General features: G+C 41.0%; 1 protein-coding gene across 2 annotated transcripts; it reads right to left on the bottom strand.

Annotated features, from left to right (window-relative positions):
• Positions 1-45789: 45789 nt before the first annotated feature.
• PLA2G4A (phospholipase A2 group IVA) lies at positions 45790-132169 on the bottom strand. Of its 2 annotated transcripts, none has more exons than XM_074877141.1 (19): positions 132003-132169; positions 114805-114903; positions 114514-114650; positions 107445-107526; positions 91420-91568; positions 87736-87849; positions 84480-84517; positions 82069-82210; positions 73385-73521; positions 69215-69437; positions 67658-67772; positions 63331-63468; positions 62916-63008; positions 59918-59989; positions 57970-58212; positions 52589-52773; positions 49984-50179; positions 49615-49772; positions 45790-48136 (listed from the first exon to the last, which is right to left on the bottom strand). In XM_074877141.1, exons 3-19 carry the CDS (start codon positions 114544-114546, stop codon positions 48005-48007), a joined length of 2250 nt encoding a protein of 749 aa, XP_074733242.1. In that variant the 5' UTR covers positions 114547-114650; positions 114805-114903; positions 132003-132169; the 3' UTR covers positions 45790-48004. The 2 variants fall into 2 exon arrangements, with proteins under 2 accessions (XP_074733242.1, XP_074733243.1); XM_074877142.1 differs by lacking the exon at positions 132003-132169 and adding an exon at positions 126497-126615.
• Positions 132170-144179: the final 12010 nt, after the last annotated feature.

Raw genomic sequence — 144179 nt, 5'->3', positions numbered from 1 at the left:
GTTAGCAACACCAAAGCTCACCTTGACCTGGGGCTACCGGCTCACCCGTTCTGTTCCTCGGATGGGATGATGGACAGTGCCTGGCAAGGCAGCCACGTTCTTCCTCTCAGCTCCCTGGGGAGGTGCTGCACCCTGAGAGGCACCTGGGGGGAAGACAAGAGGCAACAGGCCTCAGCTGAAACAAGGGAGGTTCAGGTTGGAGGTAAAGAACAGTTTTTCCTCCATGAGGACAGCCCAGCCATGGCACAGGCTGCCCAGAGAGGTTGCACCATCACCATTCTTGGAGGTTTCCCAGTCCCATCTGTATCAAGCCCTGAATAGCCTGGTGACCTCCTTTGAGCAGGAGGTTGGACAGGGACCTCCTGAGGTCCCCTCCAGCCTGAGTTATCCTGTGATCTACTAATAGGTTTATCATATCATAGAATATATTCCAGAATACAAACCTAAATAGAACATATCCTATAAAGTAGAAACCCTACAGATGTTTTTGAAGTTGATCATAAGGTTTGCTCCAGGCTTTCACATGCCAGTAGAAAGTAAACTACATAACACATGAGAAAGGTCAGTATCGTCATCATAAAACACACACAGGGTGGCAGAAGTGTCATATCTTCCCTCTTGTTTTCCCAGGAAAATCACCTCTTGCATATAAAACCCAAGATATGGAAATTAACTTTGCAGATTAAAAAGCTTTTTTTCAAACTTTATGCTGGATTAACACATTTTACCTTCCCAGATATGAAGTCTCCCACTAGATCTGTGATAATGCCCTGTGTACATACCTATTAAATCTCCTGGCATGACATGCACATGACTTTGCTATACACTTGTTTTCATGAACCTTTGGGTTTTGTCACTATGTTCTTATGCCAGGTCTGATACAGCACTTTAAATTCAGTGGCTCCACTCAAAGGTTGGTCACAATAGTCCACATCACTCCTTCTGCAGATAATGGCACATCAGTTTGAGATATACGTGCTTAATATTAAATTTTAAATTTCTTCAGCCTTGTAAATAAATATATCATCAGCGAATATCTTCCTTCATGTATCTTCTTTCCAGTGAGCTCTACTTGTAGGGTGGGGAGGACAAACTTATCCAGTTTGCTAAGCAGAACAAACATTTGAATTCCAATAATTCCTTTAAAATCTCTGCACTGCATATAATTAACTGAAGAATGTGGAGATTCACTACAGGAAAAGAGCTGGAGAGGCCAAGCAACCACCATCAAAAGCAATTTGAAAACTACACAGCATTCACCTAGATGGCAATGCTATTTTCACATCTTTTTAGCTGTTGCTACTATTAAACTTAGCACAAAAGACAGAATCTGAAATGATTTCCAATAAAAGCAACACTTTTGTATCTGCTCTAGAGTTCCATTAAACTGGGGCCACTTTCAGTGATGGACTGCAAATTATTTATTTTTTTTCTATTTTCCTTAATTCCTTAATTGATTGCAGCTAGAAGACAAGCCCCTTTTGGCACACCTTCTGCGTCGTGCTCCAGTGGCAGGCAATGTGTTCACATCACTGCTCCAAAAACACTATCTCGCTCCCACACACGGTTCTTCCCCAGACTTTTCTGGGATTCACACTCCTGTAGCATACTTTGTGCTCCCTTATTCTCTAGTTCTTGTACTATATCAGGAGAAACGCATCTCCTTTTACTTTTAAGGATTAACTCAAACATAAAACAATCAGAAATGTAAACACTGCTCTTTTGCAGCTGCAACCAGCTGGAAGTTGTTGACTGTTCGTAAAGACCACGTGTCTGTGGTTGCCTGGTACCGATAGCAGATGATTTTCTCTATTAGAAGACCTCAGAAAGCAGAACAGCAATGATCTGTGAATAATATGGTATTATACACAATGCACTAATTCTTAAAAGAAATGGTCATATTTGGATCTAATAAACATGTCAGAATGTCACTTTAACATCTTTTGGTTACTATTTCATCCCCTTCTCTCCCAGTACAGACACCTGCACCTGACCTTAAAAGATCATAAAAATGTCAAGGACACAAAACTGCTCTCTCTGTGTATTCACAAGGATGGGTCTAAATCAACTCTACAGTTACAATTACTTCTGAATCAACAACAACAAAAGTCTCTTGACATGAACTGTCACCATTTTTATTTTCTAAATCAGATTAAATACAATCTAATATATAGGACACTATACCACCTATAAGCCTGTGCAAATGTCTCTCTGTCCATATATATTGCTCATTTCCCACACGGATTTTCTGGTACTCCATTTCATTTGTGCAAAGCAGACGAAGCATGTGTTTCTGTTCCAGATCAGTCTGCAGAGGAGCAGGGTGCAGCAAGGAGAGCTTCAGCACGCAGGAAAAAAGAGCAATTCTTTCCTCCCTCATAAATCATAATGAAATTAGATAGGTATAGTCCAACATAAACTCAGGCAAATTCCAAAATTTCTGATTAAAAAACCCTAAGGGTATCAAGCAGAAACTTGCCAGAGACCCACAGTAATTAAAAAGAAATAAATCAACTTATGCAGACAATTATACTTTTCCAAAAAGTAAGAATATTTAAATGAAGTGGATAAATGTCCTAAGGTGGAATTGCAGGAGTATTATTCAGCCATAATTTCATTTGAAAAGTCTAATAACACCTCTTGATTTAAATTCTATACATCATTCTGCTTTCATTTTGCAGTTGCTGGAAATGCCATCGTAAGAAAACACTATGCACTATTTCTAGTAGTGCGTGTTTATGGTTTATGGATTCTTTATCTCAAAGAATTGCCATATATGTAAAGAAAATCAATCTTTTCAATTTCCAAACTGTTTAAGAATTTATGTTCATTTTCTATTATAAGCATTTGACTTGGTCTATGAAAAGTCAGATGGAAAAGTTTCTTCCCTTTACAGTCAGGAAAAATATGCTCTTGAGTAATTTTAGACGCTGCAATATACAAGTTTTAAAGCCCGAGATATCCCTTCACATTTTCTTTTCTGATGCTTAATATCTTTTCTGTTGCCCATTTGTGATAAGAATTCCTGCGGGGGGTAATGAGGAAAAGCAAACATTTCTTCTGCACAAATTTTTTCTTCCATTAATAACACAGACAGGGATATAGGTGTTGAAGGCAGTTTCTGTGCATTCTACAAAAACCTAATATGAAACTGCAGAAGCATTTTTAGTTATACTTATCACCAGATGTTACATTGAAAAACTGATATGTTTGTAAAGTAAACAAAACAGAAATAACAGTAATTGCCACACCTGCTGAAAGAAAGTAAAAAATGTAAAACTATCACCTCCTGAACCTTGTCAGCCTGGCTTAACACACAGACCTGCAGGAAGATATAGGCACATGACTTATATTTTAATTTAGGTCAAATTTAGCAAGTAGCTGTTTTGCTAAATACATAGAACTTCTGCTCTTAGTGTAGGCCAGGAATCTGGAAAAGTTGTGAGCCCCTACCACAAAAGAGTTCAGTCTATAATATTTGACCACTTGCATCATTAAAAGTTAAGATAATTCAAGATTGTTTGTCTGCCCTTTCACCTCCCCTTTCAAAAATGCAACAATTAATTAAAACCTTCAGCCAAAGTAATAACTAAGCAAAAACCAGAATCATGCTGCAAAATTGTCTTGTAATTTTTTATTCCGTTTAGTTTACGACCAGCTCTGGGGGTTACGTATCTGCTGAGAGTAAGGGATCAGGAGATCCTGAAACTGTTATTATGTTTTCCCTCTTTTCAAAAGAAGAAGGACAGCAGCAATGTCCAAGAAGGTGCTTACACCATTTAACAATCAAAGTGAAGTTATGAAAACATACATGAAAAATCCAGCTGGATTTTTTCATTTGCCTGTTAGAATAACTAGGCACACTATCAAAATTACAGATGGGCCTCGCAAACAGAAGATGCTTAAAACGCAACTGCAAGGACAACTCTTATGTCACAACTCAACATGGCAGAAAAAGACTGAAATAACATGAGCCTGACTCTGTGCATCCTTAAACACACCGCCTCTGTCAGGCCTCACTGCACCGGCTTGCCTGCTGAGGTTACCACCCTTTGCTCTTCCCACCTCAGCCCCTCGCTGGTCCCAAACAAACATCTTTTACCCACGGAGTTCCCACTACAAAGGATTGCAACGGACATGATCCCATCTTGAGAACAAGGTTGGAAAGTCACCTCCTGTGGTTTAAACCATTAACTTGAAAATCAACAGCAAAATCAAACGATGCGTGGCACAATTTCTAAATAGTCTACTGGTTGGGAGGGTACTTCCCATGCAGTCAGGAAGGAGGACTGCCTCCAAAGTGCAAGTGGGTAAAAGAATATGAAAAAACTGCTTTTCTGTGAAAGATTTCTCTGTTTTTTCTATCAACACTGTGACTCTACACCAGTTCCTAGTCATCATAAATAAGAACTGGATAGACAAATGCACTTCAGTGCGGTGCGTGAGAGGGGAGGAGTATTTCTCCAAGATTATGTTTTAAACTGCTTTAAATCTAGTGCATTCTGGTAAAATTAAAAAGTAAAATGTACACTTGGAGAAGTATTTTATGAGCCTGAAGGATCTGCTGTTTGACAGGAATAATTTAACGATGTAGAGAGGGAAGATGAAGTAAATGACAGAGTGAATAAGTTACACTAACACTTTCTTCTCTAGTGTTTGACAGCAGAATTCTTAGAGGACACAGGAAAAACTCAGATCCCCAGTAATTTTGAGAGTCTGCAAGTCTCTGCCAACAAGAGACAGCTATATTCTCCAGTGCTATGGGGAAACTTTTGTCTTTTGGAAATCCGTAACTTAGTAGGATTTCAAAAACTGTGTTGCATCTGAACTCATGGATGAGGTGAGATACTCAGGAGTTAAAACATTCTCACTGATAAATCCTCCTTTGCTGAAAAATAATATGATTTATAGTGCTTCTTCCCCTTTCCCTCGGGCACTCTACTCAACGCATACATACCCACCTCACGATTTTTGCACATTCACAGATTATAGCATAAATATGTTGAGGAAAGAGACAAGGAAATAACTCCACCACTGAGTTTTTGCTTACACGCAGGCTGGAAGAATTCTTGTGGGTTTCTTTATTAGCAAAATTGGGAAATCTTGCCTTCTGTCTCTATCACCACTGCCCAACCATACTTTCAGCACTATCACCAGCAAAATACATCTCCCAACATTCAACCACTGTCATTTGATGATGACTCTAGAAAATGTCAAGATTTTAGAGGCTAGATCTAACCTAATATAAATTGAAGTAAACATGTAAATCTGGTTAGGCAAAAAGTACAGTTTGTCTCTCTATCCTACTTAAATGTTTCTGGTATTTTCTTTTGCTGTTTCAATTATTTTTATTTTTTTAAATAGGAAGAGATGCCAGCCACAGGAATTGTAATATAATTGCAAAATTTAAAGGTTATTATGAAAGTATATTTTCATTTATCCTATTTACCTCTGAAATATACCACTAAGCTGCTAATCTCTAATAATCCATTTACAGAAGCTGATTGTTATCTGTAAAAATTAAATTGTTTACATTCACAGTGTCATACGGTAAATATAAGTGCTCATTCATTATTTAAAATGCATGTCTCTTTGCAGCACATTTACATCATCATAAATTTTATGTTTTCCCTGCTCAGTTTTGGCTAACCAACTCCACAGATACGTTAGCACCATCTTTTGGCTAAGCTGTATCCTGACCTATATTTATATCTTTTTCTTACTGAATCCCTTACAAATAGGGTTGTTGTAAGAGGGCAGTGGGAAGGGTGAAAGATGCATTCAAATTCATATTGGTGCAACAAAAACTCAGTGATAGTTGTGGAAAGCTTTGGGAGCAAAGGGTCATGCCATTGGTTACCTGCTCTCCCTCCAAATGGAAGATTTAAATTGGGACTGAGGTGGGGGACAGCCTTCCACCACACCTACAAAAAACAACTCTGATATTTCCCTGGGGAACATCTTCTGAACGTGAAGAAGAGTCAAAATGAGTATTGAAGCTCGGGCTCTGGTTGATAATCCAACTAAGATAACCCTATTGGTCCCAATTTATATTTACATGGAGGTGCCTTTACATTGTTGTAGACCTAAAATTAAATTTTTCTAATTGCTTTGTTGCCCTCAAATTGTGTAAAGGTGATTTTGTGTATAAATGCAAATCAGGTCCACTAATTATTCATCAGCTATGGATGCTTGTTTGTGTCATATTGTTTTCATAAAACATGTAATGTGGGCCTACTCCAGGGATTTAGTGCCACTTTGCCATTCACTCGTGCTTTATACTTTATGCTACTTTGTGTAAAAAGATGATTTATAAAAAGTATTTTTCCCTCCTTATTTTTAAAAGTGTTTATTGAAACTAGTTAAAAAGGGGGATGAAAATGCTTATCCTTATTTAGGCATAGATCTCCACTCTGTTCTGTGTTAACATCATCCTTTTGTCAACTGACATCACATCAGGAAATGAAATCTTACATATCCATCTACTAACTGACCCTCAACAGGATCACGTAAGAGTAAGGATGGCTACTTGTGCAGTGACCAGGTTGGAGGGAATATATGCCAAATAAGACATAAATCCAGGACTTCAAGAGATTGTACAAGCTGGACTGCTGGAATTTGCTGGAAATTTGAGAATATTCCAGGAGAGAGAAAATAAATAGCTATCTTAAAAATATTTTTTTTTTTTGTTTTTCTGAATCTGGAGGGATTCTGGATAAGCATTTGTTTTCCTAACTTCAAGAACTAGGACTCGTGGAGAACAAAGGACCTCAGAAAAGGTAGAATTGTCTTGCTGTCACAGAGTCTCCTTGGTCCAGTCTTAGTTTCACCCAAGTGAGGTGCCACGTTCTGCTTTCGCTGAGGTCTCTGGAGTTTAGTCAATGACCTCAGTGAAAACACGTGTAGGCTAACCTGACCTTGCAAGGCACACTAGGACGACTAAGGTCCTTAACTACTTAATTGGCCTTTAAGAGTTATGTTTGTTCTTTCTATGCAGATCAAAAGCTATCCATCTCAGCGTATCATCACATATACGCAACGGGGTGAACCATCCTTTGTACAAAAGGAAATACCATTGTAGAGCGAGGTGAAAACACTAAACTCCAAACACAGGTGATTTCTCATTGGACAAGGACAGAACTTGGCGTACCTTGCTGTTGAGTTCATGTCATCTGTAGAGCTATTAATCCCATCAGAATCCTCTCTACCTCACTTGTAAAAAAAATATTCTCGTAGGGCAAAACAACATAAAGTATTATGTCTTTTTAGTATGATGCTTTATATTCCAACTACTGCAATATGTAATCAATTTGACATTCTGCTTTGCAAAGCAGTCATCATTCATTGCCACCCTGATCTATGAGTGTAGATACATCATGATTTGCCCAGGGCATCAAGTATTGCAGCTTTGTTAATCTATAGCAGAAAGTTAATTTACTGCATGACAGCAGCAAATACTAGTGCAAAACTTAACATAAAAGAGAAGCAATAACACTTAAGAGAGAAATATGTGCTATGTGCAGAACTAATATGGGCATATTAGAAATATGCACTTGCTAGTAACAATTACTGGAGTGAGGTCAGATTCTAACAGCAGTACTGCTTTGGATTAGTACCTTAGCCCACAAAACTAGACTTTTAAAATCAGACTTCTTATGCCAAATTATTGTGATGAAACCTGTTCTTTATATATTACTAATTGCAAGTTAGACTGTAGTCTGGTGGTCTGGCAGTTTTGCCATGGTTTGAAGTGGGACTATATTTACAGTGAAGTGCCATGTTGCATGAAAGTGGCTAAACCTGTCCAATATAAAGGCACTTTTGCTTTCTTCAAGTTCTTCCTTTGGAGTTATGTAGAGACAATAAGCAAAACTGATGATAATTACCTGAATTATGACTTATGTGTAAAGCCATGCAGTTCAAAAATCTCCTCTACCTCTTTGGCAGGTTTATATTTATTTCTTGGAGACAGAGGTGCAAGACAGCTTCTGTAACTAAGCACAACAGGATAGGCAGGAAGCCTATGAAAGGCTTTTGTAGTCTGAAGAAAGTCAAATGAATTTAAATAAAGGCATCTAATAAGTATTGTTAACATTGCCATAACCAGAGGCTTGTTAAGATGCGAATAACAAGTACTTAGAAAGGTGTTATATGTGTAATACAATATATATCCATATAATCTGTATCTATGCAATACACATACTTATACCAACTTATATTCTTTTACTTCTGCTTATGTAATTTGAATCTTCAGGGTTGTGAAATCTAAAAATCCTGAAGTAACAACGTATGCATGAACAAGAATGTTTTAAGGCCATGTGGAACCACATCTGGAAATAGGGGGAAGACAATCATGTCTTAAAAGAGTATTGACATATATCTGAAGAAAATTATACCAAAATGGATACTCAAAAGAGAAACAGGTTATTTAAGAAAAGAGACACTTATGACAGCAACTTGAATGGACATGCTATCGAAGAAAAGAGGAACCGTCTGTTGCAAACCAATTAACCTCAAGCAGGAAATCACATAATTCATCTATGCATAAAAGCTGACTATACAAACTACATCGCAAAGTTGGAGCTACCTCTAGATTGGGTATCTAAAATTATAACAAACTGCACATCATTGTTTCTTCAGAACTGGAGGGGCAGAACGGGTCACACTGCTATCCCACGTATGTACTACTACAGGTATATGTAAGTACTGTCTTGTTACCATTAAAGGGGAGCATACCTTAGATTTGTTCTGGTCACCTACCCCTTCTGGGTGTGGTGATTACATCTGGATGCATCTAGGAAATGTCCAGTCTTCCCACTGGTGTTGATCCTCTGATCTTCTGATATTCCGATATTCAAGAAGCCGTATGAACTATTGTGTTGGTGGATGTGACACCAGGATTGAACCAGAAGGCAGACAGAAAAGCAGGAAAGTACAATAGCTTGTCTCATTCTAGTTAGCAACAATTGCATGAACTAGGAATTGCACACCACCATAACTGGAGTTTGATAGGAAAGAAAACCCCATAGCTTGAAACTTCAAAAAGGTGCAGGAGCTTTCTGTTCCCATTATTCAGTAAATGAGGGGTGAAAGTGGTTACAGAGCTGCATTGCTTATGTGCTTATACTGCTTATATTTTCCAGCAAGGGAAAATCTTCAAGGAACTAGTAGGTTTCTTCTTGCCATCTAAAGAGCCAGTGTATTGTAACTATGCATCATTGACTGAAAGTACAGTGTTCATAAAATGGCTATCAGGGGACCCAGTCTGGCTGACTCTCCTTCTAGTTGCTTCCAACCACATCTAGTGGAAAAGCTACCCTGACAACATACACAAATAATAAAATCTACTATAGCAAAATTTAATATAGAAAAAGAGAAGAGAAAAGAACAAAAAGGAAGGAAAACATTTATCATTATGTGGACAACAGAGACAAAAACTGAAATCACCTAAAGCAAGGTAAAACTGCTAGAACTGAAAAATTAGAAAAATAAGCTTTTCTTTGAATTTCAAAAGTCTAAAATGTATCATGACATACCTCCTTGCATGAGAAAGTTTAGATTCAAGGACATATTTTGAACAAATAAAAAGAGATACTAAAACCTTCATGTTCCTCTAAAGGTAGTACCCCAAGTTGTTGCAATTAGTTTAAATTGATTCAGAAAGAATTTAAATTACACCAGAAAAAAGTTTCTAAATGGAAGTATGCTGAAATAAGGGGGAGGGAAGGATTGTGAACTTGCAGGAGGGATTTTTCTCCCTGTTGCACTGACTTTACTGGTTATTTTTTAAAACTTCTGTAAGGCTTCTAAATTGATAGTTCATCTTGTTAAATTTTTTAAGTGTGGAAGCTCTGAAATTTAAGCCAGAAGGATGCAAAACATACAATTTTTTTTTCACCTTCCCAGTTAATATTTGATAATTGGCTATGAAAGCACTTATTTGAACAGAATCCAGACAATCTCAAGTACTCTGGGTACCGTTAAAAGCAGTATTGTTATGCAACTTACAAATGGCAATTTTCCCATGCCAACCACAAATTATTTTTAACAGTCATTTGGCACAGTGTGTGTCTGCTGTATCATTATCATAGTAAATGTTTTGTTTATTGAAAACCCACTCTCTGTGAACAACTAAGCCAACTAACATCAGGTATTAAATAGCACTCTTCACATTGGTCCCTGAGCAAATGCTGTTGCACTAATGTATTCTACTGCGAAACACTTCAATATCTTTTTCAAACCAACTATGTAACATCTTAAGGAAACTGGCTCATTTGAGAGACTCGATGTCACTGTTAGAGGAGCTGGGTTTAATTGCCATTGCCTCCTTGTCCACAGTGAAGTACAGAGTAGAAAGACATGAAGCAAAGAACGTGTCTTGGGTGTCCCAGATCCCAAAGCTGGTTCAGCTGAGAGGGGCATGTGGACAGAGGACGGACTTTGTCATCCTTGTTTCCAAAAAGCATCAGCAAGGGAGAAGGATGGGAGAGGGAGCTGTCAGGGACATGATCATTCTGAAGAAGAGGGAAAGAATAACCGAAGATTTGCATCGAAGGAGAGCTGGCAAAACCAGGTTTTATCTCTATATTATATTGTTCTCCATTTAAAAAAAAAAAAAAAAAAAAAAAAAAAAAAAGAAAGAAAAAAAGAAAAGAACAGGAACTGTCCTGGAAGACCTTAAAAAAAAGGAAAAAATACCCAAACAATAAACCATACAGGAGTTGTCATCTTGGATGATCCATCCCCTTCTATAAACCTGAACACTGCTTCCCTTTTGGCAGGAAAGGATCATTTTAAACATCCCTAACAGACATGCTTCACTGCTCAACACTCAGTTTTTCTTACCATATAAAACCATCTATCACAACTCAGCGAAGACCCAGGAAGAGATGAAATACTAAGCAGGCTGAGCTCTCCCCTGCTTTTAAAAATCAACCTAAACATGAAAAAAGATATCAAACTTCTCACAAGTACTATATTTCACAGGCTAAACTATAAATGTATTCAACCAAGTCAGGCTTTGAAACTTTTTATTTAGCTCTATGAAGATAAACAGTAGATCAGCATTTTCATTAAAAAGAAATGTCATGGCTCATTCCTTTCTGTGATTGAAGAGGAAGTAGCAACATCTTTCAAAACTCAGGAGAGAAACATATGCTTGCAACAAAAAATAAATAAAAATGTGATTGTTGTTCCATTAAATGTTTCAGACTGTGATTATAATTACTTCCTGATTGGGAAGAATTCCCATGTTAAAAACACCATGTAATAATAGCTAAAGTAGATCAAAACAGAAATGTTAAAGCTCACTGGATGAGCCATGGGTTGCCTCCCTAGACGAGGTGCAGTGAAGGAAACCCAGCTGCTCTTCATACGTTCTTTTTTGTATTATAATTGTGCAGCTGAAGAAATTTTCATCCCCCATTCCCTCTCTCCAACCTATACAATTTAACAAAGACCTGGAACAAAACTTCTTAGATAGCTTAAGTTACAGAAGTTTTTGATTGAGGCAGGTCAGAAAGTCCTTACATAGGCAGTTACACAGAGGAGGAACAATATTTACCAGCTAGGACTGGCCGAGATGGTGGACTCCAGCTGGCACAGTGGTACCAAAAATAGGTCGTTTCCTTTGATGTCAGCAATAACCAGATTGGGATGGCTCAAAGACTGGATATGAACAAGTCATTGTCCACACAGAAAACCACTGTTGTGAAACAGGAGGCAGTGTCCCTGTGTCGGGCAAACACAGACCCTGCAGACTGTTTTGTAAGGCAGTGGCCTGTGATTAAAGGCCACTAAGATATAGAACCAAGGAGCAAACATAGAGCAAAGCAAATCAGGACATTTGGCAAAATGTCTTTCTTCACTGGAGATCTTTTGAGAACAGAACTTTTCACTGGAGGGTTCAAATTTCAAGGAAGGATTTGCCAAGAAATTTTTCAAATGAAGGGCTGATGGAGAAATGAGGGAGGAAGAAAGAGAGAGCCTCAAGAAGCAGGAGGTGATTTTCCCAACATTATGAGCAGTGTATCTAGCTCTTATCATGACCCAAAATCAATTGTAACATGAAAAGCAGGAGATACAGCAGCTCTGTCTTACTGGCAACACAGGACAGCTCCTCTAGGGTCCACGGCAGGATGTGGATGTAGCCAAGTCCCAGGTAAATTTAGCCACACTGGCCTCGGTCTCCCCTCACATCCTCTTGCAGCCCTCAGTAGTGCAACCTCCGTGCTATTTCTATTACTCTCCTTACAGCAAACCCCTCTGCTAGTGGTCTGACACAATCCAAAAAGGAAGTTGCACTTGAGCTGCTGGATATCAAGGTGGAAGTTTTCTAGACTGTGGCATGGAGTCAAACACCTAGGGCCACCAGGGAAGCTGCACAGGAGCCTCTGTTTGTGTGGCATGTTACACCAGAAGACCTAGTCAGAAGAGATTGAAAGGAAACAGAAATGACAGGTTTGGCTTTAGATCCCTGGGAGAGGTAGAAGCAGTAGAGATAGGACAGGTATTAGACCAACGAGTGGAAATAAACTGCCCACATATTAAATCCATCTTTCAGAATGTAGGACTCCTGGGAATTTGTACAAACATTCAAAATACAAGGAAAATCTCACAACTGCACATCAGTGATTGGGCACTCCGTATGGCAAGATGGAAGGCAAAGGCCTCCAAATTCCTCTTCTTGAAAAACAGTAAAATAGACACTGATTACTGGACAAGAATTCTTGAGCAATCTCAAGCCGAAAGTAAGCTTCTAAAGTCCATACTTTTCTCCCTTTTACTGAAGGTTTCTTGCCCAATCAGTGTGTAAACTCCAGTCAAGAGCAGAAAACACTAGGAAGTTTCACAGAGCACCTTTCTGCAAGAATCCAAGCCCAAATTTGCAAACCAAACTGAAGACCTGAAAGAGTTTTTGACGTTTATACAGGATTGCCCTCCAGTTCTTTAAGTACCATAATGTAGTATACTAGTAATTTAACATAAATATATAACTGTACATAAAAAATACACACAGAGGCACTCAAAAAAAGCATCCAGAAAACCTACATACAAGGAATTGGAAACCTTTGGTGTTGATCATGACTACTTTCTTTGTGTTAACTTTAAAATAGTAATGATTTTCTTTTATCTTAAATAGATGAACAATGGAGTAAAACAATGTCAAGTCAGATGAGAAAAGCCTAAATCACTTCAAACAATTGAGATCTGATGCATACTGTAAGTACAGTCCTGCTTTCAACAGATTAAAGTACTTTCAGATCTATTTTTTGTTCTAGTCAAAGGCAGACACATTGCATAAAACATCAGGGGGCTTTCTTTGATCAGATGCATATCTTTACATTTCTTGTTAAACAGTTATAAAAATAAAAAAGCTTTATAAGAGATAAACTCAGAGGATATTTATACTTTCTAAATGACAGCTCAATCATGGTCTTGAATTTAGTACCACTTCCAAGGTGTAAAAATAATTATTTGTACAGTAAGTTTTCGAGTTATATCTACAGAAGATAAAGGAATAATCCACAGCTCTGTACAAAACAAGTCCCACTTGGAGAGGGTTGTTACCATCATTGAAATAAACCTTTGCTTAATATCACTGCATTAGAATAGTGAGAGTTTCTGAGCATTATTAGGGCCTTTTTGTGCCACTCTGGAAGTCCACAGAAATTATAAAACTGTCTTAATTAAGTCTAAAGATTTTCTCAGCATAAGAGATTATCCCTCTGAGAGACGTCCAGAGCAGTTCTTTGTCTTCAACAATTAGATCAAATCTGAGGTACAAATGGCAAAGCCCAGAACAGGAGTTTCTAAAAATAAAGCATGGCAAGGACAGGGTGGTGTTCAGTCTCAACCTATAGCCTCATTTATTGTTCTTTTTAGGGCTTTTCCAGAAATAAAACTGAATTTGAGCTATCAAGTTTTTATATTGATTTTCCTCTGTGTTGTGAAAAAAGAAGGTTAATCAACAGCTAAGAAACTGGAAGGAGATTAACCATAGAAAAGAACTTGTAATAAAAAGGAAAATGGGGCTGTTAAGACCCTTATACTTAGGGTGAGATAAAAGCCACACTGGAGTGAAGAAGGTTGATTTCTCCATCCTTTATTTATCTTGCAGCTCTGCAGACTTTAGCACCCAGCAAAATAAATCTAACCATGCAGTGAAAGCCTGCTTTTCCTTGGACCACATTTGTTTGTCAGATCACCAAATCGCACTGAGCACCACAGATGCATGGTAACAGTTTTCCTTTTCTGTGTTACCTAGGCAACTTAGTTTTAACAGTCGGAGCAAAAGAGAAGGAATTCTTCTTAAAACATCAAGAAATCAAATAACATTCTGGCAGATTAAAGAAGTTTTATCCTCATTTATCTAAACTACTCATCAACGTACTTAAAGAGATGTAGGTCAGCTATTCTGTCCTTTCTTGAGTCATATCTGAAACCGTGACAGGGCAACCTCTTTGAACAGCGTATCCTCAGTGTCTGTTTGTCAGTCCCAGCCGTCATCTCAGAAATTGTAACTTTCATCATCTGAGACATTTAGGGATTTTTCAGGAGGGCCCTGCTTTGTGTTTTAAAAGTGCACTTTTTTCTTGTGACAGCAACATGTTGAGTACCAGGTAGCATTTCTAAAGTCTTGCTCTTTCAAGAAAAATGCTTATTAGTTATGCAAACAAAGGCCAGCTCAACAATTTATTTTTTGAGTTAATCAATACAAGAGCAATGGATTTATACAAGCAATTTTTTCAGACTGTAGAAAGCAATTTCATCCTGATTGTCAAGACCATGGCTAAGATCTATATAGCTCCATTCCTTTAGTGGCCCACTCTGCACAGTTCCTACATCTGTTTTACAATATGTTTAAAGGCATGATATAAGACCTATACAGTAGTTAAATTCCAACTCTATGTGTGTTAAAATACATACTTGTACCTATGCTGTACACCTGCAGATATATTATTTATTCTCCTTCCCAGAATTGTAATAGATTGTGATTTTTTTTTTTTTTCTTAAAACCAGCACCTTTACATGCACACTACAGTATCTATGTAGTGCAGTTAGAACGAGGCTGGCATTTCTGCGTTTTCTCAAACCAAGTGCAACTTCTGTACCTAAGGTAGGCTTTCCATTAAACTGATGTTAAGTGGTGAGAAATTATTCTGAATTGGTTGTATTAGACCATTATCCTCCAGTTCTTTATGGGATTGGAATTTGTATGGGCTACCAAAATCTATAGAAATAATTTATAGTGATAGAAAGATATTTTTGTCTGCAGCTTTGATGTTCTCAAACAAGACTGTTGGCAAGACGGCCAATACATGTCATTCTTTGTAGAATTTTTTTCATGTGTATGAGGTGAGGATCTTTTCACTAGGAAATCCACCGAGACTTTAGATTCATCTTTCAACTGCATATCAAGCATTTAAGGATAAACATCCTCCTGGTAGCATCTTTGGTAGCACAGCTTGGGAAAAACAGCTCCATCATGACAACTTCAAATATTAGACATTCTCCTCTGTCCACGTTTGAGCAAAATAATTTGCAAATACCAGATACAATGAGGTAGGGATGAATTATGAGAAAAACTCTTTTTTGCATTCATAGGCTTCAGTATATTCTTTTCAAGTAGTTCAATGTGGCTATATGTTAAAATGTTAATGCCAACCATTTGCATAGTCTCCTCTGAATAATAAATAGCAGAGACTCATGGAATGAGAATCACAGAGTGAATTCCTTGTCTACACAAACACACCACTGACCTTACAGTCTCCTTTACCGGTTTCGGGACATTGTCTTGTTTCACTTTCTCAGGAAACCTCAAGCGATATTTCACTTTTAATGTTTATATTCACTACGATGTATCCTTCACTGCACTGATCCCCACTGCATGTGCTTCTCCACTCCTTGAAAAACCTCTCTCCACGCTCCATGATTTGGATTTCACATTGGTTTTGACAGTTTTCCCGTATCTACAATAAAATCCTGGATTCCAAGTAGCAATAACTGTCCAAAGAAGAAATTCTGTCCATAGTAACAAGTGACCCCTGGGTCACAAGAAGGCACTGGGAAGAAATGCCCTCCATCTTACAGGACTGCATCCATGCATAGGTGATAAATGGGAGCATTATGACAAATATTATTTGCACACAATAGCAATTTAACCAACCCTTGTCTTTGTCAGCTGGCTTTTGGGGACTTTTATCTATGAAAGGATGCCTACTATATCATGCAAATAATGTATTTGATTCTTCATTACAATTACGCAAAAACAAATCTACACAGAAAACTAAGTTTCCCTCTGGCTCTAATTTTGATATCAGAATTTTTCTAAGCTGACGATGCAATATGGGGCCATGGTGGAGACAGTAAACCTAACTTCATTTTTGAGGGGGTTCAAAGGTAAAAGAATCAATGCTAAGATGATTAAAAAACTGTAGTTCTCTCTCTCTATCAAATTAACTGCATATGAGATGATACAAAACAAGCACACAAACAAAGCAGTTTGCAAAGCGCTTGATTTTTACCTGAAATTTCTGCCAGGACTCCAGACCTGCACCATATACACATATTTAGCCTTGCATGCATGAGGAGCCCAGCTACTGCATGGGCTAGATGGAGGTGCTTCCTCGTAGGACATGGCTGGAGGACACGTCGTTTTTGCAAGATGGAGCTTCTATTGTGAGAACCAGATTTCATGAACATATTTCAGGTAAGTTGTAGAGTATTATACCTCGACAAGATGCAGATTTGGGTCTGAACAGGAAGGACTTCACAGCTGCCACCACACAGCATAACTCAAAACCAATTTAACTGTACTAATTTCAGCTAATGGAGCAGTGCAGATTAAAACCTCTTAGACAACTGTTACACACATACACATATCCCCTCCAATAAATCTTTGTGTAATGGCTGAAACCTGGTGATAAAGTCAGCAGCACACATTCCATAGATGTGAGCAAGCCAGGACATTGTCCTGAACCTTTCAGTCTTCACATCAAAAAAATCATTACAAACTAAAATCTGTGTTGTGTCTCAATATTGTAGGAAGTGTTGCTGCTCTGTAGGTGTTGTGGGTAGGGAGCTGTTTAGTTTCTAAAGATAGCTCATGTGTATGTCAGCCAGGTCAGAGGAACATGTGGTCTCTTAAGACAGGGTCATCAGCTTTCATTCCTCTAATTACTTGTCAGAGAGTATGAGACAGCTGGACATACTTAAACAGAAAAAGTATAGGATTATAGAACGGATACACTAAACTTCAGGGATATTCACAGAATCACAGAATGTTCGAGGTGGGAAGGGACCTCTGGAGGTCATCTGGTCCAACCCTCCTGCTCAAGCAGGGCCACCTAGACCCAGTTGCCCAGGCCATGTCCAGATGGCTTTTGAATACATCCAAGCATGGAGACTCCACAGCCTCTCCAGGAAACATGTGCCAGTAAAAAAGTCTTTCCTGACATTCAGAGGGAACCTCCTGTGTTTCAGTTTGTGTCCTTTGCCACAAATGAGAGCCTGGCTCCATCTTTTTCGCACCCTCCCTTCCGGTATTTATACACATTGATGAGTTCCCCTCTGAGCCTTCTCTTCTTGACACTGAACAGCCCCAGCTCTCTCAGCCTCTCCTCACAGAAAAGATGTTCCAATCCCTTCATCATCTTTGTACCCCTTGTCTGGACTCTCTGCAGTATGTCCATGCCTCTTTTGCACTGAACACGGGTTCAGCTGTTAAGTAGGAGGATCTTGGTCTTGACTGGGAACTGAGACTGAAAACAAGCGGGATTTTCTGTTCTCCCCCAGGCACAGACACCCTATGAACTTCAGACAGATTAACCTGCTCTGCAACTGACCTAGCAATATCCATTTGTGCTGGAAAAGGTATCTGTAACTGAAGTTTCCCTTATCAGAAAGTTTTGATTAAGTATCGTGGGTGCTTTGATAAAGTAACTGGTACTACAAAAAAATCATCATGGCAGCTCCTACATAGCTACCTGGCAGGTCTTGAAATACCACAGCAAAGTGGAAAGGACACAGAATTGAACAAAAATGTTTTCATCAGGATCCCACAAGGATTAATTGCTGTTGTCATGTTTTTAATAGTGATATGGGCAAGGAAAGCTTTCCATCATATCCTCACTAAGACTTGCAGGGGAAACAAAGAATGGGGCAGGGGAAAACATGAAACATTATTATCACTGAGGTCAACTGTGAGCAAATATTATCTGCCATGGGGTGAGCCTTGTTGTAAGAAATTCCATTCTTCCATGCCAAAAATGTGGCATAGCTAACCCAAAGTTTGCAAATCTACTACCATTACCATCTAAAATAAACTCCAGTGAGGCACCAAGACTGATGTTGCCCTTGCTTTAGAAAGCACTACACATTTTACCATGGTATGATGTTAGAAAAACACAAGACTAATCACAGCTCCTTTATGTAGAAAATTTTAAAAAAGAGATACATAATCACTGGAAACATTTTAGTCATAAGTCAATAATGTGATGAGTTCCTGGAAGCTTGGGGTTGCTCTCCCTTACCCTGACAAAATGCAGATATGCTTCCTGTGCAAATTCAAGGGAATTTAATTATACTCAAACTTTACCTTTAATTCATGAGGACGAAACAGCAAACTAGACAAGACCATCAAAATACTTCATGGTTGCTAAATAACAGAGCCAAGAGTTGCTGAAGTTTGCAGTCAAGGCTTTTAAATTAGGGTGATCCTAAGTAGAGGCACCAGTAAAGCCTGATATGTTCATTTCAGGTGGAAAGGGAACTGTTACAAAAGGATGGACAATGAAAATTTAATAAAGCCTTGACTGACATTCAGGTTGAACCCTAGTTAAATTATATGCAGAGATACTACCTTTTAGGGAAAATAAAAAGTATTGCTGACATTGATACATCAGAGCCAAAGCTGCACAAGTCCCAAAACTGATAGGATTCTTGATATCGCCTGCATGAGAGAACAGGAATTACAAATGGCCAACACCTGCTGCATTACTCGATTTGGATTCTCTTCTTTTAAGCCTGTGGGCATAATTTGAAATTTCTGTTCCATTGGTACTGGACCAAAGTTTTCTGTCAAGGCACCATCTGTAGCAATGAAATTCCCATCCAATTCCAGTTCCTGACACAAATCAAACCAAAACAAATGAAAATTATACCTGAAAAACAGCTACATGAAAGTACACAACTTCAAAATATCAAAGTCCTTATCATATCATATTTACACCCTGTATAAAATGCCCTCTGGTATGATTTGGAACAGTCACATCCAGTAAAAGCCTCAGTAAAAGCAAAAGAACAACAATCTGAAAAAGGCTCACAGGTTTGCATCCCCATCATCCAAAATCACGCAATTTGTTCTTTTGGGGGCAGTTGGGACTCTGGGGTTCAGTTCAGCACTGTGTGAGCCACTGCACAGGTTGCCCAGAGCAGTTGTGGATGCCCTGTCCCTCCCTGGAAGGGTTCAAGGCCAGATTGGACGGGACTTTGAGCAACCTGATCTAGTGGAAGGTGTCCCTGCCCATGGCAGGGGGGTTGGAACTAGGTGATCTTTAAGGTCCCTTCCAACGCAAACCAGTCTGTGATTCTATGATTCTATGATGGTCTCAGGGCATACAGACGACCGCTTGCACTGTGCAATCAGACACAGGTGAGACAGGCAGTTACGAGGAGAACATGGAATTGTTTCTGATATAAAAGAGCATCTCTGAATTGCTCTACTTTATTTTCTTTCTTTTATTTTGTGATCTGAAGGAAATGACTGGTGATGGGAAGAGATCCAGCAGTTTTGCACAGATTTTTCCCAGGAGTATTCAGAAGAGAATTGGATTCTCAGCCAGGTAACAAAAATAGGAACGAGTATCTTACAAAGAAAGAAACTGAAGGGTTTTCAACACTTTTCATATTTTAAGCTGGGACAAGATACACCACAAAGTGTTGCCTAAACACAACATGTAGGCAGAGAAACTTGTCCACATTCTTGGTTCACGCTTGCTTAGTTATGGCATAGCAGAAGGGAAGGTGTTGTAACATGCCCCTGAGCTCATGCCAGAGCCATTGTGCAACTTGTTAGACAGGGTGGAACCAGGAAGAGCTCTAACCCGTAGGGTCATGTGCAGCACTTCTCTCACCTCGGTAAATATTAATTATTTTGGGCTGATAACCCAGCAGAACTGTTTGGCATGTGCATTTTTTTCCTGTCCTTTTGAAAAGAATTTAAGAAATTGAATGCCTTTTATAACACTGTGGTGGTGACCTTCAATTAATATTCATATTAAGGTTACCCCCAAGGAAAGTTAAGCTTCCAGGCAGAGAAGTGGTGAAGGCACTCTTCTTGGAGGCGTGAGTTGAAAACACTTCAGATGGAAGAGAAAGTTGTCCCAAGGTCTCGGTCACCACGGATGACCATGTGTCCTACCTCTTCTCCCCCAGGATGGCTTTCATGGGAAAGACATCCCACAGGCATTCCTATGATCTCACAGAGATCCCAATTTCAAAAGACAGTTCAACGTCATGATGCTGCTGTGACCCTTCTCTGCCAGCCACAGAAGGCCTTGGGCAGAGCCAGCACAGCCTGGGCTGGGGCAGGACAAGTGCTCCCAGGCTGTTCTGTTTGTTCAACTCCATTGCAGCCTCCGCAGCCAAGCATCAGTCTGCCAAATCACATCTGCCTGTGGCTTCTCTCCTAATGCTACCAGACATTAGTTTCTTCAAGAGATGTGGTTGGCTTGGTCAAGCCAATTTAATGAGTTGTTACTACAGACAGTTAAAATTTATTAACAACTTTGGATTAATTAGATCGCATATAAACATTTTAAAATAGTGCGTGCAGAAATAACTAGAATACCTAGGAACTAAAGCTGCCAGGAATTGCTTTGAGAAATTTGTATTTTTCTTCTGAAAGCATGTACGTGTGACCAGAGGCTTTGCATCACACATATGAAATCACAGCTGCTGGGGGAGAGGTTTTGTGGCTTTTGTCCAAAGTCATGTAATAGCTTTGAAACAACCACCATCCTCTGAGGGACAGGATGAAGGGTTTGGTGCACATGCCTTTTCTGACCTTTGAAAAGAACATTCAAAATTGCACACAACCAGCTCTTCTGCAGTGTGAGTTGTCAATAGACAGCTTAATAATAATTAAGTAACACTTGTTCCACACTCAGGTGAGCCTACAAGCCCTTTTCCCTGGTCACTGCACATGCTGATAACAAAATAAAGACTGGTGTAGTGATTAAAAAGTAAGGATGGAGAGGCAAGGCAAGGCTGAGGCTACCTAGCACGTCCCTGATACAGGAGTGCAATCTGGGTTTTAGTCAGCTTAACCCTGCCAAGGCCCGTATCTCTCTGCACTTTGAGTCCCTCAACAACCTGAGAAGCTGCTGCTGTTCCCTAATGCTTTAGTTGCAGCGACAGACATTGCTTTGTGATTTAAGGATAACCAATGCAACGTCACCTTCCTGAATCTGCAGCCAGCCTGAAACAATTTTTGGGCCATTCAGCACGATATATGGATGGTTTACTCTCCCTAAACCCCCCAGTGCGACAGTAGATTGAAAGCCTACTCATGACTTTCTGCACTAGTGTGTTTTACCAAAAGTCTCCTAATCAGATGGAATGAAACAGGGTAGAAGTCAAGCTTGTGAGATAAAACTCAGAAGTTTTAAAATGAATTAGGCCTGAGCCTATCTAGCAGGTCAACAGTGCTGAAAGCAATAGGCTCACTCCTTTCCACCTCACTCCAAGAGCTGCTTCCTGCTGTCTCCAGTCAACATCTGGAGCTCCTTAAATGCCAGTGGAGAACAAAAGCCCCAAGGAGATGGAGGATGGGATCCTGTCCCCCACCTCCTAGTGTTTGTCTGCCACAAAGCTCACTTCTTCAGCAGCTTTTTTCTAGCTTTGCAGGCTTTTTTCCTGCTTTGATGCTCTGTTGGATTGATGCTGGCATGATTAAAGGGCTGAAGCTGGTGCAGTAGAAGCCACGACCATCTGTGACAGGACGGAAGTAAGCAGATAGGCTTGCGCTAACCTTCCTCGTTTAGCTCTACCCTTAAATGAGGGGAAAGAGGGAGGACAAACACAACAGAAGAGATGCAAAGACACAATTCTCTTTAATTTTTCATAAGTGCTAACGTAATGACACAGCAAGAAAAATAAAGATGAAAATGTAAGAACCCAAAATTAAAATTAATGACAAACTTCACAACATATTCCTTTAATCCTCGTACTAATAATAGAGAATGTAAAGCTCATTAGAAATTCTTTGCAGGATTGAAGTCATAAACTCACAGAACAGTTAAAAAGGATAGCCTTCCTTTTTGCTGTTTTGCTCTTTAAAGTGTTGCCATGTAGTGGATGCATTTAATGTACTTAGAAAAAGGGCAGGAGAGGTCTCCACAACTAGGAGATTTAGAAGGAAATTGTCACTTTCTACTTCTAAGTGACAATTTTGTAAATTCTAGATGTGACAGTAACAATCGAAAAAGTAAATTATGGTGGGGGGGAGAGAAATTGTTGGTGATGAGGAAGGGTTTGACACAGAAAGAGCTCCACATGCTCAGTTACAGAGGTTTGGACAGGAATTGAGTATAACTGCTATACTGCACTTCTACAGAGCAACAGTAGCATCTAGTGGAGGTGGGGGAAACTTCCACAGAGGGACCTCGCGGCTCTGCAGTCACCATCAGGAATGCAAACAGATTTAAGAAGAAAATAAGGGTATGCCCCTACCACTTCCCCCCCTACCCTTTTTTTTTAAAAAAATATATGCATACACCTGCTTAAACAGCCCTAGTCAAATCTCACTGCCGATTCACCACATTTAAATGGGCTAGTTTGCCATTCCTGCTGGCAAGAGAGGTCAATGAATTGTCCACACGCCAAATAAACCACAAACCCCACAGCAGGTGGGGAGAAGATGATGGGCTGTGGGAAGGGAGAGCTCAGGGGAGATGCTAAAATCGGTCCACACACACCCAGCTTCTGCACTGAAGTACTAAAATGAATAGCTCCCTGAGTTTATGGAGCCCCGGGACATTATTGCCCATCCTGCAAAAGGGTGCAGGAAGCTCAATGCAACATTTGTGTCTTAATACTTCTTTAAGGCAGGCACTATACTTTTACATGATTTACTGCTGTATTATTTGTTACAAAATAAGATTATTATCACAGAATCACAGAATCATCTAGGTTGGAAGGGACCTTGAAGATCATCCAGTCCAACCGTTAACCCAGCACTGACAGATCCCAACTACACCAGATCCCTAAGTGTTATGTCAACCTGACTCTTCAACCCCTCCAGGGATGGGGACTCCCCCCCTGCCCTGGGCAACCCATTCCAATGCCCAGCAACCCCTTCTGCAAATAAATACTTCCTAAGAGCCAGTCTAACCCTGCCCTGGCGCAGCTTGAGGCCATTCCCTCTTGTCCTGGTGCTTGTTCCTTGGCTCAAGAGACTCATCCCCCCTCTCTGCACCCTCCTCTCAGGGAGTTGTAGAGGGCCATGAGGTCTCCCCTCAGCCTCCTCTTCTCCAGACTAAACCCCCCCAGTTCCCTCAGCCGCTCCTCGTACGACATGAATTACGACAATGAAGTACGACATTATAACTGACACAATGCACAGCCAGGCAAGCAGAATGACCCAGCATTTCGCTGAGCTGCTGTGTCTGTACGACGATAGCCAAAGATACCACTCCTCAAAATCCATAGAAAAAGGCAATAAACAGAGATTAGAGAGAGGGGACTTGCCGCAAATCGCACAGGACTTCATAAAAGGCCTGAAAGTAGAAATGCAGACTTCTGCCTTACTCTAACACCGAATGCAGCTTGGTGGAGTGTCAGGCAGCTCGAGTCCCAGAGGACCCATGTGAGGAAAGGAGCGCAGCACAGCATGAGAGGCTCTGTTGAGCGTGGCAGTCAGTGCATCTTCGGCAAGATGCTTTCCCCAAGGGAGCAGCAACTGAACTGCAAACTCGTCACCTTCCTAAGAGGAAGCCAGCTTTATTAATTGCTGTCCTATAGCATAGTCTGAAACCTCGGAAACTCAGGGAAGGGAAGCAAGGTGAATTTTTATTTCTCCGCTCTCTCGGGGTCAACATTTAGCAATGGGAGAGGCACTGTTCACCTATCTCAGCTACCTGTTGAAGTCTTATCACTGATGAGAAGAGATGGAAAAACATCAAGTCTTGTAACAAAATATCTGAAATTATATTTTGAAACAGGAAACTAAATTAAGAAATGGATATTGGGAAATTTCTAACATTTTAGAAAGCCAAGTGTGAAACCCTTCAGTTTGGATGTTTTCATCAATCATTTTTTAAAAATCATCTGAAAGTTTTTTCTTCTTTTGAAAAGATATTTTGGTTTTTTTATTTCAGAAGTAGCATTTAAAACTCAACAATGAGCTTGCCCGTACAATACAACCTGTGTCTTTCTGAATAGGAAGAAGTATTTCCTATTGCCTGAAAACAAACAGATTTTGCTGGATCTACAACCTTGTTTGAATGTCATTGTGCTAGAAGACATCTGATACAAGCTTTTGGAGGCCACCTCCCCCTTTCTTATTTTCTCACTCAGTTACTAAAACTAGGATCTCACTTTTTGCTCCATGGCTCCCTTTTGAGAACCAGCACCCAGATATTTCAGATTCATAAGGGCTTCAGCAGCAAAAATTCTCCCAGGACCCTTATCTTGGGCAGATTTCAACCAATCCTTGTCTCTTCCTTTACTAAAAGCCTACCTAAACATGCAGCTGTTACCATAACTTCTGCCCAGAGAGGAACACATCTCCACTGAAAGCCAGTTGTCTCCAGCCCTTTTGCTTCACCTTGGCTACATTTTTAAAGGAAATTTCTACAGCTGGACTTGCAGTTCCTTTGCTGAAAGTGGTGCAATAGCAATGAGCTGGAATGAAATTCAGTCCACTTAAAAGAATTTCACAGTCCAGCTAAAAGATTTTTCACTATCCATACTCCATTTTTCCTCAGTTGTTGAAAGATATATAGTCCTCAAAATTATCATGAATATTCATGTGTAGCTCAATTTTAAAGACCCTACTATCAAAGAGCTTTAACAGGTAAGATCCATCAAGATGTGGAGGCAGAGGGATCTGTTCCCTCTAAGTCTTTCAGCACCCTTAGTATTATACTCGAGACAACCACCCATTACAGCTGTCTGACTACCCAAACTTCTATAGTTGTTTTTTCTCTTATCTTCCAATTTTGCTCTTTACAATCAAGTAGCTCCCTCTTAGCTGGCCTGGATAACAGTCTTTACAAGGTTCTTTTAGGGGATTCATCCTGGCTAGCCTTATAATCAACCTATTTTAGGCGAATGGGTCACAAATATTAACATTTTCAAGAATTACTTCTTTCAACTATTTCATTAGTAGTGAAATATCTAGTTTTAACAAACCACTTGTACCACTTTGTCTGTTCTGGAAGACCACAAAAAGGCCCTTTATTCATATTGTTGCATTCATATTGCTGCATTCAAGGACAGACGACCTTACCAACACTCCACCCAACCTATTTGAGCCAAAGAAACACACTTGATATGCAGGGCCAAGAATTTATTGATAGTCTAATTAACAGTCTTGACAGTCTAATCCAAGAATTATTATTAGTCCAATTACAATTATATGAACATTTATAGTTCACAGCACCCAATTATAACAGCTCTTTTGTAATTATGATATAGTTAAAAGCCATATATGCAAAACTTTCTCACAGCTACTCCTTTTTCTGGTGTTATACCCACCCCTCACTAAATGTCGTTACATTGCCATCAGCATCCCACACACCTCACCAGGAGGATTATAACACTGATAATGGGATTTTTTCCTCTTCACTCTTGAGTCTGCATGGGTTATTTTTATGACTTCCCTAACAGTTTGTTTACTTTCTGTCTCCTCACTGGTACGTTAATACTATGTTATATTAAGTTTTACTGTATATGGTAGAGTTACTGTATGTTGGATACTTGATCTTTGTTCTCTTTGTTATACCTAAAATAAGCTTTATCCAGTGTCCATGGTTACATCCTTTAAGGACCAGTAATGACCACTCATGGTCCGTGTTTACAAGTAGTTGCCATTTTGTGCCCCACACTCTCAAGGCCTCTGTAGCATCTCATGCTTGTATTTTAGGGGTCTCTGCTATAATCTTTTATTTTTTGTGTGCTAATAAGTTATTAGCACAAGCTACTTGCACTTACATCCTTGTTCTAGGATCACTGAAGGGTGCACTCTAAAAACAGCAGTCCATTAGAAGGTACACATACACATCGACACATGCAGGCACAATGTTCTGGTAACCATTTACTAACAATACCATAAAACCTACATCAGTTTCACTGGTATACTGTCAAGACTGCTCTACAACATCTTGGACTCCCACATTACTTAGAGAGCTCACAGCAAGAAGCTTCCTTCCTGCTGGTACCTCCTGGCGAAGAACTAGAAGGAAAGCCACAAGCTCTAGAGGAAATACTACATTGCTCTTATTTACACATGAAACCAACCATCTCTAAATTACTCTGCTACCAGTAGCTCTTGATATTTAGTTTCCTTCAACCTTTTGGCAATTTAAGACATCCTTTCTACTCACTCCAGATCACTCTCCAAACCTCCCAATGAACTATAATTAATAGTGACTTGTAATTTTGTTTAAAGATCTAAAGAACTAAATCTAACGGCTCATCCTCTCTGGGGTAAATTTTGCAGGACCATCAGATCTGGATTCATTTATTCTTCTTCCTCAATGTTTGTTACTGCTTACTTTAGGTTTTTCTCTAGCTCTTTCTGTGAAGTTTCCAGCTGTGATAAAGGAAGCATCCAGAAGGACTGGTATCTGCTCCATGTGTTTTAACATGATTAAGAGCTACTATCAGCTTCTCCTGAAAACTGGATCCCACCTATGGTGGTCCTATGATAACTCTTAAATACATCAGGAACTGTGAGCTGATTTTGCCAGGAATAATATCGATGGTGGGATTTGTTGCTTCTTGGTAGTTTCTTGTTGTTGGAGAAGTCAGACCACTGCAGTCTGGTTTCCCCCACCAGCTCATAACACATTAGGTGTCTTCTCATTCCCTCTACTCTCTTCCTGTCATCCCTGAAAATATATGAGACTAGCACTGAATCAGTGATTACTATTTTCTTAAAATTTCCCAGAGGTAAGAAAAACCTCATTAAGTTTGCCACAAAAATTTTACCACCAGGAATGAACTGGAAGTGGCATTCAGAAATAGAAATCAGTTTCATCAGCCAGTGGAGCCCCATGAGACAATCGACTCTCACCTTGATATAATATATCTGCTCAAACAAGGGTGTCTGGGGACCCACCGCATAAACATGCTGGGCGTGGGGAACTCTTGAGGACCAAGCTACCAAAAAAAAAGTCAATAACAGTGCTGAAGTTAAAGACTACCTGGAGTGATAGACATCAGGAAGAGTCTGCATGCTCTTTTAGTTTCCACAAAAAAAAAAAAAAAAAAAAATAAAAAAATAATTTGCATGCTACAGTATGCTAACCAAGCAAATTGCAAGCAAATATATTCTTGTAGAGAGTTTCTCCACCACCCCATCCACTGGGAAAACAATAAAGCTTTATATCACCTAGGAGGCTGCCTCGGGTACTTCATGCAAACTGGGGCTTGACTAATAATACAGCCTTGAAAGCAAAATTCCCAAACACTCTGTTTTAGGACCATCCAACTTAATATTCAGGGTTCTTCAGCTGAAATGCTCTGCAGCCTTGAGGGACAACATTTTACCCCTCTAGCTTTTCAGATAGATATGATATATAAAGGAGGCTAAATTCTCTTTTACTATAAGACCAATTTAGCAACATAACTGTGCAAATGAGAATTTATCCGACAGCATCTATATCCCAGTATTCAGTGCAGGCTTGCTAGACCCCAAAGTGACACATTAGCACCATTCCCATCTTGATCTCTCTGACTCCCTCCCCTCAAAGAAATAAAAATGCAATTCTGAACAAGAGGTATGAGCTGACAATATTGATAAAAAAAAATTTCTTAGGACTAATTCAGTTTGTTACTTACTGCTTACTTGGACTGCAAATTGCCTCTTTCAATGCTAATCTATCTTTGCTCATTTATTGTTTGCATTAAATTAATAACCCATGGTCAAAACTGAGGTTAAAATTAGAATGGGAAATTCATAGCATTTTCAGAGCGTTTTGTACGTACAAATGCATATATATTGACTTCTTGGGATATTTCCTTCAAAATTCAACTTTGCAAGATCAGATCAAAGCACTAATCAGTTAAACCGTCCTTTGAGCCACTTGCAATTTTCCCTGACTTACCCCTTAAGGGAATAAATGAGTGGAATAAAATTTCAGTCTGTATTCAGCCCAGAACCTATACCCAGACTTTTAAAATCCCATATTAGCTAACTAATTTCCTCAGCCTGTGTCTTGCCTCTCATTTGCTCAACATAGACATTACATATTCACTAAATTTATCTGGAATTTGTACTTCAAATGATTTTTTTTTGGTATTCATGTAGCTTTTTAATCTCCACATTAAAGAATTGTAATTAGTGATTTTATTTCAGCTTGTTTCCAGGCTCCTACCAAATAGGAGAGAAAATAGAAATCACATTTTTTTTAGTTTTAGCGAACGAAATTTCTACCTGTTTTTCTTTCCTTTGTCTTTTTCTCCACACACACTACCCTGAGGAAAACCTGGTCATTTTCTGGGTAAGGAAAAAAACAGGGAGATCTGATGGAATAATTCCAATTTTACTGCTTACCGCACAGGAGCTAGAGGAGGATAAAATCAAATACTCAGAAACAAGATACTGCAGTGCTAGGAGCCTTATGAGTATCTGGGTGGATCAACAGAAAGACACCTCTGAGCCTCCCAACTTTTGCATGTAGCAGGCAGCCAAGGAGAATACAGGTCCCTGAGACACCATTTGAAAAACAGGCAATGTCACACGTCTAAGGCCATCCTAAGGGGTGGCCCGTAGCATAACGTGGCTGAACAGGCTGTTTCATCATGAATATTTTATAGTTATATAAACTCTCTACTGTCTTAGCTACCTAGCTCAGATTCCAAGAGTAAAGAAATTACATTACCCAAGGTGAGTAATGATCCCTGCGAGCCCCTTCTGTTGATGAAAACTAGTCTGCAATTCATGCCTCAAAATTAAACTCCAAACGTAATCCATTCTCAACAATTTTATTTTTATGGAACAAAGCTGCTCCCTTGAATTACAACTGGGGCAGCAGAAAGTAATGAGTAAGAGAGTATTTTGTGGAGCTGACGGTCATCATTGCAGACTTGAAATAAAGCCCTTTATTTCACTGGGGAGGGGACATAGATCATCCCATTTTCATTTTAGGAAAAAAAAAAAAATTTAAAAAATTATCAAACCCTGGCACTTTATTCCTGAGCATTTTGCTCCTGTCATGCTGGTATTGCTGTCCTAGTTAATTCAAGCTGTAATGAGGGTAAATGATCGACCAGTCAGAGACGTACTGATTTCCAATTCCTTTCCTTCTTAATGATTGTACTGACTCTGGGCGTAACTGAGCAGAGTTCTGCTAAATGTCTTCTGAAAGAGGGGAAAAAAAAAAAAAAAAAACCACAAAAAGCAATGTCACTGCAAGCTGTGCCAAGCACAGCTGAGCAAGTCTTCTTCAGAGCATGCAAGCGGCAGTCTGCTGTACGGGAATGCCACCGCCACAGTGAGCAGAGATGGTCCGAGCCCCTCAGCAGACGAAGCCCTGCAGCTTGTGCCCACCTCCAGAGCAGACTGAGAGCGAGAGCGGTGCGTGGCCTCGCCCGTGGCAGGGCGTGGGTACCCTCTGATGAAAGGCAGCCGTAGGTTTTGTGGGGGTGTGAGAGGGATGAAGACTGCGCGGATGGATTTACACTAGGTTTTCACTGGTGCACCTTAATTCCATTACTTTGTGCTTTGCCTTTATTACCTGGACTTTCCAGTCTACTCTTTAAATATTTGTAGGCCTTCCTCCATTCCTTTAAAATTTTCTGCTGCTTCTTTTAATGAGTCCTTAATAGCTGATTAAGATAGACTAATATGAAGGAATATCCTCATGCTTTTCCCAACTATCCCACAGTCCTATCAACTCATATTGTTATTAGTTGCACTGATCTCTCTCTACCTCCTGGCAATTAATGTTGCCTCCCCCAGCTAGAGCCAAACTGCAAATAAAGAGGAACATAAAAATGTCAAAGTCCCATCCATTACAAAACGGAGAGGTTGGCACCCCTTGTTGCTGGAATTTACAGACTGCTTTTTAGTTTTATCATTTTATCTCCCTTTAATGGCAAAATCAGTTAATCCTGGGTGGCATCATAAAACTTGCAAACAGAGGCAGACCGTAAGTCAGCAAGTCATTCCTAGTGCTTTGTGGCACAAATCCCTGATGTAAAAAGCAGCAGCAATTAACTCCTTCCATTTCTGCTCCTCTTTCAAGGGCTTGAGGCAGGCTACAAAACTGTTATTTATCTAATTAGTACCACTAATAGTGTTGCAATTCCTGCCCTTTAAAGGTAGAAAGTGTCCTGAAGGCACAAGTCCCCTAATTAGTCAGTAAAGTACATTTAGTTTTAGAGCGGGAGGTGAACATGTTTGATGAGAAGGCTCAAAGGATGATGACATTGGAGGGCTCAGATACTGTGATGGCTTAGATACAGCAGGGACAGGGCAGAAAGGTTCATTTTAAGCTAAAATGCTCACCTTCCATCCCACCTGTGGTTATGCAGACCTCCTTCATTTGCAGTTCCTCAGATAATGCCCCAAGAGCCATTCAAGTACTCAACATTAAGGAACTAAGGAATGAGATTTTCATCCAAATGTTAACACAGGATCCCAAGGGAAAGACATCACCATCTGCTCAGTCTTCTCTCCACATGCCACTGGGGCTCGCAGACCGTCATGTAAAACCCTCCAACACATACCATGCTGGGAAAGTCTACTTTCCTGAGAACAATAATAAAGGAACTGAAATGCATTGTCTTAATTGATTATTGAAACTTTAATCAGTTATGTAAGAGTTTGAACGAATGGAAAGAAAGGCAATGGAGAACTGCACCTGTGCTTCTGTGAGTTAATAAAAAGGATGCTGAATCTCATCCTTTGATGTTTTCACATCAGACATCAGACTTTCTTTGAAAGATCTGGCAGGGGCTAGTCTTAGGGACTAAACACCCCCACAGAAATAACAAAAATAAAGCAACAAACAAACAAACAAAAACAAACAAAAACCAACCAACCAAACAAACAAACAAAAGACAAACCTGATCTGATCCAAAACATTAGATTCTCTTTCTGCTCCCAAATGTGTGGTTTACAGAGGCAGTTTTGGAATTGGTTTGCTAGATTTTTCAGAATTTTCTCCTTTCCTTGGTATGGTGTTACTAAACTTCCATCTGATGCTGCAGGGCTGTTTCAAATGAGCTGCTGCTGCTCCCATTCATGCCTCTCCTCACCATTGAGCAGAACTCCAGGGCAGAGCCCTTCCATCAGCCTCACGGTCAGTACCAAACAGAGGAGACCCGACCACACGGCCCAGATCTGAGCATCACATAGAGAAGCTCAAGAGCAGGATATGGAAAATGACTTGAAATCATACCACCACGATCCAGCTCTCACTAACACCTGCAAGATTTGCTGTCAGTCTTCACAGGAGATGACCACGTTGTAGAGCACTGTTGGAATATTGGTCTGCTTTTAACCCAGTCGTGAATAATGTAAGGTTCTCATTAGCATTACATTTATTTTAATATTATTTTCTTGAAAGCCCAGTGTGAAATGAATAGAGCATGTCGGGAACAGCAGCTTCGCAAGCCCAGCAGAAGGAATGATCCATCCCCAGCGACCAAGAGGTGGCGCCCAGAAATCAGTAGATGTTGCCCCGTACTCTGGTTTGAGGTGCCCAGCAAAATGCTGCTCGGATCAGGGTTATCAAGGCAGATGAAAAAAAAAAAAAAAAAAAATAGCAGAACGTGGCAGATTTTTGCTAAACTGTATAAAAAGAGGAACAGCCCTTTCCAGCCTCCATTCAGCAGCTTTCCTGACTCCTCAGCCTCCAAGCACCTACATCTCAGGTTACTGCAGCCTTGCATAGCCCAAATAATCAATTTGCTCCTTTCCCACATATTTGCTGATTGATTTATTCAAGACAGGCCCTTGTGTTCTTCTACTGGCCCCAGCTTCAGTTTTATACACCCCTTAGAAGAACATTTGAACAGAGTAAATGCAAATTTTCATAGTAAAAATTCCTAGAGGCCTTTTCAGTCCCTTTCAGTTTCATTAAGCTGAAATTTCTCAGGTTTAAAGTTAGAAGTCAGTATCCAACATTCACATTTTAAGCACAAACTACTGGTGATTCAAAGAGTTTGACTATACAGTCTTGAAGTTTTGGATACTCTTGATATCTCGATCACTGGTCTTGCGTTTCTATACCATGGCCTTGGAATATGGATGTGGTTGGATAAGATAGATTTACATATAGTCCAGTTTGGAGACAATCAACCAACAGGAGCATTCAAGGATAAAATAAATAGATGCACAAAATACATTGGCAATGTAATGTCAGGAAATAGAGTTCAACATTTAGCATTCGTTAGCAACAAGGTGGAAAACACTAAATGTAGTATAAAGCATCTTTGTGGGCTCTGCTGCCAGCCAGCCCTGGGGTAATCTCCATCATCACATGCCTCGGTTTTCCTGAATAGGGAAGGTGAAGGGACAGGCAACTGGCCTGACTTGCAGCTTCAGTATAGTCCCAGATGGAGAAAAATCAACCTTTTAGTGTAGAAATTAATAAAATTAAACAAATCAAAGTGCAAGTCTCTCGCTTCTTGATCTTTCATGCCATGAACGTGAGCTGATGATCAACAATACACTGAAAGAGAAAAAAGAAGAGAATGTGGGGAGGGTCCGGTTAAAATTTGCCTGAAATTCACTGTTAAAAGATTTCACTGAGACCAAAATATTATAAGGATTTAAAAAATAGATTTTTATACAAATAAACAAAATATTTGCAGGGTTTTGAGAGATTGATAAACCAGTACTTCAGAGTACCCAGTCACAGACTAAGAACTATAACTATTATGGGCTGATTTGTCTATAGCTGCTTGTAGCAAAGCTTTGCTGAACAGGAATGAAGGACATACCAAGCTTAACCCCAATTAGCAGCAAAGAAAACATCCTATAAATCTACCCCCTGATTTTATCAAGGGAAAGGAGCTGAAGCTGAAACAATCTTTTAACAACTTTATTAAACGGTATTTGTCTGGATTCATAGCAGTCTTCCTTATAGCTGTCACTTGACAAAAAAAGAAAAAAGTGGGGAGGGGGGGCTGCTAGTATTTAAACATGCTTTTGAGAAAACTGTGATTTCATTCTGCGCTGAACCCAGTGGACCCTCTTCTGTCTCTTGAAGAGGGAAAAGGATCTCCGGAGGTTTCACGCTGCAGGCTTCACGCTGTATACGCCTGCTTTAAAGCCATGTTCCATCTGGAGTGCTGTAAGTGTTTTAATTAAACTATTTCCATGGCATAATAGCCAGACAACAGAACAGTACAGTCAAATACAGCCACGCCGTTTTCTTTCCTTTACACATAATTCCTGCAAAGTCTCTGGGTTGCTTTTCATCCCGCGGCCTAGGCTTTTTATCTGCCTGCATGGCGTACAATTTTTTTCTTCTTTTCCCCTTCAATTGCTCTCCACCTAACAGCAGGATGACAACAGACTCAAAAGCCATTAGCACAACAGGCAATCTTCATGCGACGACAGTAAAAACCAACGCAGATATAAGTAGCTAGTTTGACAGCAAGGTGCTGATTTAACTGGAAATTCTGCAAACGGAAGAATATATTTATTCTCCCCATGAAGCTTAACAATACGGTTGAATTATTTCACTTAAAAAGGGAGTCTTTCATGCATATATTAATACAGCAAAAGCCGATTATAGTCTTCCATTCCTTATAGCATACTTTTTTTTGACTTATGTCTAAAGTCACCTCCAGCTGCCTTTGCAATTTGTTTGATCTGCTTACTAGCAAGCAATCAGTGGAAAACTCTACCGCTTTTTGTGCCTTCTACATTTTTCTCCTAAGCATAAATTATTTTAGAAGAGCACTCTTCGTCTGCACTATGAGATTTTTCAAGCACAGGAAAATTAACCTCTTATCCAATATAGTGCGTGCTCCGTATTTATTTACACCATTTATCGTGAGTGCCAAGCAGTGCAACAGATAAACAAATTTCTTCAAAATACTCACAAAAATGACATTTGAATTTAAACACTTCACCTACCAGAATGAAAAGTATTTACAGTGCCCAGAACTACATATTCCCCTCCCTTCCCCCGTATTACTGGGTCTGCCTTATCCTGCCTATCATTCCGATTTAGATGATAACGTACAAAGGACAGTTGAACACTTTTGGAAGGGTCAGCTGGACAGACCTTCAAGCAACTAAAGTGACATGGCTGAATCATTTTGTTTAAGAGGACAAGGAGCAAAATTTGAGCATTGCTGCAAACACAGGATCCGACTGAACCTATAAAGGAGAAACAGTGAAACGTCGGACTTCTGAGCCACTACATAGATTTTTGTGTCCACACTGATAGACTAAGCCAAGTAGGGTTTTATATATGGCATGGGTACCATTTGCATTAGCACCAGTCACCCCACACAGCCTGAAAGAGGGAAGGGTTTTGGGCTTAGCTCAGCACTAAAGCAGCAGCTCTCAGCTCATGAGACACTGGGCACAGCCCCAGCCCTGCTGCAGATCTGGCCCTACTTCTCTCTTCCTCCATCCTCAACAGCGATGACAAACGATGTACCACCACCCAAAGGAGTGCACTGGCTTCTTTGCCAGACAGGATCCTTTCCAGCTCCCCCTGAAACAACCCCATTTCTGCAGCCAGATACCAAACCTATGTTAGCTTAGTGATGGGAAGACCTGTTCTTAGCCGGGAAGTGGTCTTCTCCAAAGGGACGCATACCCAGACAGCCCTCTGCAAGCAACCAACACCTGCAGAAATGCTACTTGGTTTGCCCTCTATAGGGTACGGGCAGGACCAGACTTAACTTGCAAATTCACATTCACATCTATTTTAGAGCTAAAACTGACTTTAATTAACACCTGCACTGCAATAACAATAGTTCATGTGGATGAAATAGCCTCATCTTCGAGTCAAGGCTCTGTCAAAGTAACTCAGGGAAAAGTTCAATATGTTGTTATTCCTTCCATGGTCAACACTGCAGTTAAGTGTTTGCAGAATCTTAACCACATGGGATTTCAGCACCAAGCCTTACCCTCAACTGCCTAATCGATTCAAACTCTTACCAAGTAACATTATATGGAATTAAGATGTTCCGGAAATAGAATTTAAAATTAACCAATTTAAACTGACAAAAATTTCTCTGGACTCTTTTTTCATTTTACATCAAATAACAATATCTTGCATTGATTTTAAAACAAAGAACTGTTAAAGTAACTGTTAAACCCTTGGAGACATTTCTAGTCGTTTTTTACATAATTCTGAAAGTTTCTTTAAATTTTGAATCAACTCTCATTATGAATTTATTTGGTGAATTCCAAAACAAATTTAGCTATAAATTGGAGATAGATTGTTTTGGATTAAAATACAGAACCTTGTACAACTGTCGTTAAGCAGAAATCCAGATGAATATGAGCTACAGTTTGATACAATATTTCAGTTGTCTTCCAGCCTCAGGATTTTGTAATTCATCAGAGAGAAAATAAAACAGGTAACTATTACAAGACAACCTGTGAAATAATCACAGCCTTATTTGCACCGGTAAATATTAACTAAGAAGGAACTAAAAGTTTGTTTAGTTCTACATTGGAGACTTAAAACAATGCTCTACACACCTGGGAAAAACATGATGGTTAATTAGTATTCCTGTTTGGCCGGAGAATCAGGGAGTTTGAAAGTGATACTAGGTAGCAACTAGAAAAAAAAGGCAAGATGACTTTCATTTGTCTTTTGACAGATGCTCAGCTGTTAGAGATACCTATGGCTATGTGTGGGGAAGACATGCTGAAATTTATTCTCTTTTCCTTGGTCGACCTCCATTCCTCTTGCTTTTGCCCCATCCCTTCGTCTGTGTGACTCCTCTCACCATGAAATTCTGATAAAATATATATTTAATCAGAGATTTTTACCTACTGCTTACAAAATGCAAAAAGTCCCAGAGGCCACTGGTATATTCAACCCTCACAGTCTTCATAGGATCAGAAGCAAGGGAAAATAAAGATGGGAGAGAAGAGGAAGTTTAGAAAATAGTAGCAGTAAGTTTTGTTACTGGTAAAAATAAGGTTTGAGATCAAATCTCCCATCATATTATCAGCACCTGTAAATAATCGACACTAAATTTGAATCAGCCTCTTTTTTCTTAAACAGCTAACCAGCAGATTTTATGTGTCAAAGTATAATATGTCAATGACAGCAGTTGAAGTTGTGGCAACCTGCAGTAGAGCACACCCAGAAGGTATTGCCCAAGACGGAACCCAAAGCTCACAAAAAGATTGGGGGTTCCTGCACCATCTGATATTAAATCCAACACATTTTGAATGTTATGTCAGATCTATCACTTCTAAAGAACAATTGCTATAAATGAATGTATGTATGTATGTTCATATAAAATTCTTACGTGCCAAAATTAAGTCCAAATACAGAGTCTCATTTTCTTTCTCGCCTACTCAGACCAGAGTGATACATAATAATATATTAGCAATTTATCTGTTAGGTTTTTACAGCTGAAAATAACTAAAGGCAAGAAAAACTATAAGGGACAGAGCAAAATATTAGCGAGCCTGTGAAGGAAACCCTGTTCCCTGTGGATTTACCTTCCATTCCTAAGACCAAATCCTCAACAGGGTTTGATCTCAGGAGCTGACTCACTTGGTGCATAGATGTCCTACATTTTCTTTATTTTTTCATGCCTAGGCTGAAATTCACCCAAAACTCCTATCAACCCGTTTGGAACATGACAGGGCATGGGAGCTTATTAGATACAGAACACAAGCAGAAACCCCAGAGGACACAACTGTCCTTCGGTGGCTCACATGCAGATATGGCAGGAACCTAAGACGCGTGTACACCGACGGCCCCGGCGGAGAGATGCGTGGGGATCACACGCTGCGCTTATCAACAGCGTGGCCAAGGCCGCTCTCCTGTGCGGACACTGACTCACTGCAATCCCAAATAGATAAGAGAAAGGGACAGCAGCTCCTTCTTGATTTGTCACCACCAAATAATTGGAAATCTGAACTTTCCTACTTTTAGAAGCAGAGGTTTATTTTCTTTTTAAACACAGTTGTCCTTGTTCATAGCATGAGTTGCAGGCTGGCAAGGATTTTTATAGCCACAGACTGCTATGAAGTGGGTGGGGTGGACTGATAAGTAAGTTCCTTAGAAAATAACCATACTTTAACTAACTAAACCAACAGTTTTGAACAGCACCTACAGGAGGAGTGAACTGGGGTGAGCTCAGAGGCTCATCACATGGAGGCAGTGATGTCTTCTCCATGTTTTCCTTAACTACAGAATCCACAAAACGCAAACCTGTTTAACAATTCATTAATGAATGTCTTGTATCCATATACGTAATTCTACTGCAAAAAAATGAGTAGACTTACAATTATACAGCTATATAATTATAATGGGCTGCCCAGGGAGGTGGTGGAGTCCCCATCCCTGGAGGTGTTTAAGAGTAAGGTTGACTTAGCGCTGAGGGATCTGGTGTAGTTGGGATCTGTCAGTGCTGGGTTAATGGTTGGACTGGATGATCTTCAAGGTCTTTTCCAACCTAGATGATTCTGTGTGATTCTGTGTGTATTTTTACTGCAATACCACTGAGAAGTAGAAAACGTTTTTGGATAAGATTACTGAAAAAAATCTTATGACAAATTGGCAGACATGCCTTACCACAAAGGAAGACTGAAACCTGTTCGGTTTTACACTGAAATAATTTCTATTCCAAGGTTAATTAGCTTTTTTGCAGCTCGATGGATTGATTCTGTGGGGGCCTGTCTTCGGTTACAGCAGGTTACTTCCTCCTTACCTGATGGGCGACCAGATTGCTCAGAGGCACTTAGTGTTAATGTCCTGCAAAAAGTGTGTTTGTGCATCCAGGAGAAATCTCATGAATCATTAAATCCCCATTTACTGAGCTCATACATCACAGCATTTAGCACCTCGTTCTATCCTGGGGAAGGGCTTTATCACCACTGGGGGATGAGCGAAGCTTGAGCTTGCCCAGGCTTTCCCAGGAGCAGCTCATCTCCCTGGGACCGTCCTTACCGCAATGGATTACGTCGCTCTGCTAAAAACCATCAGCCTGTAGCAGTGAGGCGGGGGGGTTGGCGGTGATGCAAACTCTGGAGGAGCCAAAGTTGGTGTTAGGGAGGCACTCGGGCACTGTTTCCTGCTGCTGGGAGATGAACACCAGATTTTTAGATTATTTTTATTTTTCCTAAACAACCTGTGTTTACCTAGAAGGCAAAAGACTATCACTTGGGTCATACCTGTAGATTCATAAGACAAAGTTTTGCATTTTGCAAGAGTTTTCCTCAGTGTCCTGCTGCACAGGAAACTAGGAAAATATTAGCAAAGGCCTTTTACCACTGTGATGGTTTGCCATCAGAAAACCGTGATTCAACTGTATCCATAAAGTCAACATATTTTTGTTAAGTGCATCTTACAACATCATGGGCAATCATAAAAAGATGTTCCAATGAAGTTGAATTTTTCAATCTGACATTTATGAAATTACACAACATAGCAGAAAAGTTGGTTTTCATTACACTGCAGAACATAAATGTTGAAATTTTACGTTGGAGTGAAATGTTAAAACTTTACCAGAGCGAGATGTTTAGAAGCGGTTCAGTTACAGGACTCTGATTGCTCATTCTGATTTGAAGGGAAACCAAACCTAAAATAGCAAATTCTCTTCAAGTCTATATGCAAGGTTCAAGTTAGCAGCTTTTCTGTGCCTAGCTCTCTCTGCATGTTTTCCAGCTTAGCCACAACTATATACTTTTGCAAGAAGAGCTTTGGCCTCGCCCTTCCAGCCACACGCATGGATGGAGCCACTGGGTTTACAGCTTGCCTTTTTTTTGCATTCCCTCCTTCCTGTTCACTTCTGTTGTTTAGGAAGTAAAACAATGTCTGGTGGATGTTGTTTAGATGACACACGCGTTCCCTGCTGACCAGATTGCAGTGGTTGGCCGATGAAGGGAACCCACCACCTGCCACTTTGGCTCTCTGGCAGCCTTCACACACCCCCATCCACATGCTACAATTCAGGCTGCAGAACGAAGCACCGTGCTCCTGGGCTTATTTTATTTCAGTCAGCTCCACCAACATTAGCTGACCTGTTTTCTCCTCTGTATATGAGCCATGTCAATGGCCTGGTCCAAATCTCTTCTGGTAAATCCTTTGAAGTCAGATCACCAAAGCATGCTTTAAAAAAAAACATTAAGTAAAAGGGAAAAAAAAAAGACACTGATTAAAGACTGCTCACCACCTGGGTTACACCGTGTCAGGGACAGGTCACAGCCACCTTGGTTCGACAGGAGGGGAACTCGCAGCAGAAGAAAGAATGGCTGGTTTCAGTGTAAAACACAATTGTAGACTGAAGTCCGTGCCTTTGAATTTTCACTCAAATCGATTGAAATTTGGCTGATACTGTGGGCATCTAATTATCATCACTTATAAGAAAAACATCTATGTTGAAGTGTATGCTGTAGGAAACATGTGAGGCTACAGCCTTCAAGATGGGGAGGGGCTTTCTACCCCTGTTAGTGTGTAAAGCACATAGCAGGCAAATTATTATCCCTCAGTGTTTACCTGTTTTTCATGTCCTCCCAGTTTTTAGCCATTTTATTAAACTTAAAAGATCACTTTGCATCACATTTTGCTGCAATGCACAACTCACCCTTCTCACTAGTGGTACCAAATAATTTACAAGTAAAAAGACAAACCCTGACCCCGTCACTCTGCTGCCTTTACTGACACATGAACTTAACATCAGGGCAATGATCCTTTTTTACTTTTAATATTTCCTTTAGCTGGAAATGTGCACTGGCCCAGGGATATGAGAAGAAAAGTAGGTTGTGTTTGCTCCTGAGCAATGACAGTTCATAAGTTGAACGTAATTTTTAAATATATATATTTAACTGTATAAATATCTGTGTTCTTCATCTAGAAGACTGTATTTCTTGTATGTCAACCAGTTGGTGGAAACCATTTAAAATAGTTTCAAACACCCAAACTTCTTCATGGCATCTGGATGTAAAAGGAAGGTTTCTATTTCTGAGGAGGCTTGAAAGGCAGGGGGAAGAAGAAGGATTTACAAAAGACCCATGGGGAAGAGGTAGGATTTACAACAAAGACAATTGCCTTATTTCCCCCATGTACTTCCACTTGGCAAATATAAAGTCTAAGGTGCATTATAGTCTCCTATATTTTTGTGGAATGCGGGTAAAAAGAGATCAACCAAAGCCCCCTGCAAATGCCAGGTTTTTATCTACTCTGGATAGAACGGAGGAGGGGAGCCTTTTCATGCACCGCCCTGCCTTCAGCTCCTTGCAGCCTGGGGGCTTTTGGGACACAGCCATTTACACCTATTCCACTGAAACACCTTGGTTTTGATGATTTAGTGCAGAGAAGGACCAGCGCCATGTTTGGGCCAGGGCTGGGCCAGGGATGTGGTGTGGGAGCAGCATCCGAAGGGCCCAGATCAGGGCAGGGGATGCCACAGGTCTGGCAGCTCATCAGGGGACCTGGAACCAGCAACGAAGCTACACGGAACGGCTGCTCCCAGGGTGGCCACAGGGCCAGACTGCCAGCCAGATGCTTTTCCTTTCCTTTGGTATTTTCCATACTGAAAGCGAGTTGCAAAACAGCAAAAATTCCAGTGAAACAGAAACCTTTTTTGCTGGTTTTTTTTTTGGCATAGCCACATCTGGATCCGCTTAGCTGCCAGTCAGCTGCCTGATGCTCCGTCGCACCACCCCGCTCCCCACTGCTGGAACTCCAGCTATCCCAGCTAACAGCTGCGTTACAAAGCTTCATGTAACTAAATCAGAAAAAGGTGAAGAACGCCTGGGCCTCGTGCTGGTCGAGAGCAGCATCTCGCAGACACTAACTGCCCGGCTGCTCTCACGCAGTACATCCGAGCAGACGGCAGCAGCAGGAGGATGGGTGTGCTGAGGTGGTCAGGGAAGCGAGCTGAACTTTAAGCTGTTCTTCTGTGGAATAAAGAAAAATTAGCTGTGGCCTTTTGCTATTTCTATTAATCATATTGGATAACGTGACCTACAGTTTCCACAATCTCCTTTATTGGAATCACAACCATTACCCATTAGTGACTTAATGAAGCCTACTAATTACAAGCATCTCACTAATCTAGGCGTTATTTCTGCACCTTGTTTCGGAAGTGCCACGGAAGAGTAACAAGAGAGCACAGATGTCCCTCTTGGGGAACACACAGCACCAGTGAGCAGCTCCTGTGCCTTGCTGCCGAGGCCCGTGGCCACAGAGTCCTCCTGCAACCCACGGGCTGCCGGGACACCACCGCTCCTACTCTCTGGCAAAGAGCATTTGCTTGGAAAATAAAAATAAAAGAAGAAAAGGAAGCAACCAATAAAGACACAGTGAGGATTTCAGGTGCCAAAACCAGCATTTGCTTGGAAAATAAAAATAAAAGAAATGGAAGCAACCAATAAAGACACAGTGAGGATTTCAGGTGCCAAAACCAGCATTTGCTTGGAAAATAAAAATAAAAGAAGAAATGGAAGCAACTAATAAAGACACAGTGAGGATTTCAGGTGCCAAGTGATTATCTCATTTGTTTTCTGTCAAGCCTTTGTCCCACACTGCCTGAAAAAGGAGAAAGAAAAGACACACACAGGCATGCAATAAGAAGGAGGGCTACAGTCCGGTGGGTTATTGAAACCTGCTCTAAACCAGCTGGAAAGAAATATCTCCACCTAAAAATTGGGGGGAAATGTAGCTTTAAACAAGATGTTTAAAAGAGGCTTGAAGCTGAGGGAAGAATGGCAAACAAGAGTTAATCAGCATTACTAAATTTTGGACCTCTGCAAGGTCTAACAAGCACTGGTTCAAAATGGGAAGAGGTTACTGGAGGCTTTATTAGGCAAATGCTGAGCACTGCGCGGGCTGGCGGGCTGCTGGTTTCTCCCAGCCTTAATTGTCCGCTGTGAGCGCTGCAACAGGGCAGCAAAACCAAACTTGGGAGGCAGCCCATGGCACGCATCCCACCTAGGCACTGACAGGGTTTTTCTCCCACTGATTCAGACCACGGTTCTGCCTCTGCTCCCGCCGCTCCTCCCGCTCCAGGATTCACAGGCAAACAAGGTCACTCCGCAGCCATCACCCGTGGCATCCTGCCTGAAAGCGAGAGCCCTGGGGCTATGGACAGACAGATGGATTTCCACATCCACATCTGCCAGGGTGCAGATACTACCTCAGCCATTCAGGCTGTGTCTATTTCTGCTGACAGTTAGCATGGACTAGTTAGTGTCATAATCAGTGTTTTTCCATAATACCAAAACGTCCTGTAGCAAATCCCTGGGGTTTAGGAAAATGGGACCAGAAGGAAGGATTTGTATTAAAACCACAGCTGCAAAGTATCAGTGTTTCTACTTCCCAAACACACTGGCAAAATACTCGCCTCAATTTCTTTTAATGTCATCACGTTAATTCTCTTTCATATTTTCCAGAACACACCCTAAACAACGTGTTGGCAAAATATCTATAAAGTGTTTAGCACAAACTGGATGCAGAGAGTGCTTCCTACATTAACCTCCTCATCTTAAGCACTTAATGACCTGCCTTACAGAAGAGGTGAGTGTCCATCTCCCATGCAGAGCAAGCGCTGGCCCCAGCCATCCATCCCTGTGACCCCATCTAGAAAGCTGGACGAGGAGCAGATATAAAGTTAAATTAGAAAATGGTAACAAAGAAATTGTATAACTTTGCCCTATGTACCTTGTTCTGCAATGGCAGAGGTTATAGTTTCACAGCCGAGTAAGAATGAAGCGGCCTATTTTTCCCTGCTTGCTTTTGACTTGCCTAAAAATTCCATCTGGCTGAGAATTAGAGGGAAACACAAAGGCCAAAACCATCCCAAAGTGCTCAGGTTTCTGCTTCTAGCTCGGCCATAGGCTTCAACAAGGATGCACTGGAACAGCATTGCTCTGATAAAGGCAAAATATTTTTTAAGTCTAAAGTTGGGTCCATGTTAAATCCTCTGAGGTTTTTCTGGCAGGTTTCAGGAAGATCTCACTAACGGGGCTGGTAACTCCAGGCGCAGAGAAGCCCAAAGCACCAGCAGGGTGGTCCCGCTCTGCAGACAGACACCCCTCCTGCCCCAGCCCTGGCACCAGCACCAGTGGCCCCGTCGCAACTCGGGTTTCCCTTTCAGGGCCCCGTTTGCCCCCACCTATTTCTCAGACCCAGCTATATTTGTGACACCCACCAGGTCTCTCCTCCCACGCTGGAGTCTCCCCTAGCTCATGGATGCCTGCTTTGGGACTTCGCTTCTTTTATTTCCATATATCTCCTGAGAAAACCTCAAGAGAACAGAAGTCTTTTGGCTTGGCCTTTGGTCCCTAATTTCTGCTTGAGCCAAGTTTGCATGGCTTGGCACTCAAGGATTAAATGGTCACATAAGGAACTTCTGCTCCTATTGTACCAAAGTATTTTTTAGTTAGTCTAAAGGTTAACAAATCACTCTGTCAACTTCATTGCTGCACTGCCTGTTCTTCGCAGGCAAAATAGTCTCATGTTTTTGTAGTCATGGGGAATTCCTTGCCTGTGAACTCTGATGGTCTTTACTTTTTACCTCGCGTGTGAGTGGCCAGCGTATATAACTTAATTGGATGAGTCACATCAGTACACAAATCTAGCCTGTACGCGAAGTGCAAAAGCAGTAAGAGTGATGGGTGAATTTACAGCTTCAGGAAATGTCTACATGCTTTTGCTTTGAGTGAGCACCAGCACAAACATGTGTTATGTAAATGCATGTGGTTGCACAACCCGCGTTGCTGATCTCACGTCCATTTGTGCGTTCGGAGCGGCGGAGCAGCTCCCAACAGCCAGCCTACGGCTGCTCTAAAGGCAGAGGTGGGTGGGTGACCCCGCTGTGTTAAAGAGAACACTGCAGCCCCTTGACACGGACTTCTCAAGTTTCATCCCACAAATGAAATATGCCGGGTCAAACCGGAAAGCACGTTCGTTGTGGCCCTGCTTCCCTGCCAAAATGAATTGTCTTCTCCTTGATGCAAACACTCTTGAGGCCAACGCTTCTGCGCTCTCATGCTTGCTGGGTCAACAGGATTTTATTCTGAGCGCTCACTTCCACTGCTAAAGAAAAAAGGCAAGCTGAGATTTCAGAGGCCTGTCCCAGCAGCTGGAGACTGCCCGAAGGCCCCCGGCACAGACCCGCAGCCTCAGGGCCAGGGTTGGTGCCAGGCTTCCCCAGAACAGGACAGACACAGAGCCCACGCCTGTCTTTCAGGAGCCGTGCCTACGTGCAAGGCTGAGCTCATTGCAGTCGCTCTGGGCTGACATGATGGCACTTCCACATCCTACAGACATCACCTAAAAGAATTTCCGACATCTGAAATAATTCATTCTCTAAACCCACCTTTTACTGCCTTCTAGGTATAATACGTTTGGTTAGAAAAAAATATTGCAGGCGTAAACGAGATGAACCAGGGATTGAAGGAAGGGAAAATGAGAAACAAAGGACTACATTTGTAGGCTAAGGAAAAAATGCGTGTGTTCTTGGTTTCACATCAGTTGTCAGAAGTGGGAGAGGTTTTTACTGCATTATTCTTCTCCTTTGATGTAATTTCTAATATAATGTGTAACTAAGACTGCAAGTGGTAGTATTCTGCTCTGCAGCTGAACTGAAATAAGGTTTCAATTTCTAAGTTTCTGATCATATTAAGATGGATTTTTCCATTTGAAGTTTATGGACACAGAATTAAGAGAAGCTTTTCGTTCAAGACAGTAGTGAAATTACAGTTATGAACTTACCAATGAGCTTCTGGGGAGCCCAAGACACTTCAAATGTTTGAAAAAGTTAGAACTAGGGTTTTTTAATGACAAGTTTGATTTTAGCAGAGGAAGTGTGTGAAACACCTGCCCTGGCAGAAGGACACTGCTCCAACATGGGAAAACCCATAGCAGTACCTACAGCACTGCAAGGTCCCAGCAGTGTTGTCTCAAGAGAGTTTGCTGCATATTGAGACACTTATTCCTTCCACAGACATTTTAGACCACAAGTTTTGATGTCTCTAGTATTTTACTCTTAGATGTCTTGGTCATAGCTGACTCTTAGCCTTATTCACCATACAGCAATGGGGGAAAAATATTTACACATGTCCTATCAGAACGATGCCCTTGCATTCTTAAGTACCCACAAATGAGAGACTGCTCCCGGCTGTCAGCAAACAAGAGCAACAGGCCAGCAGCTATCTGATATGAACAGGTCTGAAGGAACTTCCAAACTTTTAAAGAAATCCGAGAACGGCTCAAAAAAGTTGTTTTAACACCTAAACTAAAAAGACAGTATAACAAGCAAAACCTTGAATTTCCTGCTTGTGAGCTGTCCCACCAGCCTCCACACACCATCCAGCTGTTCCACATCTCTTCTTAATAAAAGTGAAAATATCATGTAAGTGCTCAAAAGAAACTGTCTGAAAACAGTATGTGCCAAATATAGGGAAATTTTATTTTTTATTGTCTGGTAACACTGTGATAATATAAACTGTATAAAGCATGATAAAACACTTCCATAAAACAGCGTAGGTACATATTATAAAATAAAAATTAAAAATATGTTAAAAAAGGAAAAAAAAATAAAAAGAAAATATTACAATAAAATAATGGTACCAGTTTCTTCCTGTATTCCAAAATTTATTGAAAATGTTTAAATTATGTAGCACTAAGATAAGTTACTTTTATTTTCTCTCTTGATTTTAAACATGCACTAACTCAAACAGAAATAAAACCTATTGATCAATACAGAAAATGTTATTAATCACGTAACCTTGCATGTAGATTTAAGGAGGGATGATGTATTTCCTTCCCGTGGGCTTACAGATTTTAGCAATTAAAAATAGGTCAATAATTCACAATAAAAGGAACAGACACAGAATTAGCAATAAACTCTGATAAATGAGCTGTTACTGTAAAAATTGTCAGAAAACCATCAAACAAAAGATCAGCTATGCTTCAAATAGTCTCTGCACAAAGTGTGACCGTGATCTTTGTGCTTGCCAGGATCCCGACAGCCCGACCAGAGAGGGTGGGATCTGAACCCTATTAACGTCAACAGAAATCTTGAGACCGAAATTCCACTTACAGCTCTTGAAGAGAAACACACATGCCTTCTGACCACGATACTGCAAATAACCTTACTTAAAATGTGCTTGGTTTTCACCGCGATGATAATCCCAGTGAAAGGAGTGCTCTTCTTCTCCAGCTGCTGTGGAGCGTTGGACAAGCAACCCGCAGGGCAGCCGGGGATGTGGTTTTCCCCTCTCACCTCCGCAAACACCTTTGTACGTTCTTTTGCATTAACTTCCAGAGACAGCAATCTCATCTCCAACTGAACTATTCTTCCCCAACTATCTTCTTCAAAATCCAGAAGAACGCAGCTAAGGAACCACTGCTGGCACTGCCAGGTGCATTTGCTCAGAGTTAATCCCACAAGCTTTAAAAAAATGACACAAGCCAGCCGAGCGCCCCTCAAATATGTGACTCCTGGATCCTGCACACAGTGCAAGGCCACCAGTGACCTCATCGGTTCCTTTTGCTCCTTCCCACGTCACACACTTGCCAATTACATTATTTCAAAGGAGGCTGGAAGTTTTCAGAGGTGCAACTGCATTTTCCTATGCATTTGCAGAGTTATCTCAACGCTCGTTGAGATGGTACTAAAATAATCTATGTCTATGCACGGTCTTTCATTAGTCAATGTACTAAAAAGATATTTTTAAAAATAGCCCTTAACACAATGAACTACTTCACATTCTTACCTAGGAACGTTTCATCTATCCCCAGTAAACATTGCCACTGTCCCCTTGCAGAAATGCGATGCTTCTAATCATGATCAAATGCAAAATCACTTTTAATTTATCTATAAACATTTTGGTCAGAAACACATGAACTAATAATAATTTAACATACAGGTGCTACTAGCTCAAGAATTCAAGCGTTGTGGAACAAAAGAGGAAAAGAAAATGTAAGAGGCTGGATTTTTTGCTGAGTGGATTTTATACATTGTTAAACAATAGTAAAGTGGACTTCAGTATTTCTGAAAATATTTGAAATTAAAGGATTCAAGAGCAGATCCTTCTTAGCATCAGTTACAAAGGCTCTACTAGCGTTAATAACTAGCTGAGGATCCTACTTACAATACCAGAGATGTATAAACCCCATTTCTTTGATACCCCTTTGTTATCAAAACCTTGTTGCTTTTTTTAAGAGCAAAGAAAAGCGAAATTTGAAACACAGTTTGATGATGGAGTTTTAGTAAGGCCAATATAGCCAATGGTTATAACTGAGCAAAACCCCTTTCAGCATAAGAAATCAACCTTAATAGAGCTAGTAAGCAGCCAAGTGACTCAATATACCAGGGGAAAAAAAAAGACACTAAAAAAAAAGACACTAAACTCAATGACCATAGTTTTTAAAACAAGGCTATCAGCATACTGAAATGTTTTCAATGGTTTTAGTTTAAAAAAAAAAAAAAAAAAAAAGAAGTACAAAATTATATTGAAACTTGAAAATTCACAAGAAAATATTTTCAGGAGTTTTGCACAGCCTTGTTCAGGAGCAGTGACGCTCTGATAATGTCTTTTTGACTCCAGTTATAAAGGTAGAACCGGTTTCTTGAAGGAGTGGGACCTGTGATGCAGCCTCTATGTATGGTTGTTGTTAAGATTGTTCTTATTAAAGAATCTCCTTGCTTCAACACTGCTGAGAGACACAGAGCAGCGAGACGGATTCTCTTTCCTGTATTCAATGCTTTCCATCATAGCTTCCTTGATCACCTGGAAAACAGTGAACAACGTGTCACTCAGGGAAATAACTAACACTTTAATGATTTATTAACTGACAGAAAAGACCCCTTCAGATGTTATCAACTGTTGCTCCCCCTTTTAACACTGCTCCATCACTGAACAAAGTGATTGCTGAGTATTATTATGAATACTACTTTTTGATTGTATAAACCACTGGTTTTAATGTAGTTATTAAAGATATGACAGGATATCATCAACATCAAAGAAGTCACACAAGAATATACACTTTTTAAACCAAGTCCTGATGAAATTCCAAAGGGTAAGTCAAAACATTGAGGAAATCCATACTTAAAGGATATAGGAAGTAATTATTATCTCAAGAAGGATTACATCTTCACTTTTGCTTCTTTTCTCCTGGAGTAACAAGATTTCTTTACTATATTGACCAAAAAAAAAATCATTCCTTTATCTAGGATGATCATTTACACTTGTGAATATGGCAGGTCAGTCTATGGATGCTGGGATCATGGTGTCACGTTACAGTTAGTATCAATTAAAGATAATCATTATTGAGTTAGTTGATAAAGAAACTTCCAAAGATCTTAACAGAAATTTTCTAATTTCCTTTTTTCTCAGTTAGAAAATCATCATACGTAAAGAACTGAGCATAAAATCTTGAACACAATGTCTACATCCTACACAGTCACCTTTGCTCAGTTGCCCTGCAGGGCTTGTGATGGCAAAATGGCAAAAACAACTCAGGAACCAAATTAGAAAAGAGTATGAATTGGAATGGACCCTAACAAGTACAGGCTCAAACATTATGAAAAGCACACACACTACGCTCCAATGGTTCTTCCATTTGGAAGGTGGCCACAATACTATATCAATCTTCTTAGCACCTGAAATACTGTTTAGACTTTTTTTTTTTTTTTTCCACTGGAAAGCACCTCTGGCCTCTTCAGCAGCATATTTGCTTAGTGATTTATTATTGACAGAGGATCATACACGGTAATACTTCTTACAACACCGGTATTTCAGAACTTCAGAAATAGAGGTCAAGTGAAAAGACCAAATTCTCTTCACCTAATTCTCACTGTGTATCTCACCAAAGTCGCTTCAGGTAACTCCAGCCACAGTATTACCTAGAGTGACTGGACTCTTCTTTCCTTCCCAGGCTGGACGGCTGCAAGTTGACCACGCCACATTTTGTGCATGTTTCTCCACAAGCTCATGAAGACCTTACCTAGGGTATACTCCAGTCCTCATTAAAATAAAGCCCTTTTTTTTTTCCACTGACTATAATGGGCTTTGATCCAGCCCCAACTCTGAGAACAGCAAGGGGCACAACTAAATGCAGGAAGCACTTAGTATGTCCTAACAATCAGGCAAACACTGAAGTAAAACCCTGTACCTTCTGTATGGCAGATTTAGGCTTTACTCACATCACCCACTTTCCTGTTTAACATTCTAGACCCTCTAAGCCCCTTCCACACTGGCATACTTACATCTATGTTATTGAGGGTGTTGAACTCCATTAGATCATGAAGCCTCTTGAAAGCCTCATTGGGATACTGGAAGTTGAAGGTAGAGAATGGTGTATTTGGATCATCAAAAATGTCAAAGTCTGCAAAATCCTTCTCCTCCTGTGTTTCTCTTGGAACTCCTGAATACAGAATAAATACAAAAATACAATCTAAATGTTAGGTCTGAGGACTTACCGTCTTATTTTTTAATGGCTCTTTTGAAATCCCTAACTACTACACACAGACTGAAGAGTTATTTCGGAGACAAAACATTTCCAGTATATAATCACCACGTCATTATAAAGCTTCAAAAGGAACAGCTAGATTTAGCATCAGAAACTGTGTGCTCACCTGGAGCTTTGTACTTCCGGAAGCTGATGTTGGCCAAAACAAAATGAATTATAGTTGGACAGTCTTTCTCCGAAGAGGTATCCTTTGGTTTGAAAACATAGCACTCCTTCATGCCCTCTCGATCAAATACATTTGGGTCTATTTTTGGGAAAGGAAGCTTGTTCATTTTGGCCCATTTTTCAGCAAGCAAAATTTCCTGAAAAGACAACAAAGACTCAGGTGCATATAAGCATTCAGTGGGATCTTATGTAGAGAGACCCAGGTCAAACTGGTTACTAGAAGCAGTTTTATTAACTCACGCTTCTTTACGGCACAAGGACTGATCAAAGTCAATCTCTGTATGGGCGACCCAGTATGGCAAACTGAGCACCTAATTCAGCCTGCCCAGTCTTCACCACCTGCGATGATTCACAGGAAGGCAAGAGCTGGTCTGTCACATAAATCTTTAGATGAATTTACAGAGCTGACAGCTAGAAAAACCCATCTGTAATTTTACTTGCAAACTGAGTATCAGTGCTATGGAAACCAATGAGAGTTAATAAACACCAATCCATGCGTTGTTATGTTCGGAGTCACATCACAGCACAGAACAGCATTTGAAAGCATGTTAAGTGAAGAAGTAAGTCTGGAAACAGGCTTTTTTTTCCTCGTGACAACTCGGTAAACAAAATAATTTGTAAATAATGACTCAAAAGAGTGTAATGAGGGTGTGTGAGAGGAAGGAGAGGGAAGGTCAACATCTTTAATCTTGGTTTTGAATGAAATAGGACCCTTCTTTGGGCAACTGTTTTGGATACGCAAGAGATTAAAAGATAGTGAGTGTAAAATGATAAAACAAGAGTCATTGACTGCAGCTGGCTGATTTCCCTGTGTGTTGGAGTAATAAAAGTATATTAGAGTGCTAGCATAGATACAGGCCAACTCCTGAACTAGCCTTTACTCTTTGTAACGCAAGCAGCAGCCAGTAAACAAAACTGGTTTCTGTCCTTTAGGCCATAGCATACAGCCTCTGCTATACCTCTGTATTAGCTGGAGCCACGTCACTAGTCTTATACACATACTTTTGCCTCAGAAAGAATGAACAGTGGCTGCATGAAAACCTATGGCATCATTTAATTTTCCCACCATTTTTTCTTGCGTAAAAGGATTCTGCCTTTTTAAAATTACAGTTTACAGAAAAACCTTCAGGGAACCACTTGGCTTCCTATCCATCTCTCCACGCTATGGTATGTTTCCCAAAATGACACAGAAAGTTGCAGCTGACAGAGACAGAAAGCTCCATGCATAGACTACGAGTAACAGAGACGACTGCACACAGCCTTTTGCACAGACTCCACGTGCACAACATTAACAAAGGGAGGAGAAAGAAGATGTTTCAGAGGAGATGGCAGTGCTGTCAGCAAATTTAGCTGGTGGGGAAAACACTTAGTCATGACAAAAAAGAAGACAAATTCTTAAACAAATAGAAAGGAAGAAACAGACTGTGGGATTCAGTCAGTTAAAGAAAAATGAAGGATCTCAGCACTTGTAAGAGCCTTCTCAGTGCTCTATTCTTCCAAGTACTACCCAAGACACCCAGAGATTACAGAATTTACTCCTTTTTACTCTCCTGAAGCTTGTTTTTCTTTGCATTTGACAAGACTGATCTAGAGTTCATTTTGCTACTGCTGTTATTTTCTAATCTTGTTTGGGGGTTTTGTCCCTTGATAGCAAGAGAAAGGAAATAAATATTCTGTTCTAATTGAAATTTGTCTGTAAAGCAACAAAGAATGTCAGTTGTTTCTCAAAGAGCATGTTTTCTTGGTTTCCTTAAAAATTATGTTTAAAAATCAAGTTGGGTTTCAAATAAATATTGCCTCTTTTTTGAGAACCTCACAACAGTTAGTCTCCTAAGTGCTGCTTTTCCTGTCACCTACCAAAATGATCCAACATTAACCCTTTCTGGTCAGTTGGAGCTGTCTGGAGGCGAGGTTGTACAGGCTGTACAGGCTGACAGCTGTGCTTTCCACACCTGCTACAGAAAACAGCCATGTCATTTAATCTGTATTTTTCTGTTGTTGCTTTTCTCTGGCCTGAATGGATTTAGGAATCCTATTTAAACCAGTACTGGGATAAGCCTAGTGAGATGTAAATGAACAGTTAGCCCCACTTCCAAAATGTTACATATTTAGCAATACTGGAGTGACTGGGACGCATTTCTGCAAGGTGATGACAGAAAACAATTCATTTACATGACAGCATCACAGAGGAGGACAGCTGTAGAGAGCTAGAGCACTAGCACATGGTAAATGACTTACTTAATTGTTTAATACTGACATAAAATAAAATTCTGCAATGCAGTGCGAAGGCAAGACTTCCACAAAAACAACAGAGCTACTGCTTCAAACGAATTATATTAGCCTTCTTTGTTGTCTCATGTGAGTCATGTAAACAGGAACTGAGGCAGAGTGCAATATTCTGCCTTGACGTGGAAACAAATTGCTCCGATGCTGTCGATACAGTAGCACTAAGGCCTTCTGGAACCATGAAACGTGCAACCAACCTGACTGGAAGAATACAACTGAGTCAAATTTATGAACACAAAGAAAAGAACGGCCTATCTTACTTTGAAAGGAGGACTGGAATCACTTGGCCTTGCTGAAAAATCAAAAGAGATGATGAGATCAACGCCTCTCTGAGGTCTTAAGATAAGTGGGTATGGCAGGTTAAACGTAAGCCCACTGTCCACTATATGAATCTTTTTGCTCTTCACGTCTAGTGGCTCATATATCCTCTCAAACTCATCAGGATCTGTGCAGAAGAAAAGAAAACAAAACAAAACAGGAACACACGAGTTAAGAACTGAAATTTTGATGGGCTTTCCAGTGTTTCCCAAAGTACTGAAGATTCCACAGAATTTAAAATGTACAATATCCCAGCCAAACATACCATGAATTCATGTGTAACTTTAACTCTCGTCTTAAAACTGGAGAATGAGGTTAAAAAGAACAGAGCTGGAAGGGACCTCAGTAAGTCAAGTACCCAAAGGCCCTGTCTCAAGGCAAAAGTAGAGCTGGCTGGATGCAAATGCCCAAGCTTGACCCTAGCCTTTCACCTTTACCCTGTCATCCCTAACAACCAGTACACAAAGGAAAGTGTTTATGGGACGTTAAGAGGCAGATTCCTGAAGTACATTCCTCCCCCTGCAGTGTCTTACAACCCCTGCCCAAACTTATTCCCCCAGGTTCCCCCCCACTGCCCTGTCCTTCCTAGCTCTTCCTCCCCAAATAACTGAAATTTGCCTGAAAAGCTCTGATGTGGTTCTACTCTTGCATGACACTTGTCTATGTCTGCTTCTGACTCTTAAAATTAGGACTACCAAGTCTTGTTTGTCAGCCTACACTACATCTCATGACCTCATACTCACTACTACACTAGGAACAAAAAGAAATGGTACCCGATATCCGTATCTGAAATTTAAGCATTGGTCAGAATTACATATAAGCCACTTACTGCTATCACTGTCACAGTATGGTATAAAATAGTCTCCTATCTCTAATGCCCAAACTGAGGGCTGAGAAAGATGATGTTTCCCCTTCAACCCCAATATTCACTGCGTGCAACTCCGGAAAAAACAAGCAATTTTTCCTAAGTGTCTTTGCACTTAGCCAAGTCTCCCTGCAGTACTTAAAACTTTTCTCCTGGCAGTCTTTCCTTACTCTAGATCTTAAAAATATTTCCAGTGCATGTTTTGCCTTTTGACTGAAGACCAAAGCTCGTATCTGTAGAGGGCAGTGTAATCTAAGGAATGCTGAATACAATAATATAATTATTTCTTGCTTAATTAAATTTCCTAGCACATATTGGCAATGGAAGTAATCTGAAAAAAAGATATTTTAATGGGAAGAAAATTCATCAAAAATAACTCAAATTCTAGTTCTTAATATTTCAGGATCCATGAGAAAAATTTATTGTTATGAGCAGAAAAAAAAATGTCAGAACAGATATTTTGACTTTTCATTTCTGGTATTATTTATTAGAGAGCACTCTGCTAAGAAATGAGGTACCAGTTTCCTAATATTTGCCTTGATTTCTAAGGGAGAAAACACTTTCAAATCATCACCTATTGCTAAAGGGCTAAGTGTGTTCAGAGGCCTATTTTAGAACCAGATATACTTCATAACCATGAATTGCATAAATGAATGAAAATATATTAGTATTTATCAAATTCGTCACAATTAAAAAAAACATTGGTAAAAAAATACTCTTAATACAGATCCTTTTAGCATAAGTCGGCCAGTTTTGTTTTCCCCTCCTTTTTTAAAGACAACATTTCAAACATAATTTAACCCTTGTTCTCAACAGAATTTCTAAAAATTGCAGAAACATTTTTGTTCATGTTTTGTATGATCTTATTTTACAAAATTTGAATTTGAAAGTCAACAGCGATCCTTTAAACAAGAACATCACCCATACTAATGTTTGATAGGAGTGTTACTGCACACACAAGCTTCCTACTGAAAAGGCACTGAAGAAGAAGACAGTTCCTATTGCTTATAGTCTTCATGACTCGCTCTATAATCGAATTTATCGTAGTAATTTTATGATATTTTAAATGCTAAAACATCATAATGCCATCAATAAATTTATGATGACCAGATAGATTGTTTTTATTAGTCGTGGTCTTCTGTGATTACAGGAGAAATTAAACTCAAATGTTTTTCTTGTTATTATAATTCATTTTAGAAGTACATTTCTAATCTTTGAACTGAGAAGAAAAGTTCCAAAATGCACCTTATGTCGACATTACGGGGTCAGAATTCAAAAAGCAATGAAGCTATTCCAGTGTCATTTTAATGACATGAGTTTAAAGGCAGACTCAGCATGTAATCTGATTTGATTTAGAGAGGCTCTGGAGCCAGAGGCCAGAAGCCAGCACACAATAGCCCAGTGAGACAGGGCAAGCGGGCAGGCTGAACTGTGGGTCAGGACACTGCAGGTGAGCCTGAAGTCGCTCCTGGGAGAGTTGGAACGTACAATGAGCGTCCCTGATGCTAAAAGAAGCATCACCTACTCTATAACCTGCACTGTCATTATTCTGAAGGGCTGGGTAAGAAAGCTTTGCTCTTTTTATACCTTACCACACATGAATCCAGGACAATCATTCTATACACTCTAGCAGCCCTGCTAAGTCAATCCATCGCTATCCACCAAAGAGTATGAAGACTGCATGCAGTATTTGTGCTCGGAGAGCCCGGGACACTAACTTTCAGCCCATGCAGACCACTTTTAGGAAGGATGCATCCATGTTATTAACAGCTTTCAGTCCATCAAACAGCAAACCAGGAGAAGCACAAGATGTTTACGAGTACAGCTCTGTGTGAAACCAGCACAGCATGTCTATCTGATTTGCAGTTATCAGATACACAAACGGATATTAAGAATTGCTTGGAAATAAAAAAGAGAGCACGTTCTACAGACCAAACTTTGTCACAGATGGCAGCCTCAATGGAAGTATGGGAGATGAAAAGGGCATTTGCTACTGACGTGCATCTACTAGAACAGACTTTCCATAAATACTGAAATAAGGAAACAGAGATTATGAGTTATTTTTTCCCTATTGTTATTCACTTGGCATTTTCTCAAGTGATTTTGGTGTGTTGTAACATCAAGGCACAGAAACACAACAACTCTGAGTTCACAATTAAATCATTCAAGGGGTGTAAAGTTTTAAAGCATACTTGAGATCAGTTAAGAAAATGCTCAGCATAAACAGAACCCATAGCAAAGTGAAGCCAAGCATTTGACTTTCAGATCAAGCAGCTGGGATCTCTGCTGTATGCGCTGCAGACCCTAAATTCAGTCCTCAGTAATGACTGTAACATCAGCTTAGGTCTGCCACAGTTCATCCTCTGCAGTGCAACTCAGTGGGTCTACAGAAGGTTTGAGACAACTGGAGATGTGAAGTATTATTTATATCCTTTTTGATTCATTTATTTCTCCTTTGGAGCATCTGGTAATAAAGAGAAAGCAAGTCCTAAAGCAATTCAGACTCCTCTCTGTACTCAAGATGATAGGTAAACTGCTAGGAATAAATATGCAAAGCTTAAATGCATCCAGTGCCTTGGTAATATACAATATTTTAAATTTACACCAAAGTTTCCTCTCTATCTACTCCTCTGGGCTCCTAGGCTCTTACACATATTAGCAAAATTCACAGCATTAAAATGTGGATACACCTATCACACTACCGAATGATTAAATTGTATATTAACTACTAAAATTTCAAGGGTTTTTTAACTATTCTTGACCGTAATATTGCTACTACTCACAGCTGTTAGATTCGAGTTGTTAGTTCAGGTTTATGAGAGTGGGCTTTAGCTAACACTAAAAAAATTGAAGTTATGTCAAACTTTTGCAAGATATTTTACCCAAAGACATTTCAGGCACTTAAAAATAATTGTCTCGGGTACAGGCTCATTCTGCCAAACCAGCATTTTATTTCAACTGAAGATAAAATCCAGGAAGTTGATAGTTGATTCTGAAGATTATCCACATGTCTTAATTATGCAAAATTCTCATCAACTGTCATTTTTTCCAACCATAAATTTACTACCCGCTTTCCTGCCTCTTTTACAACTACTATAAATATTAAGACTACCCAGCTGTAAACACTTCTGAGATGATAAAAATATTTAGAAAGTGGAGTACAGATGGAAATTACCACTCAAAGGGATTTGCTACATTAACAAATACACATTAGAGCGCGTCTGCTCCTTAAGCTTTTAAACGACCTCTGGTATTTACTATTGCATAGTAACCAGCGAGGACAATCTCCTTCCTCTGAATAGAAAACAAGGGCTAAAGTGACTGCCGTTATTACGTGGGGTGGTTGGCAGTGCTGTGCCACTACACAAGAACATGGAAGGAACACCACTTTCAGAGCTTTGTAGTTCCTTGGCTCGACGGATGTCAGTAATAATCCATAATCAGCCAGAAGCGTTACAGTTTGCGTCACAGAAACTGTATGTGGAGACTCCACCAAGTGTGCATCTTCACTGTGATGTAACTTTTTTACTGGGCAATTTGCATCCTTACCTCAGTGCTCTGTTGCCTACTGAGGAAGAAAAAGAAAGTACCAGTGCCAGGAGAATACTAAGAAATTAACTGGCTTTCATTGAGAAGACTGTAATGAACAGTGTCTATAGCAAATCTTCAAAATACTAATCGAATATGATTCCTAATTCTTTGCAGCTACTGTCCCAGACACCACATACTTCATGGAGTGGAGGAAGGCATTGAACTTCTTTTGCAAATTAACGTGTTTCTGAAATTCTTATTTTTCTGCATTCCTGCTTCTTGCTTAAGCCAACAAGAAATGTGGATGCATCTACCCCTCAGTCACACGTGAAATGTGAATGCACCTGACAGATCAGTCACACTGGGAAGAACGTGGTGCCAGCAAAGTAAGGATCTACAAGTAAAGAAGTGTGTTGCCTCCACAGGTTTTTCAGAGGAAGACAAAGACAGCGGAAGAGCTACAAAATTTTTGCAACAGGGAAGCCCTGTAGGAGAACAAGGAAAGGTTTTATTTCTACCAGAAGGTTTAGCACCAATAAAGGAAAAGGAACAACACAGGATACCCTTTGGAGAAGTCCAAGAGAGTAAGAAAGTGGCCGTAATGAAGGACACCATGCACAAAAGCAGCTTGGTCAGCTCTGCCAGCAATTCCTTCAGAACAAAGAGCCACTTCCCCTCCAAAAGGCAGTGAGTGTTCTGCACGCTCTGCCAGGGGACAGGGCACGTAGGCAGCGACAGAAGCCACTGTGCGGTCACCGCACAACCTCTGCTGCTCATCAACACTCACAACTGCCGCTACAGAAACGTTCCCCTGCCTTCAGGTACGTGCTGTTGTAAGCCTCATAGTTCAACGTTACCACACCGAGAATTCGCCGTTTCTGGTTTTACTAATGAATATGCAGCAACAGAGGCTCTCTGGGAACTAACCTGCAACAGCTGCGTCTAGTTCATCTTCCTCCACGGACTCCTGAGTAAGAAGGTCTGCCAGAGGAGAGAGCGGGTAGCAGCTGTTGAGGTTCAACCCCAGCATGAAGTTGTGCACCTTCCCAGCGCGCCCTTCCCTGGTGTTGAAAAGGGCACTATCACCCACCAAAGCCATCAGCATTCGCTGCACCCAGCTTTCTTGGCTGCTGTTCTGATATTCTTGATTTGCCTCAGCATTTTCAGTGCCTGTAGAGGAAAATGAAAATAACCAATGGTGAGGCAGTTAACCTAAAAAGTATAAAACCAAGATTTCTCGGTCTACTAAAATAAAGGACCTATTAAAACAAGAGGAATTGGGTCATAGCCCTCTTTCAAGGAGCCATGGACTGAATGAAGGAGCTTTGCTGCAAGAATTTCAGAGGAATGGAGAGAAACCATCCTCTTAACTTCACAGGCCAGTGAAACTTTCAATCTGCAGTACAGGAGTGCAAATGTGTCCATCAGAAAAATAAAATGGCAATGTTTTAGACGACCTGAGCCAGACTTAATTGGTCTGGATGGAAAGGGCAAAGATGATATGGCTTTATCTGTGCTAGCACCCAGAATGCAAACTCTCCTGGGCTCAGGGGACAGACTTGAGTCACCAAGATCCATACTCCGTGTAGAACTAAATTCACCTGGATGTGTACTGACACCCTTCTTCATCCTTAGGTGATCGCTAGAAACACAGCCTTCATTAAGAAGGCAAAGTCAGTCTGCATAAAAGAGAATAGGAATTCTAAAATATCTGAAAATATCCTTACAGTAAACTGTAGGCTACAATCAATATCTGGTTTTAATTAGCTAAAGAGAACAATGAAATGTCCAGATTTAGATGTCTACAGCTAGATGTTGCAGTAGAAATGACTTGGATTGGCATCACCTTGCATTCGTAAACTGACAAAACTTGACTTTTTAGGGTGTTTTGCATAAGAAGGTAATTCAGGCTCAGGCTTGATACTTTAAATCCAGCACTGAAATGTGCCTCTTTAATCCAGGCGTTAAAGGAGCTGTTTTTTATGTAAGTAGAGAGAAAACAAGCACTGAACACCACGAAGTTTAGATGTCCAACATCTGTACAATAATATTCTACAGAAGTGAGAGGGATTACCAAGCATTTACAAATCACAGATTTGTAGGTTGTCCACTATTGCTACAAACTATGAGAGGAATGTAGTGTTTCGTGCTGGCTATACTGCTTAAACAGGAAATCCACAAATAAACACAAAATGTAGTATCACCCTCCCCCTATTATTTTACACATAAGGGGAAGTGAAGAAGGCATTGTTTAGAATATTGTGCCAGGTACTAGGAATTTCCTAATCAGGTGTCATTTGTAAACGTGCTAGAAGACATCTATGAATGCTGGAAACACAAATTAAACCATTCTCAGGTAAATATTTGGCCAAGGAACCCTTGGAAACAATGGCTAATGTTAGTTTTGCTGGGCTATTAACAATTCAGACATGTCTCTGAGCCCAGCAGCTTGCTGGCAACAAACTTCTGGAGCTTACTGGCTCAGCAAGCCTAATTTTTGGATGTATGTAAAATTGCAGACCTCTGTTGGGCTGATGCCAAGATTGAAGATGTGTGAGAGAATCATTTGATCATCAGCTTGAGCAGGAGGCATGAAGTCAAGCCAAAGCCTCTTGTTCAACATTTCTCTATTTTGTTGTACCAATGGCTCCTTTAAGATCCTTGGGCTAGACATTAGTTTTACCATTAAATCAATTAATGGACCATAGTTTTACCATTGGTATAAATGAGAGCAGAGCTCTCAGTTAAAAGAGACTATTGGTAAAATTAAGGAAAACCGGCTATGGCTAATTACCAGCATCCACAAACTTGACCATGCCACACAAAAGCTGATGAAAAAAGTAAATTATGAAATAAAATATGAGGATTTCCTTACCTTTAGGATGCTGTGATTCATCTTCACTGTCTGAACTGTCATTGCTTACAAGATGCTTTAGCCTAATGTTTTCTGTTGAAAGAAATATAAAATTACTTTAAACTGCTAGGGTTTAATTGTCAGACCAGCTAAGAATTTCAAAACAATTTGAGTCATAAAACTATCATAGTCTTCATAACAGAAAACACAGCTGAAGAGATTCAATCTGCTGTGGACACCTCTATGTTCAGAATCTGCTCAGAATATTTTGGCTTTAGCCTGCAATTTTTGTAAAGCTCCTGCACTAAACAGATTAGCAAAAGGGCTGAGAAAACCAAAGCCAAGATGGTTATGAAAGTTCTGCTGGAGTATGTGTGAAAAATAAAGGCCAACGCAGTCACACAGGTAGAAAACACAACGGTTTTCACCTCATAACATTAAGTGAGAGAAATAAAACCAGAAATAAGTGAACTTCTCTGGCAAAACTCTGCATTTTGTTAGGGTCAACAGCTTTGTTTCCAAACTAACCACAAAGTCATTGTTAACCATTCATTACTATCTCAAGGCATTATTTCAAAGTGAAAATGAATACTGAAAAAGCAACACATTCCACTCCTCAGGTAAGGTTTGTAGTGGAGGTGAATTCACGTGAGAATGCATTACAGGATGACAACACAATTTTTGCTAATTACAGAGGGAAGCCTTTCTTGAAATACAGTTTTATAAGCAGCCTCATCTCAGAAGTTTATACCCTACAGAGTGGAGACAGGAACTGAATCGCAGTGATGCAAACGTATCCAAGAGAAGACTTCTGAAAACTAAACCCCTTTATTCCCTAGTATAAAGTATGCTAGGAATCATCTCTAATTGAAATTTGAAGCCAGTTAAAATAAACTGAATGAGGGTTGTTTCCTAATGAAGTCGAACGTATTATCAACTAATTGTTTTTTCCATTAAAAAATGAAAATAAAATAACATTTACTTTTTCTCACAGAAGGATAATGTAGATGTTGGTCTCTGGTGGCATACCCCTGCTTTGGGCTGTAATTTCCAACAAATGCTGTAATTTCTACCAAATGCAGTATCAAAACAATGGCAATTACACTTAGCACTTTTTGCTTAAGTCTAAATCTAATTTCTATAAGCACGCCTGGATGAAAGAGAAGATTGAAGAGAGAGTCACCACAGTATCAAGTGTAAAAATACACAGTTTTATTACCCTCGGTAATGAATCCTGGATACAGATGACCACCAATGTTGCTTTTTTCCTACAGAGGATTACGTCCTCTTAGACTTATATACAACACTGTAAAAATCCCCACAAAAACAGAAGAGCTTAGTCATCTTGTATTTTTCTTTAAATACTTTTTCTTTGTTATACTCAGTGGGTCCTCAGTCACTACTCAAATACCATCAATGGACAAACACGCACCAAAGACAAACATGTACAAATTCTTGAGAGATGATATAGGAGATAGGTCAAAATAAAAACTAGTGACCAAAAGATGAAGCTAACAAAACCAACAAATGCAATTGTTGGACATCAAATAATTTCTTTAAAGCAACCCCTACGCAAAATTTATTACTGAGTGCTCTAGGTGTGATTTACACACGCTGTGTGCAACACTGGCTCTTCTGATGTCCACTGGCATTTCGCCATTCGCTTTGGTAGTACCAAGGTTTCACTGGAACATCTTCAGCTCTGGTAATAGATTGTGATTCAAGTCACATTAGTATTTTCACATCTAGCCCCCCTTCAAAGCATATTTTTAGAATTGTATGTGAAATGAGCCATGGATGAGAAATAACATTCTGTCTCTCAACATCTTAAAAAGCAGTAAGACAGAATTCTCCACTATCAACAGAGATCCTCCATTAGTAGGTGTCAACACTCATGAGGTGCATCAGAAATATGAACCTGGAGACACAGGTCTCATTTCCATCCATAAATAAGTACATTATCAAACAGCTGAATACCATCTATTAGGAGACAGAGACAGCCAAGGGGCTTGTTTGGGTTTTTTTAAATCAACTCAACCTGCTTTTGCCCTCCACACTCTTCATAAAAATCTGGCTATCTAATACATTTTATTTACTGGTCATATATCTCCTTGTAATGCCATCTTCTGAATAGGAAAAAATGTGTAAAACAACCTCTCTTTATCGACTGCATTCTCAAATAAAACACAACAAAGTCTATACAAACCAAGCTACAACTCTTTCCTTACAGTCATTATGCCATTTGTGCACTAGGAATGAAACCAAAAATCACTGAATTAGTAAGCACAGGATCAGAGACCAGCAGTGGTTAGAATGGAACAAGCTAACAATCCAGAGATGATGAATTTTATTTATCAAGCCCTTGCATAATAGAGTCCAGTGTCAAGAGACTACACAAGTAACTATCAAGTACTTGTCAGCTTCTGATCTCCAAAATCTATCATAAGAACATAAAAAATGGAGTTGGATTCTTTTAACTTCATGAAAATAATTGGATAGAATCACAGAACCACAGAATCACAGACTGGTTTGGGTTGGAAGGGACTTTAAAGATCACCTAGTTCCAACCCCCTGCCATGTGCAGGGACACCTTCCACTAGCCCAGGTTGCCCAAAGCCCCGTCCAACCTGGCCTTGAACACTGCCAGGGAGGGGGCAGCCACAGCTTCTCTGGGCAACCTGTGCCAGGGCCTCACCACCCTCACAGGGAAGAATTTCTTCCCTATATCTAATCTAAATCTACCCTCTGTCAGTTTAAAACTGTTACCCCTTGTCCTGTCACTACACTCCCTGATAAAGAGTCCCTCCCCAGCTTTCCTGTAGCCCCCAGTAAGTACTGGACGGCTGTTATAAAGTCCCCCTGAAGCCTCATCAGCATCTAACAATGTCAGCAGTTAAAGTTACTGGAATTCTACATTGGTAAAATGACTACCAGCAGAGTGCCATCCTTCCACAGAGTGAGAGTGCACTGAATCTTGCTAGTAATTGTTTTGCATAGTAGAATTATTTACTAATATTACCTAATTCTTCTTCCATGGTGGGTCCTTTATTCTGAGAATTTGAGACGCCGAGCACTCTGTTAAATAATATAGAAAATGCACTGCCCCAGACACCTGAAAGGGAAAAAGTAAACAATGAATGGAGGCTGGTGGAAGAGAAAAAAAAAAAAAAAATTGCAATATTTAAGCAGTTGCTTGCTCTCTGAAGACACCTCTGATTTTGGAACATGCTAAGTCATAAGCTCAAATGTACATACCAGAAACAAAAAACCAGGGAATGTCAATCCATGTCTGTGAAATCTTTCAAATGGATGTCTTCCAACAAACTGAGAACTCTACCTCTTGTCTCACACTCTGTGATTGCATTTAAAAGTCCTTTGTCCAAGAACTACTGAAATTAGTTTTATTTTAAAGTCTCTTTCTGTCATACACTCACCCATCAAGAAATGCAAGGGATTTTCACTATACTTCTTCACCACTGTCCCCATAAAAAATTTGCTTCCAAACAAATCAGGAGACATAAAAGTGCCATACTTTGCCATACCAATCTCATATGGACTGAATTCCACCCAGTCTGCAAAATAAGAAACAAAATTGTGCTCAGTTAACAATCTCAACCTGAATAGAAACAGCAAAGGAAAACACCTAAACAAATGAAACCTCTGTCTAAGCAAAGAAATTTGAGTTAAATGGGAAGCTAAATAACCAACAGGAATACCTCTTAGGTTGTGCAAAAGTCAAAACTTTGATTTCAAATGAAGGACAGTCTAAAGGCTCAGCAGAGAAGGAATTCTCATTCTCATTTTCTCTTATCACAACAAACTCTGGTGAAAAAATATGAGGTTGTAAAAACAGAAGTATAAAAGAATGAGAAAAACAAAATGACATCTGGTTTTCATCTCATGCTTCACATGAAATGCAACGTGGGTCTAAGTTACAAGTTTCTTTTCTTTCACTGTGATCCTGCCAAAAATGCGGAGGGCAGTGACACAGGCGGCAGAAAAATTATTTAATATCAAAAAAGTTGTGAAATATTCTAGGAGAGGCATTTGGATTCATCAAAATCTAAAGTTTCTGGTGAAATCCAATATGACAAGGCAATGCTGAGAGGCAGCTGAGAAACTTACTAATAACAAACAATGCCAAACATATTTTCAAAAGTACATGCCATTTTATCGAATAGCGAGCTCAATTAAAATACAGAATAAAATGTTCAAATGTATTTTCTGATCTTAGCAGAAAATTTTAGAAGTGATTTACATTCTATGATGTATGCCTTTTTTGAAAATGGATTTTAGCTGATTTTGAAATATCTTCTTTGATACCAGTGGAGCTGCTTACATCAGAGAATTCATTACAAAAAGGAAGCAATAACAAACAAAAAATACCCTACATTTTTAGTATTTCACCCATTCATCTGGTTTATCTTCCATATTTTCTGTAGTGATCGATTTGACTGCTTCTATAAACAAACTAGAAATAATTCTGGAATAGAAAGGCAAACGAAACAGCTTTGAAAGATCCCCACAAGTCACAGAATGCCATCCACTCCTCAAGATATTCAGTGTTTCTGTTGAAATGTTAACAATAAGGTTAAACACTTGTCCTGAACAGTAAAGATTTAATCACGACTGCTGAGAGTTTCATTTCATGGGGCAATGCTTATCTATGCTAAGTCAAATATAACATCCTATTTTCCAAATAAACCACCCACAAATCTCCACATTTATTGGAGCAGTAGGAAATTCCTTTGAAGACCCAGTCCAGGAATTTAATGGTATTTCCCTTCAGATATATAAACAGGAATTGGCAGATGTGCATTCAGAACCACGTTGACAGCACGATTGAATTTAGAATTTGAATTAATTTAATCTGTGATAGGCCGCTTTCATTCTGTATTTGCACTGAAGAAGATGATTCTGCAAATCACATATCCTGTTTAGGGAAATAAGATTTCTGCCTTAAAATTAAAGGGCTTCAGCATTAGCTTCTGCCATTCCAGAAGCTCCTTGAGACAGTGGCCATTTAAATGAGCAGGACTTGAATGTTCAAAGAGACAAGAACTCTGTATCGAGAGAAACACATAGTGTTTATATCCCAGTAAACCAGGCTTGACTCTTGGCTGTGGCTTAATCCAAAATGTACTAAAGTCAAGCCTCTCAGCTGTGTTCAGTGCATTCTGGATGTGGCCCTGATGTAAGTTAGATCATAACTCTACACTGCCTCATACCAGCTGAAGATGCAACAGATTTTTCCTGTTCTCAGGAGGGAAGACAAAGAGGTAAAATTTTGCCAACATTAAGCATTTTTCAGATTCAGGATTGGGCATATATATGCATGGACTGTACTCACACACTAACACCACATTCACTTGCAGCCTTGCTGCGCCCGGGCAGATCCAAAGCCCATACCCAATCCAGCACGTGTGATGAGATGGCTCACCCAGCACCGGCTGCAGGATCCCTCTGAAACCCGGAGCCCCTGAGCCGAGGGCTATGCATCCATACCTCAAGGCACCCCTGCTTCCCAAATGAATTCTGCAGCACTTCACACACTCATGCTCTCGCAGATACAAGTTTACTATAACGGCTTTCAAGAGCAAAACCCCAAAATCCAAATTCTGACCGGTCTGGCGCTGTAGCAGCAGCAAAGCTGGTGAACGAGACTGTTGGGGGATGGAAGCATGCAACACCAAAGCCAAACATTATATTCCACTCCCCCCTTTAATACTGGATATCAGGATCTTCAGATAATTTCTTATCATTAAAGAAGCTACAGCAATGGAGGGGGGGCGGGGGGAAGCAGCTCTCTTTAACTAAATCACTGTAATTATGTTCAGTTAAAATGATTACTGCAGTTTTGGGTATGGCCGGCGCCACCTGGGTCAGAAATGCTATTGGTAGGGAAAACATGCAGAGCCTGGGGCATGAAAGCTATTAGCAGCTGCATGAAATCTTGCACCATCACTCCCGGAAGGTATGTTATCTGATATAATTAATGCATTTCAACTTGAAACAACATGAAAGATCTCACCCTTCATCTATAATCTCATAAATAAGAAAGTGTAAATATCTCTGTTCAAAATTTACTACATATTTCACATCAAGAATTGCTGTTCAGTTCCAAAAGGAGAAAAAAAAGCTTACAATACAAACGACCAAGATCTAGCATCCTATACAATGATATAGATGATAGCCCCAAAAAAGCAAAACCAAGATCCACTGGCAGAGGCAATACCTTTTTTAGACCTGTTGGTAAGGCTAGAGAAATTAGGCCAGTCTTCACGTGCTTCTGGTCTTGCTTAGAGAAGGCCATTATTAACTAAAGGTAATTTTGTTTTTAAAACAGTAAATAAGTAACCCAAATAAAAATTCTCAGAAAACAGAAGCTCATCAAAAAACAAAGTACTTTTGTTTTCAAACAAAAGGTTTCAGTTTCCTAAGGAGGAAAGTAGACGTTCTCCCATGAAAAAATTAACCTAATTTACAACCTCATTTTCATCTACGAACAAAGTTTTGACAGCAACTTTTCCAAATAATCTTTTTAGAAAATGTGGATACAATGTCTGACATTATAAGCCTTGGACAAGTTACTTGGTGTTTCCCTTCTCAGTCTGATATATAAATATCCTTTACGTTTACATATCCTTTACATTTACATATCCTTCTCATGATACAGCATCTAGCACAGTTGGATGCACTCTCAATTGAGGCTACTAGATGATATTAAAACCTATGGGATAAATAAAACCAAAATCCCCTTTTGTGTAACCAACAGTACTTTACACTGTGCAAGAAGTAGAAAAGAGGTAGTATATCTGTTTGTTCAATTCTGATTTCACTCTTAGAAAGAGGAATAATCCCGTTTGACTGAAGACATTTCCCTTTACCTGTTTGATATACTGATGTTAAGCAGCTTTCTGCTGTTGGAGAAACATCAGCTTTCTTTTTGTCTTGGCTTCTGCACTGTACTTAGCTACTTCACAGACAAGCAGTAGTCTTTTCAATTGGTAGGAAATAATTTTTTTGGTAACATACAGAGAACAAAACTTGGCCACACTTAACATTTCACAGAAACCTAAAGAGGCTGCTACGGTGTTAGACATATTTTCAGGTTAAAAAAAAAAATTAATGGTTACAAAGTGGTCTAAGAATAAGTTTCCAAACCCAAGAATGATAGAGAACAAAAAAGCCATTGACCTAAAATACAGTCTGCTTGTCCTTCCATGGACAGGAAAAGACACATCTTAAAAGCCAAGAAAAGGCTCAGCTCCATGGTGTGCCATGAGAAATACGACCACTTGATGCCTGTTCTCCACAGCCCTGGAACCTTGGTGCAAATACTGCACCAACCGAATAAACATCCACCTACCTAGGTATGTGATCACTTATCCCTGAAAAACTTACTTGTTTTCAGACTCTACTGTCAGATTCCCAGAAGCTGATGAACACAAATGTGTCCATTTCCCAATCACCTTTTAAAACCCACCAGAACAGTCTTTATGATGTGCCTGTTTGGTATTTCCTTCGACATCACAACTTTCTATTCTTTTTATGAATTAAAATTTCCCTGTACTCAGTTCATAACAATGCAAATTTTGTTAAGCCCTGAAGAATGTTTCATATCATGGTAAATTCCTTCCTAATCCTTGCCATAAGACTAATAATTTCAAAGTGTACCAAGTTGCAGGACACAATTATTCTCAGAAGTATTAAAAAACAGGCTTTTCAGCTACACACTTTTCACAACTCTAGAAAACATACCTGCAAACATCAGCTCTGAGACATCTGGCTTGACATGGAGACATGTAAAGAGTGGGAGGGCACATTGTGCATTATTGATTTTTTCTTTCATGTTGCTCAAAGTGCTGTCCATTCTCTGCATGAAAAGAAAGACATCATGTGCAAACGGATCCTATAAAGGCCTGCTGGTATTTGGGAGACTACTCACTTCTCTGAAATTCTCAAAGAGAAGGAAAATAGACAAACTCAGTTACTTCCAAGAAAAACAGAACGGAAGAATCTGTAAAGGGAAGTAATCTGCTTGAATGCCTTTTAACTGCACATTTCGGGAAGGAAGAAGTGGGAGAAGACATGACAGGAAGATGAAATAAGCATGTGTTATAGAATCCAAAACAACATGGCCAAAAAGAAAACAATATTGCCGGACAAAGCAAGTCCTTTCCCTCTGCTACTGTAAAAGTGGAAAACAAGAAAAAAACCTCATAGGCAGAAATGCCATTAATGTTCATGTAATATTTTTCGATTTGTGCTGTTTCTGAAAAGCAAGCAAAGATAACTAAGAAAAGCAAATGAACTATTAAGAGGCTTACATTTGCTAACCAAGGATCTGCATCTCCCCCAGAAAATATTCTGGAGTCTGCAATCAAGAAAGACTGAAAGTGATTATGACATAATAGTACTAAGATGTGTTATCGGTGAATAACCAAGAGCTTTATTTCCATTTTTCACTGATTGTGTCAGGTTCAAATTTAAGCTAAAAATCTGTGCGTTTGTTTAACTCCTTAGTAAAGAGGGACTTCTAACCAACCTCACACAATATTAACCTCCCTTCATCGTCAGAAATTTACCCTATATATCACAGTTACTAAAAGCTGTATTGCCTGTTTTTCAGTATTTTAAATTGTTTAAAACCTAATGGCAAAGTTTATTCATGAAAGATACAAGTGTATAAAGCACATCTGTGAAACTATTAACACACTTCAATCTTACCATAAGATCAAACCCAAATTCTGCTCACCTGACTTACTTGAACTTGAAGTCTGTGTGCCAGATTCAGTCAATTAGGATTTTTTAATGATAAAATACAAAAGAATGGAGCCCTCCTATTGTCTCGTTTCTCAGAAAAACAGGTAATAATAAATAGAGATGTGGAGCTTTTACCTTGAAATTAGTATTTTGTTAAGCAAATGCTGCTTTTCTTACAGCAAAATGTGCATAAAGAAGTGACACCACTTTGTAATTTTTTGTTGAAATCGCTTGACAGTAATTTTGATGGATGATACACAATGCTAAGAGCTTGCTGCAAGTACCCAGCGGTTGAGTTCATTTCTGTTGCACGTGAATGTGTGAAATTTTCCTAGTTCTTAAAGAAATGAGTATCATTCAGAAACACGTCCCAGAGCAAGGAAAGAATTTTACAAGTTTCTTATCCAGTATCTGTTCAGCTGTAACTTTAAATATTCCTATTGCTAAACACGCTTTGTTGATTGTTACCAAGGTCCTTTCAAAAAAAATAGTAGCAGCAGTTATTACGCAATAGTTTCACAACTCTAATAATCATAAATAAAATGAACTCACATTATGGATAAGTGTTTCACCTATTAGCATTCCGAAGATATCTGTGAAGGTGACAGGCTGCCCTGAGCTTTTCTTATTCCACAGTGCTTCAATGTAGCGTTTGACTTTCTGAGGAGTGAGCAGCAGAAGTGGGTTGTGACTCACAGAGTTCATCAATTCTTGATTAATCTCCTTTGGTCCCTTTTCTGGAAAATCCGGGTGTGAATACAAAGTTGACATGTACCTGCAGTGGAAAATAGGCTCTGTTAAGTATCAAAGCCTGGTTTGTTGTCAGCTGCCTGAAACGCTCATAAATAATTTGATACAATCACTGATTAAATCAGATTCATTTACTCACCATTTATACAGTAAATTGTCATTTCCTTTTTCTCAAGGCATAGAAAGCTAAACCATTTGTTCTAAATGTAAGCACACAATTAAACACTCAACATACACTTCCATAATGTGTTTGATGTAAAAGATTAAAGTGCTCTTTATTTATCTGTTTAAGTGATAATAGACAGAATCATCATAAACTGAAAAAATTGCTTCTCAAGTTGTCACAGCATACCTAAATTTGGCAAACTGCAGGTTCTATAAGTATACACGTGCAGTTCTTTCACTCTAAGATGTACCTCTCTCTGTCACTCTCCAGTTCAATATCACTATTCAGAAATTCCTAAAATATATTAGTATATGGCATGCTTTCCAGGATCTAGATGTTTTCATAATAAAATGAAGCACAATAACTATAACCTGTGCAGAGGTTTAGTTGACTGAGGATTCAGAAGGGGCCTATCAGGCAAAGCTTGATTTCATCACTCACTCTGGAAACTGAAGTTTTGTTTACTCAAAACAAAGTTTAGACACACATGCAGACAACTGTGGTTTGCACTCGGTTGGCTTAAGTTACACTACGGGTGAAGACTCAAGACAGGCCGTCCTCATCTACTAGACTCTCATTTCATTATTATTTATTCAATTAGCTGGCTCGGGTATACATACCATACTGCAGGCATAATTCTGCACAGCAGTGAGATACACACAGCGTAAGCTTGGGCCTGAGATCACTGCCTGGCAATTTACTTGACAGCGTGATGAACCCTGTCACATGCATGATGTAAGAACTTGATTCACCCGTCCTTGCGCAGTCTCTACAGCTTAGCGTGCACGTCAGCTCGTGGGTGGAACAAACACAGCAGCAAGCTTCCATGCGAGCAGAGAAAGGAAAATGCAGGATGAAGAATTCAGTACAAGGTTGAAGCAAGATGACAGAAACAATCAGGGAGGTAAATGCATTGCTCCAAGGTTAGGCATGCATCTCAGTGAACAAGCAAAAACCTGCCTCTCCCGCCAGGAAAGGAATTCTCCACCCTTCAGAAAAAAATAAAGAAAAGCACATTATTCCCAAGTAATAGACTGCATGGAAAAAAAGAAAAGAAAGGGAGTGCCAAATTGTCAATTTATTTATTCATCAAGCAAGGAAAATCGGAATAGGTGACATCACCAAGCCACCACAAGCAAATCTGTTCAAATACAGCTGTTTCCACCATATGTTTCTGACTGAATCAGTTCAGATAATCTTGCTATTTTAATACAGATTCTATAGGTTTACATCAGATCAATTATGTATTCACACCTGGGTTTTCCCAAAAGAGGACCTCATGGCCAGCTGCCTGACGTCTTTTCAGAACATGGACTACATACCATTTCCTAGAAACACAGTGAAAATTTTTCACACTGTTGTTGCACTATTCAATTGCTCTTCATCCAGCTAAATGATATCTTCCACTTTTCACAGATTTGACTAAAGTACATCCAGGTCTCTCGATAGACAGTGATAAATCTGTCCCCCCAACCACCAGTGACAGGAAACACAGGTTCCAGGGATCTCAACCCTTTACAGCCCAATCTGAACAAGAAACTTACTCTAGTTTGTAGAGACTTCTGGCATTTGAAAACGTTCTAGCGTTCTGAAAGCTTTCTATCTAGTCTGGGAAGGGGGAAGAAAGCTTCACACGAGTTGAAAAAATAGAACAGATTATTATCTATTTAAAGAGAGTTAACAACTTTGGGGTTAGAGAATTTCCTCAGAACGTGTGGAACCAAAAGTCATGTGCTTCCTGAGACTTAAACCGGGGGATAGAATTCACCCCACAGATTCCCTGTTCATTTATAGTTAGCTATTCCAACAAAAGTCTTTTTCCCTTGCTCTTGAAGAAATGAGACATTCATATAATCTTATAATTTAGACTGGAAGGATCCTCAAGGTCTCTATTCCAACCTCCTGCTCAGTGCAGAGCCAACTGAAAAATCAGATCAGGTTGCTCAGGGCTTTGTTCAGTCAAGTTCTGCTTTCACATGAAGTGTTCACTGAGTCAGATAGAGAGGGGATGACACCTTACCCAGCCTAGTCAAGTAAGGATGGGGCAATACATTCCAGTGCTTGACCACTCTCACTGCAAAATAGTCTTCCTAACAGCTAACTAAATTTCTCTTGCTGTAACTTATGGCCATTACTTCTTGTCCTTTCTCTGTGTGTCTCCAAATAGACTCTGTTTTCTTTACAGCTACTCATCAGGTAGCTGAAGATAACAGTAAGATCTCCCACCACCACTACCTTTGCCTACTCCTCAAGGCTAATAAACAACTCCAGCTGTCTCACTTTCTCACATGCTCTAGTCCCCTAATTGCCTAGGAGGCTCTCTGATGGAATTAATCCAGTTTGTCAACACCTTTCTTGTACTAGGTGGCCCTAAACTGGATTCAGATGCAGCTCCAGTATTCAAACTGGTAAAATGGTAAAATTCTATTTTGTGACATTTGGGATACTCCCTTGTAAAGTTCAAAATTTTCTTAAGATCTAACACCCTCTACCACAACCTGATCTATTGACATTAAAACCAAGCTTTAAAGTTAGACAAAAAAAAGTCTGCAATTTTTCATTTAATGAAAAAAAATGTAATGTTAAGTAGTCCAAACAGTTAAGAAATTTGGACTGAATTTGTCAGATGTCTTTGGCTGATGAAAATCACCCAGCTATTAAATATGTTACATCATTTCATTTAAGAAATGTCAAAACAAATAGTTTCAACATTTGCAATAAATGTAATTTGAGACAATTTTTATAAAAGCCAAGAAGACAATAGGCTGCAGGTTCATAGCACTGGGCAGGGAGAAGAGAAACCCTGCTATTCAGAAGAGTGGTTGAGGCAGACATAATACTGGGCTTCAAAGCATTCTGCTGCCTACAAAACCCTGAGCTCATAACACCCTTTCACACAGCGACGTCACTCTGATTTTCTCCTGTTGATGTTGGTCCTGTTAATGGGCTGAAGTATTCAGACAGAAGGACATCATAAATACCTGATTAGGACATTCTAATTCAGACATCTTTGAAGATATTTACTCCCATCTGACTAACAAACTTTTTAAAAAAAAATGTAATTTCTAAATTAAACAGTGACATTAGGAGTGATACAAGGCAATCCATAGCAGGATGCCCTGCAGCATGGCAGTCAGTCAGTATTCTTTCCTACAAGCTGAAATACACCTGCTCATATCTCCTTACACTAAGAAAGAATCAGTGAACAGGTCCTAGACATCCCCAGTAAATCCACTAAGAAGGGGACTACTGAGTCTAAAATGATTTTGAGAATCTCTGAAAAGCCCCTCAAAAGTATACAGTCCATTTTGGGTTGAATAAGTCATCATCTTCAAATCACAGGATTATTTTTTTTTTTCATTTTATCAGGAAAATAAAACTACACCAAAAAAAAATATTTTAGCTTTATACCAATGGCTTGAATTCTTAATTTTTTGGTTATTAAGATGAAAGAAGCAGTTACACAGTCCTTGTACATACAGTATTGGCTGCTGACACAGAAATGTGGGTGCATATGTGTAGCACCTCTTTTCATCCATTCCTGGTACCAAAGCTCCTAGGAAGATCACCTGGAGACTGAGCTGTCCTCACCCCTCGAGGCATTCTGAAACAACTCCACCAGCACACTTGATCCACTGACCCACCATGCTGCAAGATAGCTCTCTCCATATGTCTTTTCTGTACTGATGGCGTATGAATAAAATTTGGTGTGAATTATAACCTTAAAACCAAGTCAATTCTCATGAAAATTCATTCTTGAACTTTCTGAAGAAAACCTGAAGAAAAACCAAAGAAAAACCTCTTACCACGTGGATCCTGAGAGACCAGCAATGTAAGTCGCACAGTCTAAAATTCCTGATTCATAAAGTGCTTTCATGACTCCAGCAAACCCCACCATGGCACGAAATCCACCTCCTGAACCCAATATCGCTATCACTGGTACCTGCAGAGATGAGAAGAATAGCATATCACCACATCAGTTCTGATAAAGACTTAAAAGTAGTAAATAAACATTATTCATCAACCACTGGCCAAACACACCAGCCTTGTGCAATTAATAGCCACCATCCAGAGATCCTCCTTTTCCAAACCCATGCACAAAAGTTCTAACAAGCCAAAAAGGTATTCTGCAGTCTTTTAGCAGTACGTGTGTAAGAGAACAGCAAAATACTTTAACAAAGCACTTTAAGATGTGACTTTTAAACACTGCACATGGAATGGAACAGTATCGTAATCCCACCCACGACGTTACCCCTCAGGTTCTCTGGGCCCAAGAGTGATGTACAGCATCTGTATGTCATTTACTCAGTCATTTCTGCTTCACAAAGCCCTGGATGGCAGGAGCTTCAACAAGGCCAAGTGCCAGGTCCTGCACTTGGGCCACAACAACCCCCTGCATGGCTACAGGCTCGGGGAGGTGTGGCTGGAGCTGTCTGGAGGAGAAGGATCTGGGGGTTCTAATTGACAAGCAGCTGAACATGAGCCAGCAGTGTGCCCAGGCGGCCAAGAAAGCCAACGGCATCCTGGCTTGTATTAGAAATAGTGTGACCAGCAGAAGTAGGGAGGTGATAGTCCCCCTGTGCTCTGCACTGGTGAGGCCACACCTGGAGTGTTGTGTCCAGTTTTGGGCACCTCAATACGAGAGAGATCTCGAGGGGCTGGAGCGAGGGCAGAGGAGGGCAACGAGGCTGGGGAAGGGCCTGGAGAATAAATCCTGTGAGGAGAGATTGAAGGAGCTCGGGCTGTTTAGCGTGAGGAGGAGAAGGCTGAGGGGAGACCTCATCACTCTCTACAGCTCCCTGAAAGGACATTGTAGAGAGGTTGGTGCTGGTCTCTTCTCACAGGTGATTAGTGACAGAACAAGAGGGAACGGCTTTAAACTGCAACAGGGGAGGTTCAGACTGGACATTAGGAAAAAATTTTTCACAGAAAGAGTGGTCAGAGAGTGGAATAGGCTGCCCAGGGAGGGGGTGGAGTCACCATCCCTGGATGTGTTTAAGGGTCGTTTGGATGAGATGCTGGGGGATGTGGTGTAGGGGAGAACTTTGTAGAGTAGGGCTGAGGGTTGGACTTGATGATCCCAAGGGTCTTTTCCAACCTGAATGATTCTGTGAGTATTTCTGTACTGCAGCACGGGAGGAGAGCACTGCCGATCACAAGCAAGGGAAGCCAGGAACCAGCCAGCAGCATGAGAGGTTCTGCCAAGGTGGAAAACTCACGGAGGCAGGGCAGACTTCCTTCCAGCTTCCTATTTATCTTGTACCTAGGGACCACTAGCAACCAGGAGGTGCAAACCAATGGCATGTAACCTGGGATGCAGGGATATAAAGAGGAGCTAAATGTGCTTAGTTCCCGTGCAGGCATGAAGGAAGATATGAGTGAGGCAACACAAGGGCATGAATCCCCAGGAGAGGGGGAGCTGCAAGGTTGCTACTTCTGGCAGTGAGAGAAGTCTCCCCTTCTACCTGCAGCTCTTCTCCTCGGCTCAGAGCCCTGGTGACAGAGAAGGAACAAATGCTGTCAGGGAGGATTCTGGACCAGATACCACAGGTTACTAGATAAGAAACAGTGCTACAAAGTGACAAGTGACAGTAGCTGATGACTCCCTCTTCAGTGGAACACGGGCCAACCTGTCATCCAGACTGTTTAGGGAGGTTTGCTGCTTGTCTCGACTCCAGATCCACGATAGATGGAAAAATGGCTGAGTCTTACCTGGCCTTCCACATGTTACTCCTCACTGCTCATCCATGTGGGTAACAGTTATACAAACAAAGAGGGGAGATCCTGAGCAGATGAGAGGTGCTTTGCCCTCTCTTGGAGCAATAATGAGGGGTACAGGCACCCGAGGCTGTAGCCTGTGGACTTGATCTTTCCAGTCTGGAAGAGGAGTGGCTTAAGCTGATGCTATCAGGCTCAGGTGGTGTCACTAGTTACACTCGGCTTCTTGACAATGAAGCCTTGCTTACTGATGGAGATGGTTCATGGGAAAATAGAGAGTCCACCTGACCAAGAGAGTGAGGAACACCTTCATGAACAGACTTGCTAATTTAATGAGGAAGACTTTAGATGAACTTCAATGACGGGGATCTAAGTGAGCAAAGGGTGCAAATGTTGCAAATACAGAAGGAATGCATGGGAGAAAGTTAGCAGTGAGACCTGCCTGCTCCTGTCCAGAAGGAAGAGTGCTCAGAGGCTTGCCTCAAACGTCTCTATATTAACGCACAGAGACATCAAACAAGAAAAATTGGAAGTTCAAATGCAGTCATAGGTCTATGACACAATCAGAATGCCACAGACATGGTGGCACAGCATGCAGGCCTGGCACACTGCCATGGATGGGAGGAGGCTGGGAAGACAGGCAGGGAAAAACAGTGCAAGGGGGCTGTGCTCTACAAGAAAGCAGCTCCTTGATTGCACAGAATATCAGGATGCAAACAGAGACACATCTTTTGGGAGCTTCTGGGTCACAATCAGAAAAAAAGTAACGCAAGGGATGTTGTGGCAGTCAGATTCAGACTGCTGACCACTGGGATGAAGTGGGTAAGGCTTCCCCTAAAAAACAGAAGCAGCCTCTTGATCTGGCTGCGGTGCTCATGGGGGCATTTTAATCCCCCATGCTGAAAGGTCAGCATTGTGTAAGCTATCCAGGAAGTCCGTAGATGGCCTTGGTGACAATTTCCTAATGCAAATGCTGGAGGGGCTGACTATCACTGTACCTCACCTGCTGCTCACAAACAGTAAAGAACCAGAGGAAAATGCAGCCACCAGGAGCTGCCTGGGCTGCAGTCAGTCCTCACAAAGTGAGTGAGTTCAGGATCAGACCAAGGTTGGGGAATGAGCATCAGAGTTAGGACTCTGGAATTCACTAAACTCTGAATTGTTCTGGGACTTGCTAGGCAGAATCCCACTCTGATTTTCTCTGTTGGCAATAAATTGAGTGTTGGCACCTTCCAGAGACAACTGGGACTAGCTGACCTCCAGAGCTCCCTCCCAAACAGTATTTCTACAACTCTGTTGTATCATACTTTTTATTCACTACTACTTGCTAATAGGGCACAATATTAACACTGCACAGAATGCTCCATTTTAGGTTCCTTACAGGCACAGAAAGGTAATGCCTGATTTTTCTGATTCTTCAGGTCAAGTAGTAAAATATATATATAGTGAAAGTCAAATACTATCATTATGACCCCCTTAGCTTCCTGTCCACTGAAATAATGTATAGAATTTTAAGTTCAGTTCACTTGCAGATTTGTGTCACTGCCTCAGACCTTAAAATACACCCAGTAAGTCTACAAATTGGGTGAATAAACCACATCAGGTGTCAGCATTAGTAAGTTGTTGCCCCCACGATGCCCTGTTCCTTAGAACTTTAATTGACTGGTATGTGAAGAATTAGAATTTATTTGAAGAAGCCATCACTTGTAGCAAGACTTCTAAATAAAAACATACTCAGAATTTCTTTAGAATGTCTCTCCTTCTTATCCATAATCCAAAGTAGAGAAGATATTAAATTTAGCTATTAAATAAACTTTTTAGTTACAAGACCACAGAAATTTTTAAAGCAATCCAAAACACCAGCTTTAATCCAAATGATATCTTTGTGACAGAGCCAAATGCAGTAAAAGTTACTAATCAGAAACAGAAGAGAGACAAATAATATTTTGGCTAGGAGTTTAAAAACACATTTTGTAATAAAAACACCTGATATTACTACATAGCATGAAGACAGTCTCAAATTTACAACTACTTTGCAAGAACTACAGGAGAGGTAAGGAGAATTTCTGTGTATCTGTCCACAGTGTATCTGATACCCTGTGTATCAGCTACCAAGACACATCGAAGTTAGCAAAAGGAGACCCAGTTACAAGTGATACCGTATTGAAAATGTATCTACAAGGGTGCAAAGGTTCCACCTGGTTCCCAGTTTCCAAAAGCTAGAATAATTTTCCACTGTTCAGTGGTGATAAGGTAACAACCTCTTGTTTGTTACTAGGCATAAAAAGAATTGCACAGTTGTGCAGAAAGCCCCTATCTGATCAAACTGGTAATCAGTCAAAAATTTCACTGAAATTCAATTTAAGGTGCCAATAGATGGGATCAGTTATAAGAAGAAGGAACCACGTGACCACTGCGTTCAGTCCCTTTCTGCAGACTCCACACTCCAAGCCATGAAACTCCCCTGCAGACTGAAAACACACAGTCACACGGAAAGGACCACGCACAATGACCAAGTCAGCTGAGACATTTCTCAAGGCTTCCATTCTGCAAAAACTGCTTATTCTGGATGCAGGAAAATTATTTGATTATCTTCTTCATAAGTGTTAAGCTTTAGTAATAGAAACCACAGGTATTTACTGGCATCAGCATTCGTCATGCACCTCCAGAGATAGATAGCTATCAAAAAAATGACAAAACAAAGGTAAAGATTTAGGACATGCCTGTTTTGTTAAGCCAACACCCCAATAACGGAGCAGTTGCTTTGAACAGAAGAGCCGTATTACTAATCACAAGTTTAATAATGTATGTTAGGCTTTGAAAGCTCTTTACGAACACTACCTAATTAACCTACACAGACAAATCCCAACAGGATGAAGACGGTGGTTTGCAGGTGCAAGCCTGGAAAAAGTATGTGAGAACACTTCCAAAGCACCACTATTCAGCAAATCTATTAATCAGTGAAGTGGCATGAGCACAAGGGAAAATCTGAGTTTTCCTCAGGATGCAGAGAAATCCGTAAGAATTTTAAGAAGAGTCACTAGCATCCTGACTGCAAAGGCCTCCTGTATACTCAACCCACAGTCATTCTGGGAATCATAAATTCCTATAGTGGGGGAGGGTGGGTATATTGAGAGGTAGGTGGGTGTATAGCATCTCTTCATTTCCACTTGATACCAAAGCAAAGTATGAAGAGCTGCAACCACTACTGTATTGCCAGAAATGAAATTCAACTGAAGAGCTTCAGAGCAGAGGGCAGCAGCTTAGGTCAGCTTCCCACAGTAAATAAAGCTTTTAAATGATGAAAAAATAACTGAAAGAGGAGCATCTACTGCACATTTACATTCATTTATTTCAGCCAGCTGAATACAAGGTGATTTGTAGGCATAAGTCAGGTGATGAAGGTTAAAAATCCTTTCCTGCTTTGCACAGGAAAGTAGAGCTACTCGAAGTGGGTAGGTTTGTTAAAGCAGCTTTTTGACTGCAATTCAGTTTCCAACACATTTAAGGGCAGCAAATGGTAAAATTTGAAATTACATACACCCATCTTACAAGCTGCCCTCTAGGATAAATAGTGCAGGGGCAGGGGGGAAGTAGCTGCAGACAGAGTACAAAGGAAAAAGAACCAAGAAGCAAGAAGCCATCTCATGATTGAGAAAGGATGGAGAAAAGACAGGATACCAAGGTGTGCACACTTCTCCATGTACCCAGGCTGGGGCTGACACACTCCACTCTTTGAGGCACTCTGAACCTGAAGCCCTTTGTACATCATCAGTAAAACCGGGGCAGAGGTACTAAACCCATTCAAGCTGATCAGTAAACTGAGACCAAAAGGCTAAGTGACTCACGAGAAAGTGATGCAGTGAGTCAATGGCAAGAACGTGAATTGAATTCAGGAGCCCGTTGCTCTAATCCCTGGCCACACTGCGACACTCAGTTCGATATGGTTGTGCCCACTTCTCAACAACCAAAAGGCCATGCCAGCACAGCTTTCTTTTTCCTGCAGTTGGTCTGCACGGCACGATGCTGAGGGACCCAAGCTAGCTTTGAACAAACCAGCTTAGATAGCATCTAAACAACCTCTGCTCAACAGGATTTAAGACCACAGAGGAAGTGTTTTGTCAATACATCCGTACTGTTCCTAGGATCCACGGGGCACTGTACTGTGTGGAGTAGCTCAGCACCATACAGTTCCACTTTAATCGATGGGCACCTCATCTCAAAAAGGCCTGATTGCTTAATCACCAAACTGGGCATGAAAATGAAAAGGATTTGGTAAACAAGATACGTTTTAAGAAAAGCAAGTTCTGAAAAAGGCATCTCAATCATATTTTCCAGTAATCTGGCAAAAATAAAAAGCTAAAACATATTAAATCTTGTTTTGAGAATTAGTGGTGCAGATGTTTTTATCCAAATGCCTGGAAACACCGTGCATAAAATCTGTACAAGAATACCTGTGGTGGAAAAAAATTTGCCATGGGGTACACAAATGATTATTAAAAAATTGTTCTGCAAATCCAGTCTTAGGAGAACTATATGCTTTCTTTGATTGATTATGGTACTTTTAGAAAATTGTTTAAAGCAACAAAAATTATAAAAATAAACTGAGCAATAACACAGATTTTCAGAATGTGCCTCAAGATTAAGTAAGGAAATTTGGAAGTACTCACTTCCCCATGCAGGGATGTATAATTATTTCACAGGTGTTAAAGTCTCATAGCATCCCTGCGAGGCACACATGCTGCTATTCACAGATGAAGAAACTTAGATGAACTTTGAGTAAGTGACTTGTTTAAGATTAAACAATGACTCATAGGCAGCTAAGAATACTCATTATGTCTCCTAACTTCTGATGCCATGTTAAGACTACAAACATCCTATAAATCCTCCTGCTATCTTCCATCTGTAGCAATAAAAGTAAAAATGACAGGCTGGAAGGACAAAACTATATTTTAATTTGAACAAAAAGGTTTTTTTCATCCCTAGAAGCAGCTAAAAATTCTGACAAGTCAGCTTAGAAATACACACTTGGCATATGAAAAATGGGAGGATCACATTACCTCAGTCCTTCCTAGGGTTGATAAGCCTACAATTAGATTACTGGCTTGTCCAGGAAGATGCAAATTCACTGATAACATTTCAGTATTTCAGACAATGAGGGATACCAAGTGAAGATGATGACAAAAAGAATATGAAATCTTACTTAGGGTTTACAGTAATTCATGCACACATACCACCTGCATAGAACTGATACTGCAGGCACTGAGTATCACTCCAGAGCTAACTGGATCTTGGCAGAATATCTGCATCCCTTCTGAGAAAGAGATTGTTGTGCTGTAGAAGATCAGACCAATGTCACATTCACAAATATCTACTCTGATAAGATTTGCATGTGTTCAGATTAAAATAACTAGAAAACCTTGAAAATGTTCCTTCACAATATGCACAATTTATATCACTACAAATAAAATATATACGGAATTTGACAAATTCTTTCATCTTCCTCAGCAAACTCACACAAGCACATTTTATTACACAAGACAGAGCTCAAAAGTATACAACAGTAACACATTTACTACCTGCTCAAAACTTCATAGAAATTTAAAAGGAATTTTCAGTGTTGGTTCCAGTTTCTGCAAAACACTGTCACATTCTGCTTATACTAAAAATGCACAAAAGGAATCGGTATCAATGAATTAATCAACCCAGATTAATTCAATGACTCTGTTGCTTGACACCCCCCACATACACAGTCTTCCTGTCACAACTCTGGGAGCAGAAGAGAAGAGGGAACAAGCAAGGAAGAAAGAGGAGGATGGAAAAGCTACTACAAAACAAGTGGATCTGTACCAAGTATATCCTTAATTAACTCAAAATAATGCAGTGTTTTATGAAATCACTGGAAAGGTCAGTAGGGTTCGGCACCCTTCCTCACTTTGATGTGACCCAAACCACCATCAGACCATCTAGATCTGTTGGCTTAACTTTCTGTTGGCTTGGTACAGAGCACCAGCAAGTCAATGAAAGCTGAAGTTTCTCACATTCTCTAAGAAATAAACTTCATAATAATCCTATAAAATGGGCTAAAGGAGAAAGAAAAGAAAGAAAATAAATATTTTCCAAACTGACTCTAGCATTAAACCAGCTCATTTTCTGCCTAATCTTTTAGACAAGGCAAGCCATACAGCCAAGGCCATTTTAAAGAGCTCAGGCTGGATATCAAGCATGCAAGGGCAGATTCTGCAGTTGGGCACATGCCCAGAGCCACCACCGCACGCTTCTGGTGCAGCAGATATTTCACATGCCCTTGAGGCATTTGTCAGATGACGATCTCAGCTCAGAACCAACACCTTAATAAAGCACGGAATTCTGAATCAGAGCAAAATGAAAAGCATGGATTTATCTCCTTTGCCTAATTTTAACCTAGGCACATCCTGCTAAGGATTAAAACAATAAAGAACCAGGTAAAAGTTACAGCAGTTTGCTTACGGTGCCAGCACAAATGAAAAGCTGTGATTTCTATCCTACGATGACATTTACACAGTGCTGTCCTTTCACACAAAATGGGCATATCTTATTTAAGTGCAGCTTCATTTTGGCACAGAATTTTGTGTCCTTAATCTATAAATTTAAAGCACCAGAAAAATTATTCTCCAGCCTAAATACTGTATGCACACACCCTTCTACCTCATATTTCTCATTCATGCCTTTGAGAGACAAATGCAGGACTCCAAAGGTGATATGAATCTTCATGTGAATTCTCCCAACTTACATCACGGGAAGTGGTCAAGTTCTTGCTGTTTTCCTCTCCTAGGAATGATTTCATACTGTGCATGATATTATCTTTTCGCTGTTGCCGAAATTTCTTCTCCTCATCACAAAGAGCCATGCTGAACCGGAGATCAGTTGAAGAGCTATTTTGCAAAACAGACAGGCTTTAACAAAAGGCATAATTCAAAACAGGATTAAAAATATCACCTGGGGAAATGAGTGGAAGTAAGAGTAAACTCCTCATTAACTTACATAAAATAAAATAAAATGAAATGAAATAAAATGAAATGAAATAAAATGAAATGAAATAAAATGAAATAAAGTAAAATAAAATAAAATAAAATAAAATAAAATAAAATAAAATAAAATAAAATAAAATAAAATAAAATAAAATAAAATAAAATAAAATAAAATAAAATAAAATAATTATTCATGCAACACAACCGCATCAGTGATGGATGCAAAGAACAATGTCACATTGCATCTTTAAGACATGCATTTTATATAGAAACCTCATTGTTCACATACTAGTGAAAATCAAACACAAAATATGCAGCTTCTAGTGGCTTATTATGTGATCTTAAAACAAAAAATAAATAAAATATAGCAAGTGAGTTCACCACTCACATACAATTATAAATTTACAGTCCAGAAATTTGAATTCTCTGAACAAGGAACTGCAATGAAAACTTTTCACACATTCCTAACACATACTCTTCTTAAGTTAGAGGTTCATGTTAAGGGAGAAGAGGGTAATTTTGACTCTCTCCTTTCGCTCTTACAATCAGACACTGTATGGATCTCAGCACAAGTTGTACTGGCTGGCCATGGGAAAAAGCCTTTTTCTCTAGCTTTTTCCCCACACTCTGTGATCAAAAATGCACATAGGGCTGTGTAAAGACCTCAACACTGTACTTAAGATAAAAACTACAACTTCAGCCTCACTTCTCATTTCACCTATCAAGGCAGGATAAACAATCTGAACTGTCACCTCATTTGGACTAGTTAACTCCTGAGCCTGCTGTTAGCCAAAAGGTTTGAGCTACAGTCCCTCCCAGCAGCACCACCTCGGGCAGGCAGCAGCGGGGAGGAGCGGACAAATTCAACCTGGTATCTGCCTCATTGAAAGTCTCATATTTATGAAGATGAGCTAAAAATGATTGTGGGTAATTTGACATGTTAGTTCCAAGGCAGCATTTTTAAGAGTCTTTCATGAAAAACATACAGCGGTGAAATGGATCTATTTAGGCACAGATAATAATTCCTCACATTTTTAAAAAGCCTATTATGTAATAATGGGATTAAGGAAAAGGGAGAAAAAGACTGCCTAGAAGCAATGCTCCACGAAGGTACGTATGGTGCCGTGAACAAGAGGTCCACACAGAATCCAAACTCCACGCAGCCATACGAGAACAACAGGGCAGAACTTGATCAGATCCATTTGCTTAAATATTTCAAAGACTACTGCCTGAGAGCAGCAAGACACAGCCAGGCATCATCCGCTCATTTAATGTCAGAGATATGAAATACTTGTAATGTACAAGCCCTGGAAGGTTTAGCGGTGGTCGCAAGGACCACCCACATAGGCATCTTTACTAGTACAAAATGATGAGCAGAAATCCCTGGTGGATGTCTGTCAGTCTCCGGAGTCATTATGAAAGAATTCTACATTTACAGGTACAGTGCTCAGCACTGCGATTTATAGTTACAGACAAAAAAAGACTTTAAATCCCTTGTTCTCAATAGTTCATTTTTAGACTTAAAAGATATTTTTCTGATTATGCCTCAAGGTGATTTTTGGTCTTTCACCTAGATGGGCTAAGAGAGAGGGCGAAAGACAGCTGGAAAGGAAAAAAAAAAAAGGGAAAAAAAAAGGTAAGCATCCGCTTAGCTTTACACAATCCTGGCCCTACTGAGACCTTTGCCTTTGACCTCAGTACTCCATGGTACTGATGTTCAAATAAATATCCGGGGCAGCTTTGTAATGAGTATCCATATATGCTGAAAGTTACTATATGCAAAGTTACCACAGAAGGTAAAATAATGAGGATAACAGCTTAACCTGATGCTGTGAGTTTATTAGAGAAAAAACACTGGAAAAGGAAAGCACTTAACATAAGCCAGGATGAGAAATTCATATCTGATGGCCTTGCTTCTGCAAACATTTAGAAAGGGCACACCTATTAGTACCAGTAATGGTGTTTAAGTCAATGATAGAATTACAAAGTGAAAATAACCCTCAATTTTAAAATCTCATGACTTTACAGTACTTAGTATTTCTATGTTAAAACAAGGAAATTTTGCACTCTACCTGACATGTTTTTAAAAAAATTCTAATGGAGTAAAATAAAAATTACCTTTGCTGCTAATACATATTCCACTTTTTTTTTTTTTTAAATATGAGATACTTACCATACTTCAAGAGACAATTCCAAAGTCATTTCTGTGACCTAAACAAGAAAAGTTTAAATATGGTTATACCACTTATAGAGGGAAAAAAACACAAATAGCCCTGGAACACAAACTATTACTGCCAAATTTTTTCTTTAAAACACGTTTTTTTAAAAAGGAGGACATTTCTGAAATACATGAATGAGTTTCTTCTCTATGGAACTTTTTTTTTAAAAGCACACAATGTGATTCCAAAATACACCGCTAGCACTGAATACAGTAGAAAATGCTGCTAGGTGCTGCTAGGTCCTGACTTTCTTCATCAGATCCCATTGTCTTGGCTTTCTTCCACTGACAATCACTTTTTGACAGTGCTATTCATCTTTGGCCTGAGGGGATCTAATTGTCTTCATGCACTTACGACCCTTTGTTTCTATTGCCAGCCACAGCCTACCTGCCACTTGCTTCCCAGTTCACTGGGTAAACTTCATACTCAACTTGTATCTGAGATAAAGATTTGCATGTGTTCCACATGAGCCACCAAGTGTCTTTCCACAGTTAAATACGCTTAAATTATCAATCAGGAAGAGTGATTGCTTACAAGTTTCTGAAAGATAAAGAATAAATGCCACTACATAATGATTTCACTCGCAGACCACATAGAACTACCTGACCCATAAGCGATGGGTTGGTCTCCCCTGCCTTTCATAGAGCACTTAAAGGGGTTGCCTGCAGGCAAAAGGTTAAAAAGTAATGGTTAAAGCACCTCTTGCATGTTAGGCAAAATCCAAGAGTACAAGGTTGCTAGAACTAAGAATAGACAGGTATTTTCACCTCCCCGAGCTCTCTCATAGGCAATGGCCACCAACACGTTGGTAGAGCCTTGTAGGAGTGTAACAGACTCAGAGTGCCTTGCTTCACTCTGCCTCTAGCTATCACTGGATTAGCCTCCTCCTTTGTGGTACGTGAGATCACTAGGAGCAATGCTAGAACACCTCAGACTGCACGTTTGGTTGACACTTATCCAGAGCAGTTAAGGGTATGGAAGTGCAAAGCTGCCTCTGGCCTCCCACATCTGGCGTACCTGCCCACAGGCCAGGTAAAACCTGGCACTCTGCTCCTGCCCTCTGAAACTGTAAATCAGGTAGTGTGTTAGCAGGGTGGTGGGAGAAAGGGAAGGCAAAGAAATAACAAAGGGAGAACGTGAAGAAACAGAGTGAAGAGTCATTTACGGAAATACTTCAAAGACAGGGTAGTAATTACATTATTCCAGCACCTGATATTACTAATTTAGAAAGCACTTCAGAAACCACGTAGTGATCCAATGGTTGAAAAAAATGTACACACTCAGTATTAAATAAACCCTTGAAGTAAAACCTTCCAATAGGGAAATAGCATGCCATTTTCTATACCTTATACAGACTGCCACAGAAATCTCAGCAATACACGCTGTGCGTACAAATTGTCTACACTGGGCTCAACCTGACTTGACGTTCCCTTACTCTCTGCTTATCATTTCCGAGTGTATTTGGACTTTCTCACTGATTTTTTTCTCCTGTGTTCTCTCCCAAGATTTGATGAGTGCTGATGAGAAGTTAAAGCATATCTGCAACGTGGCAAGGCCTTATATTATTGGCATGAGCTTTGTAAACTGTGTTTTCAGAATTTATTCATCAGCTCTTTCTCACTCCCTCACCTCGTGCCTGGCAGAACCAGGCATCTGCAGGCAGCGCACACTCTGGAAGTCCAAGAGTTACTGAAGCACTTAGTGAAATAAATATGCAGAAACTTCAAAAAATGTAGGAACTTAAAAAAAAAAAGAAAAAAAAAAAAAGGAGGGTATCAAAATTCCAACCGCCCTAAGGCTACGCCCAATTAAACGCTAAATCTTACATATAAAACTCTCTGATTTCCAATAAATAGGCCTTAACCAGTTATTTGCTGTAACCACACTTTTAAAGTTACATCACATGAAAAACAGCAGAGCAGTCAGAAAGACCTCTGATCATATAATAAACCATAGTCCAAACCAGAAATGCAGACAGTATTTATACATATAGTATATGCTTACAATAGATATACGTATAAAGATAACCAGATGTGATGGATATAACTACAAGCACTGAATTATGTTCAGAATGGCCTGTGATATATTACTCTAATAAATGACAACATTTTAGTACATGCAGAACAAGCTCAATTACACACAGATTTAACAACAATTTCCAGGAGTTACACCGTGCAGGCAGACAATCCCTGTTAAACTGACTCCATCTGTTTGGAATACGTGTTGAAAGAGAATAATCCAATTAATGCATTATTGCATGTTAACTAGGGCTGTGTTACAACAAGCCGTTTATTGAAAGTGAAACATGTAACAATAAAAGAATATCTGTCAGCTTTCCGGATGGAAGCCACAGGCATCAGTAGTAGAGGTAATATACTGACCAGCAAACCCTGCGTAACCTCTCATGCTAACAAAGACCATTAAACTAAATTAAATCAAGTGGTGCAGAAACTGGTTTAGCAAGCGAAAGTTTGAAGCTAGACTTTAAAAGAGGATTCTCTCAGCGGGGACTCTAAGGCATTCAGTGGCACTGTTTTTCTTAATTCTCCTCTCAGCAGGACCATAAGAAGATAAATACAGTGCCTTTAGGCCAGCACTCCATGTTTAATCATGAGCAACAGTGAATGCTTAGAAAACAAGCTTCAGAGCAGGATATGCAGAGAACAACAATCCTTACCTGAGATACCCCCGCCCGTGCCCCAAATATTCAGCTGTTTCCTGACTGAAAGGCTGCCACCCTTACCCCCTCCACGATATTCTAATCCCTTCTTGAATTCAACACTTAGCTCTATATTAAGAAAACACATACACACATAGTACTGAGGTAGACTGATGGGATCAGAAATAGTTTCGGATTTCCTTCCATCTAGGAAGATGTACTTCTGACGAGTATCAAAAGCAGGCTAAATGTTTTTCTTATGCTTCAACAAAATGACTGAGGGAATACTCAAGTAACATCAGACTCAGTGAGAGTCCTTAGGATACATCCCTTACCCTTTATAAGCACCATTCTCTATTAATTTGTGAAGAAGCTTTACCTAGCCAGGATGTGGCACAGATAAAATTCAGACACCTGAAAAAGGACTGAGATGTGGTACACCCTGGTCTACACAATAGTTTGGGTCTCTCAGTTCAGGTGCTCTTTTAAGAACTCTCCATCATGTCCAAAGCTGCACCAACAAAGGCAAAGCTATGAATGTTGCAACTTACATCATTGAAAGTTAACTGGACCTCCTTCTTCTCTCCCAGTTTCAGAGAAGATATAGGAAATGTGGACGTGCCAAGAGTCTCATCCATAACATAGTTGGCATCCATCAAAGTAACCTAGAAAAGATACACAGGTACTCAATTCTACTTTGATAAATCTCTTTTTAATTCCATACAGTCTACGTCTAAAATAAAATAAAAAAAAAATATATGGGAAAGGAATAGGCCTAACCCAACCCAGTCAACACCCAAGGCCAACAGACATGTTCTTTTAAGCAGGATAAGCTCGTGTATAGTGTAGGTGGCACCTTCAAGGCAATCAATGAATCCAACAGTATCTTTTACAAAGGGTTTTTTACCCAAGCACCTTTCAGCCAGTAAATCTCACCATCTTTCTAAGCAGACATTATAAAGTCAAATTATACATATAAAATATACAATTACTTCAAATTTCCAGTTAGTAAAACTTCTCTATGGAGAAACTTATACAGTTTTAAATGTGATACACCAAAACCCATACAGTAACTTTTCAGTGAGGACAGAATCCATACATCCTATCCTTGTATCTACAGACTGAGAGTTTTAAAGCAATGATTTGGCAAAATGTGCAGCATTACAAATTACATAAAACTTCTCTCTGTACCCAGCCAGATCTTCAAGTCTCTTCTCATATTCTCCATGTCAGAGCAGATACCTTTCCAAAGTGTGATACTATCCAAAGATGTATGTGGATACCGCAGAACACTGTTCGATGCTTTTGCTCTACTCCGTGTGGGTCTATGTCTAGCAGCCTTTTTGCTCAGTGGCAGCCTTCCAAGTTCTCACATAAGACATTTAGAAAGAATTTCAAATTACCATTTAAATGGTTTCTACTAAAAGAGTTCTCCAAACTCATTTAGCTTACGATTTTTTTCCACTCTGTGGAATTGTATCTCCTAAAATATCATGTTTGCGGCTTGGACCATATCTTTTTGCATAAAACAAATGGAATCAAGATACAATCATTTGAATAACTAGTTGCTACATCTGGGTTCAGCCTCTTCTCAGCTATAAAGAATCTTCTTCATCTTGTGCCACAAGCAACCCTTTGAAATGACGAACTGTATCTTAGGACAGACTCATTATTTCTATGGCATCCATGTTCTTCTGTTTCCTTGCAGAACTTTATGCGCATTGCTGCGATCTCTGAGGGCTGTCTTTTAAAACCAATCGCAATAGCAAAACAACAGGATTTTGAAGAGCTTCCTACACTTTGGAGTGAAAACTGCACTTGGGATAGAGTTAAAGATTTAGATTCAAATAATCTGAGGAGTCGAAAGGATTGTGGAGTCTGCGCGAGCTTCGGAATTCACAGAGGTTTTGTGTGGGGAGGTTGTTTCACAGATCGGAATTCTGACACTGCACTCCATGCAGAATCCAAAGGTTCTGCTGGGCACTGCGTGTGTGTACAACAGTGGCAGAACACAAACATCAGTTTTAACCTAAAGACTATACTGTTCATGGTGAAGAGAATGTTTACTGTGAACAAAACATATATGTGAATGCAAATATACGTGTCAACCAGGTCCACAATTAACCATCATTACATGGTATCACCGGCTTTTTGCAGGCAATTTTCATGGAATTTTATAGCATGTGCCTCAGAAACCAGCAACAGCCTTTAGTTATTGTAAAGATACGTTTCCAAATTCTACTTATAATCAATCTTGTTGTATTCTGTTATAGGAAACAGAGACTTGCAGAACCTGGCAGTATGCCATGGCCACACTGTGCTGGAAATCAACGGCGTGCCAGCTCATAAAATCCTGTATAACAACCGCACAAAATCATGCTAAAAACTGAGACACACCTTGCAAAATGCTAGCCAAGTTATAAAAGATATTTTAGTAACTGGGGGTTCTCACCCTCGTGGGAAATGAGCTAGTCACATTGTTATCACAGAAGGAAGCGAGTGGCCCAGGCCTCCACAGGGTCAAAAATATCTGAGATCATGTAACACTAGGAAATGACTGGCTTGTCAGCATCATATTACTTTACACCAGAACGCATAAAGATAAGAGTGTAAGAGGTGCTTCTGTTCCCAAGAAGGCAGCAAGTAAGCCACTGGCCACTGCTGTTTGTGTCTTTAATTATTTATCCTTTAAAAATCCTTCAACCAAATCTTGTACTCAACAAATTCATACTTTACTAGGGAAGCTGCCTAAGTGTAACTACAAGCAAGATCTGACCCAGTCTTTATACAATGCTAATAAAATCAAGGGACTATATTTTAACTATTATTTTCTATTCCTCAGTTTACCATTCTGTTCATCTTTTGAAGATCATTTAGCCTCCTGTAGCTCCTGCAGATCTTCCAAAAAAGCACAGGATCTGCAAAGAGACAGGTAAAGCTCTCTGCCCCAGGACTTCTGTTAGAATCCACAAAGGCTTTATCAGGCAAAACTGAAACAATTTTTAGTTCCCATACTGCAACAAAGGCAGGCTGATGAACCCAAGTTCGTTTCTTCTTCCTATTTCCAAAATGCTTTCTCACGAAGAAGCCAGAATGACTCCACTCCTCTAATTCCTGATATCTATTTGCCTGACTTGTTATTAGAAAGCAAGAACTAAGTCAGAGATTTGAAACTTTTCTAAAGTTTCATGTGGCCAGTTTGTATGTCTACGACCAAAACATTTAGTAAGAATCAACTCGGGTGACTGTTGCACCTGACCAGCTGGTGGAAGCTATTTTGGGTAATGTGCTTTCTGCAAAGCTTTGGTGAAGTTATTGTGAATTCTGTAACATTGTTGTCTCTTGTGTAGGATGCATGGGCTAGTTGTTAATGGTCCACTGAGCTGATCATGGGATTCTTCCTCCCAAAACTGTGGAACCTACCCATCTCCCCAGGAACACAGGGAGCCTTGTAGGAAGCACAGTTCACTTTTCCTATCTTTAACAGTTTAGCCCCAAGAGACTATGGTTACTAGCTCAGTGAAAAGCTTCACAGGCTTCAGCTTCTGTCCCAGTTGGCCAATTTAGATTGAAACTCCATAGGCTTGGGTCAGAAGACTTCACATGTTAGGGTCATCCCCTACAAAAAAACCAAGATAACAAAGGACTATAGATAACCTTAAACGCTTGCCAGGCCCACTTATAAAATAGTTTCACTTAACACCTTTTGTACACAATCTGGAAAGGCTTAACTTACTGAGACTCAATAGTGACTTAGTCAACAAGCCTGTACATGGAAAAAGAGTACCCAAAATATCACTGGGTGGGCTACTCAGCCCTTGGCTCCAGGTATAGAGGAGACAGCAGAACTATGCTTCTGCTTTCACGGGCAGAGACGTGACTTAACCCCAACTTATTCACTGTCCGTAATAGTTAAATCAGCGTAGGAAGCAGGGAGAAAACAGTTTATGGCTGATGTGAAGAATAGTAAGCCACTAGCCCTCAGGAGCAGTCCGAGAGATGACTCAGAGGCATATCTTATAATGACTCTCAAGGCTACTCCCTGAATAATACAATTTATACAACACCACTTGCTTAGCACCATGTCTAAAGGCAAAAACCAGCCTTTAATGTTTAAAAAAAAGTTCTAATCTTGAGACAACAGATGCCATACGCATACAAGCTACTGTTATTTTAACCTTCCAGACGTTGTACAACTTCCATTGTCACAGATGCAGCTCGGCCATGTGATTTACCTCAAGAACATTCTCTTGATTGGGATCCAAAATGAACTCAAAGGTCTCGTTCCACACAGGATTCACATCGTTATTGAAATGTTTTGTTCTCTTCCTGCAGTCAGGGGCAGATGGGATGAACAGCTCCACATAGGGATCCGGAGTGTCAACTACGGAGCAAAACAGATGTTCAAGTTAGGTAAAACTCAAGTTGGGTTGTAATAATCACTACAGTTATGTGAAACCACAGATCACCTCGTGGTCTATGACAGAAAAACATTCAACTATATAAATTACATAAATATAATGATATGAATGATATAATGATATTAACAATTTCCCAAAAAGAAACAAGATATCATGCTTTTAAGAGGGGAGGAGAAAAGCCTTGAACAAACAGAATGGCACTGGGACTGATTCAAGTTTATTGGAAGTATGTATACTTCTACCAGGCAGAGGTAATTATTTTTAAAATTTTTTACCCCTTCCTCTCTTTCTAGCCTTTAATTACTTTGGCTTGGCTCACAGAAGTAACTATTCCACAAAACCAGTCTTCAGTTAATGAAAACAAGCAGCTTGGTATACAGATTTGGATCCTCTTTCACCTTTGTTGGTTTGACAATCATAAAGGAAATCAGTCAGGCCCCTTACACACTGCTAAACACAGCATAAGGAGAGCTGTTCAAATCTGAAGCCACTGCAATCACCAGAGCTCTGTGGAGGTCACCACAGAATCAAGACCTTATTTACACAGTATACTTGAATAACAACTGTGCAAAACACTAACTGAAAATATAGAAACATATGCCAACCATAGCTAATCAGAATTATCAGTGGGAGAAGAATACACACTGACAAAACTCATCGAATGGGTCTAATAAGAGCCATTCCTGAGAGCAAAGAATGCGTTGTTGGCAGCCCTAAAAATCCTACCTTTCCAACTGGTTAATATTTTTCAGTCCAGTGAGGCTCTTTCTGTCCAATGAGACTTTTTTTCTGTTGAATTGGGCCAAGGCTGATGTAGTCCTTTACAGATTTCTCTAAAACGTTGCTCAGATGCTTCACAGGAGAGAGCATGGGACGTTATCCCTGTTGTCTTGGTGATCATGAAAAGCCACCTGCTCTGCTGTGGTAAAGCGTACACATCTTTCCAGCATCCTCTCCTCAAAGTTTCTCCTCTGCTTTATTGAAACATTTTCAAGCAAATACAATAGCCACAGAATCACAGAATCGTCTAGGTTGGAAAGGACCTTGAAGATCATCCAGTCCAACCGTTAACCCAGCACTGACAGATCCCAACTACACCATATCCCTCAGCGCTATGTCAACCCGCCTCTTGAACACCTCCAGGGATGGGGACTCCACCACCTCCCTGGGTAGCCCATTCCAATGCCTAACAACCCGTTCTGTAAAGAAATGCTTCCTAATATCCAGTCTAAACCTTCCCTGGCGCAACTTGAGGCCATTACCTCTTGTCCTCTCGTTTATTACTTGGTTCAAGAGACTCATCCCCCCTCTCTGCACCCTCCTTTCAGGGAGTTGTAGAGGGCCATGAGGTCTCCCCTCAGCCTCCTCTTCTCCAGACTAAACAACCCCAGTTCCCTCAGCCGCTCCCCATCAGACCTGTGCTCCAGACCCTGCACCAGCTCCGTTGCCCTTCTCTGGACACACTCGAGTCATTCAATGGCCTTTTTGGAGTGAGGGGCCCAAAACTGAACCCACTCATTGAGGGGCGGCCTCACCAGTGTCGAGTACAGGGGCGAGATCCCTTCCCTGTCCCTGCTGGCCACGCTAGTGCTGATACCCATCATAAACAAGAACCCTTCTCTTAAAAGTCTCTTTTTGAAAGAGATTAAAACCCATTACTATATAAAACAGGTCTGAACATTCCTCCTTGTACACACTTGAAGTCTAAAGATACTTTTTTCAACAAATTCAAATGTTTTTAGAGACACTTGGATTTCAATAAAACATTATCAGTGAGATTGCTGAGGCCCAGAACCACATGGGCGTTTCAGCTGGGAGAAAGAGGAAAAGAGCAAAACAAAAAAGTTGATACTTTCAAATGGGAATCAACCATCTTTTGAAAAAAAAACAAACAACCAAACAGCCACGAAAAGGCTCAGGGAGTTCTGTACATGTACCAAGGCAGAATAGAGTCAAAACTCAAGACCTTTGGTGTCCCAGCAATTCTAGCGGGGAAAATCCGCCAGACCTAACGTGCTTTCTGATGCCATCACCAAACATAAAAGATACTGAATTTGCCCACAAAGTACTTCAAATACCTCTGGAGATGCAGAGTTACACTCAAGGGTCATACTTTGATTAAGTATTCCTATAGCTAGGGAAACTTCAGGGACAGTAAACAAACCTTCTCCTAGATTCAGGCTCCCTCAATTAAAATTTTGTATGTAAATAGACTTTGTGATTCAAAGATTTCACTGTGTGAGAATTTCCTTGGATTGCTATAAACTCCCCAGGACTCCCTAATGAGTTTTACACTGTGGTCCGTATCTGTGGGGCTTAGCTCATTTACTACAATTTGGCAGGTCACACTGCTACCTGTATAATTAACAAGCAGCTATTTAGAGTTGGGGATCAGTGTGGGAAGCCTTTAAATAGCAATCTTTATTAGCTCCTAAGAATTTATGTCTGATCTTGTCTCTTATTTAAAGTCAGGGGAACAGGGGGATCAACCCCCAAGTGTTTTTTAAATCTGTTTTCTCAATGTCAGATCTAACTAATTGCCAACTTTTACTGAATACATTAGCTCCCTTGAATTACTACATAAATTTGTGCCAGAAAGAAGGGAATCAAGGCCCCTTGAAACTAAACAGCAAAATATCTACCGAAATCAGAAGTGACAAGATCTCATCTGGTATGTCTGGATATCGAGCACTACTTTGGCAATAAACACTACAGACTTGCTCTGCCAAGAGACTGAGCTTGCCTACAAAAGCTTGGTTTTCAACCAAAATACTGGTGCTGAACAGTGTTCTGGGCAAAACATCAATTGCTTCCCTTTCCATTCAATTTTTTATGTGATTATGTGATCAGCCCTAACTATAAGTTACCAAACTCTAATTTTTCCTTTTAAACAAAAACAGCAATTGGTTTCCTATCTGTATTCAAAATCCCGAAGCACGTGGAAACCCCACAGCACTGCACAGCTGGCATACAGATGGCATTACTAACTTCCTATCAGACAGACTCCAAATAAGTGTTCAAACAGAAACTAAAGCCAAGACACGGAACAACTAAACTTAGAAAAATCAGCCTCCGTAACTCAGTATTGCCAAGCCGCCCCCTCACTCCCTGCCTTTATTATCCTTTTTAACCCAAGGCAAAGAGTTAATCATCCGCCCTTTCATGTTTCAAAGTTTATTTTGTGCTACTTTCAATTAAGAAAATGAAAATCTATTCTTCTATAACTTCCTTCTTCAGACAAAGAGGAAAAATACTGGAAGACTGTGTGCTCTGATTAAGATATTGCTATAAGCTATCCTATATTAATCAGAATCTTACTCGTTGTTGTTTGGGGACCAAAAACCAGCTACCAGCAATCTGGCAAGTAACACAAAGTATTCACTTAATGTATGTCAAAACATGAAAGTTATCCAACGCAGACAGAACAGACAGAGCGTGTATCCTTTAGCACGGATGTATTGATTCCTGTTTGTGGTTTTGCTAGTTGATTTGCCAGGCGTTTTGCCAAAAAAATAATCTGAAAATCTCAGTGAAAAGTAGCTTGATTGCTGCTGTTATCTGTATTTTGATTTTAAACGGAAGCATCTTTATGAAATGGCTTATGGGTCAAAAGCTGATGTTTTGCAAGTGCAATGAGTTAGCGATGTAGAGACAACGCTGTCATGGAGTTGCTCTTGAAATACCAACCACAGACTTTTCAAAAGAAGCAACATGTAAGAATTTGTACTTCTTCCTCAGGACACTTCTGAAGAAAACGAAGTTTCTATACAGCTCAGCTAGGCTCCGGGCTGTACTTTGTGCAGGCATTCTCGCATGACTCCTACATCATTTGTGGGCTAGCTATCTACAGCGCATCTCAGCTCAGTGTAAGTGACGTTTGGAAGGTTTGCAAATGGAAAACTTGGAAGGTTTGCAAACGGACACATATGCACTACCATAAGACAGTGACTGGTATGATTCCATATTCCTCTCATCCTGGCTCTCTTTGACTATTCACAGCAAGTGCCTCAATATGTGCACGCAAGTAAAGCGTCATACTTCTGCCAGTGTCAAAGAGCTTCACACGGAACAGCACAGATAATGCTCTGGCAGAGGGACCAGACTCCATTAGTATGTCTCAGGGACCAATAACTACGAACTGACAATTAAGTACAAGTGTATCTAAAATCCCACCTTTACACTAAAATATAAAACTAAGAGTTTCATTGATGTCAATGGAACTAACAGAAGTTCCTGCAATTAGCAGCTTATAGCTAGATGGATTATAAAGGTAATTAACAAAAAGTTCATAATAATCCTTTTGTAAGATTTACAGCGTCCACCAGATCTCCAGGGGTTGAAGACAGATATCCAATAACAAAAGCAGAGTCAGCATCTAAACTGTTACTTTTAAACACACTGGCTTAAGAAATGGCTGAGAGGTAGGAAGTACAGATACAATGACTTTTCCTCATTTGATTTATCTCCTAGTTAAGTAATTGCTATAGAATTCTATCTCTAAATTACATTATGAATCATGAAGTGAAACACACAATGGACAGTAATTAGGATCAATCACATTAAAAATGAGTAATGCTTTGAGCAATCTGTCTATTAAGGAAACCTGTAAAATTTTCTGCAATGACTGGAAACCATTTGATCTTACGTTACTAATTTGGTGAGATGACTGTCATCAGGCCCCCATATTAATATAATTAATATTTCAGACATACAATTTATATTTCAGCCATTCCAATTTCAATTATTTCAATAGCATAATAGACACAAAGAAACTATAGGAAGCCTGTTCAAATATAAAATGCAAGGATGAAGCCACTACCATCATACATTAAAATTTATCTCACTTTCCCATCAAAAGCTGAAAGAAATGCAAAGGTCTTGAAGTATTCAAAAATGTGGCTTGCTACAAAAAATTCCCCACCATAAGAACTTGTCTTTTTTTTCCACATGAGCATGTCATAAACACTTGTGATCGTAATGGATATTAACTAGAACTATATTAACTTTAATTTTAGTTAATATACGCATCACATTATAGAAAGTAGATCTGGATCCATATTTTTTGGACCCATGATCTCCAGATAATATGTTTATGTAATTACACGAATATTTCAGCAAGTACATGGCAGAACTTCCTTAAAGAACTATGTTAATTTGGTTCACTGGAGTTTTTTGCCTTCTGGCTAACCAACATCCTCTACCACCAAGTGCAACCCCATTCATAAAATCTTACTAGGTCACAAATGACCACCTTTGTCTACTTTCCACCATTTTTTTTAGATTACTGCACTACAGTACCACTTGGTTAGCACGAAGTTGCACGCAGCTGAGTGGCCTGACTGAGGTCAAGCTAATAACGGGAATTGCTAGACTACCTCCTTCTCCTCCAAGGGGAAGGAAGCTAAAAAATGCCAGCTGTGCCTTAAGCGCACGCGGTTCTGGCTGGGGAAGGGAGCTCAAACAGGCTGCGCAGCCCATACTCGCTGCTGCCTGCCTGCAGGGCTCCTCTGAATTTTACAGAATTTATCAAACCTACAGTTTCCCTAGAGAAACCCAATGCAGGGGCACGAAGGCGTTTCCAATGGGTTGAACATTAACTTGTATCAATCACAGTAAACCAGCATGGCACGAGCTACAGCAATCTCCTCCTAGGCCAAAAACATCGTTTTGAAGTGTGTTCAAAAATAATAACTGAAGTTTTATTCAAATAGTGAATTTTTGGGGGCTCGCTGGACAATATGCTTCGCAGTGGCATGGAAATACAATTTGGTCTCTCTGCCACAGTCAGGTGAAAATGTAATGAATTTTAAAATCATGTTTTTTCCCAGTTCAATGTGATTTTCCAGTTTAAGAGAATTCTTAAAACAGCAGTTATCAATAATTGTCAAATACCAATAATCCCCAAATAACTAATGTTTCCCAAACAACATATTAACAAATATATGAATTATTAGATTTGGCTTACTCTTGCTCTGCTGCCAACTAGTGAAAGGACAGACTAAACAAGGGCCTAAAAAAAGGTGTCTCCAGTGTTCAGGAGAACACAGGCACCATTAAGTGATTAATTAAATCAGTATCAGACAGGCAAGGAGGAATGGAAAAGAAGCAGAGCACAAGGTCCCCCCTAGAGCTGTCAGCAATGCTACCTGGCCGTGTGACTGGATGGAGGGGAGGGTAAACGGTCCGACCAGGATGCTGATGCTCAGGGCACGACATCGCCTTGGTGTACCCTCCTGCCAACTCACAGGCAACAAACAAGTATGCAGAATCTTTGCTGCGGAGGCTGGCGGTGTGATTTTGAAAACCAAGACATTCTTCTCCCGCCTAAAGAGGTGGAGCCCAGGAATGCCAGGAGCAGAACTGGCTGTGTAAGGCTGCCACATACAAAGGCATCTTGTCACCCTCTTAAGTAATCTTTGTGTTAAAAACTACCGCAGCCGTGCAATCACAAGCCCTCCATTCAGTAACATAAAACACTGCTGAAGCTAACAGCAACAAGGCTGAACTTTTGATCTGTCTTTTTAGATTTGTTCTGAGTTTCCATTTTCAAAGAGGACTGTAGCTGAATCTGCTATGAATTCAGGTCTCCCTTTCATATGGAGCTGATACTTCTGGGAGTCTTCAAACAGACAAATCCATAGTCTAGCAGTAACACAGATGCTAGACCAAGAGTCTGGAGACATGACAGAAGGCCTCGGGGAATCTAAAATGTCCAGGAGTACACACAGAGATTACCAGTAAGAGGTTCCAAGGAGGACGTGACAGGTTATTTGCTGCCTGTGTTTAAGGTACTACAGGGAACGCCAGGGCTTTTGGCCTTCATCTTCAAGAAGGATTTTGCAAAAGGGATGATGCAGTGCGGGATTTCATGAGCGGAAGGTGACTACAAGTGAAGTAAGGCAGCTCCCAAAGCAGCAGCTATGCTATGAGAAAACCTGTGATTGGGTAACACGTTTATTAGAGATTACTAGTGCCTTTTATTACAGTGCTTTTCGTCTCCAGTGTTACTTAAGTGAAGGAAATAACTCCCAGCACAGGCTACAGTTTACTGGGGTGGGACACCACTAGTGGTTTCACTCATCCAGCCTTGAAAGGGAAAAAAAAGACTCAAACAGATTAGTTGAACCCTTCATAGGTTCAAAGCAAATTTGAAGAAGACCAAAAAAATATACTCTTCTCTAGGTTCTGTGTACAGTTCCCTCTGCAGACAGCCAGCAGTGAAAAGTGACTAAAACATCAGCTTGCAATAGTGCAGAGAAAAATCTGTGTTTTCCAGTAGTGTGCCAGAATCTAAGGGGGTTGGGATTTTTTAAAATTAATTTCAATGCCTAGTTCTTAAGAGCTTTTTCAGTGTTAAACTTGTGAAACGTCTCACTCCACCAACAGAGACACAAGCAGGAGAGAAGGAACAGGCAGCGTGGCTGCCTAGTTCAGCTGTGACTGCGGGTCCACGGTAATGCCAGATCTGGGCAGTGATAATTTGGTCTAGAGGAGGTTTAGGCATATCATCACATTCTTGGTAAATTACTCAAAACCCACAATATGACTTTTATTCCAGATTCATGTTAGTTGATGGAGTATAGGTTAATCCTAGTCTGGCATAAACTCTGCTAATACAAACTTAAACTGGCAACATTTTCTGAATCCGCAGAACAAGTTTACACTGGATCTGTGTTTGGTATCATGAGGCTTTAGAGGTTTTGATCCTCTACCAGCAGCTCTAGAGCTTGATTTACAGTATTGCTGAAGTGCAGCCTCCAGGCCTTCAAGTGAGAAGAGGTTCTTCCCCTGACTTTTTAATTCAGACAATTGTCAGGAACGTTTTAAAAACCTGGAGTTGTCCTAACTGGGCAGAACCGTTGCTCAGTATAGGCTCAGGCTGGCTAAACATCGCATCTTAGTAAAACCATCATCATGGCTACTGCAAGCAGTTACAAGAAACTCAAAAATAAAGTGACACCTGTGAATTGTTTCTGTCCCAACCTCGCTGCTCAGTCGGGTTATTACAGGCATTTCATTTACAGGGCTGAAGAATGGATTGCGAAGCACTTAGTCAGAACAGCGTATGCACATCAATGTTAACAGGTCCATAAAGGGAAAGGGATGACTGTACACGTAAATTAATCTGCCCAACTAAGCCTGGCACAGCCTAGCATTACGCAGACATTCCCTGCGTTTCCACTGTCCTGTAACACTGTTGGCCAGATGCTTTGATAGAGCATAGTTTTTAGTGAGAGACTTTACAAGTGTTCTTTTCTGTAGTGATTGATGGATGTGAGGAAGGGGATGATTTTTTTTCCTCCCTTTCAGAACACGTTGAGTCAAAAATACATAAATGAACACATTTATTTATTTGTAAGAACTTTGATACAGGCTGGTATGCAGGGCAGTCAGCATGCTGCAAAATGCAAGGCAGTAACCAAAGGATGCTTCAAATAACACTTTAATTCAAAACAAATTAAAAGTCTTCATGCAGTAGACAGCAACCTGCAGAACTCCTTATCAAAGGAGCTGTGGATAAGAAGACTTCTGTGGATTCAAGGAAAACCAGTGAAGTTTATGCAAGAGAAACTCTGAGGGCTACTAATTACATCAGAAGCACATCAAGCTCAGGGAGTCCCTTACTGAAGACAGCTGCGTGCTTGGAGAGGATCACAGGAAAATATCACATGCTTACCCTGTTCATATTTTTCCTTTGTATCTGACTATGACTGATGTTCTTCCTGATTCTCCCCTAGGATCAGGCATTAGCCCAACCCTAACACAACTTCAAAGCCCTCCCTGGCAAGGAGGATGGGAGGGAAAAGAAAAGAAAGCAGAAAGAAATCAAATTATTACAGAGGACAAATGGAATAAAAGGAGGGCAACCCCTCCTAAATGGAGGGAGTAAAAGGCTCAAACTGGAGAAACAGTGGTGTCCACAACTCCCTGGAGGACAGCCCCACCACGAAGTTCTGCCTGGAGATATGACAGCACATGAAACAGAAACAGTTTCCAGTCACCGTCAAGCTCCTTCCCTCTGGGGCTGCAGTTGGCCACAGCGTGGCAAGGGCCTCAAGCAGAGAGGCAAGTAGGTCCTCCAACTAGAGTATCAGCAAAATGGATCCTTGGCCTAAGCCAGCATGACAGCTTTGATGTTCTCCTTACAGTGTAACAAAGTAATGGGAGAGCCTTCCTCTATGACCAAAACAAGTTTTCACTAACATTTTACAGAAACAGTCCCTGCCTCAATAACGACAAGGCAAGTATTCAGAGACAGAATTTGGTTCTCATGGAAAAGGCATTTCTGCAACTGGAAAGAGCTGTATTTTCTGGATCAGTTTCACTGGGGAACACATGAGCCTGCTTCCAACATGACTTTCACCTCCCAGCTCTGCTTCTGGTTAAACCTACAACAGGGCAAAACTATTGCATGTGTCAAGGAAACTGAAAGCTAATCTACAGTTGTCTCAGACTGAGATCTGCAGGAGACATTTCATGAGCAGTTGTTACTAGTATTGTTAATTTTTGAAGATACACATCTTCCAAAGATACATATTTCAGTACCAGTCTATGGCTCTAGATCCAGGGTGAGCTACCTACAGTTGGTGATGGAGCACAGACCACTACAGGGCATGACCAACAGCAGGGATGGTGCAAGCGCTGTCAGGAAGAGTCAAATCAAAAGGGGCTGCTCAAGCCCACGGAGCTTGGTCATCCCAGGACTCGGTTGCCCATCCAGGCCACCCTAGCATAGACTGGAGCAGCATGGGTCTAAATGGGAACATCTCCTTCCCATGAGATACTTCCAGCACTCCTCCTCTGGTTTGCGCTGCTAGGTGTACAGCTCCTGGCCACAGGAAGATCTGCATGTGCAGCCTGTAGGACTTGGAAGATTGGTCAACTCTGACCTACTTTTTCCAGAGGAGGAGCTTGGCTTGTTTTCCTCTTGAAGCTCCCTTGCAAAAATCAGGTCCTGCTTCAGGGCCTTGCAGGAAGAACATTATCTGATGACACTTCAACAGTTAAATCAAGCACGCTGCAGCTAAGTCACAGTGCAAGATTGGCCAGCTGTGATACAGAGAACAGCTGGATTAATCCTGAATGAGCTGCTGTAACACAAACTGTTGTGTCCCTGCTCTAATACAAACAGGGCACATCTCCAATTCCTTCCCTTTCAGCTAGCTCAGGTTTAAAACACTGCACATGTATGCCTAAACTGCATTAGAGTGCTGTGACTCTGGCTTTAAATAAGCCAACTTCAACACCAAGAGCTATGGCTCATAGTGAACACAACCCCAGGGCACAGGCCTATGAGAGAGAAACGGTGATTGAAACGGCACTGGACATCACCTCCTCCTTCCCTCCAACTGCTGAAGCAGATCCTTCAGCCAGGGCCGGGCTGGCACTGCAGGTAGGGAAAGGTGGGTGCTCACCCCACGCAATGCCACAGCTCCTCGCTTCCTTGGGAGAAGCAGGAGGCCTCCAGGAAGCACGCCAGCAATGCTGCCCCAGCAGAAGACCGTCTCCTTGACTTGCTGGTTGCAGTAGCATGGGCCAACCGTGCCAAGAGCCACCCGCAAGAGCTGCTTTCCATCACCCTGTTAGCAAGTTTTGCAACCAGGGTAGAGCTCTGTTGACCAGACTGCTCTCCCTACTTTAACTTGTTTATCTGAGCAGCCTAACTACAGTGGAATGCATTCTTAATTCCAACTAGGTGGACAGAAATGGAGATAGAAGTTGAGTTACCAGTGCCACGAGCTATCCAAACTTAAAAATAAAATTGTTTAAAGAAAATACTTTTTCCTTAAAATGCCCAATATTACACTGTTTATTATCATAGCATCAAAAGTAGATGAAGCAAATAAAAGCTGCAAATCCAAAACAGGATTAAGCAAGATTAGTGATCAAGAGTAGAGTCATACAACTGGTTTCCTTTGAGGATGCTACCAACTGTTTTGAAAGCCAGCGTACTTAAAAACAGATCTTCAAAATGTAATTCAAATTTTACAATGCTTCCTTTGGCCCAGTTTTCCAGTAAGCCCCGTGAAATTCCAGAGAGAGATTCAATGGAAAGAAGAACCACGGTTTACAAGCATTTCTCTTCCAGGATGCTGCAGTTTGTAATTCTGGTCTTTTTCTACAACTTCTTGTACTGCCATGGAAGTAAGCAAAAGGCTTAACTGTATGGTGTGGTATCTGGAGTAGATTCAAAACTAAATATCCAATACATATGTATTCACTAGACTGTAGGAAAAGTCTTTTCCAAAATCTCCAGTCAGAGAAACGATTTTACAAGGTTTATTGACCCCTGCAACCAGCAGAAAACTAAGCAGTTAAGATAATTAAATCCTCACCAAAAACATGCGGATTTTGAGATATTCCTTGTATTGGGTTTATGTGGCAGGTTTTGGGCAGCAGGGGGAGTAGGGGGGCTGCAGGGATGGTACCAGGAGATGCCCCATGTCAGAAAGAGCCAGTTTTAGCTGGCTCCAAGCTGGACCACCTGCTAGCCAAGGCCAAGCCCATCAGCAGCACTGGTGGTACCTCTATGATAACATACCTAAGCAAGCGTAAAAAACACGGCACAGTAGCTGTGAGAGAGGAAGGAGAAAACGTGAGAGAAGCAACTATGTAGACATAATCAGTGAGGAAGGAGGGGGAGGAGGTGTTCCAGGTGCCAGAGCAGAGATCCCCCCATAGCGACGCAGGCTGTCCCCTGCAGCCTGTGGAGGACCACGGCGGAGCAGAGATCCACACGGCAGCCTGTGGAGGATCCCACACTGGAGCAGGTAGGTGAGTCCTGAAGGAAGCTGCAGCCCGTGTAGAGCCCACGCAGGAGCAGATTTTCTAGCAGGAACTGTGGCCCGTGGGGGACCCATGCTGGGGCAGAATGTTCCTGAAGGACTATACCCTATGGAAAGGGCCCATGCTGGAGCAGTTCTTGAAGGACTGCAGTCCATGGGAGGGACCCACCTTGGAGAAGGTCATGAAGGACTTTATGTGTGGGAGGGATCACATGGTGGAGCAGGGAAAAAGTGTGAAGAAGGAGGAGTGGCAGAGACAACACATTATGAACTGACTGCAACACCCCCTCCCCATCCCCCTGAATTGCTTGGGGGGACGTCAGGTGCGAAGCTGAGCCTGGGAAGAGGGAGGTGTACGGTGGAAGGTGGTTTTAGTTTTATTTCTAACTATCATACTCTTCTACAGTTAATTGGCAATAAGTTAATTTCCTCAAATTGAGTCAGTTTTGCCTGTGACAGTACTAGGTAAGTGATCTCCCTGTCCCCATCTTGACCCATGCAAGCTTTTCATTGTATTTTCTCTCCTGATCCTGTTGATGGAGGGGAGTGATAGAGCAGCTTGGTGGGCACCTGGCAGCCAGCCAAGGTCAACCCACCACACATCTGCTGCACTTGCTCATCTCATAGCGGCTGAGCACAGCTATTAGAGCAGCAGTCACTAAAATAGAATTTAAATCTTTTGTAAAGATAGAGCTGCATTGATTGGATGTTGAGAGGATAGTATCTAGAGTGTGAGAGTCACCTTGAAAGGGACACCATAGAACTAAAACACGTGAAATCAGTAAAGGAAGTACTCCTACACGAAGGCAACAGTAAATGGGCAGGTACCTGAAATAAGAAGAGACTTGAATGAACTCCTGCGAAAGAGGGAGTCTGCTCACGAAACATTTTTTTCTTCTCCCCTCCCAAACATCCTGGGTCATGTGTTCTCACAGTAATTCTCATTTATCATCGCCACACGCACAGTCACAGAATGACAAACTGGTGTAAATAGACTAACTTCCTTCATAAACGAAAAGCATTTGTATGGAAGATTTCTGTGATGTGATTATTGCCACTTCTGTTTATTTTGATGCGCTTTATCAGTGAGAAACAAAAGCAGCTACTGCACCTTAGATACTCAGATCCTGGTATGACCCAGATTCAGATTTGATTGCTTGTCTTTTGTAGAGTGATCTGACAAAGTTTTAAAGCTTACAGAGACAATGGAAAATCTCAGCCAAATAAAATAAAAAGAGAGGGCTGGAAGCTATCCTAGCTCCAGCTTGCTCTGTTGTTCCAGCCACCCAGATCAGCCAGGAGACTAAAAATATGTCTTGAATCAGCAGTGCTGTGTGTGTGAACTGTTCGCTCAAGGAAACACATTGCCTGCGGAAGTTACAGTGTAGTGGGCACCTACTACCTAGTTTTAAGGATGACACAACCGTTTACGCTCTTCATTAATGAAGAGCTCAAGAAATCTTGAAAAACCTGCTTAAAATACTGCATATCTCTGCAGCCTAGGCTTGAGAAGACAGAAGTGTGGATAACTCTGCCAGAGAAGTCAGGCCCTCCATGCCCACCCACAGACTTGGGGCACCATGCACACTAGACCTCTCATCTAAAGCTCCTTGAGCAGAAGTAGACCTCAAATCCTTGAGATGAAAAATATCACACAAACAGCAAAATTATAAGCACTTCCACATATTTAATAAATTTAGATTTAGTCAGATCTTTCACAGCTATTCCAGAAAGTCTTGGAAAGACTGATATGGAAAAAAAAAAAGCAAAACATTATACAAAGTCTTTCCTGTTCCCCAGGACTTCCATCACCACCACAATGTAAAGTTACCTCTCTTGCCCACACAGAAGTCACCATCTACACAAATTGAAGCAACAACAACAGAATAAATTAAGAGAAACCCACCAGAAGAGTCAACAGCTTGGTAGTGTCCATCATGGGAAAGCAACACTCAGGTACCCCCCCAACCAAGGCATCTCATATTACGTATCACAGCCACCCTCCCTGGTAGCGAATCCTACCCTTGAGATCAGAAACCCAATGTAAAAGTTCAGAAATTCCTTCAACAAGTTACAGTTTTGTCAAATCAAATGAAAAAGAAAATACATATATATATATAGGCTGGCACGATCAACTGTAAAGACCCTTCACCACTCACAGCTTCATGCATCTTTCTTAAATAATTAACATGATTACAGATTTGATCAAATAGCTTCTAAGCTCCTACACACCAAGCTTTGTATATACATGGGAAATAAAAATATTTTTCATTTTCACAAAACAAAACCAGAAGCAGTAATCTGTTTTTTTCACTCTGAGGGCATCGCCAGGACTCCAAGAACAAGCCCCAGGAACTGCGAAACTCACTCAGAGATGCCCCAGACTGCAGGTGCCTCAGGCTATGGAGCACTCCTAGCTGCCTCAGACAGGAAACCAAGCAGGTTTCCGTGGCCCTTGAGCATAGTTGAGCAGGTTTTATCAAAATAAAAAGTTCTTCCTGAGTAGCTTTTTGGTTTTGATGATTTGATAAAGAGTTTTTTCTGAAAAAAAAATCCAATTATCCAATTATATAATAATATAAAAAAATCCATATACCCAATTAAATCAAAAATCCAATTACATTGATAGTATTTGGAATTTATACTACAGGACCATACTTGTCCTGGGAGGGGAGAAATAATGCCATGGTCTTTTGGCTTTCTTCACCCTTTCCACACTCCCTTTAATATCATACCATGGGGTCCCCATTTCAATCCCCTTTCTTCCCTTCCCATGTTCCCCACACTGTCTCATGATAGAGAGCTCTGTGTCTGAGAACATGTGTCTTTCCATTTAACCCATCTTACACACTACTACTACAGTTCTACTCTTACTGTTACTACAGTTCTACTCTTAACAGCACTTCTCCCAAGGTCTTGTTAGATAAAGGCCCTGTCAGAGGCCACCAGGATAACACCCCACAGCATCTTCTCTGTGTGCTCCTTTCCTTCACCCCACAGTAGATGCTAAATAGATTCCCAATTCTGTCTTCTCCCCTTCTGTCAGGGCTCCCCTCTCTCCCCTCATACTTGGGGCTCTTCAACATTCCCCTTCCCACTGTCCCTCCTGCTTACCCCCAAGTTATTATCAACAGTAGACACTAATTATGAAAAACCCCCTGTTAACTGACTGAAGCAAAGCTGTGTGTCAGAGCAGCTGCTGTAGTTTGACCTGAAAGCAGTTTCCAGGAACATGCTGGGAGAGAAACAATTGCACGTCAAACGAGCCTGATGAGAGAGCAGGAGCAAGGCACCACACTCATCCTCCCAGCCCCAGCCTGCAAGTCTTGGGCTAGGCAAGGCTCTGCATGAAGCACCAGGGAAAGGAAGAGACAACCTGACACCAAAACAGTCATCATCAAGGAAGCGGGAATATTCTTTTTACAGATTCAGCTAATATATTATTATCTCCCTCTTCCCTCCCCTAAGAGCAGACAAGAGTTTTCATGGGTCATTCTCCCTAGTGGTTTCCTGTTCAGCTAGTAAGCCCGGAGGCTCAGCAGCCCAACAGAAAGGGGAAGAAGTGTTGGTGTCTTATATAGCTCTCCACCATGAGATCTGCTTGTACGGTTTGGATTTTTTTTTTTTCCTTTTTTCTTTTTACCGCATTGACGCAGCAGAGCTCTGGGCTTCTTTCTTTTTTATGTGTTCCCACCACCAAACCACAGCCTTTTGAAGATACAGCAATTGCCAGTTTCACTATACTCAGAACAGCACTTCCGACTGAGCCGAAAAACTAAGTGTAGGTGTTGTTTGCTTGTAGGCAAATTGTTTACAACTCACTCAGCTTTTCTGAATCAATGGAAAGAAGGAGCAGCAAATCTGCTTTCTGAGGTAGAGTGAGCAATGAAATGGGTATGTTGCCCGAGCTTTAACAAGTAAGACAAAAAAAACCAAAAACAACCAACCCACTAACAATCATTTAATGCATGACAAGCTTGATGTGTCGTCTCCCCCTGCCTACAGCAACAGTCTCCTGTAAGAGAGAGACAAAATAGAAAGAGAAATACTCACGCATGTCACCAATCGCTCCTTTTGTGACATTTGTGGCTTTCCTTACTGTCACTGTGAATATGTGTGAATATTGGTGTTCCACCTGGAAGTCAGAGAGTTAGAGGTGATTAAGCTCCAGAAACAAAAAACACTTATCAAAATAGGTTTCATTTTGTCCAAAAACTGAGAGAGAGAAATCACCCAGTCAAAACGTAAGTGAAACTCATACTGGATAGAGCATCTTAAAGCTGAACTGCACCCTGTAGCTTTACTGAAAGGTCAGACCATCTACTGGGGTTGCTTGATTTTCCTGCAGCCACACCTACTAATCTCAATGAATAACACTCCTCCTCTCTACAGAACCTGCTTTAAGGCATTTAGTCAGTCAGGGACAACTTGGTACGGTAAGAAAAAAAAAAAAAAATAAAAAGGGGGCTATTTTACAGTGTGCTTGTCTTTGTAATTACCTTCCCCCAGTAAAAAGAATGGGTGCAATTATTTCAAAGTATATGTTCTGGAACAGATATATGCATACTGCACACGCAAGGGATATAGTTAGCAAGGCGTGGAATATACCTTTTCAGTACACATCAATATTCAAAGTGCAAGTGAACTTAAGACAATGGAGGTAAGGGGAAGAGCAAGCTGTTAAAACATTCACAAGAAGATTTCATGCAGTTTCTGGAGCTTCCTGTTTCCTGCAAAGTCCAAGCACACAGCAGGAGATGGCTTTCTAAGAGCAGGTCTGTCCTGAACAACTGGAGAAGTTAAAAGAGACATGAAATTAAGAAACAAAAGTAAAAACTTTAATGAAAAGAGGTCAGTAACTCACATCTATTGTTACTTTACCTACATAGCTGTGAGTCTGACCAACCTACTAAATACCATTATGAGAATCACCACTGCATGCTGCAAGGCACACAACATCGGCCTTTACAGGGACACAGCACAGAGCTTGTGGGCGAGTTTTATGTGTTAGAGCCAGGATCAGATCTCACACAACTGCCTCTCAGCACTGCTATCTGAAAGCCAGTCTTAAGACACTCAAGCTGCCCGGCTACCGACAGTGCCTAGATGTTGACTCACATGCCGGTACAACCTGGAGGGCACCAGCTTGCTCTCCTGCCACAGAAACTGGGGCACCAGGAGGGGACCCCCTCATGCCTGAGCTCTGCCTCCACAAAGAGCATCAGGTCCAAGCTGCCTGGCTTTTACAGCTCTGTAAAAGTGCTTTTTACAGCACTGTATCAGAAGCATACCTCCCACAGGACCTCAGGGCCTGGCATATACAGTGGTACACCGCTACCTCAGGCTTCCATTTCTAAAATTGATACAGGGATATTTTCTATCTTTTCCTAACCACTCATTAACTTTGTGAAATACATTAAAATAAACACTGCATACTGGTCATTGGGACCAAAACATCTAACTAAATATTAAAGGTCTTACAACATATTCCACTCAAAAGAAAAAGGGGGAAGTACCAGAATCAGGAAATTCAATGAAGTTTATTTAAAATGATAGACAATACCCTTGATATGAGACATCAGACACCCTTATTCAGGCTGTGCCTGGTGCTCTCTTGCTATGTTTTCATCTGGTTACTTCCCCTTTTTTTTTTTTTTTGAATACTTTTAAAGGAACAAACAGATAAGCCAACAAAACCCTTCAACCCATACGTGGCTTAGTTTTTAAGTGACACATGCCTCCATTTAAGTTACTGCTGCTTCAACTGCCAGACTTTATAAGGGCCTTCAGGTGGTTCTCATAGCTACTTCAGAACTGGTTGTTTCAGCCAAGCCTCATTATTTCACATCTACAATATGCTTATGCCCAAAGACTAGAACTAAATTGGAGCCCTCTAATACAGATAAACAACAAAAAAAAAATTAAAAGACAGTGTCTTATAGGTTATATATCATTTTCTCAAAAAAAAAAAAAAAAAGAAAAAAGCCAAAACCAGTCTTCTAAAGACAGCAAAAGTGGCTTGTGAATGCCTAAGTAACAGTTGAGTCAGGGATGCATTAAAAAAACAACACGAATGATACCAACACAAACTCCTCCACAAGTCTGTAGTCTAGAGGTCTTCAAAGGCATAGACACATCACCATGGCAAAGCATCCAGGAGAAAATGCCCACAGTGATACCGAGAGCACGACTTCACTGCAGACACTGGCTGACCCAGACACTGAATTGTTGCATCTTTATTAAGGCTATGATCACCCACATGTTGTGACAACTGCTGGAGGCTCACTTCATGACAGTCTGCCCAGCAGTAAATTTCAACTCTGTAATTTTTCCCCTGTAAGCTGTAGGAGTTGTCTGGTTCAAAGAACAAGCAATCAGGCAGGGGGAAAACCGTGGCAATGTAAACTATTACCTTATAAGTGGTATACTGAAATCGTCATTGCACAGCAAGTGGTTCACCAACCACAGTAAAAATGGAATCCAGACTCTAACTGATTCTCCCAAGCGGGCCCGTTAACTCACTTCCAAAGTATCAAACACAACAGAAGGGGTTTAGATGTGAGAATTAAAAGTTGTTAAGAAGCAACACCTATTTAACAGCCTGCCTTGTGCTGACATGAAGACACACCAACGATTTTGTGACATCTATCACCTTTTGCACCACAGCTTCCAAGACTGAACAGATGGCTGGGAAGGAGGATGGGACTTCTCCCTGAACAAACTTCTGCCTCTGCCACATGGCAAAAAAAAGTCGAGAGTCTTCCATCACAGCAGGGTAAACAGGGATTTTAGTGGCTATCTGGGAACAACCGGTACTACTGTGAACACAGCTACATAAAGTTCCCCCAGCTCTGTCGTTTACCCTGCTTCAAGAATTTTTACAAGCTGTGAATCTCCAGAAAACAATGGCTCTCACTGTTTCTTGTTTTCAGCTTGCTTCTTGAAAGTGCTCAAAGCTGTTTTATCAGTGTGTGCCACCTTCACACGCATGTCAGATAGCCCAAGTGTGGGTTTCACAATGCTGCTCAGAGTTTGCTCACACAGACTCAAGTAGTTCCTTTGTCATATACAACCTTATAATTAAGAGCAGCAGCCCAACGTACAAACGCACCACCCTTCTCCTTATTCTTAGCTGTTAAGAAAGAGCCTGTCCTCACTAGACACCACAAATCTGAGATCACTGAACGTTTAGCAACAAAGAGGAGGATGGAGTTACAATTAAGTTACAAGGGCATGCTGGATTTAGTTCTCAGCTGCTATGTGGAACTCGTGTGCAAGTCCGGTGCCCCAGAGTCCTGACTGTAAAATGGAGATAATGCAAGACGCTCACTGACAAAAAGCGCTTCTGTAAAGTAATTCTCTTGCATCACCTCGTCATACTCATGAAACTCATATGCCTAAATAAAATGCCTACCATCAAAACAAGGCCAAACCACCACTTACTGGTGTAGTCTCATTACAGCAGTACAGAGATCATCACCACTTTCTCTTAAGTCCATAACTGTTTTGCTAATCTATCATGAGAACTGCTTTTAAGTGACTTAAGCAGCAAACCTCGCCATTCCAGCTGTTGTTCTACCAAGAAAGTTAAGTTTGGTTTAAGATCCGGTATCCTCTGAAATGAATGCGAGTACACAGAGGTCTGGCAAAACAGAAAAACATTATCTTCTTTCCCCACGCCTCACCCAAAATAACACACTGAGGCTTATAATTATAGTTATTAGTATTTAGCCATAATCACATGCCTGGAAGAAATTTGCAACTACTAAAATAAACAATGTCCCTCTTAATAAAAAAAAAAAAAATACACAGAGATACACAGGAAGCTCAAAAGTCTAGATCTTTTCTTACCCCAAAATAAATGTTTTTCATGCAACTTAAGAGCAATCAGAAATTAAGGCAATTTTCCATTTAGGATCCAGTTTCTAAGGGTATTAGAAGGCCTAAACGTCCATATTAACAGCTAGCACAAATTTCAGAAGCTTTTTTTGGTTAGTTTTTGGGAAGACTGAGTTCTAAAGAAGTTAGATGCCCCCTGAAGACACCGCAAGAAATGTATTGACTTTGAATACCTTTATAAATCCAGCCCTTGCTAGTTTAGATGACTAAGCTGCATTTTCTAAAGTGCCTTATGTTCACCTTAAGTCTTGATAAAAATCTGTACATTGCCAACTCCTCAATTCTGAAAAATAGACGATGGCATATAAATCACTTAAATGTTGCAACACTGAGTGGAGCAACACCTGCATACCTTTAAAAAAATCTAAGCCAGGTTAAAAATTTCAGTAGCTCACAATTAACTCAAAAACCTAAGTCCTGTCATCCAAAGTGACCTAGCTTTATATATGTGTTTCATTTCACTTCCTCTTTCTCCATAAATTTAGAGAAGAAAGGAGAAAAAAAAAGTTTTCAACATGCCCTCTCTGAACATGGGTTTCCTGAATTACAGAAACTCCTGTGGACAGTATTCACTCTCTACTGGTTCAATCCATGAGGTTTTCCAAGTATCCTGCACAGCCATGGCTCAGCATCTCCTGTTCTCCATCTCTTCTAACTCCTCCTCACGCCTCCTCTGTTCCTCTCCCGCCTTCAACTGCCTTTTTTCCTCCCAGTAACATTTTCCTAATTATCTATTTCTTCTATTTTACATATCACTGCATTTGTATGGACATAAACACCATTACCTTCCCAAGACAGAACAACATGCTAAGATCTCCTGTAACACAATCGGGTTTTACCTGTGAACTTTCTGCACTTACTGAGAAAGCAAGGGATTTGCATGCATTGACTATAATATTTTTCATATCCCAGAATGCTGAGTCACAAAATGTAATTTAATCAGGAGATACGCCTGCAGACGAAATACCAATCAGGAAGCTCTAGTATAGATAGATTATGTAGTAAGTATTTATTATTTTTACTTCCTTAAAATTAAGGACACTTGAGCTGACGATTGGGCTGGACAAATGAAAATGTTTGCCTGTTTTCTTAAGTAACAGATTTTCATAAAGTCTAACGCTCTTCTTTCATGGGGTATTACAATTAAGACAAACATTTGTGCACACACATATACAAATTTTATCCTGAAGTGATTTTTCTCCTCGTTACAATGTTTATCCCCCATATCAATGTAACTTAAGAGGTATTACACATCATAATTCTTTATTCTCTGAATCCAAAAGCATTTTTGGTAGTCAGTTCTGTCTGTACCTGCAGTAACTTTGTGAATGCCTTATTTTATTCCACTAAGTCTTTCATAAAATGATGAAAAAAAATAAAGAGATCAGAAAACACATAATCATTAACAGAAGGACTTTTAGAAAATACAGATATTTTTTTGAGTCTTTTAATGCCAAATGCCCTTAAAAAATCAAGATTTTTTAATTGATATAAGCCTGCTGCCCTTGACTGTTCTAAGTTTTAGTAAAATGTCCCATGCGATTTCATTTTTCAAATTAAGAAACCTGAAAGATTTCCATTCACTTTTCAAGAAATTATAGGATCAGCTCTTGCATTAACAGTGTTCCCTCCTGCATTAGCAATACTCCCACAGCAGCAGTTCAGCACTGCCAGAGGATTGTAACTAGGTATACTTCTAAGGCTCCGTTTTGACCATTATGTATACATATATTGGTATCAAAACCAATCTTTTATGCAAATGTTTCAATGAAGTATTACTCAGTGCCTCAGAGACCTCTCCCAAAAGGTACAGATCACATCAAGCATTCCATCCAGGAGAGGGCACTGATGCAGAAAGGAGCAAGTTAGCATGGTTTTTTAACACTGTTAAATACAGACATCAACCCGAAACTTGGCTTTACTGCAGCGTTCACAGAACTACAGAGTGAGTAAAACACAAGTTTGACATCTGCTGGCTGCAAATTCATGTAAAGGATGTGACTGCGTGGGGTAGAAACCACATAATTGATAAGAGATCATTTCAAGGAAGCATCTGCTGTATTTTTAGCCATGTAAAAGTTCAACATTATGACAAGTGTATGGTAACTATCTTTGCGTACACCGTGAAATTCTGGGACTGTTACAGAAAGTGCTTGATATGAACACACCCAGCTTGTTTCAAGGTTACAGTTTGAGTAGGAATTGCAATTTCAGTGTTTACTTTGGAAAGTCACTCAAGCAAAGATATGTATGAATATCACAGCTGAAAGCCAGCGTCAACAAGCTGCTAAGCCGCTCCACTGGCTTGCCATCCAAAGGGCAGTTTTTCTCCCATTTCCCTTCTCCTCCTTCCCTTGCCCCTGCTTCTCTATTTATACAGCTTGTGCTCTCATGGTTGTACCCTTCCCTTGGACCAGCTCAGACAGCAGAGAACTAATCTTTTGCACTGAACCGTTTTTCTGCCAATTCAGCAAGGTCAGTTGGCTCGCTCCAGTCACGTGCGTCTGATAGCTGGTACAAGGAATGCAGCAGAATCACAGGAATAAAGTGGGAAAAAAGGAGCAGGAACTTTTGGCAGTAGTGCATTGTTGAGTGGCACAGATCATTTCACTGATATTTACAGTTTGCAGGCTATATTTTGAAGATTCTCTTTGAATTAACATCACTGATACACACTAGTTTAAGATCTAAATATCCAAATTTGCCCATTTATCCTGCTATCCATACTGATGAAAAGGGAAAAGAGTTATTCCGTAACTAGAATTGTACAAGAACAATTGTACTCTAAGGGAGAATTGTTCTCTAAGGAGACACATGATACTACTTTCATAGACTACAGTTCAGTTTGACAAATCAGTGTGCGGAAAACCTTTATGAAACAGTCAACTACAGGCACTTTGATCAAACATTTTGAACAGGCAAGTCCTTTGGAACGATACCCTACGATAACGTACCCGTGAGGTTATCAGGAGCCCATATTCCATTTTGATTTACACATGAGCAACTACTCAAAGCCTTGACACGTTTTTGAAAAGCTAACTTGTATCTTTCAAATTTCATTCAAATAAATTTCTGAAGACGTTTCCTCTCACCACACTCACTATTTCTTTAAGGAATTAATGATAACTCTGTCCTTATTTAGAGTAACTTCTAGTAGGACACATTATATGAGACAGTATATATTATACAAGACAGTCTACATAGAGGATTCAAAGTTACTTACCACAATGTGTTGATAAGGATCTATGACGGACATTTTGGCCTTTTTATTCAAGACAACTGTCAAATGTCTATTTCAATTCTACGCAGAAGAGGCTTCCCAGTGTTTCAAAGTAGAGTTCAGTATGACAGATCCTTTAACTATTAAAGAGAAAATAATTAAAATTCTTATGTTCCTTTTAAACTATATTTTGTAACAGAGCAAATTAGTTCCACCACTTTAAGAGGGTTTTCACAATTTGTTTACCAAGAACTTAATTTCATATAAACTATGGAAGTATAGATGTTTACTTGCCTGAACTAGGGAAATTTCTTGTGCTTATATCCTCTATCTCAGGGTTAGAGCACGAAACAAAGATCTTGAATTCCAGTCATCCAAGTGTTTCTAGCAGCTCTACAGAGAAACAAAAGAATAGAGCAATTACATTCAACCATTATGTACATTCAAACGTATATGCTCCCATGCATTACAATCCTAGTTTAAAAAAAAAAAAAAAAATCAGTGCTTAGTTAATAGCTTTTTTATTGCAGTGACAAATTCTTGGTTCCCATGCTTTGCTTCTACATCGAGATGCTCGCGTGGTCAGGACAGGACAGAGATGAAGGACACTGAATGACTCGAGCGTGTCCAGAGAAGGGCAACGGAGCTGGTGCAGGGTCTGGAGCACAGGTCTGATGGGGAGCGGCTGAGGGAACTGGGGGGGTTTAGTCTGGAGAAGAGGAGGCTGAGGGGAGACCTCATTGCCCTCTACAACTCCCTGAGAGGAGGGTGCAGAGAGGGGGGATGAGTCTCTTGAGCCAAGGAACAAGCGCCAGGACAAGAGGGAATGGCCTCAAGCTGCGCCAGGGCAGGGTCAGACTGGCTCTTAGGAAGGATTTCTGTGCAGAAGGGGTTGTTGGGCGTTGGAATGGGCTGCCCAGGGCAGGGGGGGAGTCCCCATCCCTGGAGGGGTTGAAGAGTCGGGTTGACCCAGCACTGAGGGATCTGGTGGAGTTGGGAACGGTCAGGGTGAGGTTCATGGTTGGACTGGAGGAGCTTCAAGGGCTTTTCCAACCGAGATGATTCTGGGATTCTGTGAAGTTCACCTTTGTATCCCCCTCTCTGTACAAGGACATGTCCTGCACTCACCACCAAGGGACATGAATTTTACAACTGAAAAGCCAGTTGGACAGCACTAACACAACAGTCAACAACTTGCACCAGACAACTCAACCCTTTGTAGTAAGGGTCTGTTTAGCCATTTTGACGCAGCTTTTCATACCACTTTCACTTTGAAAGCTTTCTCAACAAACAGCAGATTCCCCAAAGTCACACCTAACTGCACCTAAGGAAATAGCAAAAACAAATTCCAGCATCTAATCCACAGCAACAGCACAGGAGTTCATTTGGCAGCTGCTCATTTAACACTAAACGAGCAGCAATAGTGCCCTCTGTAAACCTGGGAAGGGAATTCCAACTGAAGCTGTGTATAACCTCCCTGGCCACCCCAGTTGTCTAGAGATTCACAAGAGGCTTTGATGGGCAAATTGCAAACCAGCTGGCAGGATTTAAACAGGTTCTTCATAGGCCACTGTTTTCTGAACACTCTGTGAAATTTCTACTGAAATCAAGGGCCACCAGAGGCTTGACACTTCAGAACTGTTTCCAACCATCAAAGTAAAATATACTAAAATGGATATTCCTTTCTGTATCTGTAAAAAACCATGGAAACTGCTGGACAGGATCAGTTCTCAGATTCAGCTGGACCACGGTCAGACCTGAAGCAGAAGCTTCAGAGTGAAAAGGAAAAACACACCAAATGGGGCTTGGTCCCAAGGCCACAATTCCTAGTACTCAATCTTGAAAGAGCAGAATAAGCCCTAAAGAATGATGATTTATGTCACTCCCAAAACCGTTGCTCTCAAGCAATTATGTGCAGGCATTTCCACAAAAATTTTGTTTCGTTATGATCACTAGAATATTACGATATCTCTTCTTTAATCCTGTCAGTCCTAACAATAGCTTGAGGCTAGAAATTATTCTGTTGGGGTTTTTTTTATTTTTATTTAAGGAAGTCTGAATAAAAAAAAGACTTTAACATACATTCAGTTCATAGTTTTCATTCAAGGCAGCTCAATGCCAGGGCAACAGGAACAAGCCATCTTTATCACAGAAAGCAAGTAGCTTTTCAGACTTAAAGGGAAATCTCTAACACACAAATCCACCATTGCTTCTCCTACTGCAGCAATAATTGCAAAGACTTATTTTTATTAAAATTCTATCAGCCAAATTCAGCAGTGGCATAAACAGGCAGATGGGTGGGAAGTAACACTGTGTTTATAGGCATATTGTATAGCTGGTTTGTTATAGTCAAGTTAAGTAGGACCCAAGGTAAAATAAAAGTAGGACACTGGAGAACCTGGTAAACAAGACCTGTCATATCAGTTTTCGAGGAACTGTTGCAAACTTCAAAGGCAATCAAGAAAAGGGAACAGTGAGGGCTATCCAACCACTGTAATGGAGAGGAAATTTGTAAGTCATAAAACAGAAAATACACTATTTCCCCTAACTGCACATTCAGCTACCAACAAGTTACCATGCTCATTTTGAGAAGATACACAAAGTCAGGCTGAGGATACTGGTCTACCTGCAGAAATAAGGAAATAGGTTAGGCCTAGGATGAGAAGCCTTGTTCAAGTTATTTGTCTAGCATCCTAGAGGCAGAGTTCCAGTTCTCCAGATCATCACTCAAATGGTCGACTGGCTTAGACATGAGATCATTCTCGCTTTTCCTATAACCCCCTGCCTCATTTATTTCAACATCTGGAAGAAACACATTTGTGATCCTGCAAACAACAGTCTCTTTGACTACAGAGCCATAATGAATCCCCAAGCACCATCTGTCCTCCATGTTGAATGAGGCAAGCATCATGCAGACAGACAAATATGCAATCACGTAATTAACCGTATCACAAACACACAGGCAAAAATTGCAAGCTAAGTATATACAGGCATAGTCTCTGAATAGGGAGAAATGAGCCAGGGAGCAAGTTGACCCTGATGTGACAAGCAAAACCTAATCTCCTGGTTTTCCATACAGCACCACCTAACAACATGCCAGATGCCAGCCCTAGTCATGATAGTATTACTCCAAATTGCAGCTCTTGGTTTGCCATCTTAACCACAGCCCTTCAGAAAGTGATAAACAGAGACAGATACTCAAAGACAGGCATCCAGTGCCATTTCAGACATGACAGTGTACCTGAGGCACCCTGGGGCTGGCGGATGGACAGGTATCCAGAAGACAGCAGGACATCTTAACTGGTAGCAGACATCTATGTTTAAGTGACTTGAATACTTCTGTCCTTTACAGTGGATTTAATTCAAATCAGAGTTACTTGACCCTAATATAATTACACCACACCCTTTGCAAGCTTGCACTACACTATAAATGGAGCTTGGGTTAAGCACACCAATATATTTCTACATCTACAATCTCAGTGTGGCAGCGGAGCCAAAATACAGAAGCTGTCTATTATGCTCATCAGGAGCTGCAAAGAAAGTCTTGAAGAATGTTTACTTCAAACATCTGCAATAAATAGAGCAGTGATCCCAAAATTATCTCACTTAACACTGTCACTGTACACTGTCCATCCCACAAAGCCTAATGGAAAAATCATCAACTAATTAAGGACTGTAATCACAAGCACGTACAAAGAACTGAACTCGAGTTGAAGCTGGTGGCAGGTCAACCCTTGACAGATTGCAGGGGAAGTAGCGCCTCTAAGCAGATCTTCAAGGACACTTTAATATTATTAATATGTATTGTTTTGTTTCCCTGAGTTCTGGTGGTATCGCATCGTCTGTGAACTGTTCCCAGGGCTGATAGCATTCCTTCCCGAAGGACTAGCAAAGCACCTCACAGGCAGTGCCTCAGAGCATAAATTCTGCCAGTTCTTACAGTATCACCAGAATTAACTAAACTGCCCAGACCGATTAACGATGTATTTCTTGCTCTTTTATGGACAATTTGTAAACCTGGACGTTTCTCAAAGCCCGTAGCAAACACAGCCTCTTGAACAGGCCACAGTTTAGCTTGGTCATGTAATACAGACACAGCTTTCTGCTAAGTTCCTAAATCTTACTTTCACTCAAAAGTAAACTCTACTTTTGTCAGCCCAAGAGCATTTAACTGTCAGGCAGAGTTTCAGACATCAAAAGTAACAAGCTATTAGTGGATAGGTGGATCGCTGTTTAAATCAAAACTCTTCTGTGGTCTTAGCTCATTCTCCCTTGAGGTGACAGACTGAAACAGATAACGGATTACTGTCTCTACAGACAAACAATAACAGAGCAATTTCCACAAAAAGAAGTTGCACACACACAGAGATGATTACTGGAACGTTTTCACTCTCAGTGTTGATCCAGTAAATTCCTACAGATAATTCAGTTTTACAGGATATGTTGAAGAAAAAGGACAAGAAGAATGATGAGATTTTCCCATTTCATGCTGAGTATGAGTTTACTCCATAGTTAGTCTCACTAAGCACAAAAGCTCTGAAAATGAGTAAAGCCCAACACAGTATGCATCCTCACCATGCAGAATACACCTCAGGATTGTAAGATCATAAAAGGGAGATTGTTTATATCAAGGTGGACAATTCTTCTTAAAAATCAAAGACATGGACAATTAAAAAAAAGAAGTGAATAAGCGCGACTCACCGGTGGAGTCATTAATGCTCAATCTAATATGATAAGAGTAAGGGGTACAGAATAAGCTAAGTATTGACTCAGGCTTTTGGTATGAATGTCACCATCCATTTTTATCAAATCAGATTACAGAATTTTATTTGGTTACAGATTGATCCTGTGATGTATAACAGAAATAACAAATAATCTGTTTCTACATGATTCTGCCTTGCATCCTGGAAAATCACTGTAATGTTATTTCTTAATTTAGGTCTTCCCACACAAGAAACAAGGTTTACCTCTTACTTTGTGTAGAGCACCCATCAACTCCATTTTCATCACAAATGAAAAACTATATGCTTTGCTGACATGCAATGACTGTTCTCCCCATGCCTTGCTAAGAGACCATGGGTAGAAGGAAGGATTTTGAGTAGAAAAGCAAAAAGTTCGACCTCTGTGCCACATTTTTGGAGGATGCTCTGGGGTGAAGTCTGGCAAGGAAGTTGACACAGCATAAATAGCTGGACAGGAGATTTTAAAATTGGGAAACCACATTTGACTTCCTCCTAAAGAGGACGTAACAGATGAAAAGATTGTGAATCTCTTTTTGAAAGATGACCTGTCAGCCTGCAAGCAATTACTGAAACTACAGGTGACACAGAGTAATTAAGATTTCCTTTCAGTGGAGGGAGAGTGCTATAAAACACCCTAGCAGGGCTGAAACTCTGGAAACATTGCAGAAGTCTTGAGCAAAGTAAATTTACACCTTATCTAGTGCTGAAGGCTACTTCAGTGGCCAAAAGCGAGGAAGACAGAAGTGGTGAAATAATCAGGCCAGTCCTCTACATACAGCTGCCCAGCACCTCCTGGAGAACTCCATGTTACAGTAACCTCCTGTAACAGGAGGCAAGACTTGGTGAGTCAGGGGAAATCAAACATGCTCCCACAATAAACTTAATTAAGCTGGATTTAATCCAGGAGAAAAAAAAAAAATCCCTATCTTACATTCTGCAAGGAATGACCTTATCAACAGGAATATTCAAGAGGCTGGAAGCATTTCTGCCTGAATAGCTGCTCCTCTTTCATGTCAGTCAGGGAAGTTCCCAGTACATTTCCTATCCAGCCAAGTACTGTATTTGCACCATCAACACTAACTACAGGCCTGAAGGAAGAGGCAACTGATTCAGGGCATGATGGTTCATCTTACAATTATACTGCTTACGCAAAGGAGAGTTAACAAGAAACACTCACTGCAACAGTTTGCAAGAGGTTATGAGAAAAAGCCATGTCATCATACGTGATTTTACTGTATGTCAACCTCACAGAATTGTTAGAAAGTGGAACTGAGTAAATTCAAAGTGAGAAGTTAATGCATTCTGAGAAAGAAAGAGTTCCTTGAGTTAATACCTTCACATAACTTTTCTCCAATGTTTTTTATTTTACGTCAATTGAAATTGCACTAGGAATAAAAAACAGCCTTGAACGTAAAAAAAAAGCTCAGCTGAGGGACTCTAAGAATATTGTTTAAAAAAGGCAAAGATCACTGTCATCTTCTACAGAAATCCAAGCCACAAGACAGTTTAGATGGCAGAGTCTCAAAATTTGTCAGAAAACTTCAAGCAGCTGATCAGTAACCCCCACTGTGTACGTCAGACTCGCTGTAGCTTAAGTGGGAACCAGCTAGCTTGTTTTTCTAGCAAGGCAGCAAAAAAAAAAAAAAAAAAAAAAAGAAGAAGAATGTGAAACATCTGATGGAAGTTCCATGAAAAAGAAGAATTATTAGGATATACTCCCCATAAAATACAATTACAGTACACTAGTCAAGTCCACCTATTATTTAAATCATTTCAAGATGATTGTCTATGCAGACTATTTGTTATATGCACACTGCGATTAAGAAAAAGCAAGATTCAGAAATGCCCAACATTTCCATACACTAGGATTTCAGAATTTAGATATTTCACAAATAAACTTTATATGTATGACAGTTATTCATTTCAGGGTATTCTTACTTTTGGAAGTCAAATTTATGACAGCAGAGACCAAAACCTCACATTTCAAGACAATGGGTACCCCAAGTACCCAGTATATTTGAGATGTCAAACCAGGCTCTCCAAAATGGAGACTCAATACCAGTGGCAGCTTTAAAAGTGTTGCCAAAATACAAACAAATAATAACTTCTAAAACTAAATGATATACATCTGAAGTGCCACACCTGACTGGACAGAGTTGTTTGCTGAATATACTCCTTTAAAACTTAGGTGAAGGAAAGAAAAGGAAAAAAAACTCCCCTGCATTTCATTCTTACCTGGATCTTTGATAAAACTTTCCATCTCCTCCACTGTGCTGCAGTGTGCTGATCGAGAGTTGTTAACTGCCAAAACCTCCAGGAACCCCCTTTAAGAAGCCTCACCAGCACTGCGGAAGGAACGGCTGCTGAATGTTTTAGGATGCTAGATATAGATTCCCAAGATCTCAGTCCAAATCCCCCACTCTCCCTTGGTGACAACAGGGATATCATCCAACTTTGAATATTTCTGAGCCAATGCCTTTTAAAGATTTTATTAAAATAATGAGTTTGGTTCTTACATATCTAACTTATCTACACTTTCATTCTGTCTTTTGCTTCCCTGCCATAGGATAGGCATGGATTAAAATAAAAAACTTTACGGAAAATGTTAGAATTCATTTTAATTTCAGTATTTATGTTTGACTTTTTGGGGAAGAGACAAGCGTGCAGAGCTGCCCAATGCTCTCCACCTTCAGCTGCAGATGACAGTCCTTCTGCATTCCAGCTATGCAGTGGTTACACGCAAAAGAACAACCACAATAATAGCTAAAAATGCAAGGAGCTGGTGAAATTAACAGCTGGATTCTGTTCAGGTAATGAATGTCAACAGTAAAACAAATTTAGCTGAAAGTTAGACAGCCATCTCCTTTAAATATCTTTTTAAATTCTTTTTCAATTCAATTAGCACCCAGAGCAAGTTATCCAAACTGCTCTTTTTTTCCTGAATTTCCTGGCATTTCAGTGCAAACCCCAGTCAGCATACACAGGCTACTGTCATGCTGGCACTGCAGGGATGGAGAAAGGACTACACACAAAAGGTGTGTTTCATCATCTTACACTCATAGTGTCTGTACAGCGTGACTCAACATTACAACTTTCATGTTCTGGTTTTGGACTATTTACTCAAAATGTGAGCTCTGGTCACTGTCTACAATAAAGGGGACAATTGTGCTGCACTTCCTTTGGTCTATATGGTCATAACATTAAAAGCATGACAAAGTAGAGTGACTCAAGGAAATTTGTCAGGACTTTCTAGTAAAAGTAGTCATGAACAAACTTCTGATGCTGAGATTTTTCAGCCTCTTCTAAATGATGTGAGCAAAATTTATATGGAAATATTTTATGGCTATTGCCAAGCTGGAGCTTGAGTAAGTAATATAAATATATGTTTTACACACAAAGACATAGACACAAAGGCAAATACAGACACCCTTACTGTGTATATTATATTCTCGAGGGGAGAGACTAAGTGGGAAACTTACACTATGAAAGATTTATTTGCGTTTTTCATATATAAATAACTTTATAATCCACTGATTTAATAACTAAATACTAGACCTAGCAGGATAGTCCAACTGCCCTACCCCTTTTCTTGAGAAGTCGGCGGTTGGACACTTCTGCATCAGTACCAGTGGTCTCCACCTTGTACCTCACACCCGGCTTCCACACCAAGCCAGAGCCTGGGGCAAAGCCTGCCTGACCCACCCAGCCAAGCTCCAGCCAAAGAGACCTTCAGTCCAGGATTAGGGCCATTGCAAATAAGCTCCCGAGTTACCAGCTTGTGCTTGAAGCCAGACTCACATCAGCAAAGCACTTACTCAGGGGTTTTGATTTACTCGACTAATTCAAGTGCGACTTCGTTGCAGTCCCTCCGCGGTCCCCTCTCCCGGCTGGAGGGGGTAAGCAGCAGGCGACCTTCCTGCTCGGAGACTGCTCGAGGGACTGCCACGTTATTCTGCCCCTTTTTGAGGTTCCTCTTTCTGTAACCACGCCTCTCGCAACTTCTCTGAAGCTCCCTCTGTTCCCAGGCCATCTCTGCCATCTGGGCCTGCGCCTGCTCTCTTCCCGGGGCTATGGTGGCAGCATCAAAAGGGCTTGAATCTTCTGCTCCACCACTTTGGCTGAGTTCAGAGTAACCACAGCAAAAACGCCAAGCTGCCACAAGAGCTCTAACGCAGTGTCTCTGCTGATTTCGGAAGAAAGCTTTGAATCAGGTGACACCCGATTCCTTTTTAGACAACTATCTCAAGTGCTACTGTTATCAACACAGCCAAGCCCTGAGAGGATGAGGGGAAGGATCCAAGCCACTATTAATGGATGCACAACATTACCAACTAAGGGTTTGGACATGGGTTGAAACCAAAAATAACATTTTGATTTAATATAATTACTGAGCATTTTTCTATTTATCATAAGCAAGAAGATATGTCAAACGTTACTGTAAGCTGATTCTACCAGTACTAAGAAGTTAGCTACACCAACTGTTACATAAAGCAAACAAAACCCACAAAACTAACAAAAAAAAGCAGTAACTGCTAGCTACCCAGGCCTTAAATGTGGCCTTCAGGAATGCAATACAATCAAATTCACTAAGGAGCCACAAAGGATGAAGTAAATGGTCAGCAATCAAAGTCAGGAAGAAATCCCAAATTTACACATATTCTGTTGTCAAAACAGCTTTGCAAAATTAGGGACACAAGGGGGACTTTCATGCTCTTCTCCGAGGCGCAGAGGATTGGTCAGCCAGAGGCAGTTCAGCAAAACTTGGATGAACTATGACTACTCTCTTACCAAACTGCTTAATCTTTTCATTTAACTATTTCTTAAGACCCCGAGGGCTTACTTACACCCTTGCCAACACAAACTCTCTTTCAGCATATTAAAACACCAGTTGATGTGCCTGCTCGGTGCTGAAAGGGAAATGACTGACACATACTACAGGACAGAGGAATACACAGTGGAGATGTTCAAGCACTTTTCAGCAAGAGTTTTAGTGTCAATTTGTCAAAGCAAAAAGCTGTCACTACAAAACTACATCAGTTCTAATAAAATTTTTTGGGAGAGTTAAATCACATTTATACCCAAAACAGCCGGTGTGTACACAGCCAGGTCATTCTCAGGTGGGGTTGGGGGTGGCTAATGTTCATGCTATTCATTTCAGAGCAGGCACATGAATTTTGGTCTCCCTCATCCCCAACACTTGTTCAATACTGGCCCTTCATTTACACATAGCGAGTGATACCAAGAAGCAGGACTGCCCCACGACCAACCATATATTCTGCTCTAGCATGCAAAAAATTCAGGGTCGAATTCTTCATCTGCAATATGCAGAAAACAGGTTGGACATGACTCTCCTCCTGCACACACTGTCCTGCTCTGCTCTGTTCTGCATCATCCCTTTTTCTGAGCTTCTTTCAGAAACATTTATACAGCATTACAGCTGCTCACAGACAGACCTACGTAAAGCAGTAATTTTGAAGAGAAGAAGGAACTGGAGGGAGAAGCCAGGCTCAGTTGATATGATCCTCCTTACTTTGCATTCACTGGTGAAAGTTTTACAAGCAACAAAACCTGTCTTCCCTCCACTTCAGCCATATCAAACATCTCCTTCATGGTTGCATTGTTTCAGTTCCTAAATTACAAGAGATAATCCTCAGAAGCACATAAAAGAAAGGCCAAAACAAACAAAAAAAAAACCAAAAAACAAAACCCCACACCTTAATTTTTCTCAGACAACAACACATAATAAACTTCACTGTAATCACAGTGGCCATTTTTTCACAACACTATGGACTTGGAAGGGGTGAATGTCTAAGGTGAGGCTACAAGACATGGTTTCAGGTTTTTATACATAATTTTGATTCAGAATGACTTAATGACTAGGAAGAAGCTATTTCATTTCTCTAAATCAAAAACACCCTTATAAAAATTAAACCTATGCTCACTAGGCCACAGGAGAGCTGAAGAACTCATTAAATTAATAAATTTGGGATTTTTGGAAAAAGGAATTTAAGCATAAAAAGCCAAATAATACTTGGAAATATGTCATAGCAAATGTAATCAGTCGCTTACCAGGAAGGTCTGTGTGAGTATGTGCTATTCAAAGTGGAAAATGCCAGAGAAATGCAAGATGTTGGCAGATTTTGCAATTAGTAAAGAACTGGTTTTCATTACTGTCAGCACAGACATCACACCAACTTCCTACAGGAACTTTAAACTGCCTGGGAAAAAAAAAAAAAAAAGTCGTCTGCAAGTATCATCACTGAACACACGCAAACCCATAAACTGGGTATAAGAAAAGCTAGTACTCGCTTCCTACCATCTTCCTCTTAGCTGTTGTGTACAAGCTACTATTTTCATTTGTCTTGAGGTTTTTCCCTAGCACCGTCCTTCACTCATAGTTGCAGGGTTTTGGTTACAAGAAGAAAAAGCATTTTTCCACATAAGACAACAGTCCAAAAAACACCGTGGTGGAGAAAACTTAGCAGATTCATGCCTTTATCCAGAGATAAAGGGGTGTTGCACTTAGTGCTGTGGTTAGAAACTCATTACCAATTCTCTTTGGACTAGGAGGAAAAAGGATTCAAACAAAACAGCAGCATAAGAATGGTTGATTTCATATTTTATAGAAGTTGCCTAGGTCAAGATATTATCATTATTGCAGATGTTCATTTAAGCAGGCATCCGTATTTATGAAACTTTAAAAAGTGCCTCAAAACTCCATTATATTTTACAATTCTCCATTAATGGTTATTTTAAAAAGACGATACACAAGAGTAACAGCCAGAAAATTTCTAATCAGTTACATTTCATGAGTCTACACAGTCACCTTCTGCCCAAAGGGATTTGCAGTTCTGTGGGGTTTTTTCTAACAGGACTGCAACATTAGGCAGCAGCTGCTGATTTTGCATAGAGCTACACTTTTGCATGTTGAGTACAAAGGCACAATTGTTCTGACAGAGCATGCAAAGTGATGGTTCAGGCCACAGCGACAGCTTCTCCACGTTTGGTACAGAAACTGCCCATGAGTGTGGTCTGTTTTCCTACTGACATTAATGGGTTTTGGAACAGGCCAAAAGGAATCTGCTACTTGGGGGGCATTTATTTTTAGCATCTAATTGACAACGCAGTAAGTTAAATGCATGAGATACACAGTTCTAGTAGTTAAGTCCCATTTACAATCCATATCCTTGAGACACAGTCACGGTAACAGGGAGGGGGGAAAAAAAAAAAAAAAAAAGTCAGACCTTTCTATTTAATAGTCTGGCCAATGCAGTGGAGCGGACAGGATGAGACAGCCCATACGTATGCATCCACTGTGCTTCTTACTCCATCATCTCCATCTACCCCAACACTCCACTTAGCAGTCTTGTTCATCGTGCATGTCTTCTAAAATGCAATCCCTTGGGAGCTGTGACTGCCACTTACTACAAGACATAAACATTTGTACAGATCTTACTATAATCTCTGTGCGTGTGTGCATATAAATATATAACTTTATAATCACCGTAAATATAAAAGGGTAATTTATTATAAAAGTGCACATTTCTACAGATCCTGGCTAAGGATATAACCACTGTTATAACTGACTGATAATACCAGTAGGAAAAGAAAGAAGTTTTACTGATTTACCTGGAGATTATTTCAAGGAAAATATTAGATAAATATCAAAGATGAGTCAGTTCAATGGCTTTACTATCAGATAACCACAAAAAACACAAATGTCACCAAGTCAAACCGTGTATAGTTCTGAACTTGTGTATGTGGAAGCTTTTGACCCTATTATTTTGTGTCTCCTTCCTAAATCTGCGTATTTAGGGATGGGAGCTGGAACAATGGAGAGACAAGGATTCTTATTTGCAAACAGCCTACTTTATATTTCGAAAACTATGCTTCCAGCATCCTAAGGTGGTGAAAATAAACAATGAGCAACATTTAAATTCATAATTAAGCCTATAAATGCCTGCCAAAGTAATATCGTTATCAGCAGACAAAAAGAAGCACTCTATCCACCATTACCAAAGAAGCACTGTATCCACCATTACCAACGCTACCACTCATCTGAAAGGGAATTGCTTCTCAAAACTTAAAAGGAGTGCTTGCAAACAGCCGTGCAGCCTGCACAGGAGACTACTGTGCTCAGAGACACAGACACCAGATGTGGGATTCACCTCACTTAACTTCAAATGCTTACCATATAGAAGTCTTCATCCGTGCTTAGCTAGCAAAGAGGCACTCCGAGCACATAATTTATGTGGCCTGTTGGATATCTGCTTTAGGATCATGTTAATTTTATCCTGGAAGCACCTGTTTTTCCTCCAGGGATTACTTAAAGAGACTGGGCAACTCACACTTTGACTTCTACAATGTCTGTATTAGTCAGTCCAGATCCCAAAAGCTTCCATCACTACACATGTCGACAGTCCTGGAAGGCCCAGCATGCAGCAAAAGCATGAGCTGAGATGGAAAATGCCATCTCAACAACCATTCCTCTGGGAAGGGAAAACGTATTGGGAGAAAAAGCGCAGTCTCCGTGCCCCCGCCACACCTGCCAGCTGATACAGGACCAACACAAGCGTCAGTCACCACTGGCAACTGCCCGTGGATTTCGTTATGAATGTTAGAGAAAAATGAGTAAAATCTGTACGGTGACGGCCCCATCATCTATCGATATATGTCTGACATTTTTCCCCTCACCAACACTGTGGTCTTATTTTTAATGGAAATCATCTCATTATATACAATACTTTCACACTGAAGAACTAAATGATATTCCTAAGGCAAGTCCACCAATTCTCCCTTGCAGTATTGCCACAGTATTTTCCATTTTAAAAAGTCAGCCTAAAGTTTAAATGTTCATTAGTTACTTTTACTTTCCCCATAATCTGTTTGAAATTTTAAAAAAAGATTTATTTGGAGCTTCTCGGTGCTTTGTTTGCTCCTGCTTTGTGGACCACTTTCAGATGTCCTAGAGACCACCTCCCGTCCCTGCACCATGGGCTGAGTAACGCTGCTCCAGACGTTGACACACAGGCTACTGGAAACTGGTAGAGTCAGGAAATTCGTATCATTTCTCTGAGGTAAACAGTAAATGAAAGCCCTCAGGAAAGTCTGAATACCAGGGTGGCTGGGGTTTTTTTTAGTAAAAAAAGAGAGAGTTCTTTTGAAAGTATTCTGTTACTACATCACGTTATTATAACCTAGGGCAGTGATGAGATCATTTCCATTACTAAGACAGGTTCTGGGATTTGTTTTTCAGACTAGTGAGAAAGACACAGTTATATCACTGAGGCATGGCAAACACACACAGGAGTTCATCACCTCTCAGGAAGATGATAGCCAATTCCACTGCCACTGCCCATGAAATCAAAAAGAAATCCTTCCACGGATTACATGGACCTTCTGTTTAGAAGGAAGCAAATGAAACAAAAACAGACCAGTTTTAAACTCAATTTGAAAACGTGTCACGTGACTGGTTCCCCAGGCTCTAGCTGGGAGCTGAAACACCAGCTGAACCAGAGCTGTGAGAAAATACTAGGTTTTATTGCTTAAACCATCTCCGGACTGTAAGTCACAGATATTTTTGCCATGTGCTTGTCTTTAGAGCTTCCCCATCAATGTCAAGTAAACAATTAGTCAAGAATCAGTTTTGCTCCCTCAGGGTCATTCCCCTTCTTACGATACTGCCCTGAAGCACAAAGGAGACATGATCCGCATCAGTATTTTGTATCAGGTGAAGAATAAATTTGAACTTTATCTCCTGTCTCTCAACCCCACGCACTAACCATGGGCCACGTGGTACTCTGAGCTTCTACCTGTAGTGCTAGAAAGTTTCCATGGGAAACTAAGTATTTTCTTGTATTTTATAGTCAGTTTTTATACACTTGAACTTCTGGGTACAAGCAGGAGACACCTCCTTCTCTGGCTGCTACGCGAGACTATTCCTGACATTCCAGCCCAAGCCATCCAATTAACTTAATTCAATTTGAATTCACAGTTCCCCAGTCTCTAGAATGTCTTCAGATGTACTGCCAGTGCTGTCCTCTTCCAAACTATATGGAAGTCACCAAAGTTGCAACATACCTGAATATGGCATGTCAATTAAAACAGACCCATTTCCTATTACTCCTGAAGCAATGTGCACCTGGAAAGTCATTGCTACGCTGCACTAGATTCAGTCCCATGGTATTGTCAGGAATATGTGCCGAGAGCAGAGGCTACCCAAATTGTCAGGAATACCTCTGAATAGTCAGGGCTCACTCCATATTCATTGTTTTTCCCCTATGTATGACCAAAAGCTATGAACTGAAGTATACTAAGGCAAAAACAGACTGGCTGAAACATTTCCTATTCTGGCTATTTTAGGCCAGCTGACAAAAGTAATCTATTCAAAGTCTCATGAAAACTGAAGAAGGGCACCTTATAATAACTGTGTTCAATAAAATACATTCACGTTAGGATGAAATCGAGTATGCAACCTTAGTGAGGCAGCAAGAAGTCATAAACAGCATTTGGTGCCAAGAGTCGAACTGGTATTTTTCCAGCGCTGATTAACCAGCTACGCAGGAGGAGTTTAAATTATGCGATTGAAGCATAAATAAGTATTTCCATTTCTCTTTTGTTATGTAACCTTGCCATAGCAGAACAAGAGAGTGCAGAAAGGTGGTCACAAAGGGACAACGTGGAGATTTTGGGAGACAACAATGGCAGAGGAGCACTTAACTCTACAGTGTATATTCGAAACCTTTCCTGTAACAGAAAGTACATCAGTTTTAGGTTCACTTTTACTCTCTGAAATTCTTAGTAGGCTGAACAACTCTTGGCAACCACAAAGAAGCTGATCTTACGAATCAATTGTTTCATACAGTAAGTATCTGAGCCTACTGAGGTGCTTAAGACCATCTTCCTGCCAGGAACATCCACTGCAGTTAGAAGTCCTACCCACACCATTGCTCCTCACATGGGATTAGATCTTTATCACAGAATCACAGAATCATCTCGGTTGGAAAGGACCTTGAAGATCATCTAGTCCAACCGTTAACCCAGCACTGACAGATCCCAACTACACCAGATCCCTAAGCGCTATGTCAACCCGCCTCTTGAACACCTCCAGGGATGGGGACTCCACCACCTCCCCAGGCAGCCCATTCCAACGCCCAACAACCCCTTCTGTAAAGAAATATTTCCTAATATCTAGTCTAAGTTATCTAGTTTCGGAGTCTGCATGCCTTCATCTTCAAGAAGCCTCCAAATTGGCAGTTCCACCCTCCGCCGTTCAGGTGGCAGAAGGGGTTCTCCCCAAAGGTATGACACAAGGTGCCGGCCCAGAAGCTCTGCGCGGCTCTCGCAGGGGTCCCACAGCCGCAGGGCTCCAGCAGCCCAGCACCACAATTCAACCCACTGCCAGCGGCTGCTCCAGGGAAGGCGCCGCTCCTTGGACCAACGCAAACCCCTGAGCTGGCGGGGTGGGAAGCACAGGACCAACGCAAACCCCTGAGCTGGCGGGGCGGGAAGCACAGGACCAACACAAACCCCTGAGCTGGCGGGGCGCAAAGCACAGGACCAACGCAAACCCCTGAGCTGGCGGGGCGCAAAGCACAGGACCAACGCAAACCCCTGAGCTGGCGGGGCGCAAAGCACAGGACCAACGCAAACCCCTGAGCTGGCGGGGCGCAAAGCACAGGACCAACGCAAACCCCTGAGCTGGCGGGGCGCGAAGCACAGGACCAACGCAAACCCCTGAGCTGGCGGGGCGGGAAGCACAGGACCAACACAAACCCCTGAGCTGGCGGGGCGCGAAGCACAGCCACCAGCACAGGACCTGGGCACACCGCTGGGGCAGCGGCTCCGCCAAACCATGCGGCAGGACGGACGAGAGCCACAAATTAACCTCTACCACTAATTGTGCGAGCTTGGTCCCGGCAAGGAATATGTCACCCCATGAAAACCAGGGATTCTGGTCTGTGACCGTACTTCCAACACATGTTAACAGCTGCCCGCTGTAAGTCACAAACAGGAACGCTTGCACCCATTTTTGTCACGTCAGACCCAAAAGAAAAGCTGCTGTCGCAGACATTTTGTGAAACTTTTCCTTAACAGACGTATTGTTTTACTTCCCTATAAATTTCAAAACGATTGCTTCATTGCACACGCTGCGCAGGGATCAGTAAACGAGATGGCAGAGTTCGCGGCAGCCGTTGCCAAAATCAGTTCCAGCGACAGTGGATGACGGCAAGCACGAACCTCCCGCCCCAAGAGCGAGGGGCCGATCATGAGTAATGCGGTTTATGCAACTTTCGCGGCCCCTCCTCCCATCTGCTCGCCGCGGCCATGCCCTCGGACCTCTCCCCACACGCGTGGCGCGGCCCTGGCACACGCGGCGAGCGCTGCCCGCGCTGTTCGGCCGCCGCTGCCTCGCGTTTCCCTCACGGCAGCCCGGCTCTCCGCGCCTGCGGAGGGCGGGCGCTGGGCGGCCGCGGTGCTGCCCGGAGCGGGGCCGCGGCAGGTGCGTGAGGCGGCGCCCGCGGGAGGACTCCGCTCCGCGCCCGCCCGCCCTTCCCGGCGCCCCTCAGCGAGGGGCTCGGCCGCGCCGTGCGGCGGGGGAGGGCGGCCGGCACCGCGCCTCGCCTCGCCTCCCCGCCGCGCTCGGCGGGAGCGTCCAGCGGCCCAGCCCGCGCCCTGCCCGCCGCGCACCCCCCGCCCTGCCCTCCCGCCCCGCGGAGGAGCCGCGGCTGAGCGCGGCACCGCGCTTACGGTCGGCTGCTGTCCGGCGGGCGCGGCCGTCGCTGCCGGCCGGGGCTCGGTCCCGGTGCCCATTGCCGGCAAACGGCACTTTTCACCCGCGCGGCGGGGGAGGCGCCAGCCGTCAGCTGACCGCCGCCTCTTAAGGAGGCGTCAGGCGGCGGCGGCGGCCGGGGCGGCGGCGGGGGGCAGCGCCCGGTGCGGAGCGCGACTCGCCGCCTGCGGGACACGGCGGCGGGCGGGCAGCCTGAAGGGTGACTTGTGCTGCCCTGAGGAGAGGGGCGGCACGGGCCGAGCGGGCGCTCCTCGGGGGGGACCGGCGCCCCGCGGGGCCCTCTCACGAGCGGCGTTAAGCTGAAGACGTAGCAAGCAACCACGTACCGCTGCGATCAAAAAAAAAAAAAAATAAATCAGGTATCTAACAGGCGGCTCAATGGAAGTTTGCACTAAAATAGCTTAAAAATCCCACCCAACCCCGTCTTTCATTGCTGCAGTGCCAGCCCGTGGCTGCTCTCCGGCGGTACCTGCGCGCTGCTCCACCCCGCACTGCCGGGCTGCGCGGGCGCGCTGGGAACGCGGGAGAAGCCGCGGGCGGCGGTCAAGCCCCTCCCCGGCGTGTCCCGGCGGCGGTACCGGCCTCGGCAGGGCCTGGGGGGCTGGAGCGCCCGGGTGCTGCGTGTCACCGGCGGGGATCCGCCGAGCTGCGGCACCGCCTCCGCCCGTGACCGCGCGGGAGGGCCGCAGCGCGCTTCGGGCCGCACGCGACAGGTGTGTCAGGGCTCAAAAAGCAGCCGGAACCCTCCGAGCTGCGCACAGGAATGGCAGTTGTGTCTGCAAACACAACCTTTGCCACAGTCCCCTGTACAGCTGCCGGGTGATGCTTCCCCGCCCTTCCATGGGCCTGAATTAACGAGGAGCGGCTGAGGGAACTGGGGGGGTTTAGTCTGGAGAAGAGGAGGCTGAGGGGAGACCTCATGGCCCTCTACAACTCCCTGAGAGGAGGGTGCAGAGAGGGGGGATGAGTCTCTTGAGCCAAGGAACAAGCGCCAGGACAAGAGGGAATGGCCTCAAGCTGCGCCAGGGCAGGGTCAGACTGGCTCTTAGGAAGGATTTCTGTGCAGAAGGGGTTGTTGGGCGTTGGAATGGGCTGCCCAGGGCAGGGGGGGAGTCCCCATCCCTGGAGGGGTTGAAGAGTCGGGTTGACCCAGCGCTGAGGGATCTGGTGGAGTTGGGAACGGTCAGGGTGAGGTTCATGGTTGGACTGGAGGAGCTTCAAGGGCTTTTCCAACCGGGATAATTCTGGGATTCTGTGAAAGTGGGAGACGGAGGGAATGAAATTATGCCCACTTGGATGCAGAGATACCTAATTGGTATTACGGTAGTTACATCAGTAAACAGGCGGTTTGGATCCAGAAGTTCTCTACCAAAAGTGTAGGCTGACAACCAGGGACACGGGGTATTAGTTTGGGGTCAGTACCATGGGTACAGTGCCTGGGCCCAGCCTAGCGTACCCGCAGGGCACAGCCTGGGCCACCACAGGGCTTGCTGCCTGCCGGCGAGGGCTCCGGGTCTTGGTCCACACACTGATCCTTCAGCTCAGTGGGGAGAAAGTCTCTGCAGAGCAGAATCTGACTTTCAGGTTTGTATCTGACCACCCTAAGGCTTACAAATGCAAAGGAGCTGAGCTTATGCACACACAGAAGTCATTCCTTGTCACCATAAGTCTTTTCACCTACTTCTGAAAGGCTACTGCTTCCCCTCACACTTCAGCATTATTAAAGATTTTAGTCTGACCCATACCCCCATCGTGCCTTACTCGAATTATGCCACTGGCTTCTCACCTGGCACATTCAAAGTTAAAAGTTGCAGTTTTGGCTGTGTGCAATGGTCTTTCCTGGAGGAAGGGGAAGTGGGAAGGAGGGGATTAACAGAAGCAACTGGCTGGTTTGGGTTGGTTTTAATAACAACACATTAATTTTTTTTAGTTCTGTTGATTTTGCCCTTTCTGAAGATTTAAGATGACTTTAAGGTTCCCTTCCACATTTTTTCTGTTTTGCTTTAAAGGATTTGAAATTAAAGTATTTTGAAATATACTGAGGTATATTTATAAATTGAAGTATTGTATTATTTATTGCATCATTAACACCCAGAAAAATATTTCCCACCCAGAAAAATATTTCCCAGTGAGTCAGTGGGAGAACCTGACAGGCTTGAACCTCAGCCGCTGCTCGCCTGTAACTAGCCCCCTCAACATAACAGATCTCAAAGAAGTCAGTTCATCTCTAGATGCACCAAAAGATGAGACTGAGTTTCGCTTTGATGTTGATGTCAAGCTTATTCCAAATACCCAGTTTTAGGTTGGAATTTGCTGGGTCTTTGCACATACTTAGCGTCTAAACAGAAACTCACTTCTTTGAAAAAACATGGCCATAAAAAAGCAAAGATAAAGGAGAAAAAATGGCTCAGATGACTCAACTAGGACCTCCTCAAAGCACGGAAAACGAAAGGGTACACTTCCCCAAGTGAAAGGTAAATAAGTGGCATTCACATTAACAACATTCCTTAATGGGTAGTAAACTGGGAGCCACAATTAGAGGACAGCAAGCCACTCCTCGCTGCAAAGCAATGCAAGCCAGAAACCTCATTTTCCCCATCGTCTTACTGGTCTCCTGCTATGAGGCATTGCAAGAGCTGAGCAACTCTGGCCATTACTTTTAACCTAGTTTTCTGTCTCATCTTGTAAGGAAAAAGGGCATGGTAGGAGAGTGCTGTCCTGTGAGTGCTGTCATAAAGAAGGGCAAGTTTATGTTTAGAAAGCAAACCTAGGACTGCCAGCTCAGAAAGCACGTATTTGATGTGGACAACGTCTTCATCCAGTTCTTCATCATGCCAATTTGAGGGAACATTAACCAGAAAAATGCAGCAAAACCACGATGGTGTCATTTTTCAGGTCCTTTTGACTTCCACGTCAACTCCTGTCTGAAGATCACCATCAACTCGTTTTTTGGTAGGAAAGGATTCTTTAAAATGTGTCAGAAGAGCTCAGTAATGGTCTTAAGACATGTAGAAACGACAAAAAGCATGAATATGATTGCTCTTAGTTAGTTACTTTCTTTTCTTTGGTGACTGATTGGCAAGGTTGAGGATACAACCACCTTTCCTGTGCTCTAAATTCCCTCAAATTTTCTATTTTGAAGTATTCGAGACATGTACTACGTACTGCTGAGCACTGGAGAGGCAGAGTTTCCAGAAGCTGCGTACGTCTCAGAGGTGACCATAAGCACCCACCACTCCAGCGCAGGTATGAGCTGTCTTCTGGGGGTCTTGCAGCTCGACTTTCTCCCAGGCATCTCCACCCTGGCACAGTCTTGCTCCAGCCACACACAAACTTCTGTGGAGCCACGTGTTGCAAACCGAGGCTTAATCTCTAACTCTCTTTCTTGGCATTTTAAATTTGTGCAAAACACAATTCCCTGGTTCTAGTCTTTCTTTGTGGTTTTACAGATAGGAAATGCAAAAGTAAACACAAAACCCAACAAATAGGGGAACTCCAGTATTTCCATCAAAACTCCCTGACTTAGTTCTGAGTAGCAAAACTGTGATTTCTTCCTGCCCAAGGAAATAACACAGACTCTTGATAAGGAGCTGACTAACTAGTGAGCAAAAATCCCTCTTCCATTCTTGTGACGCAAGAAGCAAGGAAAAGCTTTCTTTTACATTATGACTGTTCCTGTTATTTCATATAATATTATGAAAGTTATTTTTGGTCTTAATCCTATTTCTTTGAGAAAATTACAGGTAGGGTTTCAGGATTTTTTTTTTTCCTGTGACAAAACAAGTTTAGCAGATGCCTTCCCCCATCTCATTCTTCCCCACATGCTGCAGGTCCTTACTCACCTCACGGTGCCTGTGTAAGATTTTGTGGGGTGCCTTGTCAACTAATCTCTGAATGATAGGGGTTAAGAAACCTCCTTCCATTCTTTTATGTGAATTTTCTTTTTTATTTTATTTCAGACGATTACAGCCCATTAACAACTGCCTGATGCTGCTGTTCATTCTGCAACACCCCACAGTGTGAGATGCCACTCCTGCCCTCCACTGATCAACACATGCTGGATATATGTTTGGATCTGCCAGAGCCCCCCGACCATGAGCTGCCTCCTCAGCTCCTCTCCCCGACTGCGGCTGGTCCACAGTGGAAACAAGCCATGAACTGCGGTGAGGCAATTAGAGAGTGTGGAAAACGGCATTGTGAAGTACGAAGCAGACAAAGGTCTTTTCTGAAGCAGACTCGTAAGGGAAGCTATGACGAATTACAGGGGCTGTTTCAGTGTGCTGCTCGAGAGCGTCAAAGCTCCGACACAGCTTTAGGCAAACCATGGAAAAGCGAGACGGGGTATATCAGGACGAACAAGCAACTAAGTAAACAACAAGGGATATTTTGTTAGATGCTTAAAACAAACCCCGTATTTTCTTCCAGTCACTTTTAGGCACTTCACAATGTATCAGAAAAAAAATCACTCTTTGATCGGGCTTACAAACCCCAGCTATTCCATAGAGGACTACTTCCTGCTCCCATTCCTGACGCCTCCGTGAGGCCTGGGACTTTTGCTCCTGTCAAGATAAAAAATATCTCTTTCTGTGATGAAAATAATTTAATCCATTCTATACAACACCACAGGGGTGGAAAACTGTAAATCTTGCTATTAAGATTGCTTCTAGTAAAAAGTAGCTCTTTGCTTATCAGCTGCATAACCTGCAACGGTGTAGCTGGGTCCCTGCCTAAAGCTGGATTTTCAACTAGCAGCAGCTATCCAGTGCCTCCTATCATTGACATTTGGCAGAATAAATGCACTCTTAATTTCCAGTTTGCTCCTCTAAGACAATTTATCAGACATATCAGTAGTGCAGAAAAGTGAAATTTCCTCTAAGCCAGTTTCCTCTGCACTTACTCCCCTGCACCCACATGCAAACATTTCCCCTATCACTTTAAAAATAACTGATCATTTTGGAGGACTTTCCACTGCGAATGAGGAAAATTTGCACTCGAAAGGAATTCTGCTCAGGTGTCTGATTCCTTGGCAGACCCCTTCTTTCTGTCCCTCCTTCCACCTACGTGGTGGTTTTCCGGGGTTGTGGCCAAGTCATCCATGGCAGTTATGGAAACAAACATGAAGGGCTAAAATAACAGCAGGTTTCAGACACAATCCTGCGATCCTGAAATATCTTCTGAGAGCCTGAAGTACAGCACATCGGGCGAAACCTTCATATTAAGGAAGAAGTTAGTCTCTGTCTGCTCTTATATCTATAATGTCTGACCTCATAAAATGGTAGGATTGTAGGGTAAGTCTGGCTAGGAGGGACCTCAGGTGGTTTCAGGTCCAACCTCCTGCTCAAAGCAGAGGCAGCTCTGAGATCAGACTGGGTTGCCCAGGGCTGGATCCAGTGGGAACCTGAAAACCTCTGAAGATTAGAGATGGCACAACCTCTCCGGGCAGCCTCTGCCGTGGCTGGACTCTCACTGTGGAGGAAAAGTTTCTCTTTAGATCCATTCTGTACCCCTCTTGTTTTCACTCACACCCACTGACTAAGATCTCCCCATCATGTACCACTGTGGAAGGACCCGGCTCCCTCTTCTGGGTCCCCTCCCTGATGGCAGAGCTGTTCTACTTCACAGTGGATCCTGCGCTGGTGACCAGCGGTGTCTGTCACAAAGCGACACGTCACTTGGAGTCCCACCGAGTCAGCGCCACCCCCAGAGCCAGCTGAGCGCTCTGCACAGCCCCGTTGTGAGCTACCGGGTCACTTTAAGCAAGCTCACAGCAGTTGATGTTTCAAGGTAGTTTTACATTATTTAAAACTCTTTACCTTTTTTGCCACATGCTTGACAGGAAAATCATGTGACTTTTCAACAAATACTAATAATTATACACTAAGGCTGATCTTATTTATACTAGGACCACTTAAAAGCATTCATTTTAAAGGACATGAGTACAGGACCAAATATTTTATTAAATTATAACCTGGAGTTATATTATAGGAGTATTTATATTATAGGAGTAAATAAAGTGGCCTCAATTGAAACAAAAATCAGTCACAAAAAGAAGCAAGACACAAAAAAAATCATTTTAACAACACGAATGGTGTGGAGTTCATTATTCTGACGATCTGCTGCCCTTGCTGTAATTTCCCACCTTCCTTCTTGCCCAGTAACTTGTCTTCAGCTGTGGCCAGTAGTGGGACTTAAGGGAAAAATGTAGGAACCAGAAAGGGTGTAGTGTGCTCCTTTCCCTGTCAGTGATGTGCAGACTGGGGACTTCCTCCCCTTGGGGTTGCACCGGGACCATGATTTTTAGTAGCTGTCTGCAGACATAACTCCTATCACATGCTGAGGCCGCCCCTCGATGACTGGGTTCAGTTTTGGGCCCCTCACTCCAAAAAGGCCATTGAATGACTCGAGTGTGTCCAGAGAAGGGCAACGGAGCTGGTGCAGGGTCTGGAGCACAGGTCTGATGGGGAGTGGCTGAGGGAACTGGGGTTGTTTAGTCTGGAGAAGAGGAGGCTGAGGGGAGACCTCATGGCCCTCTACAGCTACCTGAAAGGAGGGTGCAGAGAGGGGGGATGAGTCTCTTTAACCAAGTAACAAGCGATAGGACAAGAAGTAATGGCCTCAAATTGCACCAGGGAAGGTTTAGACTGGATATTAGGAAGTATTTCTTTACAGAACGGGTTGTTAGGCGTTGGAATTGGCTGCCCAGGGAGGTGGTGGAGTCCCCATCCCTGGAGGTGTTTAAGAGTCGGGTTGACATAGCACTTAGGGATCTGGTGTAGTTGGGAACTGTCAGTGTGAGGTTCATGGTTGGACTGGATGATCTTCAAGGTCTTTTCCAACCTAGACAATTCTGTGATTCTGTGATATCTGTTTCATCTTTTTGATAGGATACCTTCAGTCTCTGTACCTTCCTATGCCTAGGAATTCCACAATATGAGCTGAGAGAAAGCTTTCTTTTGTTTGTCTACAGATCGGTCATTTATTGGCTGAAGCTGAGTTTTTGTGCTGTAAATAACAGCAAGTAATTTCCTGTACACCTTTTCCAAATCACTGATCACTTACAGACTTTTGTCTGTCACCTCTTTTCCAAGCTGAAGAATCCATGTTTATTTAGGTTTCTTCTTGAGGTGCATAAGTCACTGGTCTTTTATTTACATTTTCTGTCCTCTATATTCTCTGTAAAATGGCCAAGTAGAATGACATGCGTCATTCAAAACGTGGCCTAACTGTGAGTTCGTACAGTAACAATGGTTTTGCTTGTTTTCTGTTTCTTTCCTAACTATTTTTAACTTCCTGCTTGCCTTCTGCTGACTGCTGAGCTAGCCACAGTGATGACCAGCTCTCCTTCCTAAACAGTAATACTGAATTTGGATCTACATCTGTGTATATGTACTGCAGTCCTACCTACACAGAATAATTCCGTTAGCTGCAAAGCCAGTTCCTTCACTATTAAAACTTTCTTTTTTTCCCTGAATGAATATATTAAATAGCACAGGCTCCAGCAAGAGATTCCACTGGTTATCGCTCTCAGTTATGAAAACAGAACACTCCTTCCTATCCTTTTCCCCCTCTTTTAACCAGCCATTAATCCATGAGAGGTCTGTGAATATTTTACCTTCTTTCTCAAAAAAAACCCCTGTTTATCAAATTGGATCACCTAAAGGGTGGTTGACATCTTCAAAGTGGATTTGTGAGGCATGATTTTCCCTTGAAAAAATTATGTTGTTGTCACATATTTATAGATATAATTTAATATTGCCTGGGAAGAAGTAAGAACTCACTGGTCTAGAAGTCTCATCTCTGCCCTACAACCATCGTCAAAAAATTCAGTAGTACCTTGGCTACTGGCCTCGCACTGAAACTGAATCGAGTGATAGGGTGCACACATCAAAATTAGGAGTTCAAAATTTTGCTACATGAGCTATGCTTATAGTTGTGTTACCAATCTGTCCCAAAATTCTTATACTAAGACTTTCCCTCTAACCCCATCCCATGAAGAATGGCTCCACTGTGGGAATCACACTGAATTCTGTTGTATGGAGGATGGATGCATTAAATTTATTTGTATTTCCTACAATTTGCTATCATCCTTGAGTGTTTCTCTTACATCTTGCATGCATCTAATGGAATAGAAAAAGACAATGTAAACAGAAAACTATATGAAATACGTTTTTTTGAAATTCAAACTAAAAATCAGTAACTAATGAAGACTTCATGATGTGAAAAAAATGCATCAACACAGAAATCAAAAGAAGTTAAGTCAACCTCACTACTACAGTAGAGTGGAATGGAAACATTCAAAGCAAAATATCCAGGAGTATGGAAGGCCACATCAGTGAAGAGCAGAGAAATACACGTTGGGACTGTACTCTGTTCATCACAGCAATAACAAGAACATGAATGGGGCAGTCAGGGACTTCATCATGTCCCATCCTTTACAGTCATGTTCCTTCTGACAAACCTTTATTCATGGAAGTTGTTCAAATAAAGAAAATCCTTCTACTCTTGGGAATAAGTATTTGCAGGACTCACTGTTTATTCTATTTCTGGAAGTGTTTCGTGTGCAAAGAGACTTATGGAAAAACAGCATGATTCAAAAAAAAATATGGAATTTTTAGAAATAAGTTTCAGACTTTGACAGTATGGAGCAGCTTGAACACTTGCTGTGCTTCAGTGTGTAGTCCTGGAGAGGGCTAAGGCCGCAATCGAGCAGATGATGTTTTCAGCAAACACACAGAAGTATCACAGGAAAGCTGAAAAGAACCCATCGTTTATATTTGAGAGACACTTTTCAGGAGATAAAATATTTCTGTTAAAAAGCTGAAGGTAGTGTTTGGACAACCTTGTTTGCCCTTTTGAGAGTTATTGCATAATAAACATTCTCTTGACACACTGTTAATAACGTCATGGGTCACTGTTTTCTCCATATTTCATTCAGGTTCTTCAAAGGCAACACTCCAGCACTCCAGTTAAAGGGTAACTTGCACATTTCCTCTCCTAAATGAGTGCATTTTTGTTATAATGTCCTTTTTTATTTTTCTTTTATTTTGTGATGGCAAAGACTCTCAATGTATTATTTACGACAGAATTCTCACTACTGTAACATACAACTGTAAGCAAATCTCCAGTGTCTCATTTTGACATTAATTTTTCTTCCAAAGCATTTCTTTTAAGTGTTTCTTCTTTTGCAGTAGTCTGTTTCAATTAAACATTTAAAATACTCCAGAAATGACTTTCTTATTCAGATTAATACATTCTGTTTGTAGTGAAACTATTTGCTCAGGCAGTTAAGAAAGTGAAAATGTGTGACAAAAGAAGGTTAAGCATTTTTTCAGCTGCATCCCCTTCAATGGACATTTCAACTCTAGTCCCCTCTTCTGTCTTTGTTACTTAAGCCCAGATTTCCAGTTTATCCTGTATGTTAAAGGGATTTTTTTCTTCACAATGCCCATTGCTCTTCTGCTTCTCCTTTGGCTAAAACCAATCTGAGCTTTGCCGTCATCACAAGAAGAAACTTGACACTCGTATCAGAAATTAAAATGGAAACCTACGAGTAGTGAAATTCTCAGGTGCTATTTCCAAAGAGTGCTGTCTGCTGCTAAAGAGCAGAGAAATCTCCAGGGAGTCTCACTTACCCACTGCCTCGGGGGAGAACCAAAAATCAGATTGCAGAAAAACAGAAAAACAGCTCTCTTGCCTGGAAATGAACAGGCTGCAAACCTCCATTTCAGTAAATACAGCCTGAATGTATCAGAGGATAAGTGTTGCAATTTTTGAAACACCCTTTAGCTTCATGCATCATCTACTTGCCCCTTACACTTATCACTATCTACTGGAAAAGAATATACAGTAATTTGCCAAATAACACCAACCTTATACACTAATTAGTAGAGGATGTTATTATTTGATAGAGCATAATCCCTTTTATTAATGACTAAATGGGTGCAACAGCATAGTCCTCAATGATTATGCTTCCTTACATTCCTGCATATGACCAAATTAAATTCTCTTAGGGACGTAACTCCGTATTTATCATCAGTACAACAGGGCCTACTCCTGCGAAGCTGGCAAGTAAAACAGCTGAAGAAAAAATAATTACAGATTGAAGTATAAACTATATTTTTGTTAATATGTGACAGTGGAATGTTTCAGTAAGCCAGACCAGCCCATTACTGGCAGAAAGACGTAGTCGTGTGTCAGGATAGTTGGAGGAGCAGTCAAGTGAATGAAACACATGAGAAAAACAGTAGACAGACTATATTCATACTTTCATAAAGACCCCAGTGAAGAACTATAGTAACGAGGAACTCAAGCACGCAAGTTATTAGAAATAGGAAAGAAGCAGAAAATAAAAGAGAACAAATAGTTGTTACGCTTGAGACGTTTCCAGAATTTACCTTTTCTTTGTTCTTCCTTTTATTTGGTGGAGTTCTGCATAGCAGCACTTGTGAAAACAGCACTGAATATAAACCAGGTACCTCCACTGCAGTTGCATTCTTCACTTCTGGATTTACAGACTCTGACTTTTCATCTTTTGTTCTGCTTGTTTGGGTTTTCTTTTAAACTACAGAAGTAACATAAATCATTACCAGCCTTTGGCAAGCGCTGTCAATACTCAAATCTCAGCAAGCAGAACTCGTCTTGCTAAGCAGCAAACCGGACTTGACGGCAAGTTCAGCACAGTTTACATGAGTATTCCCTCTAATTTGATGCCAAGAACACAGAGCTTATTCCAGCATTACGCTTATCAGAATAAAACTCATTTCCTCGCTGGCTACCTCTTTCCTCCCTTCCCATGTGGCAGGACAATGTCTAATTCAATGAATGTAAAAATCTTCCCTGCTGCCTCTCCCTTAATGAAACATCTTTCTGTACATCCCCAAATGAAGCTTCTTGTGTATAAAATTGTGCAAAATCTATATAAAAAAATGCAATAAACAATCCAGCTAGCTCTGGTTCTGAATATGATTTGTCGCTACATTTTTATTCTATTGTGCACATATTTGCCAGTGGAACTTTAATACCACATAAAAGGGCACATAGGCTTTAAGGACTTTGTTTTAGTCCAGTTTTAAATCAGCAGAAGTATGAGGTGATGGAAGCTTCTCTAATCAGGACATCACTTAAGCCCTGTGGAAGTCCAATTGACGTCAAAGAAATTTAAGCGTATGTTTTATGTTAATTGTATGCTTAAAGGCTGGTCTGAAACGGGTCATAGATGGCCACCTTCTACATTCGTTCAAAACCCTATGGGATCTTGCACTTCCCTCAGGGGAATTAATTCTCGTGTGCACAGATTCATTTTTTCAAGACAAAATCCCTTCTCCATTCTCTATGTGTAAACCATCCTAAGCCTAACCAGGAGAAATTTCTAAAGCTTGAGTAATAATTCTCAGACATGACATTAAATCACTGCTTTTCTTATAATAAACTGCTGAAAACAAATCATTACTGTGGTTAATGATTAATTTGCTACGTCTTTGGTTTTAAGCTTTGCCTAAGGCTGCGAGCTGCTCTTTCAGCTCATTATTTGTTTCAAACAACCAATTTCCTAGGTGTATTTCCTTAGAATTTATTATAACAATACCAATGGGTAAAGGTCACCAAACAAATCCTTCTGCCATAAGCCTTTTCCACTCATACTCCATCTTTCCAGTTATGTTCTCAAGCCTTCTGATTTCTTTTCTGTGGGCCCATTAGGAATATAATGCATCACTAAAGAACAGATCTGGAATATTATCATCTCTGAAATGACTACCCAGTTAGTTGGTGTCGCTGTAGGCAACGGGCATTTCTTCCTCTGACTACTCTGGATGAGCATGCATCTCCTCTGGTCCTGGACCAGGCCTGAATTCAGGCTCTCTTAACATCAGAGCTCCTTGCTACCAATCACTTGAAAAAAGGCAATTAATGTGTGGGCTGCTAACTAAAAATCTGTTGTCATTCATATGGAACGTATGTTCTAAGCAGGACTGAATGAATTCTGAGTCACTGAGATAAAACGTTCAAATAAGCTGGACCTGGAAAGGCTCTAAAAGATGAAATCACCGCTGCTCAGTAGAATGGTTGTCCTCCAGAAGTCAGTTCCAGCACAGTAACGGGAGAACTGGTCAAGCACGGTTGGGAAGAGGAAAGAA

Source organism: Strix uralensis, chromosome 8 (assembly GCF_047716275.1).
Source record: "Strix uralensis isolate ZFMK-TIS-50842 chromosome 8, bStrUra1, whole genome shotgun sequence".
NCBI classification, from domain to species: Eukaryota; Metazoa; Chordata; class Aves; order Strigiformes; family Strigidae; genus Strix; species Strix uralensis.
The sequence above is the reverse complement of the archived record's forward strand: the minus strand, read 5'-3'. Positions and strand labels throughout refer to the sequence as shown.

Bases quoted from the DNA above. Each gene is read 5' to 3' on its own strand.
- PLA2G4A (XM_074877141.1), bottom strand. From the start codon at position 114,546: ATGTCCGTCATAGATCCTTATCAACACATTGTG. The intron at 63,469-67,657 runs GTATGTTTTCTA...CTTATTTTGCAG, and splicing joins CTCAGAGCTGATGTTTGCAG to ACTGGGTGGAATTCAGTCCA. The intron at 49,773-49,983 runs GTGAGCACACAG...TTCTGTATTCAG, and splicing joins CCGGAAGTACAAAGCTCCAG to GAGTTCCAAGAGAAACACAG.